Source organism: Myxocyprinus asiaticus, chromosome 11, assembly GCF_019703515.2.
Source record: "Myxocyprinus asiaticus isolate MX2 ecotype Aquarium Trade chromosome 11, UBuf_Myxa_2, whole genome shotgun sequence".
In the NCBI taxonomy this organism is placed as follows: Eukaryota; Metazoa; Chordata; class Actinopteri; order Cypriniformes; family Catostomidae; genus Myxocyprinus; species Myxocyprinus asiaticus.
Genome location: NC_059354.1, coordinates 32,314,539 through 32,458,717, shown reverse-complemented (window position 1 = coordinate 32,458,717; position 144,179 = coordinate 32,314,539). Strand labels below are relative to the sequence as shown.

Here is a 144,179-nt window from a genome sequence, read left to right as displayed (position 1 = left end):
GAGAGAGTCAAGACTGCGCATATACATCTGCGCATATTTCTGCAGGTGTGGATGAAATCGGCTGGAAAATTAATCCAGCCGTTGCTCTAATCATTGAAAGTAAGGTTATATCCGTCATATCAGAACGATTACATCTCTTGGTTAAGATGTCGGGGTTAATACACAAATAGATTAAGCATTTCTTTCTTTACAAAAATGACATTGCCAATATATATATATATATATCCCTTCCCACATTGCTTTGGAGCTCTAATACAGATAGTGACATTGATACGATTGCTCTCGACTTCTGTTAATTTCCCATGCTGAAAAATTGTCATAACACTTTCATGTTGCCAGTGATCTCATATCCTGCACCATAAATGGCCTGTTTGCTGTCTCTGCATCTTTGTCAAATCCTCTTTTGAATTATATTTTATTCTGCTCCATACTCGGCAATTAAAGGTGTTTAAGCATCTGCTCTTCTGGCTCCCAGCAACCGAAGATTTTTTTTTTTTTTTTTACAAAATAAATAGCGGAAAACACACGAAATTAAATAATCCTGCTTCGTTCTGCACTGCCCATATACGATCGAGCAAATAAATCGCAGAAACTGAGAGTCACCTCTCAATGCTTTAAGAAAACAAATGTTTTTTCAACGCCTGATAAGAGTGCCAGAGTCAAGTTCATGTTCAAGTCCTCGGGATTTCAAACTCTATTTATAGGTTTAAGTGGTTTACGAGGACTTTTTCTTTAGGTTACAAACTGGTAATTACAAGGGTATTATGCTATAAATGTGGTTTATGAGGACATTTCTAGTGTCCCCATAATTCAAATCACTTAAAAAACATACTAAACGTTGTTTATTTGAAAATGTAAAAATGCAGAAAGTTTTTTTCTGAGGGTTAGGTTTAGGGGTGGGGTTAGTGGATAGAATCTATAATTTGTATAGTATATAAATCATTATGTCTATGGAGAGTCCTCATAAGGATAGCCACACCAGGTTTATGTGGTTTACGAGGACTTTTTTTGAGGTTACAAACTTATAATTACAAGGGTATTTTGCTATAAATGTGGTTTATGAGGACATTTCTAGTGTCCTCATAATTTAAATTGCTTAAAAAACATGCTAAATGATGTTTTATTGAAAATGTAAAAATGCAGAAAGTTTTTTCTGAGGGTTAGGTTTAGGGGTAGGGTTAGGGTTAGGGGATAGAATCTATAGTTCGTACAGTATAAAAAATAAGTATGTCTATGGAGAGTACTCATAATGATAGCTGCACCAACGTGTGTGTGTGTGTGTGTGTGTGTGTGTGTGTGTGTGTGTGTGTGTGTGTGTGTGTGTGTGTGTGTGTGTGTGTGTGTGTGTGTGTGTTAAAAATAGTTCGTTTCAAGTGGAATGTACAGTCGTGAACAGTATTTTCTGTATGCAGGTCTTTCTATGGATCAATATCAGAGCACCATGCGCTGAGAAGGAAACGCCATCCAAGCGCTGCAGGATGCTGACCTTTCACTCTCCCACAGGTCAAAACATCTTCCCCTAAACAGGTCAACACCCAACGCACAACTATGTTAAAGTATGCCTTAACAGATAATATTTATATCTAACGGATATCAAACACAAGCCAAGCAGTGGGTGATTTGATTAACAGCCTACAATTTTTTTTTTTCTCTGGGCAGACTGTGGGCAACTGCACATTACTAACCAGTGTTCTGGAGATTTCTAAAGGGAGCAAATGGTTTCTCGGGGATGGCACTTACAATGTAGGCTACTCGCCAAGGTATATTTCCCGTGAATTAAATATGTTGCATTTAGGGTATACATACTGTCAATTTGTGCCTCACTAAACACGGCGTGGCACTGGGAGTTGATTTTACAGTGAACAACAATAGGAAAAGCGTCTAACAGCCAATCCCTTCCCTCGGGCTTTACGCACATTAATATTAAACTGATTCTGCACAGTACAGTTCTACTACACGACATTGCTTTGGAGCTCTGATACAGATAGTGACATTGATACGATTGCTCTCGACTTCTGTTGATTTTCCATGCTGAAAAATTGTCATAACACTTTCATGTTGCCAGTGATCTCATATCCTGCACCATAAATGGCCTGTTCGCTGTCTCTGCATCTTTGTCAAATCCTCTTTTGAATTATATTTTATTCTGCTCTTTACTCGGCAACTAAAGGTGTTTAAGCATCTGCTCTTCTGGCTCCCAGCAATCGAAGATTTCTTTTTTTTTTTTTTTTTTTTTACAAAATAAATAGCGGAAAACACACGAAATTAAATAGAAAATCCTGCTTCGTTCTGCACTGCCCATATACGATCGAGCAAATAAATCGCAGAAACTGAGAGTCACCTCTCAATGCTTTAAGAAAACAAATGGTTTTTCAACGCCTGATAAGAGTGCCAGAGTCAAGTTCATGTTCAAGTCCTCGGGATTTCAAACTCTATTTTCTCCTATGTGCAAAACATCAAAGGGAGGGGTGCGGCGGCCACATTCTCCAAAAATTCAACAAATGTGTTTTAAGAAACGATACAGTAGTTTATAATAATGAAGCAAATGTTTAAATAAACAGTGTAAATATTACGGCCGTACAATCCATTTTAATTACTATCCGTGTAGGCTACTGCATGTCTCAAATATGCTAGTGTGGTGCAAAAGAGCCATTGACATTTTCTGTCTCGCTTTCCTTTAAAAATGCCAAATGTCTCTTTCAGTTGTGCTGGAAACCTTCAGGTGTTTGAAACGCCGAATTATTTATTATGGTACAATTCAACACGGACTTCCCTGCAACACAGGTTTTTTCACTTTCTGACCTGTGTCAATTCAAACGTAAGAACTTTCGCTATATTCAGGTTCCAGTGAAAAGAAAATGGAACAATTGCATATTCAAATTGATTGAACACTGATTTGAGCAGCAAAACAAGTATATTTACGCAGGCCTGAGTAGTTCGCAATGTAGGCTATACTCATAAAGTGGAGAGAACGTGGAAAGAACACGACACGTTGTAAAGATTGTACACTTGCACCACATTTTATTATATCTGTATGCAGTAAAATTCTTATCACAATAATGGAGAAAACACTTCTTAAACTTTGAACAAAAACACATATAATAAAACCAACTGGCCCTGTTCAGCCCATTATTGTACATATTTATAGTAAAGAAACATTCTTTATAAATATTGTTTCATCTGTAGCAAGTAAATACCATAATTTAATTACAAATGGATAAATATTGCAGTCGATATTTACAAAAAGAGGGTGTAGTTACAGATATTTAACGGCACGACATTTGCCCCACAATCTCCCATATATATATCACAATTCAAACTTGCAAAGCACAAAACATCACAAGTTAAGCCCAGCAAACTAAGATTTACATTCACAAGCAAATATTGTGTCTGTCTTCGTTAAATTTTGACTTTGGCACTCTTTCCAGTTAATAGATGTTTAGTTACAATCAGTTTGCCTTAATGGGATCACAATATTCATTATGATAATACAACTTTATGGGAATATGTGCACTAAAAAGTCCAGTTAGAGAAATAGCTACCATTGAAGGAACATCTATACACCAAAACCCGACAAAATCTATAACAACCACTGGGAAAGAGCGCGTGTAGTACTAGTATGTACAAAAACAAACAAACAAACAAACAAACAACCAAAAAAAAAGAGGCTGTTTAGTGCTTTTGCGCACTTCTCTTCTGTTGATGTGGGAATATTAAATCCTGCTGGACAAAGCGCATAATATAGGAGCGTTCGTTTTGTATAAGCTGTATGGATCTCCTGTTTTTCTGAAATGGTTCCTCCTGAGACAGTCTTAAACATACCATTCACTGAAATTGGACGATAAACTGCTGTGGTTGTTGGAACTGTGCACCGTTGAGGAGGGCGACAGATTGTTGTTGCTTTGGGTCTCAGTGGAGGGGGACACCAGACCAGGGGGTGTTGAGGACTCATAACCAGAACTTGCCGCTGGCGACGAGTCAGATGCAGATGGAGACGACTCATGAACCTGAAAAAAATAAATAAATAAAATAAAGAATCAAATAATGAATGATCCGCGGAATGAGATATTAATGGTGTGCATTGGTAAAACTTTCAGATACCGTGTTCATGAAGAAGCAAATTTCGTAACAAATCGGTAGTTCTATATGACTATATGACAATACAGCCTGTGAATCAAAGTTTCATGACATTTGTAAACATTTAATTGTGTGCATTATCCTATTTACTTTAATGATATTTGTTCAAGTTTTCAATGAAAGCTATTATAGAGTGTTTTATTATATTTATTGTTATTAATAAACAAAGTAGCTTTTAAACAGTTTTAAGGATTGATATATGTATAATGTATTTCTTATTCACTGTTGATCGTCTGAGGAATTACCTTCATATGCTTTCGAAGAGAGCTGGGGTGAGTGTAGGACTTGTCACACATTTTGCACAGATACGGTTTGTCTGACGTGTGAACGTGCATGTGTTTCTTTCGGTCACTGCTGTTCGCAAAGCGCCGATCGCATCCTTCAAACTCGCACTGAAATGGTTTCTCCCCTGAGAAGACAAAACATGAACATTCACATGTTTAATGACGTTTTATTTAGTCTTTATCAGACTGCACAACAACAACAACAACCCATATTACAACAAATAATTAATCTGCCCTGTACATTTCAGCTATAACTTTAAAAGATCAAGTATTGCTGTTAATGACGATTCAAACATTCATTTTTTTCATCAATTAATACCGAGAAATATCACATTTTAAATAAGTAGGAAATCAGTCATAACAGCTATTTTGTTTTTCCAACAATCAGCTTTTGTCAGCCCCACACGAAACATCGGCATTTGTTTAGAAATAATCAAAATGTAATTAACACATTGAAAAACAGAAGGCTCAATGCCTATGTGTATTCAAAAGAGGAAATTGCTTAAATGTGCAATCCTGGTAATGGCCTGTCTAACACATAGACTGTCAATGCAGTGGAAAGAATAACAATAGGCCCACACATCGCCCATTCCAAAGGTAGGAAACATATTCATTTTTAAACCTCTCTCTTTATTTTGCTAATGTTTTGTATTTGTTTTTTAAATGCATGTGCACGTGTGTATGTGTTGCCTATCTATATTCTCTCTGTAAAGCACATTGTAGGCTAATGTTTGTTTTAAAAGGCTTTAAATAAATACAGTTTACCATTATTATGATGCATATATATGCTAAATCATTTCTTATTTTACACCAATTAATATAGGCTACTCAGTTATGAGGACAAAAAAAAAAAAAAAAAAAAAAAACATGCACAATGTGCACTCAATGAAATTCAAATCCTGACGTAGTCACCCGAGTGTGAGAGCATTGGTCCACACAAACATTAAGCCGGTTGGAGAGATTTACGGCTCTTCTGCGCACGTGATGAGCCCTCGAGTAGCCTTTGACCCGTTTAAAGTTTATGAACCTCAAACCCTCCACAGTCTGTTACATAATTCAGCACACTGATGCAAAACATCGCATTTATTCCATAGGAGAGCAGGCAAAATCGTTTCCAGCCAGGTTAGCAAGGTGCTCAATGAACGAATTGGACAGACTATAGGCTATCCACTGCATCCGGTTTTATTTTTATTTTATTATTTTTTTATTTTTTTAAATCTACTTTAAGCGTCAATTTAAGTATGTGCTTTCAATGTCTAAAAATACACCAACCTGGCATAATCATCTTATTTTTGTAAGCACCACTATTTTGGATACCAGTAGGGTATTATTTTGTGTTGGTAAAACAGAATACTATTTATAAGAATGTCACGCGCACCGCCATAAATAAATATCATAATTACCTGTGTGTGTTCGCTTGTGGATCTTCAGATTTTCCGATCTTGCGAAGACCTTGCCACATCCAGGGAAGGGGCACGGGAAAGGTTTTTCTCCCGTATGCACGCGAATGTGATTGACCAGTTTATATTTGGCTTTAAATGGTTTGCTTTCCCGGGGACACTCTTCCCAAAAGCAGATGTGGTTGCTCTGTTCGGGTCCTCCAACGTGCTCGACCGATACATGGGTGACCAGCTCGTGCATTGTGCTGAAAGTTTTATTGCAACTTTTCTTGGGATTGCTGAGCTGCTCCGGATCGATCCACTTACAGATGAGCTCTTGCTTGATGCACTGCTGCCGCATGTATCGAAAGAACGCACCGGGGTGATGGTGATGCGCTGCCATATTCATCCCCATGTTCATATTCATGGAGCCGTACTGGTTGTGCAGCTGGGCGGCTGAATAGGGGTCGGTCCTCGGGCTGGAGACCTGGTGGTACTGATCTGATCGCCCGAAAACCTCCCCAGGTAGTCCGAGTCGCATCTGCCCGTTGAGCACGTTTGGGGAGCCGTGAGATCCATGCTGGTCGTGGATGCCAGGGAACAGGATGTGGCCTTGGCTGTCTGTATGGGAGTGATGGAGGGAGCCGGTCGTGGGGCCGAAAAGCGCATGCTGCCCGCCCGCCGGTGATGATTCCCCGAAACCACGGCTGCGAAAGAGAAAGTCCCGCGTGGAGTTAAATGGCGAGCTCGCGTATGATGTGACATGAGCCGCGTGCGCGCCTAAAGCTGCAGCGGGGTAACCGGGCGCTTGGCTCGTGAATGCAGAACTCTGTCCGGGAGAGAGATCGTGGTTCAGTTTGAAGGCGCCCATGTGCGCCGAATCGACGAAGCTGTTCTGCGCTAAACTCAAGTCTCTGTCCTGCATCTCACTGGAGGAGTGGTGATGCCTGGCAAAGGTGCCCACTCCCAAACCAGGGAACTGGTGCCCAGCGTCCAGTAACATTCTTTCGTTAACAAAAACCAATTCTCTTTATAGCAGTCTACGCAAGGCTCGTCAATAAAGCACAAAATAAAATCGAAAGCACTACGGGAATATTAACTTCCAGATTTGATAACACGACATGAGGCGATGAAGTTCGATCCGCTCACTGGGAAAAAAAAAAAAAGCCTTTCGCATTGAGTTAGCCTATATTTTTCTTGTGGATAACTTGTTACTCAAAATCCCAAATGCAACGAAATGAGGAGATTCCTTTCCGCTTTTCCTTTCAAACTGAGTCGATGTCGTTGTTTTCAAATTACACGAATATAAGAGTATTTTTATTACTGAGTCTTCCTTGTTCTTGAAGCATCTCGAATTGGAATGTTTATTTCTTTCGCTTGTCTATGTTTATCACGGAGGGTCCCTCTTTCTCAGTGGACTGGCACTACCTCCTCTTACGCCCCCTTTAACTGGAGCCCGGGCATTCATTTGACGCGCTCTCATTGGCCGACACTCCTCATCAATCCCAGGTGCCCCTCCAATCGAACGCATTCATTTGGCAACTAATCGCTGATCGCCAGCTTCCACTGACATTTACCGCCTACTTTTTCGGAAAGGCTTTTCGTGGAATAGGTAGAGGGAAAGCAAAAATACTCGCGTTTAACCAGACCGTTAAAAAATGTAAATCAATTGCCAAACGGCTTCAGGAAAGTATGCGTAACCCATAATTCTTTGGTTGAACTGTACAAACTGGCGAAACAATGGAACGCCGTTTGATCATAATGAACGAATACAAAATGTGGGGGAGCACTGGGTTATAGGAAAATCGAATTAATTCTCTCGCAAAGTGTAATCCAACAAACAGTCAGCGCAAACGTGAATGAAATGCAAACTCGTAAACCTCATTCGAGGTGCTTATCCCTGTTCTGCACGGGACTATTTCCAAATGTAGAACTAAAACACCAATTTGCATTCTGTTTGTTTGTGGTCGTCAGTCAGTATCAGAATGAAGTAGAACAGTAAATAATGTGGAATCTCCCTGGGTGCGGACTGACATATAAAAAAATTATTAATAAAATGTGGATGCATGTATTAACAAAACATAAGCCTATTGAGATATATGGCACCAAGGGATACATTAAAATGACATTGGTTTTGGAGCAAAAAAAGGAAGGAGAAGTGCGGGTAGTAGCCTACATTATCGCCAAAACATCATTATCATCATTACAATAAGTGTTATTGTATTAGAAAACGCAATGTTTGTTAGCTAACACTAAACTCCTGTTATATATCCTCTTTAATTTGTTATTTCCTCTACAACAGCACACAACTATACACTATACACAACAATAGCACGCTACTGTGTTTTATTTTGCCATAAATTACTATTCTTAACATAATTAAGCCTAATGCTCACGCTCAGAATAATGCCAAGATCACACATACAAATTGCCAACAGCCAACACAATGCCATTTTAATATATAATGGCTTGATATGATGCATTTTCTTGTTAAACAAGCACAATCTGATACACCTTTAATAAAACCGTGACGTCATGGACCAAGTGTCAAGTCTTTCCAATGGAATAAATCCGTATATGTAAAAATCAAATGCACTGGTAGGCCTATTTTGTGATTACGGGAAAATCATATATGCGAGTTATTTTTTACACCACCTATCATGTACACATAACAATAACGAAACGGTCCGACTCTTATCCAGACCCATGATGGTATTATTAGTGGATTGCAGGCCAAGCCACTTCATGAATTGTATTTCAGAACTCTCTTTTTTGCAAATACGAGCGTTTATTAAAATGTTAACATTCAGTTAAAGAAAGTTTACTTACAATTACAATGAACTTACGTCCCAAGTCCAGTTTCAACACAAAACACACTTTCTCTTGTCTTTCCTCAGCTCCGAATGTTGTAAACAGGGCGTAGGATGTATAAAACTTTGGGAATTCTGTGTGCCTCTGCTCAAAGCCATGCCGTTTGAACGTTGTGTACCATTCTTCCAAGACTATTTCTACCCTCTCCACAGGAAACATAGGATCTGATCCAAGTTCAAAGTCACGTCTACCGACCTCTCTAAGAAGTTCTTTATTTCTCCGGAAAATCACAGAACCTTTCTCTTATTCAATGGGCAAGGGGAAGAAGAAAGAGAAATTAGACAGAGTGCAGTCGGCCTGGACCACATCGCTGCAGTTTTTGCGGTTCTTTTCTCATATAGCAAGGACAGGAAAAGGTTCGAAAATGCTAAAACCAAACACAGAACAACTATACGTGGGGGAAACAAGTTTAACTCCCTTTGTATTAATCTATGATTTTTTTTTTTTTCCTCTTGTGAAAATTGAAAATCCCAAATATCCTTTAAATCACCAGACCTGAACAGTAATAACAATAGCTAGTTAACATGACATATGGCTTTTCATTGTTGTGTATTACTATAAGACAAAGCGACAAGGCATTTCTTTCAAGTTTGTCATTATCAATATGGTGACGCATTGTTGGTTACTTTTAGTGACATTGGGTGTTTCAAAGGTGTTTGAACTCCGACCCGTGGAGACCACATATGTTACCCTTTGAACTTATTATGTTAAGAAATCCTCTCTGTTCAAAGGTTGCAAGAAGACAATTATGCTACCGCCTTCTCCCTCCGTTATTTCGTTTTCATACACAACAGCATCCGAAAACTCTAAAAGGTACGCACACAACATTTTTTTTAACCATATCCAGCCATTATACAGTACAATTCTCATCATGATTTTTTTATTTTAAATGAACTATTAATACAAATTTTTCAAGGACAACAGCAACACCCCTAAGGCATACTCTTCCATTATTTAGAGGCAAATGTTGATTTGGGATGTCGTAATTCTAAATAGATTGTAATGCTGCCGGCGCATTAATCGGGATACATAGTGGTTCTTTAACCAATTAAGACCCTAAACAAAGCTGTCAGGCATGTTAGCTTGTGCAGGAAATAGTAACACTTGCAATTACTACAGGTGCAATATACACAATTAATGTTAATCGTAAAAATTCCTTTGATACCTTTGTTTTTCAAGGTTTGTTGAATTTAGCCCTCAATTCTGCAATTTTACGTGATCTGAGAGAAATTATTTATTTTTTTTTATTTTTATTTTTTTATGGCATATATCTGTCTATCTAACTGATATTAAATGTACTCAGAATATTGAAATTATTTTAGTATTTTATAAAGGTGTGTGATACACAATCCACAAACAGCCATTTGTTAATTTGTATTATTAAGATTTATTCCAGTTTAACCTCCTACTGTACTTGATTAGTTTTTGCAGTAATTCTTTGGAATATGGTAACAACTGCCCTGGAGCATTTTCAAAGTTGTCTTTGAATTAAGACATATTAAATCAATGGCAAACACTTCCTGCTGAGTTCAACATGGACTCTAAAAGGGCGTGGACGTGCACCATGACACACACTTACAAATAAACATGAATTAAAATTACGAGAAGGGCGAGATGCTTCTTAAACGTTTTGAAAACAACACTTGGTGAAAACAACAAAGTAATGTCAGGTTTGAAAGACTTCAAGGAAAAAGCGTTTTTATCATTATACCAAGGCACAATATAGAGCGCTTGAAAAGTTTAACAACTGACTTTTTTCCTAACATAAAGCACAGGAATCTATCAATGTCTGTCAGCGACCAGTGGATTTTTCCTCCAAAAATCTGAGATGCATTAATATGAAAATGCATTTGCTAAACATTATTTTGAATGTACAATTACATGTTTATGTTGGTGAATTAAAATGGTGTTTAAAACAAATGTATCTATAGGCCTACAATCGAGGCTATAAAGAATTTCAACAATCTGTCTTCACGCAATTTGTTTATGGCGTCGAAATTATGCAACAAAAAATAAATAAAAAAAAATAAAAAAAATGTTTTATGGTTCCAGAGCACTTATTATTCAGTTTACCTTCTTCTAATTTAGTTTTGCCTATACATATACAAATCACTGCAAGAATAAAAAAATGTCTAAAAATAACCTTTTTTTTTTTTTTTTTTTTTTTTGGTATATTATTTTCATTATTTCCAGCTTATCCTTAGCTTTTTACAACTATTAAGATAATTATATATATATATATATATATATATATATATATATATATATATATATATATATATATATATAAGATTATTTTTATTTATTTATTTATTTGAGGGAATTCTGTTGGATTGATGCCCAAACAACATTTTTTTAATTGTAATTATTATTATTTGTATTTATTTCTATTTTTACGTGGGGGTGGGGGTTGCTCAATATGCTCGTATTTTGTACAAAGGAAAAACAACATCCTTCCACACGTGTGTGTGTCTTGGTAAACATATTTGCCTGTAACTTTGTGAGCACAACTTTCTGGAGTGAACAGTGATGAAGAGAGTGAGGGGGCGGAACCCCGCTGAGCCTCTACGCTGAAAGACAGCCAATCGCTTCGTTCTCTTAACTGCCAGTCACAGAAATCTGTCCAATACCCGCAGTGCCATTTCTAAACTCTATTCCCCACTGTGTCCTCCAACTGTTGTATGTTCTGCCAATCGCTTGAGGACAGAGTGGGAAAAGGAGCAAGCAGAGTTAGAGGCAGGACAAAAGAAGTTCTATAGACGGCCATATACATATATTTTAATGGTTTTGGAAGGCCTGTAGTTGGGGGAAACAATAGCAGCGAGGGCGGACATGACAGCGTAGTGATGGAGCCCCCTTTAAGCAAGAGGAATTCGGCGATAAGATTAGCGGATTTGGCATCGACTCAAGCCCTTCCTCATCAGAATATGACAGGCTTCCTGGGGATAGGGGGGCATCACCCACACTCCCACCATGCCCACCTCCACCCTGGGGAGATGGGCAACGACCCCGGAGTGGCTCTCACTCCATTTGGACCTGAGCACATGGCACAGACCAATGCTCTCAAACTTAGTCCCTCTCAGCCTGTTCAAAGCCATCCCGAAGCCCAGACCGCGGCGTCTTTCACGTCTTCTCAGACCACAGTTGGTTTCCCCGTGGCTCACCCCCACACAGGCTACACCTCCAGCAGGGACTTCATCCTCAGGAGAGAGCTCTCAGCCTCTGCTATGCATGCACTTGGCGACCAGCATAGTTCCGCCTCCTCCCCTCATCACCATGGCATGTTCATTTCCCCAACAGGTGCTTATGGGCACGCGGAAGGTGGTGCCCATCCACTTTTCTCTGGACTGCACGAGCAAGCGGCCCCAGGTGCCCATCACCATCATGCCCTCAACGGGCAGATGCGTCTGGGTCTGCCGGGGGACATCTACGGCAGGCCAGAGCACTTCGGCCACAGGCCCGAGCACTATGGATCTTCTTCTCTCCACAGCTACAACTCCATGAACTTAAATGTGAACCTCGCCACGGCTCCACACGGAGCCACGGGGGCGTTTTTGCGATACATGCGGCAGCCCATCAAGCAAGAGTTAATCTGCAAGTGGATTGATCAAGAGCAGACCTCCAAGAAGCCATGCTCCAAAACTTTTAGCACCATGCACGAGCTCGTGAACCACGTTACGGTGGAGCACGTCGGAGGACCGGAGCAGAGCAGTCACGTCTGCTTCTGGGAAGAGTGTCCGCGCGAGGGAAAGGCGTTCAAAGCCAAGTACAAACTGATCAATCACATCCGCGTGCACACGGGAGAGAAACCGTTCCCGTGTCCATTTCCCGGTTGTGGAAAAGTATTTGCGCGCTCGGAAAATCTCAAGATTCATAAGAGGACGCACACAGGTAAGCCAAAAGTGCACAAAAATTACTTTACTCACAGAAAAACGTGTTGATATATATCTATGGAAGAATGTGTGTTGTACTACGTAGTAATCGATTTGTGTTGACATGTAGGCTACCAGCTTTATGAGGGAAAATAATCACTTTCTTCTCCCCCCTCCCCATGCACAAATTTCCCCTCTTCATAACCAAGGGAAGAGGGTTATTTGTTTACATTGTGTATTCTTCTGCTTCGCGTCTTTGCCAAGCTAAAGTTTCGGCGTAGAAATAATTAATTTATGTTGCTTAGTCTCATGCATTATTTTTTGCGAATGCAATTAGAAGTGCATACGAATTCAGTTGTAGATTCTACAAATACAACGCATTAGAACAAATTTTCACCCTGATTGCAAATGTTTCACCCTGACTGCTTTGATGCTGAATAGTTTACTCTAGGAGAAGAGATCAGGCTGCAGTTATGACTGCATGTTTCACAATTTGATGCTATTGTGTTTAGAGCAAAACAAGCACGAATAGTTACATCAGACTACAGGCAAAATAATGGCCAGAGGTTATGCTTGAGCATTTTGCACGTGGTGGTCTCTATTATAGCCACAGATAACTGCAAACAGATTAAATAAGTCCATACCAATGTTAATATGGAAAGTGTGCCACTGCCAGCCATGGTGCCAAACTATGCTGCCATTGCTCTTGGCATTTTTGCAGGGCAAGGAAGGCCTCTGCTTCTGGTGTTCCTCTTATGTCTGTATTCTAACACAATTATTTAAAACATGTAAGCTTCATATTAGACAGTTATTTTAAATATGTATACAAGCTCTTTCTCCTGTCAGTACTAACATCTACTAATTAACCTGAACCCATTATAAAGTTTCTTGGTATGCGAGAGAAGTGTGAGAGAGTACAAGACATTTTGTTATTGCCAGCTGTAAAGCAGTTGCATTGATAGTTTGGGATACTATTTGATGGAATTATATTTACCATGCACAACGTGCTGACATGATCTGCCCTCTGAATATACAGGCTAGCCTGTCAAACTCACCTAGATTTAGAATTCTGTGCACATTGTGGTATCTCGAATAAATAGTGAAATATGAGTAAAAAGTCAGTTATTGCATTTTTTTTTTTTTTTTTTTTTATTTTAATTTTTTTTTTTTTAATAAGCCAATTTTCCCGGTAGGATACAGTGAACAAATTACTACGTTTAATGTATTTTTACATGAGATCATTTTGATATCTCGAAAAGCCAGGTCATTTCTTTCACTCCAGGCAATCTGATAAATCCTCATATGGACGGCCAACATGTTTTAGTGTAGTTGAACTGCATGAGTCAGTGGTACATCCAGTAAAAAATAATAATAATAATAAAATAAAATATATAATCTTGGATCCACTTTTGCACACTTCAGTAGGTGAGAACTGCCTACGTTTACAGAGTGTGGTGTACCTGAAGCATATGTAATATCTCCATATGCTATAGCAGGAAATAATAAGCTGCTGTGGAGTTATATCTCAAAGTGTTTTGATTCTCTAAACGAAACCACCAATCACTGAATGCATATTATTAATGCTGTTTTCAAGGCGATGCATTGGCAAAATACTTTGGTCGCCCATCCATTGCTACTGGTTACTAAGCATAAATGAGCTCTTATTTTCTAATGAGCAAAAATCTTCCCTGGACCTAATGATTTAAAAAGTACACGGATGATTTCTTCACCACATTTTCTCCCAATTTTTGTTATCTCCTAGGCGAGAAGCCGTTCAAATGCGAGTTTGAAGGCTGTGACAGGAAATTTGCCAACAGCAGTGACAGGAAGAAGCACTCTCACGTCCACACGAGTGATAAGCCTTACTTCTGTAAAGTGAGGGGATGTGACAAGTCGTACACACACCCGAGCTCTCTGCGCAAACACATGAAGGTTCACTGCAAGTCTCCTCCGCCCCCTTCCTCCAACACAGGCTCCTCTTACCAGCCATCGTCCACGACGATCGGTGATACCCTCTCACCAAACCTGGAGCCCCACAGGAACCGTTCATCGAACCTTTCGCCTCAGGTGACCAACCTAAACGAGTGGTACGTGTGCCATGGGAGTGCTGGAGCAAACAATCTACACACTCCCTCCAGCGACGTGCCAACGTCGGAATCTGACGACGAGGACACTTTCAGACACACAGATCCAAGGGCAATGCTCTGATGTGAACAGCAAGGAATATATTCATGATGAATGGTCCCTATTTAATAATAATAAATAAATAAATAAATAAATGTAAAAAATATCACAATTCAAGCGTTCCATTTGAAAGGACATGGAACCTCGTATGGATGTCAGAGGGTGAAAGAGATTTTGCCACCAGTTTGCCCTTAAAACTTGCTCAGAGCATTGATGCAATTTATGTTCCCTATGATGATGATAACATAAGTAGTTACGTGCAAAATGAATTGTGAAATTTCGAAATCAAACATGAAATTATTGACTTTTCCATTTTTTTAAGATTGTACCTGACTTTTCATAAAATAATTGAGCTCAAAATAATTATTATGTTTATTTTTATTTTTTATTTTTTTTTTACATTACAACCCCTTCGTTGCAGAGAAATCTTTTATAGAAAAGCATTTTACACGTTAAATGTCTAAGGGGCATTGTTTAGAGTTTGGGAAAAAGTGCAGTGATAATAAATTGAGTTTTACTTGTATATTGTCAGTGTCAAAGAAAAAAAAAACGAGTTTTAAATGGGTTGAGTCTTTGTTAAATTTTATACCAATAACCGTGGTCAGGACGGTTTTGTGATATTTATTTAAATCTATATTTTATGCAAAATCAATGTAACTCTGATTAAAGAGTACGAATATGTCCTTTGAGACCCTAAATACTGTATTATTGACAGGCCTATCCCTGACTGATTTGTAAATAGTATCTGGTATTGATGCTTGTGAATGTTGTTGTAGAGTCTCGACGAGTTTTGTACATTGTAATTTATTTGTTGGTATTAATGTTGCTCTGGAAGTACAGATACACCAAAGAATAATATAATTTTGGTGAAATTATTATTATTATTATTATTATTTTCGTGTTCTGTAAAAAAAAAAGGGGTCTTACTTGAATAGGCTCTATAATGTGAAGAATCTTTCGCATGACCCGTGTAGTAACTCTTTCTGTTGAGGTGCATGATGGTATTAATGGAATTACTTAAAGTTGTGAAGACATGTGATGTTTGTGTAGAAATATATGGAAAACTTGAATAAAAGGCAGGACTTACACACTCACTATTAAATGACCAACAACGTAACAGACAATGCTAGAAAACTGTGCTATTTCCCAACGAATGACCAATTATTTATTTTCTGAATTTCTGCTGAATAAAATATTCCCTCTGCTCTTTCAAATGGTAAAACGTATCACTTGTTTATAAAGCACGTTATGAAAGGAAGAATAGCACAAATCCATCAATAGATGAATCATTCATGGGAATATAAGACACCAAAGATGCCAGACAATAAGGAGAATCTTGTATGGTGAAAATGAAACAAAATCCCCCGTCTAATTTCCTTGTTTAAAACACACAATCACACTTTCAAAGTGCCCCCTGTCCAAGACTGTAGACTCAGAACTGACCAGCGCAAGTCCTGCACCACTTCAAAGAGATCCACTTCAGAACGAAAGACTGCACGGTGCGATTTCTACAGGGCCATTTGAATATTTTTAGTAGAAAAAAATACAAACTACTACTAAAGAGTCAAACATCAAAGCATGATGCCTCTCCCATGAATCACCTTCTCCTTTTAAATCAGCAAACGCAATAATATTGTGTAACAGAGCAACATTTCATTTAGCGGTTTTTGTGCGAGAAAACTGTATCAAGTCCTATTATGCTTCATAAGAGAACACCAAAAGAAAAAGAATAGAAATGTCATGCTAACGAACATTAATACACGCCTCATATTGCGTTACACCCTTCAATGGAATATAAAGCATGTACGCTGGTGCGCCTTTGGATGTTGTAAATCTACCTTTTTGTGTCAGTGAAACGCCCCATAAATAAAGCGAAGTTCAAGTGCACTTCATAAACTGTGTGTGTGTGTGTGTGTGTGTGTGTGTGTGTGTGTGTGTGTGTGTGTGTGTGTGTGTGTGTGTGTGTTTACCAGACACTGGAAACAGGCAACTTCAATTGGAAACACTCTATTAAGATACAGTCGCACTGACCTTTAGTTTCATGCTATGTTAGAGCAGCCAATTCGCACTTCGTCAGAATCGCTCATATTTTTTGTTCCCAAATCTTTGAAATCACTCCTGCGCATTAAGGTTTACTTTGGAAATACAATCTTTTGTCCGCAAACTATTATTTTCCCGAAGAAAGAATGATCTTCTATTTATTCAAAACAAGTGCCTTTTGAATAGTGCAAAATAAACATGGTGAAAAATAACCAAAGAGACAATCCTTTCGGAATGAAAAGGGGGGAGTTCATAAAAGCTGCAGCAGTCACAGCTGAATGGGAGACGCTTTGAAGTAGAACTTATTATCTGAGGCATACTTTTCGGTCGTCCTAACGACGCTATTGAATCGCAAAGCTACCCCCTTTGTCAGCGATTTGTTCTCCTTTAGTGCAATGCCCGTGGAAATCACTTACATGGTCTACCTTAACATGCAGCCTGCAAATCAGTAACTCTAAGAGTCAGACTTTCAGACGCCACTTTTCAAAAGACAAAGCAGAAGTCAGTGTGAAAACGGCAGCGACTTCTCCCTCGTTTTGCCTTTATTGGACAGAATGATCACATCAGAGGAGTCTGTTTATAAGTCAGATTTCACACCGTCAGCTTCTTGTTATTCGTTTGACTAGGGTTCAGAAATAGCCAAGTCATTGTGCATCCCTCTTTTCTTTGCGACGCAAAAGTAGAGCTTTTGAAGAATTCAGAGAAAAGAAAAAGAAAACATGCATCAGTTTAATCATCATATTCTCCATTAGGAAAATGCACTTTACGCTTTATCTGTTTGAACATACATATGTTTAACTCACACTGCCAGACTTCATCTGAGAACGTGCAAAGTCTCAGAGGTAAATGACGGCACTAATGGAATATTTGTCATGAGGTGTTTTGGTGTCTGGGGAGAGAGAGGCGTTATGAAACACGTGTATTAAATATTGAAAGACACAAACATAATTAAAAATCTTATTAAACGCATTATGCGTGGTGGTTTTCATTTATCTTTTGGTTTAGTCACCCTCTAAGCTAGTGATTATTAAACTTGTATAGTTATCATCCAAGTTAAGAATGAATCATTTTTTTGTTCATAAAAAAAAAAAAAAACGATTGGTAGCTAGTTTACATCGACAGATCTGCTGTTTAAATCACAAATATTGTGAACTACATGATGAATGTTACTTATGTAAACTCATAGGTGATTAGCATTTTATTTGTAGAATTATATGACAACTTAATTTATAAATGGTTTAATCATTTAATCAAAAAAATAAATAAATAGGCTACAAGCACGTAAATAAACGTATAAAAATGGAGACGTTATTGAAAACACAGGAAATCTATCTTATAAAAGTCTAAACCAAGTGATTTGTCAGCCGGACTTTTGCAAAGACAACCACGAAATAATTGTCCACAAGTAAACATGCGTTAAACACGTTTAAAAGAGCACAACTAAACTCTTCTCGTCCATTCCATTTCAAAATAAAAACAACATCCATGTATGGGTTGCGCTTTAAACATCCGTTGAGTGTTTGACCACGCTATGCTTTGAAGACCAAGAAAACTGGGCACATATTCATCCTCCAGTCCAGGCACTCTGCCAAACTCTTCCGAGCACCCTACCTGCCTACTATCTTAAGTTTCCCGAATAAGCGAGAAAACAACCCAGTTGCATCTGCAAGGCAGCTTGTTTCCTCTCTGCACTCTGAGATTTTACTTTAAAACACGGAGAGGAAAACTTTTGATGCATGGATGCGAAAACTCGTGGGGTGTTCATACAGTGCAACGTAAGTACGTGTTTATGAGCTCAAATCTAGAAAAAAAAAGGATATAGTATACTTTTCGCGTTTAGTGCAGTTATTGATGGGGCGTTGTGCTTCTGCTTCTTGCATGTGCGAAGATGATGTTGTTAAGAAAGTTTGCCGTCCCATTCGGTTAGAGGCCGGATGAGTAGGCTAGTTGTTTGCTATTTGCTCTGAAAGCTCAAGCCCGACTCAGACAGCTGTGAGTTCACCTATTAGCCCCGATGTCTTTCCCAAAAGATTGCTTGAGTTAAACATCTGACAATGAGCGCTCAGGGGTGCCGCTCGCCTGACCTCCACTCGCTTTTAATAGTTTCATAGAAACTTCATTAAATCAATTACTATACAAGCACATCATCATTTATTTGTACTTAGGCTATCTCTAGAAAGATTCCTTGGTAAGTCATTAATAAACACTATAGAATGCTTAACATATCAGTAGTTCATGTAGCCTACATTCAAAGATTAAAATATACGAATCAAAGGTCATTGCATTTCCATATATTTGATTGCAGAAAATGATCCGATGTTAAAGTTATCCAACAGTGAACTTTTTTTGTTTTGTTGTTGTTGTTGTTGTTTTTGCTTGCTTACGACTATATAACTCCATACAGACTATGCATGTTTTAAGAACTGAGAAACTTGTGGCTTGGAATGGAAAACATGATTTGGCTGCTTCAGTATAAGGTCAACCGCATACTGTATTCACGTTGGAGATTAAAGTTTCTTGCGGCATATTTAGATTTAATGCTGGTAATATTAAAAGTTTTTAAATGAGTGTGGTATGCAGCCATGCCCGGTATGACTGAACATGTACAGTAGGAGAGACTGTTTAAGAACAAAATTAGAAGCTATCAGTCTATCAAGCTATCAAAGATTTGGACATCCAGCAGAAGCATCTTCAGGGATGCAAACTCATGAGATGTGAAAAAGACGAGACAGTCATAGCAGGTGTTTCAGGATTTTCAGTTTGTTTTTGTTATTGTTGTATTTAAAGCTTTTGTTGTTGTTGTTGTTGTTGTTAAGCTTAAAGTACCCCTTTTAAGTGATAAGTAAAATGTAAAAAATGTTAACAATTTGGGCAAATTAGCTTAAAAAAAAGGTGACTTTATCCTAAAGGTTAGTAGTTTGCATCCCTGATCTTTTTTTGTCAACTGTCAAAACAGTTCAGAGCTTAGTTAAAAATTGTCAGAAATCTCTATGAATGTCTTTAATGCACAATAATCCTGTTGTGCTAAGCAATTACTGAGCAAGTCAAAGTTAAGAAAGTTCAAGGATTGTTCAAAATATTTAATTGTACTTAAACTTCTTGGACATTAAAATAATAATAATAATAATAATAATAATAATAATAATAATAAATAATAATAAAATCACAACCTGGATAATTAGTGATGGCATTACTTTAAGTAATTGCTAATCTGAAACCTGTTGTACAGCTAAATAAATTTTTGCGATTTTCAATAATTTCCAACCCAAACTTGATAGAGAACTCAAGCACAGATTATATGAAATAGTATTAATCTTGGCCCTGTTATTGACATATTTTGTGAGCAAATCTTATTAACAAGAAATCACAAAAATAAAATAAAATAAAATGTAAGTTAAAGTTCAAAGTATGGAATTATCTGTATATTCATCGCAACAGAGGAACCCTTTTTTTATTTTATTTTTTAAACACATATGAATCATCCTGCCTGTCTGCATGAGAAAACTGTCATAATATCTGGCCTCTCCACAACATCTGTGGGCCTCCAAACTTGGTGCTTGTCCAAATATGAATCCCCAGGACTGGGAGGCATTCCAAGGCACTTGGTGATGAGAGCAAGGTCGTCCACGGACATGTCCAGGAGCCAGAGCTCTACACCTGGTCTGTTCAGCCTGTGCAGCAAATGAACCAAACCCCAGAGCCATGTGACCAGTACTCTGCTTGCCTTGTATTTGACAGGTCCTGTTTAAATGGTCCTAAATGCAAGTCTGGACATCCAATAGAAAAACACTATCCATGTGGCATATGTTCAGAAGCATTTGTGGTGCTGGACCTTGTCCTAGGAGAGGATGCAAATGTTTGATTTAAAAGCTGTTTGGACTAGGAAACATATTACATGGACATTGTGGCCAGCTTGAATGTGGATCGTGGACATACCAGTTAATGCAGAGGTTAATGTAGAGTTATCAGTGTTGTTTTTTGCTGTAGATGTTACCATTTACAGTAAAGACCAAGGTTATTCCATATGCACTGCACAGACAAAAATAATAGAACTGTGTATAAACTATGTATATCGTTTGCTTGACACAGATGGAATGATGTGAGGACTTTATTTCTAAATATTCAAAAGACAAACTCTTCAGTAGAGAAAGCAAGCTAGCGGCTCCTATTCCCTGCACAGTAGGCCATTCAAAAAAAGAACATTTTGGCCTGTTCAACAATAATATAAAGCAACATGAAAGCAGGATGCAAGAAGAGATTTTTGAAACAAGCCTGTCTAAAAGCACAGTGACTCATCTCAGCAATGAGAAATCTAGATCTAGTAGTAGCCTACCAACATCTACTTGCCATTTTATCATTCTGTAACCGATCTAAAAAAAGGTAATTACACGGCACATACAGTACTAACAATTGAATCACATACTGACTAATTTGGATGTACAAATAATATGCATAATATGCAACACAGTCTTTGTACATTCTGTAGATGCTGATTCCTGCCACATCTGACGAACTACCATGAACAGCAAATCAGAGTCATGCCTCTGACTACGGCATCTTTCATAGAAGAAAAGGTCAACATTCAGTGAGAGGAAATCATCCTGCATAGCTGGACAACCACAGTGCTAGATCATCTCAGTGAGAGAAAAGAAGAGAGAGAGAGAGAGTACAAATGCACAACTCTCAAGTAGGAAGGAGATGAGCAAAAGATGAGAAACTCAACAGTCAAAAAGTCAAAACCCATTAAAAAAGCCAGTTCACTTCCATGCAGTTGTATCTTGATTGACTTGACATTGTTATACTCTATTGATGATTGAATTGAAGATCTCCTACGTAAAAGAACCCACCTTATGTCAGGGAGGGACTAATCCCTGCTTAATAAACCCGTAAACTCACCTATAGAATACCCTGGACTACCCCTAGTGCATCACTGGCCACCAGAACCCACGCTGGCTGCACAAGGGTGGTTAGATGTTCTTAAACATCACAAGCCACTTTCTCTGTTTCAAGCTGACCTTGGAATGGCCATTAGAAATGGCTTTGAACTACTGGAACTATCTCTCATAGACCAGTGTCAAGGGTCCCCCTGAGTTGATAATGACTTGCTTTCTGCTGTGACATTTTGTGGAGGTACGCTAGGCATGCTTGCAGACCATATCTCCAGAATGCAATGCTTCCTTCCCTCCTCAGCAGGTGCGAATCCATGCTGCATAGTAAGCAATTTGCAGTGCTGTGTTTGCGCATCTTGGAATAAATGTAGGAGTGGCACATGCTTATGTGCAACCTTGATGAAAATTCATGAGTGCATCAATGCCAATTCAGAATGACCACACACACACACACACATGTTGGTGCAGCTATCATTATGAGGACTCTCCATAGACATTATGATTTTTATACTGTACGAACTATAGATTCTATCCCCTAACCCTAACCCTAACCCTAATCCTCACAAAAAACATTCTGCATTTTTACATTTTCAATAAAACATCGTTTAGAATGTTTAAGCGATTTGAATTATGGGGACACTAGAAATGTCCTCATAAACCACATTTATAGCATAATACCCTTGTAATTACCAGTTTGTAACCTAAAAAAAGTCCTCGTAAACCACTTAAACCTACCCACACACACACACACACACACACACACACACGTTGGGTTTTCATGTTTTATGAGGACTCTCCATAATGGTTTTTATACTGTATCCTAACCCTACTCCTAAACATAACCCTCACAGAAAACTTTCTGCATTTTTACATTTTCAAAAAACAATTTAGTATGATTTATAAGCTGTTTTCCTCGTGGGGACCAACTGATTGTCCCCACAACATCAAAAATGTCAGGTTTTACTATCCTTGTGGGGACATTTGGTCCCCACAACATAGGGAATACCTGGACACACACACTCACACACACACACATATTTCACTCTTCAGAACTTTGCCAGTACTGACTGCAAAGTGGTGATATTTGGTTTAAACATCATCGTTCTGAGAAATGTTAGCCACAGTTCTATGAAAATTTAAGTTAGAACATTTTATTATGACTATATTTAGTAAAACACAGGCCATGTTCTATTCCATTATACATTTTCAAAATGTTGCCAAGTAATTTGACTGTGACCCATCAATTGTGCTGAAAGCACCCACCTAAGTTTTCTGTTAGGATTTATACCAAGTTTAATGTCGAAAATAAAATGGTCTGTTTTACGGTCTGTATGAGATCACTGCTCACTTTAAACATTTAATAGCAAATATGTAACTACTCAACACTTGGTGGTTCAAATATCCTCTCTCAGAAACCTGCAATACTTTTCATCAGTTGAAATCTTTAAAGGTCACTATTAAGATACAGTATGTAAATGATATGAATACCTGATATAATAATCTTAAATGTGCTAAATAATATTGTAGGCCACTGCATGTCTGCATGCCTTGTCTAGTTCCTGAGGATGAAAACAAGATAAATGAACTTGCTCACTGTGCCCTCACATAAATGAGGGTTGATGAAACTGATGATAGACTCTGCTGCTGAAGAAGTGATCCCAGTGGAGACTTTACAGTGGTCTGTCCAAATCACAAGACAAATTATATAATTAGGCACATCTCTAAGGGGATGACCACCTTTGCCCCTTTCTTGACATTTTCAATGGTAAATGACAGCATATCTTGCTAAAATAACAGCGCAAATTCATCTTGGTGACACTTGCAGAATTCTCTTTACAATTACATTAATTGTCTGGTTTTGGAAAGTCCCTTTGCTTGTAGCTACTTTCTACATAACAATATGCACTCAAGGGAAAATATTACATTTGATTATTAAGATAATCTTGATTCATAAAATGGCATGCCTCAGAGATTTGTGCATGAATCAAAAGAATGATGTTTAAACATTACAGTTATTGCATTAAAAATACTGGAAGAGTAGACAAATAAAATGCTATAACTTGAGATGACTAATAAATTGAATAAAATGTCTTTATTATAAATAAAACTGAGATGCAATTTGTCCAATTCAAAATACGTTTTACACTAAGTAAATTTGAGATATTTAAGGCACTGCCTTAAATTTGATTTAAATTTTATAGCTCTATAAACATACGTTAGGAAACATGGTTTTAATCCACTGAGAAATGGGCGCGTTTGGCTAGATTTCAAACTCACACACACACACACACACACACACACACACACACATATATATATATATATATATATATATATATATACACACACACACACACACACACACACACACACACACACACACACACGTAGTTCAGCTGCAATCTGAATTATCATGCAAAAAAACAAACGGACAAGCTTCCTTTCATCAGCTCGTGCATTGTCAAAATATTCGTAGAGGGCCGCATGCTCTGCAAGGGGCTCCGATTGATAAAGCAGAACCCGGGCTCCTGCCTCGTTCGGGCGGGGTTAAGCCACCTCTCCAACCAGGCGGCCCCCAGCGGAACCCTCATTACTTTGGCTCCTGGAGCAGTCAGCTGCGCTGTGATTCAGACAAAAGAGGCTCCTTACCTGAGCATCACTGCCTCAAAACGCCAACAACATTAGCGCCTTCACCAACCTGATATGACAGCTCATCCTCAACCACAGCCTCCTGCACATAGAAATGATAAAATATAGGCTTCAGTTCGTTTCAATTTTGAAATGACGGTTCATTCCCTGTTATAGGTCGGAGACTTAAGTTTGCTGGTATGCACATTGACTTTTTATTATTATTTACGAGTTTAATAATCCTTACGAGTATAAATTGGGAATATGTTTATGCCGTCTGTATATTTGGAGCATGCTTAAATTAAGCTGCAGTTCCAGCACAGGCTTTGCAGTGTGAAGTTTGTAAAGTTCATTCACCCAATGTGGTTTCTCTGTTGAAGAGGCAACATTTTTATTGATATGCTAAGGAAGCTCTGAGGACATTTGCGGTTGAGTTTGGCTTATTAAGACAAAAAATGAGTAGCTGAGCTAAACTTACTGTCGGGCTTAAGCTTTTCATTGGTCACAATATTTAAATAGTTACTTGTTTCAAGAAACTTATATAAAAGCCTTCTACAAATATAGCCTAAATCAAAACAATTTATTTGTTTATATTTTATAAAAAGGATGGCCAACGCCATTTGCATTTATAGGTCGGCCTAATGCTTAAAATCCGAAAATTCTTCTTGAAACTGGGAAACAAATAAGGCTGTCATTGCGCAAAGGAAAAGGTAAAATTGCAATTCATGAACCTTATCTCTTTACAGTGCCATGTGTGATTTACAGCAGGATTCAACGAAAGTCTAACGAATTAAGTCACTATAAAGTGATAGTTTAAATGGACATGTGATCATAAGATTCCGTATGATCAAATAAAGTTAATAAGCTACAGTTCACCATGAATCAGCGTTGTCAATTTATAAAATAAGAAAGTGACGTGAGCATTCAAAAGAAGTCTTATAAAAATTGACGTGGACCTAAAATGCTGTTGTACACACCCGTTATGCCGAATAAAGCCAGGGTGTCATAAAGACAAAGTTTGAAAAGAACAATTCACTATTTCAAATGACGCATATTGAGTCGAAGTGTTTTTCTTTTTCTAATCGAATTTAATTTCCATAACACATAAGCTCTGCTATGACATGCCACTTTCAAATAAATAATTTGTTTTAAATACAAACTTCGCTCAACATTGTTCAGAGAATAACCCTGTCTGTAAAAAAAAAAAAAGAAAAAAAAAAAACGAAATACTGATTAAGAATAATTTAAATTTCGACCTGATCGTGAACTTTTATAGCGTGTAAACCATCTGAACGAATTCAAGTTTGAGGTTCCACTTTGTTTTTGAAGAAAAAAATAAAAAATAAAATAATAATAATAATAATAATAATAATAATAATAATAGCCTCATAGGAAATGTATACTTTTCATTATAACAAAGACATTTCGCGCTTCCATAATCACAACTAGACTATCATTAAAACATTTTTGGAAGGTTCTTCTCTCTCACCCTGTTTTTCGAGTGGATATCTGAGGGCAGGTTACAAAAATAAGCGACTGTACCAGACTTTCCCTATAGGCTTTTCCGACAAATTTGATCACGGTGCATGGCACGGCTATGACTTTTCAAATACTTTTTATTTTATTTATTTATTTTTTTTTGGCAAATTTCATCAATTAAAAAGCTGTTCGCAGCGCAAGAGATATACATTTGAACTGTTTAATTCAAAGCCAAAAAGGTCAGCTGCCCTTTGTTTAAACAGTGGTATTCATTCTTCACAAGTTCTGGGTCTATAGGACAAACATGTTTAATTGGATTAGCGGAGATGATGTCATAAACTACAATTAAGTGCTTGACTGTGCAAACACAGGCACACGCTAAAATTGTCAACAGCACAGGTCTATGAAAAAAAAAATAGTTAGGCTACTGTTTAAAAATCTCTATAGGCCTATATAATTATTTATCATACGTGTAAATTATTATTACAGTTATTAATTTTTCCTAAAGACCATAAAATAAAATAAGGATTTTTACGAACTGGAAACTTAATAAACTTTGAGTTTCATTTTCAAGTAGTTTAACGAGAATTAACGAAAAGAACAAATATATCCTAAAATAGGGCAGACTAATAACTTGAATCAAATAGTCGGTAAAGCTAATATAAAATCACAACATATTGATTAGCCTAAACATTTACGAGGAAATGGGTTAATTTTTGAGGGAGTGACACGTGTCCCATCTGACCAATCGCACGCCAAAATGATTACTCAGCCCCTTTAACGCACTTAAGTGCAGCAAAGTCCATAATCTAATTTCTGGTGTGATGAAATCACAATCAATTGCGACTTCAGGCTATTTTCATGACTTCTCGGCAACACTTCTGCATAACTTTCATTATTAACATATTTATAAACACGATTAACAGATCAGTTCATGTAGGCCTACATTAAAATATGTGAACATATACGAGTTAAAGTTCCATGATTAGAATAAACATTAAGCATAACATCGAATACATTTGTTAACATTATTAATGTATGCATTTTTATTATCAATGTTGTTAAAGTTTTACCGTCTTGTAAAAATGTATTTGAAGTGAGACTTGTCAACGCAAAGGTGTATGCGTTTCCTGCATGGCTTGTGTGTGCCAAGCACAAGATGGACATGGTAATAGTCTGGTGAACTTGTGTCAAGACAAGGTGATCAACCAGAGGCTGGTGTCGTGTTCACATGTCCAAGGGAGATTCGGTACCTGACAGTAAAATCAGTGAGTTGGAAAAGAGTAGGCCTATGGCTAGCCGGTCACCCCAAGATAAAGTCAAAGCAATGAACGCACAAAATGCACAAAATGAAAGTAAAATTAGATCATGCATGTTAGAAATGCCATGACATTATGGACATGCAAGGGAAATGTTTGATATGACAATCACTACAACAATATAGCATTTATGTAACCAAACACACCTTTTTATTGTATGATTTCTTTTCGAGATAAGGCCTATATTTTACCTCTGCTAGACAAATGCCTTAAACATAGTTTCATCATAAATGTGGATTGACTTTAATTCACATAATGCACCTGTTACTCATTAGAACTATGGGCAAGTACAAATATGACCAGACAGCAACCTATAAGAGCAGACAGATCATATATTCCTCTCGTTTGCTGTATGGATGCATCGGCACCGTTCTAGGAGGTTTCAACTGCAGAAGTCTTAACAGCCTAGAAGCAATAAATATCGCCTTTATGAACAGCCATTCTCTTCGTGCCCTCAATTCTGACAGCATCCGGCGGCACACTTCTTAAAGTTCTGTTCTTCTTTCATCAGAAAACCAGTGGGTGAGATAGTACAAGCTGCGCCAAGCAGTCAAGACACACAGCAAGCTCACTAGCACTCAAAAGCGTATCTATTTTATCGCATCCATGAAAGATATCGCGGAATTGTTTTAATTTCTCTAATTCACGAGCAGTTGTGTGATAATGAGCCAGCCGCTGTAATATACATAAAACCATGATGCGATGATTATCCTGGAGGCTACGCGACAATTGCACCATTTTGTCACAACAGAAGGAAAAGTCAATTTGCAGGGGGGCCTGTAATTGGGGAATCCACCCATGGGCTGTTCCAAAGTCTGAACAGTGTATAGTGGAAATTGCATCTGCTAATAGTGCTCTACAGGCCTGACGTGACGATCAAGAATAAGATAATTCAAATAAAATGTGAATATTAAAAAGTTACAAACTATTTTCATAATGCACTCATGCAAGTCAATACGTGACATCAATTTAGCAGGTAATGACAGCCTACGTTTCAGATTAGATTAGATTAATAATAATAATAATCAGAACAATATTTAGCAATGACAGAGAGTGAACTTTTATGGAAAAAGACAATTATGCAGCAGCAGCAGCTGAATAAACATCATCCTTGGACATTAGCTATTCATGAAAGTTCATGGTAAGAAAATAAATTTAAAGGGTATGTTGGGTCAAGCCGACTAAAAATGAAAAAGTTATCGGAGACTTTTTGTCGCACTGTATCGTGTCTGATTTACTTGGCCCCTCAACTCGAAGCCATAGCAACCGCAGACAAAGACCGGAGAAGGTTTACTGGGGTTTGCCCTTTGATCTTTCTCCATTTCAAATAATGGGTTTATGTAAATATGTAGTAATTACTTTATATATAAATATAACTTTTTTAAATAGCCCAATTTAAATAATTAAAAATTAGGAAAAGCGAAAACTTAAAGTTGCTACAGAATTAAGGAACACTAGGCTATTTTGGTGTGCCTTTATACTGAAAATTACTCTTGCATTTAAAGCCGTAAAAACCTTGTTGACATTTTGCTGATGCATGTAACTATGCTACCATCAACAATCTAAGTTTGACTGAGTTGTGTCTGGCTCATACACCAACACAATATACGCTACATTTCAAAACATTAAAGTAGCTAGTCTGAACAGCCCTTGCTTGTAAAATCATGACGTTGAGCAAAAATAAAGAAAAATGAAGCAAAAGCAGAAATAAGGCATAATAATAATAACAATAAAAATAACAATATAGCAGTCTACCCTTTGAAAGCGTAAATAATTTGGTTTTAATAAAAAGAACAGCCATTTAAAAAGTTTGTAAGGAAAAAATGTTTAGTTTAAATCTATATTTAAACATGAGAACAAGTATGAATTAAACTCCTTTAGCATCTGCTGGGCAATACATAATCCTTCAGTCACATTATTATTATTATTATTATTATTATTATTATCACCACCTAGTTATTATTTAGGAAGTTCATTATTCAGTTACTATTCAGAATATGGTTAATATATACAGTATATTTTATAATGTTCTCTGCATATAATTCTAGCACATTACCTACATGAAAAAAAAAAAAAACCCTAGACATTTTTAAGCATTATTAGAGTTAATTTTTTTTCTCATTATCCTCATTGGCAATAAATTCAATTTAATTTCAGTTATACATTATTTCCAAAATGGTTGCTGCCTGCCCCTGTTGTAAACGATTTGTTTTATTGTGGAGAAATCATCTTTGTTGAAATGAGTTTGTCAAATATTGTCTAGTAAAAGAATAAAGTAATTATTGGGAGATCCCTTGGTGAGAAATTAGGCAAGTAAAATCCTCCCTGCCACACGGGTCCCATTGAGATTAATGAAAAATATGTAAAACGTTTCCTTTTAATTTTCCTCTGAAAGCACTTTGCATACATGCATTTTCTCTGCTGGGTTGATATCAGATAATTTATGAGAGCAATCTCAGCATATAACCATCAGGACTGTGTTTCAAGCCTAATTGAGTGCTGTCAAGATTAGGTAAGGTCCTATTCATGTTAATTGTATTGTACTCTCTTTGGGAATACTAGTAAATGTATTTAAATAATTCTGCCTTGTGAGCTGAAAAGATTATGTCAAGTTAGAGGCATAATAGAAATGTCATGAAAAATGACATAGAATTAGGAAGTAGCGTTTTGCTGAGCTCTACTGTCCTCAAATCCTTTAAACCCAAATTCTTTCACTGTGCAGATCAGTTTCAAGATAATTAATAAAATTACCACTGCCTTTGGTGTACAGATACAGGATTAATTCTACTGGCAAATAAAATTTCACTTTGCATAAAAAATAAGGTGCAAAATGGAAAATGATCACACATCTCAGTTACAAACAGTAAATACAATAAATACACACATTTGTACGCTTTTGTAAAGGCAGAATAACCACTAAAGTAGCTGTTTCAGGGGAGGGGGCAGACACACAGAAGTCCACTTTAGTGACATATCAATCAACAAACAACTAATCAAACTGATTTCCTAGAAAGTTTTATGTGACTAAGTCAGAGGTCAGCATCATCCAATCTCTTGTGTGGGGCTGGGTTGTGTTTAGTCCAATATTCCTATTCCTATATATATATATATATATATATATTATATATATATTTTTTTTAACAAGTCTGTTGGCCGAAGTATATGCCACAATGCATCCAAGTAGCTCTGTATTAATCTCTCTCATCTATGTGCATTGGCCTATTGATCCTACTGTCTCAAGTTCTGATTGAGAGTCTTCAAAACTTGTTTAAAAAGTGTTTAGGAGAGCAAAGGGGCCTGTCTGACATGAGTCAAAAAAGAAAATGAAAATTAAATGAATGCATACAGCAGAGAGCATGGGAGAGAGAAGACAGGGAGAGAAGAGTGGGCTGGGTGCCAGGCCGTCAGCTTACTGCCGGCCCTTTGGGCTGCTCACAGTGGAGGCTTCTTTCTTTCTGTCTGCATCCTTTGGCTGGCACAGAGCTTGGGACCGAGATGCTCACCAGAGACTCTATTGATCATTCCATATCAAGTCCTGCTTGTGAAGGGTTTTATTACCATAGTGACTAACGAAACCATCAACCATCCCCCACCCCAGACAAATCCACCCCAGTCATTTCTGCCAAAGGTCTCATCAGCCCGTGGGAGCCAAAGGCCAGCAAGGAGTGGGAACCGTGTGTACTGTAAGATGCATTCATAACAAATGTGACTTAAAAAACAACAATGCTCTCAAGAGACATCCTGGAGCTTTATTTGAAAAGAGGCATTCTTGACAAAGCGTGTTTAGAACATGGGTAAAATTGACAACGGCAGCACGTCTTTTTAGTGCTTGGGCAAGTTCACGGCAATTTATAAACTGGATGGAGTGATGGGACCCACTTCCCGGGATTAAAAAGCCAAGGAAAGCACGGAAAACTGCTGATATTTACATAAAGGAGAAAGGACAAACTGCAGAGCCCTTTGTGTACGTGTTTGCTTGCAAATGTGTGCCTCACCGCTGATCAGGTCAGCTTAGAGCTTACGGCAGGCAGCAGACACATTCAGGCCTTCTCTTAGAGAACAGACTGGCTAACAGAGTCCCCTGAAACAAAGGCCTGCAATTTAGAATGGGCTTGCAGACTCATTTGCTCTCTGTTGGTTTTAGTAAATTCATGCCGACTTCTTGGCAAACAGCACTTTGATGTACAGGGGCCTGGAGGAGTCTTCAGGCTGAATGGAAGCTCAACGGCATGGCAGCTCTGTTTGTTTGCCCTTTCAGTGGGCATGCACAACCTTTGCCATGCACAATCGTCTGTCCTGACACAGGAGAGGCAGGGGGGTGGGCACTGGCACACACACAATCACAAACTAATGCATAAAATAGTAATGCTACTACAATAAATTTCAGCAGCCCAAATCAAACAAACAAAAAATAGTCAACACAACCAAAATGACTTAAGTGGAACTTCAATTACTTTGCAATCAAGACAGAACATATTGTATGGTACATCTTTTCTGCTGTTGGTAAAAAAATTACACATTTTAGGCATTGATGTGAAGTGCATAACACAGTTTGTTGCCAGCATGGTGCAGATTTTGATGACTGAGGAACTCGTCTAGCTCACATCCCCTGAACAGCTGAAGTCAATGTGACAATGTTCTGAGCTTGCTTCAGAGATGGCATGTCAATCATACTGCCGTGAAAGGTGAAAGCCCCCTAAGGAGAAGAGAACAGAACACCAGTTGAATAAAAATAAAGCCAGTTGAGATATTGTCTGAAAGTATTTATATCCTTGCACTTTCTGCTGCACTGGGTATATAACACTACAATGATTTTGAGACTCCAGGGAGTGAACTGCAAAATTTAATAAAAATACAAATGTCACAAAAAAGGTAGAGGATGGATTTTCTAGCTTTTACAGCAACTGAAATCAGCTTTTAATGTGTAATTGGCCTGCCATTATGATACTGTGGATCGATAATAACCTCTTGTTAGCTTCCAATTTAAGACCAAGTTGTGTTTTATTCAAGTTGGTTAAGAATTGGGAAATGCTTTTTATTAAAATAAGATGCCTTTAATACAGCATGGGTGAAAAAAAAAAATTGAAATATTCCTGATAGCTGCAAAAATTATGGCTGGAAGTCTTATGTTAAATGCTCCTATTCATTATGCCACTACACTGAGCCAGATATTTCAATCAGCCTACCCAGTCATAACCTCTCATCAAGAAAGAGTTACAATAATTAAATGATGTATGCATATGCATATTGTTCAAAGAAAATAAATCTTCAGTTAAGCTGTATCATAAATGTAATTCAGTTTGTTAATGTTGGTAGCATCTAAAAATGTCATGTTGACAGGCAGAAAAGCCCCAGGTGGGCATTTTGCAAACATTTTCTGTAACAAATCTGCAAGGAGATTAAAGAGGGCACTGAAAAACTATGGGAAAACACAAATAAATCAAGTAACTGTGCCCTGGAATCTTGGATAGCAAGCAAAAAGCTGAACAGGGAGAGTGTCGCTGACGCACCCCCAGGCCATCCTTGGCCTAAGAATTACTGGCAGATTGTACATTACCAGCACATCTCAGACACGCGCAGCCCTACCGAGCAGAAAATGCAGGACTCAATGACGCACTAAATTAGGAACTACAATATTCGACTCCTCATTTGCTTTCCTCAGACGAAAGCTGAAAAGCTACAGAACAGAACGCATCGAGGAGGACATCTTGATGCTACGTCACATTGGAAAATATTAGAGATCTCTGTTTGGAAGCTCTGGAATGTGCACCTTTCCCAACTTCTGATGCTCCTCGAATGCAGTGATAAGCTCCATGGCCCACTTGATTCTTTCCGGACTGGGGGTGAATTCCTCTTGAACAGCCTTGATCTGGTTGGGGTGGATCACTTGTTTTCCTGGAAAGAAGCAAGTACAACAGACAAACAAAACTGATCTTACAACATATTTTGAAATAAACAAATTTAATGACCATATATCAATTTCAGCATTGTTTTCATATACAATGCATCCGGAAAGTATTCACAGCGCTTCACTTTTTCCACATTTTGTTATGTTACAGCCTTATTCCAAAATGGATTAAATTCTTTATTTTCCTCAAAATTCTACAAACAATACCCCATAATGACAATGTGAAAGAAGTTTGTTTGAAATCTTTGCAAATTTATTAAAAATAAAAAACAAAAAAAATCACATGTACATAAGTATTCACAGCCTTTGCCATGACACTCAAAATTTAGCTCAGGTGCATCCTGTTTCCACTGATCATCCTTGAGATGTTTCTACAACTTGATTGGAGTCCACCTGTGGTAAATTCAGTTTATTGGACATGATTTGGAAAGGCACACACCTGTCTATATAAGGTCCCACAGTTAACAGTGCATGTCAGAGCACAAACCAAGCCATGAAGTCCAAGGAATTGTCTGTAGACCTCCGAGACAGGATTGTATCGAGGCACAGATCTGGGGAAGGGTACAGAACAATTTCTGCAGCATTGAAGGTCCCAATGAGCACAGCGGCCTCCATCATCCATAAATGGAAGAAGTTTGGAACCACCAGGACCCTTCCTAGAGCTGGCCGCCCGGCCAAACTGAGTGATCGGGGGAGAAGGGCCTTAGTCGGGGAGGTGACCAAGAACACGATGGTCACTCTGACAGAGCTCCAGCATTTCTCCGTGGAGAGAGGAGAACCTTCCAGAAGAACAACCATCTCTGCAGCACTCCACCAATCAGGCCTATATGGTAGAGTGGTCAGACGGAAGCCACTCCTCAGTAAAAGGCACATGACAGCCTGCCTGGAGTTTGCCAAAAGGCACCTGAAGGACTCTCAGACCATGAGAAACAAAGATTGAACTCTTTGGCCTGAATGGCAAGCGTCATGCCTGGAGGAAACCAGGCACCACTCATCACCTGGCCAATACCATCCCTACAGTGAAGCATGGTGGTGGCAGCATCATGCTGTTTTTCAGTAGCAGGAACTGGGAGACTAGTCAGGATCGAGGGAAAGATGAATGCAGCAATGTACAGAGACATCCTTGATGAAAACCTGCTCCAGAGCGCTCTGGACCTCAGACTGGGGCGAAGGTTCATCTTCCAACAGGACAACGACCCTAAGCACACAGCCAAGATAACAAAGGAGTGGCTACGGGACAACTCTGTGAATGTCCTTGAGTGGCCCAGCCAGAGCCCAGACTTGAACCCGATTGAACATCTCTGGAGAGATCTGAAAATGGCTGTGCACCGACGCTCCCCATCCAACCTGATGGAGCTTGAGAGGTCCTGCAAAGAAGAATGGGAGAAACTGCCCAAAAATAGGTGTGCCAAGCTTGTAGCATCATACTCAAAAAGACTTGAGGCTGTAATTGGTGCCAAAGTTGCTTCAACAAAGTATTGAGCAAAAGCTGTGAATACTTATGTACATGTGATTTTTTTCGTTTTTTATTTTTAATAAATTTGCAAAGATTTCAAACAAACTTCTTTCACGTTGTCATTATGGGGTATTGTTTGTATAACTTTGAGGAAAATAATGAATTTAATCAATTTTGGAACAAGGCTGTAACATAACAAAATGTGGAAAAAGTGAAGCATTGTGAATACTTTCTGGATGCACTGTACTTGGAGACAGCTGGAGACTTTGGCTTGACTATGCAAAAACCAGCTGTAGCATGATCAGGCCTATTACTGCGTCTGTAAATGTACTGTCTGTTCTCGACAGTCAGTGAAGAGCAGGGGCCTCTAAGGTCCTTCATCCATTATAACATCTTAAAACATTTTTGTTAACAGTATATCATAAAATAAGTTCTATCAGAAAGACTTGGTGATTGGAATTAATACGAATGTAGAGACATTTAGTTCATTTGGCATAAGCCCCGTCCTTCAGTTCAGCACTCAGATACTTAACCATCAAAATCCTGCCAGAAAGCGATGACCGCAGGAGAGGAGCTTCCCACTATGGTAGGACGGGACCTAAACTGGTGGTGATGTGGTGGAGGGGGGTGAAAACAATGGAGGCATACGAGCGATGAAAGACAACTGTGCGGAGCTTATAAAGCAGAGGCTGGATTGTGACTGGATGAGATGCCCGAGTTAAATGAATGCGTAAAGATCCAGAGTCTTCCTGCTAGAACTACGCTTACATTTCTTACAATAGTTTATGTTCGCTGGCCAATATAGCAACTTTCGGTAACCAATATCATCGCAATTAGTTTAATTGCCAAACAAATTTGTTTTCAGGCAATTTCACCTATCAATGCGAAGTTGGGGGGTGGGGGTTTGTACAAGGTTGGTAATGTAAGCTTAACATGTAAAATAAAATGTAGAGTAAAATAGCTTCTTATATGACTGAAGATAAAGAGTCTACATCATTTTAAACATAGGACTTTTTGCAAAAGCACTTTTCATTTCTTTAGGCGTATAACTTACACTATGTAGACTGTTAACACAATACCACAGGAAATGATTGAATTCTGTAAAAATAGAAAAGTTATGTAGGAATATCCTGCCAGTTTAAAGGGCTTTGGTAAGTAGATGAAGGCATTGGTGGGTTCTGGCTCCTCTTTCTGTAGACCGCTCCCTGACCAGGAGTGAATTTAAGGGACACAGCAGGGACAGAGGATGGTATGAATTATGGGTGTCATCCCGTTTTTTGCCTTGTGCCCTGCTGATCTCTGAGACTTTACTGTACGCTTAGTTACACTCCAAACTGAGGCAGCCTCTGTGAGACATCACTTGCAGCTTATATTACAGGACCGTGTGAGAGCCACACTCACACACACAGCAACCTCAGTGCCTACACTCCATAAAAAGTGCACACATACTTTAGACATAGATATCATACAGCAGCAACTGATATCTCTCATAAGCTCAGCTATGTGTGTTAATGACCCAACGCTGGAGTAAAAAATTGGAGGCAACTACAACAGACGACCATGAAATCATCCATTATGTGAAGTGAGACATCCATGCATTTACTATGTATGCTTCTGTGGGAAAAACACATCCTTCATTCAAGCTGCATGCCTTTAGATCAACTAAAAATGGTTTCCATCTCAATGTTTGGTATAAAATGTTCTATAATCTAACTTACAATTGTTCCATTAAATATGGAGGCCATTTTCAAATATGCATCTTTCCTTTCCTCCCTACTTTGAAGCATCCGCTAAGAAGCTAAAACAGATTACGGTCAAGGCGGCAGGAACCTTATCTTCAAAAATAACATATTGCACCCAGATAATCTGGAACATGTTCCCAGATCAGACTTTTGGGTTATGAAGCTTCATTTGAGATATAACATAATCACTTTTCGCTTTAGCATGTCCCCGAAATAAAGGAAATACGGAAAGGTAGATGGCTGGTATGAACAGAATTTAATACATGAGTAAACTATTAGCTCCATCTACAAGTCTTACCTTGGTTAACCCCTCTGAAACAGCCTGTGCCATTTCAGTTCCCACATAATTCAGCACACAATGTTACATATTGCAGCATAATGCCAGTTATATGTTAAAACAGCCTACAATACCACAGGTGTTACTTTTTGCATCTTTAACACATTGTCAAAGCTACGTACTGCAAGATACAACAAATTCTGACTACAAAATTGAACAATTGAAAGTGACTGAGGCATCAGGTAAATGATCTGGTTTACTAATGACTGCTAGGCATGCACTGCAATGTAAATAAACCAAACAAGCTTGATGACTGTGTTTTCTTATTTAGCCAACAGTGCTGCAGATGGGAGAATGATGGTGGTAAGGACCACTGTGTGTGTATTGTCCCTCTGCGGCTCTGGAGGAGACGGCCTGTTGGATCAACACCCTAAAGCGGAGGCTCAAGGTCCGTGTTTGTGATGCCCATCCCAGAAAACACTGGCAGGGGGTCGTTCCCTCACATCAACAAAATATGCCCCCTTCCCTAGACTGCCACCTGTTCAGGAGATATCTGTTCTGAGCCAGCTAGTGACAGAGTGGGCAAAGGGGCGTGGAAAACCCTTACGGTACATTGCTATTCGCCTGCCACAGTGCATCATTAACGCTCCCCAAAGCAAATCAGCCAATCACAGGGTGCCATCTGGTTTGGATATATCTGGTTGGCTCATTACCATTTAGTAGAGTGCCCCCTGTTAGATGATTCTCAAAATGTCATTTAGAGTGACAAAATCTATGAAAAAGGCACAACAACAACAACAGAAAAAGACAAATGTGATTTTTTTTTTCTTTTTTTACAATGTAGCATGATAGAGGTTGTTATACTAAAATAGTCCTAAACTGTCTGAGCTGTAAATTCAATGAAAAATAAAATGTATAAAAGGAAATAGGAAAAGCTTATTTTGATATATTAATACTTAATATACAGGGATTTGTATTTACAATAATATTTTGTTGTATCTTTATTTTCTTGAGTTCTTTAATTTCTTGACACTAACTAAAACCATTCTTAAGACTCAACAATGCTCTTAAAGACAGCAATGCGCTAAACACGGCCCAACATGAGGAGACGCTCCAATTGCAGGAGAGGCAGAAGAGAGTCATCAAACCTGACCCCACCTGCCTGATGACAGGCTGCTGAACAGAGCACTCTGCTGATGGGCTACAACATGGCATGATCAACCTGCAGGCTGGCCACTGAGAAAATAATAATAATAATAAAAATAAAAAAAAATGCCATTTCAGTGGCACCCAACAGATTTCCTGGGACACCACAACCAAAATAATAATAATAATAATAATAATAATAATAATAATAATAATAAAAAGTAAATAAATGGGTTGGCTCATGTTAACCTACTCATGTTCCCTTTAAAAAAAATGAACCATGGTAACCATAATTTTGGCAAAATAGTAAAGCTACTATAGTTATAGATTCTACAGCAAAATTGTGGTATTAGCTAACATTGTCATAAAAAACAAATTATTATAATAAATTGTCAGAAAGCTTCTGAAAGTTTCTACACTGTTTAAAGAAGATTCCTCATTAATTTATCATGATTTTAAAAGTAGCAACAATAACTGAATGGTATGTTGGAAGAAAGCATAGTTACAGCAGTACAAGGGTTGTTAATTAATTATTATTATATATAATTATTATATTTTAACAATACTTAAAATATTTTCTGTATGAAAAGTTGTTTTTCCTGAGTTGCAATTTTATTAATTTCTTAAGCCTACAACCTTAAATGATACTAAATTTGTTTTTAAAATCACACACATATTAGATGTGAATAATAAAGAATTATTTGTTTTTTAGTTTTTTTAATTTGTAGTTGCCACCTTTTATGGCAATTTTCATGACAAAATCCAGGTTTAAATATATAATAGGTCAATCACCTAAAAACCTATATGAGATGTTTAAAATTAATTTTTATAAAAACTTTAAAATTGACTCTGGACTAATAATAAGGAATTATGATAAAATAAAATTAAAAAAGAGGGGAAAAAAAAAAAAAAAAGAGGAAAAAATCTTGGAGCAGTGGATTGCTGTGTTTTGGAGGAATGGCAGTGCTAGTGTATACATAGATGTGCAGGGAGAACAGTGTGTATTCTGCAAACAGCAATTACATATTCATTAGCGGAGGCTCAGAGCGGGCTGTGTCTGGCCTCCCATGGCCAGTTACCCCCTCACCAGGACTCTACACACATACACACGTTGCCTAGCTACAAACCCACACAGCACTGAGCTGTGAACATACGTCGATCTCCCACACACACACTCACAAATAACACATATACACTGACAGAGAGATGCATGCATGCATACAGACAAAATATATATATATATATTTTAATAATAATAATAATTTATATATATATATATATATATATATATATTATTATTATTATTATTTTTTTTTTGAAGATTCATGTCAGTATAACAACATTAATTGCAGCAGTAACTTAATTTATTTCTAGTGAAAAATGGGTAATGACAAATAAAAATTGTATACACACAAAGTTTCTGGTTTTCATAAACCCTTAAATATAACAATCATGCCAGCATTTTAGTTCAAAAGGAATTCATGACAGCACTAATTAGGTAGACAAGAGAAGAGGAACACAAACATGGCCAAAAGGCAGAGGGAGAGACAGGCATTAAGACCACAAGACAATATTAATTTGCAATTGTATTTAAAAAAAACTGTTCTATTAACAGGTGTTAAAATGTTCCACTTTCAGAATTTTAGTGAGATATTTAAAAGAATATTGAGGGTTAATTACAAATTAAGCTCTGGCAACAGAATCTGTGCTATGCTGTCAATTATAACATATATTCAAACAAGAATATTATTTTAAGCCTAGAGTTTTATGACATCAATCACAGGTTCTCTTAATGGTTTTGCACTGGTAAGGGGCATTTTGTTCTATATATGAATATGCATATATGCGAGTGCATATATATACACTATATTGCCAAAAGTATTCGTTCACCCATCCAAATAACTGAATTCAGGTGTTCCAATCACTTCCATGGCCACAGGTGTATAAAATGAAGCACCTAGGCATGCAGACTGCTTCTACAAACATTTGTGAAAGAATGAGCCGCTCTCAGGAGCTCAGTGAATTCCAGCGTGGTACTGTGATAGGATGCCACCTGTGCAACAAGTCCAGTCGTGAAATTTCCTCGCTGCTAAATATTCCACAGTCAACTGTCAGTGGTATTATAACAAAGTGGAAGCGATTGGGAATGACAGCAACTCAGCCACGAAGTGGTAGGCCACGTAAAATGACAGAGCGGGGTCAGCGGATGCTGAGGCACATAGTGCGCAGAGGTCGCCAACTTTCTGCAGAGTCAATCGCTACAGACCTCCAAAGTTCATGTGGCCTTCAGATTAGCTCAAGAACAGTGCATAGAGAGCTTCATGGAATAGGTTTCCATGGCCGAGCAGCTGCATCCAAGCCATACATCACCAAGCGCAATGCAAAGCGTCAGATGCAGTGGTGTAAAGCACGCCGCCACTGGACTCTAGAGCAGTGGAGAAGTGTTCTCTGGAGTGACGAATCACGCTTCTCCATCTGGCAATCTGATGGACGAGTCTGGGTTTGGCAGTTGCCAGGAGAACGGTACTTGTCTGACTGCATTGTGCCAACTGTGAAGTTTGGTGGAGGGGGGATTATGGTGTGGGGTTGTTTTTCAGGAGCTGGGCTTGGCCCCTTAGTTCCAGTGAAAGGAACTCTGAATGCTTCAGCATACCAACAGATTTTGGACAATTCCATGCTCCCAACTTTGTGGGAACAGTTTGGGGATGGCCCCTTCCTGTTCCAACATGACTGCGCACCAGTGCACAAATCAAGGTCCATAAAGACATGGATGAGCAAGTTTGGTGTGGAAGAACTTGACTGGCCTGCACAGAGTCCTGACCTCAACCCGACAGAGCACCTTTGGGATGAATTAGAGCAAAGACTGTGAGCCAGGCCTTCTCGTCCAACATCAGTGTCTGACCTCACAAATGCACCTCTGGAAGAATGGTCAAAAATTCCCATAAACACACTCTTACAACCTTGTGGAAAGCCTTCCCAGAAGAGTTGAAGCTGTTATAGCTGCAAAGGGTGGGCCGACGTCATATTAAACCCTATGGATTAAGAATGGGATGTCACTTAAGTTCATATGCGTCTAAAGGCAGATGAGCGAATACTTTTGGCAATATAGTGTGTATATATATATATATATATATATATATATATATATATATATATATATATATAGTTTTTATATACTGTATATACACACTTGCGGCCAAAAGTTTGGAATAATGTAGAGATTTTGCTCTTATGGAAAGAAATTGGTACTTTTATTCAGCAAAGTGGCATTCAACTGATCACAATGTATAGACAGGACATTAATAACGTGAAAAATTACTTTTACAATTTGAAAAAAATGTTCAGAACTTCTTAAACTACTTCAAGGACTTCAAAATCCTCCCATGTGTAGCAATGACAGCTTTGCAGATCCTTGGCATTCTAGCTGTCAGTTTGTCCAGACACTCAGGTGACATTTCACCACATGCTTCCTGTAGCACTTGCCATAAATGTGGCTGTCTTGTCGGGCACTTCTCACGCACCTTACAGTCTAGCTGATCCCACAAAGGCTCAATGGGTTTAAGATCCATAACACTCTTTTCCAATTATCTGTTGTCCAATGTCTGTGTTTCTTTGCCCACTCTAAACTTTTCTTTTTTTTTTTCTGTTTCAAAAGTGCCTTTTTCTTTGCAATTCTTCCCACAAGGCCTGTACACCTGAGTCTTCTCTTTACTGTTGCACATAAAACTGGTGTTGAGCAGGTAGAATTCAATGAAGCTGCCAGCTGAGGACATGCGAGGCATCTGTTTCTCAAACTAGAGACTCTGATATACTTATCCTCTTGTTTAGTTATACATCTGGCCTTCCACATCTCATTCTGTCCATGTTAGAGCCAGTTGTCCTTTGTCTTTGAAGACTGTAGTGTACACCTTTGTATGAAATCATCAGTTTTTTGAGAAAGTGGTTTCTTTTTTGCTATTTTTGACCTAATATTGACCTTAAGACATGCCAATCTATTGCATTCTGTAGCAACTCAAAAACAAACACAAAGACAATGTTAAGCTTCATTTAATGAACCAAATAGCTTTCAGCTGTGTTTGATATAATGGCAAGTGATTTTCTAGTACCAAATTAGCAATTTAGCATGTTTTCTCAAGGATAAGGTGTTGGAGTGATGGCTGCTGGAAATGGGGCCTGTCTAGATTTGATCAAAAATAACTTTTTTCAAATAGTGATGGTGCTGTTTTTTTACATCAGTAATGTCCTGACTATACTTTGTAATCAGTTGAATGCCACTTTGGTGGATTCAAGTACCAATTTCCTTCCGAAATAGCAAAACCTGTACGTTATTCCACACTTTTGGCCACCAATGTGTGTGTGTGTGTATGTGTGTATATATATATATATATATATATATATATATATATAGAGAGAGAGAGAGAGAGAGAGAGAGAGAGAGAGAGAGATCCTAATTATTCTGAAAGGCCACTTTGGGTAAGGAAGACCAGGCCAGAATACTGTACCATACAGTGAGTGAACAGAAAAGAAAAATTAATTTGACCATAGCAGTCAGCATACCAGTGAAGCCCATGAGCGCGCCTTCTCTGGCCTGCTGCCTCAGTCCTTCCACATCCTTATAGTCGATGTAAACAAGGTCAATTGCCTGGAGACCGAATGCTTTGGTGGTGACCACCACTTTCTGCCGTGCGTACAGGAGTTCTTTAGCATCTTTGGTGCGTGTGGCACCTACATTTGGAAGAGACAGAAAACAAACATATACATATATATATATATATATATATATATATATATATATATATACATATACATATATATATATATATATACATATATATATACATATATATATATATATATATATATATATATATATATATATATATATAAAAAACCCAAACATTAAATAAAAGCTTTTTCAAGGGATAATCTTAAACACAATATATTACTGAACAAAATTCCAAATTGCATGCTATATATGAGCTTATTAGCAGATTAAAGAAAAAAAGAATTTTACCATCTAAGAACATTTGGGGTACTGTCATACAAATAAAATAAAGGCTTATTAAATGGTGCAAAATAAAGATACACATAAATGTAAAAACAGCAGACCTATGCTGGCACAGAAGTCATCTGACCCAAAGACAACTCCATCATGATGAAAACCTGCCTTTGGCCCAAGATCTCGAAGTACTTCACACACTGCCTTCAAGAGAAAGAGAAAATAACGAGCTGTACGAGTGTGTGTATGTTTGTGTGCACATGTGTTTTTTCTGGCACTCAATCATGTCACTCAGTCAGATGGCTCTAATTTTTCCCTAAACTCCCTTTATCACTGTCCATGCCTCTGTTCCTCAAATAGTGTTAAGAAATGGAAATTGATCAGATATAAAAAAGAAAGAGACACACCTGCAAAGTCACACACACACACACATATAATGGCCTGACGCATCTCTGTCCCATGGACCGAGAAATCTAGAAATCTATGAAGACCCTCCAAGGCTTAAACTAACCCCAGAACTAAGATTGGTGAGAGAAAGTCTGGAATGTGATATGACTGTGTCAGGCGTGGAGCAGATGGAATTTGGTGAATGCTTTTGTTGGGTTCCAAATTAATTTCACTTCTTGCTGTGACTCTGCAATATTTCCCTGTCTCAGCTCTGTGATTCCGTCTAGCCAGCACAACAGAGGGTTTGGGGGAGGGGGATGGAGGAAAATAAAATAATCAAAAGAAAAAGAACTGCATATTTTATGAGCGGACAAAAAAAACATGTCCATTTTTTTTCTAGAAGGTTACATGAAAGGGGGCATTTACAGATTTTATAATTCAAAAGAGATTGAAAATTCTTTGAGATGTTATGATATATGAGATTTGCAGGGCTGTTATTTACCTTAAAATTTAGCAGACCCACAGCAGTTTCCACAAAGGTGACCAAGCGGATGGGTTCCTTTAGCTCTCTGCCTTTTAAGTACTGCTCAAACCTGTCAACAAACTGAAACAGACACACACAAAAGAGCATTACAAAAAAAAAAATAAATAAAAAAAAATCACTTCAATCACATGTAAACACACAGCATATAAAAACTATTTTGAATAAATTCAAAAACTTCTGACAGGGTTTTGGAGAAGAAAAAAAAAAAGATATTGCTTCAAAAACTTGATAGGATTCACACAGTCTTTGGACAACTCCTGTTTCACAGGGCCCTCGAGAAATACTACAGGTTCCTGTCTGCATTTATAAAGCAACAAACACTGAATATAAAAAGAGAAGGGAGGAGATTTGAGCTGTCTGGTAGTGCATTTCGTTTCAGTTTTATGCAGAGCCTCTGCTTCCTGTGGCGGACAGACTTGTGAGACTTGCGACGTGTTATACGACACTTCCCTGCGCTATTAATTTTTCCCGCTAATATTTGAGCTTACGTATGAAGGCTTTAAAATGAAGTATGTTTCTTTGAAGACCAAAGCATTCCGATTTATTCCAACAGACCAGTTCACAGCTAGCTGTGGACTGCCAGTGGGGTTGCCCAAATTCCAAAATCTTTTGGAAACACACAAAAGCTCCCTCTGTCAGATATTTTCTTTTAAAGCTCGTATATAAAAAAAAAAAAAAAAAAAAAAGAGAGAGAGAAGAGAAAAAGACTTAAAGCAGAAAAGTGTAATTCCCTGTCCCCCCTGTTTCATCTCTCTTTCACACATTGGGGACAGCAGATTAAAATAACCTCAGGTACGTCAAGGCTAGTTTTCCAAATAAAGGAAAAAAATATCCCACACACACTTGCTTTATTAGCTCAAAGAATATGCCTTCATTAAGGTTTTTTTTTTTTTTTTTTCCTAATAGGGGAATTTTAATCATCTCCCCATTCAATCTCAGTAGGATAAATCATATCTGAGAGATTTGCATAAATATAAACCATCAAAGATTTTTCATCTTCAAAGGGGTTTTCAAGACCCAGTAAGCTTTGTACTGTAATCATCTGAGGTCACAACCCTGCAGGAGTAATGCTGCTATGGCAACATAAAAACGCCAAAGGCTTAGCATAATATTCCCCTCGAAAGGACAAAGGGAGGGAGAGGCTTGCTTAGTGGCCCTTCCATTTCCTTACCTTCTCTTTTATCAGGTGCTAGGATGACCTCTCTAATGGCCCTGTATTTCTGCATGAAATAATAGTCACTCTGCAGCAAAATTAAGCATTTATGTAGCTCTCAATAAAACAAAGTTCTGCACCAAACAATCCCCGACACACATCTTAAACGGCCGCTGCAATAGACAGGCAACATTAGGATGTCGATAAGTGACAACAAATTACAGGTGTGCTTTTATAGAGCTGAAGAATCAGGCCTTATTGCCCCTTTCAATATTTACACAGTACAGGGGATCTTAGCATAGAACTGTAGTTGCTTAAATGTTAATACCGCTCTCAGGTGTCAAGAGAGGGAGGGCTTTTCCGGTCCTCAATAGCGCTATAGACTGCCGACTCCACTAGTGGTCGTTCAGCCCTGGCTAAAAACCCACACTTCAAAAACAAGTGCTGCGTCGGCCCCATCCGCCATGGTCCAGATGGGAAAAAGGCAGGGATTTTGGGTGAGGGAGCTACTAGAGCGAAAAAGGCGGAAAGTGGATAAGTTTCAATTAATTCTCTTCAAAAGGGGGCCAGATTAAATGTTTCCGGCCAGTTGAAGAGCTCATTTCACCGTGTGGGGGGGAAAGAGAATTAGGAGCGTACAGGGAGGGACGGGACTCGAGCTGGTTCCTTTCAGGACTCAGTAGTGTGGTGGCCAAAGAATGCGCACAGCCCCGAATCTCTGGGAGAATTGTCTATGGACAAAAGGAGGAGGGGGGAAGAGTTACGCCTGTTATAGTCCAATAAGCCATGTCAGTCAAACAAGCACAGAATGAGAGGATAGAAAGAGAGAGTAGAAGATTTTCACACAAAAGGAAACAAGTCCATCTTTTATCAACAAATCAGTCTGGAGGTTCCTCTGCTCATCAATGTGAAAAAGGGAAAGAAAATAAACAACAGAGGGATTTAGGGTTGCTACAGAGAACAAGCAGGCGAGAGAGATAATCAGGTTTGTAGTGGTACGACTTTGTGTTGTGTGCTGGATTAGACACTCACTGACTGCTCTTCACAGATACAAACACACACATACAAAAGAGAGGAAAGAGAGAGATATTTAATGCCACACAATAGCACCTGATCACAGGTTATTATTTTGTTCAATGGAATGAGGAAGCAGGAGATGGCGATTCCCCAGGTATGTCACTTTTATTAATAAACAAAAACAAAACGTGCCCGCGTCAAGCGTAACGGTGAAGCTTCAGATAGCTGGCATCGGCCAACACACAAACAGCTTTGGTGTCTGTCTCACTCTCTCCCCGGACTCTGAGGTCTGGCCCCTTTTATTTCCCCCATCTCTCACTGTGAACACAGAAACAAGCAATTACCAACAATTAATTTCAGGTGAGATCCCTTACCACTTTCTTTCCAGATGAATGCTCGACCATGCCCTTGCCTGCACATACCCCTCTGCCTGTCTCAGGCCAGGGAACCATCCAGACTGCCCACTCCCCCCCCCCACCTTTCTGGAGAGGAAGTCTGCGACAGCCATTTATGCCCCCGGCCTGTGGACTACCTCGAATTTAAATGGCTGGAGTGCCAGATACCAATGGGTGATCCAGGCTTTGGCATCCTTCATGCCGTGGAGCCACTGGAGTGGAGCATGGTCCAAACAGAGGGTGAATGCTCATCCCAACAAACAGTAGTGGAGAGTGAGGACCACCCACTTGATGGCCAAGCACTCCTTCTCTGTGGTGCTGTACTTAGTCTCTCTCATAGAAAGCTTCTGACTAATGTACAGCACTGGGTACTCCTCCCCCTCCACCACCTAGGACAGTACAGCACCCAGCCCCCTGTCCGATGCATCCGTCTACAAAACAAGTGTGAGAGAAGTCAGGGGAATGCAGAAACGGCCCACCATAAAGTGTGGCTTTTACCTGCATGAATGCTTGTTGGCAAGGCTCCGTCCACTGGACGAGGTCTGGAGCTCCCTTTCTAGTGAGATAAGTCAGCGGGCTGGTGACATCCAAATAATTAGGCACAAACCTTCGATAATAGCCAGCCAGCCCCTGGAACTGTCTCACCTCCTTTTTGGTCTTGGGCCTCGGGCAGGTCACAATCGCTGTGATTTTGTCAATTTGGGGCCGCACCTGACCGTGACCCAAGTGGAACCCCAGATACCATTCCTCCACCTTCCCAACTGTGTACTACTTTGGATTTGCCATGAGCCCCGCACGTCGCAGTGACCTCAGAACATCCCCCAGATGCTGCATGTGCCACTGCCAATAATTACTGTAAATACTGGTGCCTTCCAAATAGGCAGTGGCATACGCAGCATGCGGTCTGAGGACCCTGTCCATAAGACACTGAAACGTAGCCGGGGCCCCAAACAAACCGAACAGAAGGGTCACAAATTGGTCTAAACCAAACGGTGTGGAGAAGGCCATTTTTTCACAGGATATCAGCATTAAGGGGATCTGCCAATATCCCTTTGTCAAATCCAGTGTCGAATAAAAGTGAGCCACACCCAACTGATCGAGCAGTTTGTCAATATGAGGCATAAGATAAGCATCAAATTTCTACACTGCATTGACTTTCCTATAATCCACCGAGAACCGGACGAGCCATCGCTCTTAGATGCAAGAACCACCGGGCTGGCCCAATCACTGTAGGATTCTTCTATTACCCCCATATCAAGCATGGCCTTTAATTCTTCCCGTACTACCCATTTCTTGTGTTCAGGTAGGTGGTAGGGACAATTATGTACCACTACCCCAGGGGTTGTCTCAATGTGGTGTTCTGTGAGATTAGTGCGGCCGGGGAGAGGCGAGAACACATCAGAAAAATCCTTTGCAACCTGGCCACCTCCGTACATTGCGATGGCGAGAGGTGGTCTTCACAGGGGACTGGGGTGAACTGATTGGCTTTTAGATTCACCTCTGGTCCGAGCTCCTCCCTCTACGGAACTACCATCGCCAAGGATATGTGGACCGCCTCTCTCCGTGATTTTAGGAGGTTGAGGTGGTAAATCTGACGTGCTCCGCCCCATCCGTACACACTCTCATAGTCGACTTCCCCAACTCTCCATGTGACCTCTAAGGGCCCTTGCCACCTCGCGAGTAATTTCGAGCTCGATGTGGGCAGAAATACAAGTACTTTATATCCCTGTGCAAACTCCCGTAGCCGAACTCCCCATTATACAGCCAGGACTGACGTTCCTGCACCTGTAGAAAATTCTCCTGTGATAGTCGCCCCAGTGTGTGGAGTTTTGCTCACAGGTCAAGAACATACTGAATTTAATTTTTACTCTGTGAAGGTCCCTCCTCCCAATTTTCCTTCATAACATCTAGCACGCCACGGGGCTTACACCCATATAACAATTTGAATGGGGAAAACCCCATGGAGGCTTGCGGGACCTCTCGCCCTGCAAATAACAAGGGTTCAAGCCACTTATCCTAATTCAGAGCATCTTTGTTCACAAAATTATGAATCATATTTTTTAAGGTCTGATTAAATCGTTCAACCAAGCCATCCATTTGTGGATGGTACACGCTTGTCCGAATCGATTTAACCCCCAGTAATTTGTACAGCTCGCACAGTGTACGGGACATAAAAGCAGTGCCCTGATCAGTGAGGATTTCTTTTGGAATCTCCACTCTGGAGATAATTCTGAAGAGTGCCTCCACAACACTACGTGCCGAGATGTTGCGCAGAGGCACTGCTTCTGGATATCACGTTGCGTAATCCACCAGGACTAATGCAAAGCGATGCCCACGTGCTCTCCGTTCCAATGGCCCGATGAGGTCCATGGCAATTCATTCGAAGGGGACCTCAATCAAGGGGAGGGGGCGCAATGAAGTGACCTGCCATCGGATTATGATGAGCCACCTGGAATAACTTTTCTTGACGGCTCTTTGGTACCAATAACTGTGTCACTCTATACAACCGATCTTTTATAATTGCAAAATATGGTTATGAGAGTATGATGCCCGGCTGAAGATGTTGAACATCAATCCCTATCACTTGGTCAAACGCGTGCTTCAGGGTTTCGTCTCGCATCTGCTCTAGAGGGAAATCCTCTACCGGGAATTCCCTGAGGGCGAGGGAGGATGACACCTCCCCTTCTCCAGCGTCAGCCTGATGCGGAGCAGATGTAGATGGCCCAGGCGATGCCTCCCCAGCCAGTGCTTTGGAAGAGTACCGGGGATGAGACAACAGGGGGAGAAAGGATGTGGGGCACGCCGGCCCCCGGATACGCCAACAGATGGTGATGAACAGCTCCAGCACCTCCCAGATGATGACATCATCGACGTCGCTGTCCTTCTTAGCCAGCACTCACCACCAGCAGGCATCACGGAGCTGCTGAGCAAAGGTAAACAGGCGGCCGATCTTGCTCAGCGTCAAGAAGTGGAAGTGCTGGCGGTGTTCTTCTGGGCCGACCCGTTGCAGGATGGACTTGTTCAACATTGCTTAGCCCAGGAGGTCGGCATGCTGCACTTGTTGCGCCGTGATCTGGGCTTCCCTGGTCAGCAGTGGCAGAAAATGTACCACCCATTGCTCCTGTGGCCATCTCAGGGCTTTGGCTGTGTGCTCAAAGAGCTCTAGGTAGGCCTCCGGATCATCTTAAGGCCCCATCTTCATAAGCAGCACATGAGGGTTTGCTGCCACCGGGGAACGGGTGGCGGTGGCCCCCTCCTAGGGTACTAAGCTCTGCAGCACCCACCGGTCATCCTCCTGGGCCCGAAGGAGCGCCTCAAAATGCTGCTGCTGCTCCATGTGTAGGTCCATGAAGGCCTGGTGTTGGGCCTGGTGGATACTGTCATGGGACCTGAAGACTTCCTCCAGTGGCGATGACTCCATGGCAGCGTTTTCTCCTTCCACTTCTCCCAAGTTTCGGCACCAGTGTAACAAGTTCAATGGAATAAGGAAGTGGGAGATGGTGATTCCAACTCAGGTATGTCACTTTTATTAATAAACAAAAACTAAACGCGTCCACATCAAGTATGACAGTGAAGCTTCAAACAGCCGGCAGCGGCCAACACACAAACATCTTTAGTGTCTGTCTCACTCTGTCCCCACACTCTGAGGTCTGGCCCCTTTTATTTCCCCCATCTCTCACTGCAAACACAGAAAAAAGCAATTACCAACAATTCATTTCATGTGAGAACCCTTATCGCTTACTCTCTTTCCAGACGAACACTCGACCATGCCCTCGCCTCCACAGTTGTATAAAAACATTTATTGTTTAAAGACATACTCAGCTTTGACAGTGAAAAAGCACCATTATGACTTAATGCAGCTTCTTCGTTTCAGAGTAAAACATGTAACAGGAATATCACTGGATAAGCCAAATCAAGAACATTTGGAAATTTTTAACAACTGCTAACATTGTAGACTACATTTTAGAATGGAGCATGCAATGTAGCATATATTTGTATTTTTATAACTTGCGTGTACATATTCTTACCCTTAAATTTTCCAACGGTAATAACGATAGTTTCCAGCAATATACCATAGTTGCTTCTGTTATGGTTACTGATGTGAATTTATAATAAATTCACAATTGATCACATTGAAACAAAGTACAGTAAGAAGCTTTCAGAATCACTGTGGTAAGATGTGTCATTTCTGTGCCACTAGTGATACTAAAAGAAATAGCATAAAAGATGACTGTTTTCAAACAGGTTTCCCAAACACTCATCTTCAATTCACCGGCAAAACAGATAGTCCCGTCCCAAGCTCATACCACTGGTTGGGTGTACGCTATGTTGTCGGGCGGCTCAAATAGAGCGATATTGAAAGCAGAAAATTACATGCATCAAAAATTACACATCACCATTAATTTCCCTTTTTGATAAAAGTGACAGTTAACACCCAGATACCACATATTTATTGTAGTAGCAATAACTGAAATAACGACAGTATTTTCTGGAAACTATGGTTACCATGGTCATTTTTTGTAAGGATTCTCTATAGCTGTGCATGACAACGTGTCCAAAGATCAGGGCTGTGAGAGACAGTAAAGAGAGAAAGAGAAAAATAAAAACACCCTCTCCTTTCATGCAAGTCTCACGCCACTTTCAAAGCACTGGGCCCATGTCAGGTCAGTGCTACATGACTTCCTCTCCGCTCACAATCTCCCATATCCTGCTGCGGCTATGAGCCTGCCCGTGTGCAAAGCATGTGGAGAGCATGCTCTAACCCACACCAGATATGTGTGCAACTTTTTAAAAACAAACACATACGCACACAAAATATATGTGTGGAAGTTGTATTGATTTTTGGGTGGCTATGTGGGTTGTGTTTGGTGTGGGCAATTTTATTTTGAGAAACCTCTATACATTGGGTTATTTTTATTTGGATGAGAGGGGATTCATGAAACCAACTTCATTCAACTATAACAGATACTGAAACAAATATGCAAAAGGTATCTTCCTCAAATCAACTATTGTTTTTGGGATGTTCTCCAGAGTTTAAAAACAGCTGTACTCAAACATTTACATAACCCTTTTCTCACAATTTTCCATACCCCTTGCAGAATCTGTTAAATGATGTTCAGTATTTCTTAAATATAAGAGAGATCATAATATTTTTTTTAATTTATTTTTTTAATACTGTCCAGAAGAACCTGCAAAACAGATATTTAAGTATATTCCACAAGAGAAAATAATAACTGGAATTACACAAAGATTATCCAGCAACACAAAATTAAGAACCACGGTTATGTAAACTTCTGAAAAGAATAATTTGTGAACATTCAGCTATTAATTTGTCTTCTGGAATATATTCTAAATAGCTTCTTTAGGAGAGTACTAAATAAACTAAATGCATTATTCAGGATCCCTCTTATAATCCCTCTTATTTTAAATAAAATTATAAACTTCGTGAAGATTCTGCAAGGGTTATGTACGCTTAAGAGCAGAACTGTTTTTTGAGGAAACAAAATCAGAGGAAAGTAGAAGACAAAACAGCAAACAGACAATAATGAGAAATATGGGCACCTGTCAACAATTAAAAAGGGAAGAAACATCAAGCAACCCAGGAAATATAGGAGTACTAATTAAAACCACTAGTTAAAAACGTCCTGTTTCGAGCCTACACTAACTGTGAGCAACATACTAGGGGCCCCTCCATCTCTCAGCCTCGGTCCCTCCCTCCCTTCATCTACCTAGTTAAGACATTGTGGGCTCTATCAGGTTTTTTCAGTGTTCATGCAGAGCAGCTGAATACAGCATATTTGGGCTGGGTTGGCTGGATTGGGGAAATGGGCTGTAGGGATTTGGGGGCTGGTGTATTGGCCATACTGGGGGCCACCAGGGACCTCCTGGGGCCGTCTGGCAGAGGAAGCCCTGCTTTGATGGACAGACAGACATCCAAAATAATCCTTAACACCTCCTATATAACACCAATGGAGGTGATCAGGAGCAAAGAGTGTTTAATGATGCCACTTTAATGAAGATCTTCAGTGTGAGACTGACTGACCTATCTGTATATCAAGCCACTAGTCATTAAAGGTGTAATTCCCTGATGAAATGGTACAGCAGTTTTTTTTATTGAAACATGCACCTTTGATTTTATCCTCATAAATACAATTAAAGGTATATGTTTGATGTCCAACATCAACGTGCTATGGTGAATTGCTGTAGTTGTAAGTATGGCTTGCCTTTAATGATAGACAAAACTTTGATAATTCATTGACTTCAAAAAAAATCTCATTCCCCTCACATAGAGATATTGTGGCCATAAGCAAAACATCTCACAAAACGAAGTTTGTTGGGTTTTATAAAACAATAGTTGATGTGCACTGTGAAAGTAGCCAAACTAAGTGGAACAAGTCCCTAGTAAATGTGATGAGGTTACAATACTTGAGGTTATTCTGCTAACACTGTGTGAACTTGAGGTGAACTGACCACATACATGCACTTAAATTTACCTTGGGACCAGGTGGTTCACAGTAATTGCAAAAATGGCAAAGGAAAGTGAAGATAGTTCTGAAAAAAGGTCTAGTGTCATTTGTTTGCATAAGTCAGATTTTTTTTTTTTTTTTTTTACCAATACAGTGACATTCATACAGTTTTAAGAGGGGATTAAGAGTTTAAATACTTTGGGGTCACCGCACTAAATCTATACAGCAAAAAGTTGTGATAATAGAAAGTTTTTGCCCCAATCTCAAATATCAACTCTCATCCTTACCAGCTTCTTGGTAGGTTTATTCAAGAGGCCCTGTGTTTCCAGGGAAAAGAAGTTGAGAGAGATCATATTTAGGGACATCTGTCTTGTGAGGCCAGTTTCAAAATGTCATGGCTTTCTTGAGCTGATGCCAAGATATACAGCCCCTCTCTCTCTGGGCCCGACTACAGAGATCAAGTCCTCTTTACAGAGTAATGAAAAAGACTGTTATTATTGCTTTGAAAAGACCTGTGGTTTCCTCTTATATCCTGTGAGTTCAGAAGCTGCTGTGTTCTTTACAAATGATGGAAAATGCAAGAGCACATCAGAGGTATTTTTAGTTTCTTGTTTTTTAGATTAAGCTGAGCATAGCCTTTAATTTGGTATAAAAATATAATCAATGCCACATTAACTATAATCTAACAGTGATAATCATAAATTTAATAAGGAAATATTGCAAACAAGCCCTAGCCACTCTATGCATTCATTGTATGGAAAAGAGCAGCATGAACATTTTTCAAAATATGTGTATGTGAGAGTGAGTGTTCCATTGAAGAGACAAAGAAATATGGGTTTTGGACCCATTTAAATGAAAATTTGTCATAATTTACCTCATGCCTTTACAAACCTGTTTGATTTTCCCTCTTATGCGGAACACAAAAGGAGCACTTTAATGCATATACCAGTCTATCTTTTCAATACAATGGCAATTGACAGTGACTCACTTTAAAAAGGACTCAAAAGTATCATAGTAGTAGTACATGCGTTCTTTTGTGTTCCATGGAAGGAAGAAAGTCATACAGGTTTGGAATGACATGATAGGTTAGTAAATTATTACAGAATTTTAATTTTTTGGGTGAACTATTCCTTTAAGATACTTAAGAGTCATTATTCACTTACCCATTGCACCTCTCCTGTTTCCTCCACCTTTGGCAGCATGACAGCAGTGGGCAGCACCTCCTCCTGCAGAATAACCTCGAGGTCAGCTTCAGCCAGGCCACTGGATACTGAGTTCACCCGTACACACTTCTCTGTACGCCCCAGATCAAGCTCTGCCAACATCTTTGGGATGGTTTTCCGAGCTGCATCCTGCCAGAGACACAAACTGCACACTAACCTACCCAGAGTCGACATCAAAGAAAGAAAATTACTTAAAATGCAGACTAGTCACCGAAATAAAAGGGTTACCCAAGAGTGAACCAATATATGCAATATTCAATGATGTACTAAATGTGTGCTTGCACAGAACATTGAATTTTTACACAATTCAGACTTTCCAAATGATGAGCAATTTATTTGATTTGACTAAGAACACAGATTTGTGTATAGACCGTAGAAGTAATAAATGTCTGTCAAACGTGCACACCAGTGAAACTTCTGTAGACTGATTATTGTTTGCTTTTGTGCGACTGGACAAAGCTCTGGTACACTGGAAGAAGTATTACGTCAAATATGGAAAACTGCAAGCAACAAAAATGCAACCCAGGGCATATCTGTTTGAACTGGTCAGTGGTGCACTTGTAAAAATATAAAGATGCATCAGCTTGGAAGAGAGGACGTTATGTGAATCTAAAGAAGAAGAGGTGATTGGCGCCTGGGATTACGGTGAGGAGTAATATCTAGCGAGAGGGATCAATCTCACTAGAGCAAATGCACCAAAGGCCATAAATGTAAATTCTCTGCACACAAGTTGTCCACACAAACACCACAGACACATGACCAAAGTAAGTGGAGGGAGGGCAGGGGGGTAGAATGTAAGTTAAAGCCAAGTTCCAGGGCCTAACTGTGACACAGCAGCACACGCAAGGAGATTCAAACCAGATGCAGCTCGAGAAGACTAAATGTAGGTGGTAGGGAAAGGGCCGAAAGATGAGGTTTTCACTGGACTAAGCACGGCACTCAATCCAAAGGGAAATGTGGTCTCAGTTAAACAGCAAGAGGAAACAGTAGCTCAGGAGTTGTCAGGTTAGATCAGAGGAGGGATAAGAGAGGCCATGTAAGAAAGTAGAGGGGAAGAGAAACTCATGGGTTAATTCAACTTGAATGAGGCACTTCGTAGTCTTGGTCATTTTCACACAGTCCACACAAAGAGCCGCAGCCAGGCACACATTTATTTAAAAACTGTTTAACCCCATGGTCTGGCCATTATGGCCATGTAATAATCCAAATGAGGTCAGTGTAACCCTCTTTAAGGGTTCGTTTCAAAACCTAGTGAGCTCAATGCAAAGGCTTTTCCAAAAGGCAGTTTATGCCTCCAAAAACCTTGTTTATGCCGCCATCTAAGAAGGGTTGGGAGCCTAGAAGTGGTTCTTATTCAGAACTGGTTCCATAAAAAAAATAAAACAAATACCAGAACTGAATGATGTTCAAGATTTTCAGTGAATTTTCAGTTTTAGCAAATAACTTACTGAACGGTAAGTCAATCATTTCATTATATCTTGAAATTAGAGTAATTACTGGATGGTTTATGATCACATGCATAAATTAATAAATATCTTAATTAGTCTGTATAAACACCGTTTGCAAAAATCTGTTCTGTTAAAATATGATACAATCATTATCATTTTGTAGCAGGCTGCCAATGGCAGTTAATCCAATATTAATTGCATTTAATAATTCAAAATATTTCCTCCACAAACATACTAAACGATCCTGGTTCCTTAATGGTCCCATTATCGATTCTATTAGAAGAATCAGAATTGTTAAATTCCTTGAGATTCCCATCCCTACTCCACAAGATATTATAGGATTTCGGCCAAATTCTGCCAAATGAGTGAGGAGAGCTATTTGAATGCTGCACAGAATTGCTGCCTATGAAGAGCGTTCCTAATTGATCACCTATGAGGCTCCATTTCAGTTATGATGCTGTCATAGAATGCAGCTGCCAATGTAGGCAGGAGGCAGCAAGGCAGCTAACAAGGTTTTGAGACAGATCCTTAGTCTAGTCTGGACCATAAAACCCTGTCTTTTGACCTTGTAAACATAACTTCCCTGGATTAGAAATCCCTCACACTAGGGATACAATACAAGGAATGGACAGAAAGCTTTGTGCAGTCATACTTATATGTGGCATTTTGAAAGGTCACAGATATACTAACAAAACAGACTAAAATCAACATACAATCTAGACACTCAAATGTCTAAACTAACATTATGGTCCTCATCTTACAATTTACGCTAATACTGTAGTTGTTTCTCTGCTAACAGAGCACAAAGGGATCCTCAATACGGTCTTCTCAACAGACAGTCATGGGTATGCTTAATGTCTATAATGTATTTGGACATCACAGTGGTAATTTTAGGGGCTGACGGATTTATGAAGCCATAACTCAGCATTCATAAAGCTGTTCCATGGCGAATCCAGTCTGAGTGCTCCACTCTCATCCACAGTATAATCCAAGACTGATCCAGTGTCTTAAGATAACGCCGAACCACTGCTTTTTTGTGAGACTGGTATCATGTTCACTCTTGAGCAAAAACATGAGGGTTTAAGTAGCAAATCAACATCAAACAGTACCTATATCAAGTCAAAGAAAAGAGAGTTACTATGGAAGAGAAACTGACCATTCAGATTGAAGTAACCATCTGCCCAAGCTGAATTACAAAACGCTAGATCAAATCTTCATGCCACACAATCCTCTGCTTTTTATCAGCACATATTGCTTTGAACTGATGTTCCAGACAGCAAAATGTCTGAATCTCTATCAGAGGGAAGGGCGTTAACTCATCTACCCTCTTAGAAATTTGACAGAAAGAACATTCTAAAGATATGGGCTCCTGAGAGGCCCTAGTATTCTGAGCTAGAATAAAGTGCTTTGAAAGCTGAAATGTTTTACATTAATGGAAGCCCGTCCAACTAGCTGCTTCAAAAGACCCTTCCCCAATCACACAGCATCCCACAGAGTGACCAGGAGAATCACAGGTTTGAGGGATCTTTGATTTCTTCCAACAAGCCCATAATTAAAGCACAACACACTATTTAAAAAAAAAAAAATTAAGGCCATATCCTTCAAAATATCTGCATTTATTAGTGGGTCCATAAGATGGCAACACTCACAGTTGAGCCGTTGCTGCCACAAAGAAGCTCTAGAAGATGTAATTGCCAGAAAACAACAGCAGATGAAGATGGAAACAACAACAGTATATGTGTATGTCAGGAGACACCTGCATTTGTATAATGAAGCAGAAGAAATAAAAAGACATCATTATGGATCTAAAACTCCTGAAGAGAAGTAGTCCGGTGTCCCATTGCAGACATCACGTGCATGCACCAACCACCTATGTATATGCACACAGTCAACTGAAATAAACTTTAAAAGGTGAGCATCCGACTGTGTGCAGACGCTAAGTTTTCACATCACTTTGGGCTTCAGTCTCAGTCACTAGTCGCTTTCATTGCATGGAAAAAAGATGTAATGAAAGTGAATGGTGACTAAGGCCAGAAACAAACTTTACACAAGTGTGTGTACATAGATACGAGCACCTGGCCAACGCAGAGTCGAATTAACATGCATAATGTCCATTATTGCGTTACTGTGTCGGTAACAAACCTCAATACTCACGGGAGCGATACAGTTACCTTCAAAAGTTTGTGCCATTAAACTGTTTTTGTTATTTAGGTAAGTTCTTATATATATTGACTTTACTTGTTCCATGGAAGAAAGAAAGAATAGAATTATAGAATAAAGAATTTTCTATATTCACTATAGGCATTTGAGAGTGAGAGCAACTGTATCAGTCATGGCTGCTGTGTGCATGTAGCCATAATATTTTTTCCTCTCACTCTTTAGTTTTCGTCTTTCATTTTTGGCTTCTTGCAAACCACGGTGACACTTTTGATGTAGGTGAAAATGAGCTGTAACTATGTGAGGGGAGGGTGACCCTGATTCTCTGAATGTGAAATCTAAGCAAACAAATGTACCATGGACAGGGTCTGACAGATGACACACCAGGAATCTGGAGCTCTATTCCAGCTGAATGACTAACAGATCCAGCATCTGATCCGCTCTTCATTCTGCATTTGTCCAGTTCCACATGTGGGGGAACCCTGTCCCTCTAGGCTTGACACACAATTCTCTCAGCCTCTCGAAACCTACTAATTCTCCTCACACTGTGAGGTTGAAGAATGACCCTGGGTCTGTTACTTCTTCAGAGCGCAGCTTGGGCGGCTCACATATTACACGACTGTGTGGCCGCCTAGCTCTGCCAATCTAAACAGACGGCTGTAATTTGATAATGAGAGATGGAAAATATGCACCCTCAAAACTCAGCATTTCTCGAAACTCAGCGTTTTGTGATACATTGGCTTGCACTGGACTCCTAGCAGCAAGATGATAGAGAAGTTCCAGTAAAGGAGCATTCAGATGGAACCTCAGGCCCACCATCATTAATCCACATGCAAAATCTGCTCTTCAGAGTTAAACATGGAGTCTTAAAGCTTGGTTAGCCTCTGTTCCAGGAAGCTACTTACTTCTGTTCCCACAGTACTTGAAATGTCTGTCATCAAAACCTTCCTTTAAGCTGAATCAGTCTACAAAATTGAAAGCTATACCAGCAAAACTTCAACCTAAAACAATAATGTTTAACAATGTGTCAACACTGTGGTGGTTCCCAACTGGGGTTAAATACATGCATGTATGCCCAGTGATGCAGGCATCATGTGAGAATCTCTTCTGCTAATTGCAGTAAACATTTAGAAAAAAATTTAGATCCCTTTACTTGGACTTTCCAAAGCATTATATCTAGTCAGCGTTCTGCTGCATACTCTTTTATGATTGTAATTATCTTTAGGGCTACCAGGGCAGTGGTAGCTCAGCGGTTAAGGCTCTGGGTTACTGATCAGAAGGTCGGGGGTTCAAGCCCCAGCACCACCAAGATGCCACTGTTGGGCCCTTGAGCAAGGCCCTTAACCCTATCTGCTCCAGGGGCGCTGTATCATGGCTGACCCTGCACTCTGACCCCAGCCTAGCTGGGATATGTGAAAAAGAAGAATTTCACCATATATGTGCAAATGTATAATGTGTGATAAATAAAGAAAATTATTATTATTATATTATTTACATTAAAGTTGAAATGTGGATTTTTTGCTGAACCAGAATCACCAAATTTAATTGCAAAAACTAAAGTTATTTTCCAACAGGTTTCCTGAACACCCCTTCCATCTGTCCACTATCAGCCAAACAGATAGTCCCACCCCAAACTCAAGCCGCTGAACCAATGTTGCAGTGTTGGGCTATTCGGGATAATTAAACAGTGATATTTTCATCAAATCAAAATCACATTTATTGTCACACAGCCATATACATAACTGCAATGGTGTGTGAAATTCTTGGGTGCAGTTCCGATCAATATAGCAGTCGTGACAGTGATGAGACATATACCAATTTACAATAACATCAAATTAACACAACACAATTTAAAGTCTAATATACACATAATTACACACAACAATATACAAATAATAACATACACTGTACAGTATACAATACGCACAATATAGATACACATTATTCACAAAAAAAAAAAAAGGATATATGGTAGTATATATATAGAATGTACAGTCGGATGTATTGTACTGTATTGACATTCAGGTTGTCGGTTGATAGTAAGTTGTTAAGAAAGAATATATATAATAATAATATAATTTATGACAGTCCGGTGTGAGATATAAGAGTAATAATGTGCAGTGCTGATGTATTTGATCGTGAGAGATCAAGAGTTCAAAAGTCTGATTGCTTGGGGGAAGAAGCTATCATGGAGTCGGCTGGTGCGGGTCCTGATGCTGCGATACCGCCTGCCTGATGGTAGCAGTGAGAACAGCCCATGGCTCGGGTGGCTGGAGTCTCTGATGATCCTCCGAGCTTTTTTCACACACCGCCTTGTATATATTTCCTGGAGGGAGGGAAGCTCACCTCCGATGATGTGTCTGGCAGTTCGCACCACCCTTTGCAGTGCTTTGCGGTTGTGGGCTGTGCCGTACCAGGCGGAGATGCAGCCAGTCAGGATGCTCTCTACAATGCAGGTGTAGAACCATGTGAGGATGTGGCGGTTCATTCCAAACTTCCTAAGCCGTCTCAGGAAGAAGAAGCACTGATGAGCCTTCTTCACAATGACTTCAGTGTGGATGGACCATTCAGTGATGTGGACACCAAGGACCTTGAAGCTGCTGACTCTCTCCACTGGTGCTCCATTGATGGTGATGGGACTGTGTTCTCTGTCTTTTCTTCTGAAGTCCACCACAAGCTCCTTGTCTTACTGACGCCGAGGGAGAGGTTGTGCTCCTGACACCAGTGTGTCAGAGTGTGCACCTCCTCTCTGTAGGCTGTAGTCTACAAACAGCATTCTCACATAAGTGTTCTTTTTTTCCAGGTGGGAGAGAGCAGTGTGTAGTGTAGATGCAATGGCATCATCAGTGGAGCGGTTGTTGCGGTAAGCAAACTGCAATGGGTCAAGAGAGAGAGGCAGCACAGAGCAGATGTAATCTCGGATTAGTCTCTCAAAGCATTTGCTGATGATGGGGGTCAGAGCAACAGGACGCCAGTCATTTAAGCAAGTTATTTTTGATTGCTTTGGAACAGGCACAATGGTGGATGTTTTAAAGCATGTGGGGACTACAGACAAAGAAAGGGAAAGGTTGAAAATGTCTGTAAAAACACCAGCCAGCTGGTTCGCGCGAGCTCTGATGACGCAGCCCGGAATGCCGTCTGGGCCCGCGGCTTTGCGGATATTCACCTGTTGGAAAGATCGGGTTACATCCGCTACAGAGATGGAGAGTGAACTAACCTCTGTAGCTTCGGCCGTGAGAGCTCTCTCCGTGAGGGCGGTGTTGTTTCCCTCAAAACGAGCATAAAAAGTATTTAGCTCATCCGGGAGAGGGGCAGCGGTGTTCATGGCGGAGTTTTTATTCCCTTTAAGGTCCGTGATGATGTTAATTCCCTGCCACATGCTTCTAGAGTTGGTGGTGTTAAACTGTCCTTCAATCTTGTTCCTGTACTGGCGTTTTGCTGTTCTGAGGGCATAACTGGCTTGTTTGTGCTCCTCCGCGTTCCCGGAATTGAAAGCGGAGGTCCGCACATTAAGTGCCGCGCGAACATCGCTATTTATCCATGGCTTCTGGTTCGGATAGATCCGTGCTGTTCTGGTCGGAACGACGTCCTCCATGCACTTTTTGATGAAACATTACGCTATCAGCGTAAACCTTGATGTCGTCATCAGAGGCGGACCGGAACATATCCCAGTCCGTGTGATGAAAACAGTCTTGTAGCGTAGAGTTTGATTGGTCCGACCAGCACTGGATTGTTCTGAGGGTGGGTGCTTCCTGTTTCAGTTTCTGCCTGTAAGCGGGCAGAAGCAGAATGGAAGAGTGGTCCGATTTGCCAAATGGTGGGCGGGGGAGGGATTTGTAGCCATCCCGGAAGGGAGAGTAGCTATGGTCCAAAACCCGGTCCCCTCGTGTGTTGAAACTAATGTGCTGGTGGTATTTTGGTGCGACACATTTGAAACTGGCTTTATTAAAGTCCCCAGTCACAATGAACACGGCCTCAGGGTGCGTGGTTTCCTGCTCACTTATAATCCCATACAGTTCCTTGAGTGCCCGGTCTGTGTCGGCTTGTGGCGGGAGGTACACAGCAGTGATAATGACCGCTGTGAATTCCCTCGGTAGCCAGAATGGTCGACACAGAAGCATGGGAAATTCCAGATCAGGAGAGCAGAAAGACTTGACAGAATGTATGTTCCTCTGATCACACCAGGATTTGTTGATCATAAAACATACACCACCACCTCTGCTTTTACCTGAGAGGTCTTTCGCTCTGTCCGCTTGGTGCACGGAGAACCCCGCGGGTTCAATGGCTGAGTCTGGAATCTCCACAGACATCCAAGTTTCTGTAAGGCAGATAATGCAGCAGTCCCTCATCTCTCGTTGGAAAGAGATCCGCGCTTTCAGCTCGCAGAGCTTGTTATCCAGAGACTGAACATTTGCCAGTAGAATACTGGGTAGCGGGGGTCGATTTGCGCGGCGTCTTACTCTGATGAGAACGCCAGCTGTTTCCCCTTTTCCTCCCGCGTTTCCGCGGCCGTGCAGCCCAGACAAAGGGCTCCGCTTGTGTGTTTGTAAACAGCGGGTCGGCATTGAGGAATTTGAAGTCTGGTTTACGGTGTGAAATTGCTGAACCAATGTCCAAAAGTGTTTGTCTGTCGTAGACAATAAGGCAGACAACATCCAAGACAAAAAAACATAAGAATTGTGAACAAAACAAACAAAACACAGACATGTTGTGTCGGAGCTCGCAACGCAGCAGCCATACTCGCCGCCATCTTGAGTTCCAAGTGTTTACACTTTTTGGGTTGACTAATTAACAAGTGGCTTGCTTATAGTTGTCTCTGCATATTAAGCTGGGATAGGAAATGTATTTTAAAATCAAAAGATTAAAGGTGCAGTATGTAAGATTCAGAAACCCTTGCTATTAATCACACTTGTGGCCGTTAAGTGAACTGCAGCCAGCTACTTGTTGCTCGTGCTCGTGCACACACTCCATAGGGATGCGAGTGAGTGAGCATCGGCCAAAACAATGACGTAATGTACAAAGACACTGAACATGATTCGCTGGCATCATGCTGACAGATGAGGTAGCATAATTAAAATTACACAGTTATGATTGATTTACTACAAACTTTGAGACTAAACTAAAACTACTTATCAGCTAACATAGCATACTGATACACACATACAGCTACATACTACCGAACTATACCAGACAGTTTACTGTTGCACTGCACTATGTTGCACTATTGTATGTTTTATATGTCATATGTTGTACTACGATCAAGAAACCAGCGTATTTGCTTAAATTTATCCTGTATACCTGACTTTTAGTATAAAGAGAAGATCATTGAAATTATTTGAAAGTTACGAAGCAAGGTAGCTTGCAATTCGTCAGCATTAGCAGGCAAGATCAAGTTAGCTAAAATTATACAGATCAATCCTTATGGCACTATATTTCACATGCTTTGCAGTTATGTTAGCTTACCTGTCCAATAAAAAGAATGCCAATTCAGGGTTGGTTTTGATCCCCAAAACCGAACGAAGGTCCCTCCAGGAATCAAATGCCCTGCCGATGTTCACTCTAGTTTTCGCTCGACCACGATCACGTACCCGCTTAGCCAGATGGGATTCAGCAGATAAATGTTTTTTTTTTTTTTTGCTTACTCGGAGTGTGTGTAGGAGTCGGTGTTGTGCTGGGAGCCGGACATTTGCTGGATTTCATCTCTAAGATAACGTTACCTAGTGCTGCAGACTGTCTGTTGATGCTGTTGAATAGCGGAAGAGAAGCTATTACAGAGGCGAGGCTCTCGGAAGCGCGCATAAACGTCACATCCTTTGGATTTTCCTGGCAAAACTGACCTGCTCCCTTCGCATGAAAATCAGTCTACAGGCTTTAATAGGCAACCTAGGAAGTCCGGGAAGGGCTCATTTTTTAAGTTGTGTTACAAGCAGTTCACACATTGGCTAAAAAAAAAAAAAAAGGCAAATATTACATGAAAATTGTTACATATTGCACCTTTAACACACTTAAGGGTCATTCAGATCGAATGCGTCTTGCACTAAAAATTAGATGCATTTTTTAAAATTTGACACTTGCCTGATATGGCGTCTAAAACATGCCGCTCCTGTGTGAGACGCTAAAAAAAAATTTTTTTTTAAATTTAAAAAAATTCACGACGCAACAGTCAAAGAAGTCTGTCTAGCGCATGTTTACATACAAAAAAAAAAAAAACAAAACTAATCAAAAACAGTGAACACAAAAACACATTCGGGGTGAATAGCCCCTAAAGCTTTAACCCATGACTATTTGGCCATGTTCTGTATATTCCAGGCTTGAAGGCCCTCAATTTTCCCTGTTTCTTCTTGCAGTGTTTGCAAAGTCACTTATCCATGTGAAGTGTGCCATGTGAAGCTGAAGAAATAATGGAAAATATGCTATAGGACACAATGAATCTAAGTAAGTTCAGAAAATGACGCAATGCAAATATTTAGCTAAATCATGCTCAACGAGCTGCAATGATTTTTCCAATGTAGAATTACTAACACATCAATCATGCACTTTGCAAGTACAAGCCATAATAGTGAAACACAAAATTAAACTAAAGTTAAGCTAGTATTGACATCCCAGTTCAGTAAAAAGCTATTCATTTTGTAGAAAATATAGTCACAGTTTCAAAATGATTACCAGCTGGAGGTCAAACTAAATACTAGGGATGTGCCCGAAGTCAAATACCATACTCGGAAAGGCACAAATAATGACTTCAAAATGAATAACGAATTCATCCGAATAAAAAAAAACATATATTCGGAAGATTGATCATCCAACAAGCACAGGTATTAAGCGATATTTTAAATAAACATACCCAAAATTACAAAGCAATGGTGAGTCTGTGAAGCCAATATTAGCTACTACAGTGTAAACCTTATGAATGAAAATGCGCACGGTGTGATTTCAAGTTCATCTGATGGCTGCGGTCTCGACTTAATTGTGCGCATCTCAGAAATGTAATCTTGTCAAGAGTAACATTAACTAAGATACTATATCGTACACATTTTCCACTTCTTTAAATGTCTGTTAACACATTAACACCAACTGTTGCACACAATTCACACATAAGGATCCATTAACTAACCTGAGCGCGCTGTTGAATTCTTGACCAGAGAAGTGATGATTTTAAAGCGGAGCTCGTCTGTCCGTCTCTCAAAGATGACCACATTTATATCCACACTACCAATTAAAGTAATTGCATGGTTTAGCCTTTATTATCAAACAGTTTAAATGCTCCATAGTTGTTTAAATACTTGTAAATCTATTCAGAATATTCCTGCACATGCACAGAGGATTGCAGATAAAACAAAACATGCGCACTGTTCCCACTTTTCTCCTCTTGAAATTTATAGAGGCTTGCTCTTGCTATTTATTCCACTGCATTTCGCTAATTCTGCACATGCAATTTAACTAATTAATTATGTCCTCCTCCACATTATGTTAAAATATGTGCACACAAAATAAGCCTCAAGTGTAGCCTATCATAAAACTTTCTGATATACATTTTCGGTGCTTTCACCTGTTTATATGATATATTATAATTTTATTTTTCTCATTTCTTTTAATGTTTGTATTTAATATTCACTACAAAATGTGTGCTTGACATTTCACAATTGCTTGACACCTTGTGCCTCCATAATAACAACGTTATACTTGCACATGGCACATAAATTTAAACATATACTTACATATTGCTGGCACAAACCAAAATTCTGTTTCAGCAGATATTAATGTAAAAAATTCCAGGAGAAACCAAAGCTAAAAACACATTCCACAGTTAATGTAGCCTACATATCCAGCTTCATCTGGTGAGAAAAAAATAAAGAATATCAGTAATATAATTAACTAATAATAATTATTATTATTAGAAGTAATAATAATAATAATAATAATAATAATAATAATAATAATAATTAAATAGGCCTATCCGAGGCATATTTTATATGCAGAAACTAGAAATGTAAGAGTTACATTTTAAAAGTTAGTTTTTAGTTTTGAGTTCTATCCGGATACAGAGAAAGATACAGATAATTTTGTCATAGTAACAGATACAAATACAGATACAGGCCTCGCTGAACACACCTACTAAACACTGTAGATATTGATGATTTGGCATGAGCATAAATTCACAGGCCCTTGCACTGCAACGCACAATGGGTCAAACTTTGTAATATATCATATGCTAGATAAAAGGCTTTTGATGTTTAACATAACCTACTGTATGTATGATATGCAGTGAAACTGATCAAAGGCAGTTCTCAGTTTGATGTGTATAATACATGCTACATAAATACAGTTGATGTTAAGTCTTTGTTTTTCATCTTTTAGAATCAAACTCTTGATGCAGAACAGTAAAGACAGACAGCTCATCTCCATTCATGTGTTCTCATTCTGATTAGTGACCACATATCCATTTATCCTGAATGAAGCCTCTACAAATCATCTGGTCTTCACCATTTCACATAAGCATTCATCATACTGGATGCTAGAGAAATCACCCTAGATTAAGTAGATATCACTAAAGCACATCATACACTTCACACATATCTCATGACTTTACTCAGTTATTTGCATTTGACATAGCATATGTGTATCTACTTGCTTAGAATAAATCAGCTATGTATGGCATGCATATCACTCATCCTCTTCCCTGGTGACAGTGTAATGACAGATCTTCATGTTGTAGCTGCAAGATTGGAGTGATAAAATGCGATATTATGGCTTATGTTGAACTCCTCCTGTTTCTTCTGCAGGATCCACAGAAGACAGATGCATGTAATTTTTCTTGACACATCATGAACATGAAATTAAAGGCATAGTTTACCCTATGTAGCTCTGCATTTTCATTCGCTTGTGCATATTTAAACCTGGCACCTTAAATGTATTAATGATTCAAATGGCATTGGTTCTCATGTGACTCATGATTGACTAGAACATTACATGCTTAAATGCTTTGAATACACCGCAATTGTGCATGAGATTTGAGAGCTGTGGCGGAGGTGTAATCAGTGAATAACAACTTCAATTTTACTCTATTCCTCAAACAAAGCTATTGAATGGCCCATATGATCATTTGGACCACTTTTAGAACTTTTGTGATGCCTCTTCTTCCCCTTTTTGGAGCTTGGCAACCACTGGTCACTGTCATTTTTTGTTATATGGAAAAAGACAATCATTAAAGCTTGGACAATCATCAAAAAGTCTCCTTCTGTGGTCCACAGAAGACAAAAATTATACAGGTTTGAAACAACATGAGGGTGACTAACTGACAACAACACTTATTTTTGGACAAACAATTCCTGGCAAGAAAACATTTTAAAGTATATACAGTTGTGCTCAAAAGTTTGCATTCCCTGGCAAAAATTGTGAAGTTTTGGCATTGCTTTTGAAAATATGACTGATCATGCAAAAAAACTGTCTTTTATTTAATGATAGTGATCATATGAAGCCATTTATCATCACATAGTTGTTTGGCTCCTTTTTAAATCATAATGATAACAGAAATCACCCAAATGGCCCTGATCAAAAGTTTACATACCCTTGAATGTTTGGCCTTGTTACAGACACACAAGGTGACACACCTGTGGCTTTTTAAATTGCAATTAGTGCCTGTGTATAAATAGTCAATGAGTTTGTCAGCTCTCACGTGGATGCACTGAGCAGGCTAGATACTGAGCCAAAGCTGCAGAAAAGAACTGTCAAAAGACCTGCGTAACGAGGTAATGGAACTTTATAAAGATGGAAAAGGATATAAAAAGATATCCAAAGCCTTGAAAATGCCAGTCAGTACTGTTCAATCACTTATTAAGAAGTGGAAAATTTGGGGATCTCTTGATACCAAGCCAAGGTCAGGTAGACCAAGAAAGATTTCAGCCAAAACTGCCAGAAGAATTGTTCAGGATACAAAAAAAAAAACCCACAGGTAACCACAGGAGAAATACAGGCTGCTCTAGAAAAAGACAATGTGGTTGTTTCAAGGAGCACAACACGATGATACTTGAACAAAAATGAGCTGCATGGTCGAGTTGCCAGAAAGAAGCCTTTACTGCACCAATGCCACAAAAAAGCCTGGTTACAATATGCCCGACAATACCTTGACACGCCTCGCAGCTTCTGGCACACTGTAATTTGGAGTGACGAGACCAAAATAGAGCTTTATGGTCACAACCATAAGCGCTATGTTTGGAGAGGGGTCAACAAGGCCTATAGTGAAAAGAATACCATCCCCACTGTGAAGCATAGTGGTGGCTCACTGATGTTTTGGGGGGGGGTGTGAGCTCTAAAGGCACGGGGAATCTTGTGAAAACTGATGGCAAGGTTGATGCAGCATGTTATCAGAAAATACTGGCAGACAATTTGCATTATTCTGCATGAAAGCTGCGCATGGGACGCTCTTGGACTTTCCAGCATGACAATGACCCTAAGCACAAGGCCAAGTTGACCCTCCAGTGGTTACAGCAGAAAAAGGTGAAGGTTCTGGAGTGGCCATCACAGTCTCCTGACCTTAATATCATCGAGCCACTCTGGGGAGATCTCAAACGTGCGGTTCATGCAAGACCACCAAAGACTTTGTATGACCTGGAGGCATTTTGCTAAGAAGAATGGGCAGCTATACCACCTGCAAGAATTTGGGGCCCCATAGACAACTACTACAAAAGACTCCACGCTGTCATTGATGCTAAAGGGGGCAATACACAGTATTAAGAACTAAGGGTATGCAGACTTTTGAACAGGGGTAATTTCATTTTTTTCTTTGTTGCCATGTTTTGTTTTATGATTGTGCCATTCTGTTATAACCTACAGTTGAATATGAATCCAATAAGAAATAAAAAAAATGTGTTTTGCCTGCTCACTCATGTTTTCTTTAAAAATGGTATATTACCAATTCTCCAAAGGTATGCAAACTTCTGAGCACAACTGTATATAAAATGAAATGCTCACTAGACCCACAATTTTAAGAACAAAGCATGTAGATGTCCAATCCATGGAGTAACAATATTTTATGTACAAAGGCACAGGTGATGCCTGCACTGAAAGAGTTGATTGCAAGGATCATGTCACAGCTCTCTTGTTCTTTTTTTTTTTTCATTCACTTATCTCATACCCATTAGGTACACATGTGATCTTTCAAAGATCCTTGGATCAACGTTTGTCTTTCTTGGCAGCAGAGCACCCTGTGTCCTGTTTGTGCTCTTCTAGGAGAACAGTGAGAACCCTCTCCTCTTCAAGAAAGTTAACCCAAAAATGACAAATTCAGGAAGTTTCTGTAATATGGCTCCAACAGCATTGCTTGTTTTCAACAGCAATCTCCCAGATAACTGGAGAGAGGGACAAATTTTATTTTGCAGACTTTGTGATGTGAACTATACTAACACACATCTACACATCACTACAATGCTGCGATCCAGTGCAGCACACTCTCTTTGAACCGACCCAGTAAGAGTGTGGCAGAAGAAATCTGAGATGACTTCAAAATACCGATATTGCATTTAGGGCTTTAATATCAGATAACAGTTGGTTGCATAAATTATGGTAAATTGGAAATGTTGACAGGAAGCCAAAAGTATTACACTTTCAAATAAGCTCAAACTGAAATTCAAGACTACAATAGTGTATTATTGAGCCAGTCCTGACAAAAAGACGACATAAATTGTACTTGTGAATATAAATGAGAGCAAAAGATAATTTAAACTTTCTCACACCCACCACTACACAACTATCCACTGTCATTACCTTAATAGGTGATGTAAAAAAAAATAAATAAATAAATAAAAGACATGCCACTTTTCTTTTCCCCAAAGCATTTCATCTAGTGCCACCACCAGGACTGACAAAGAAAAGACCAAATGGCACAACATCAACAAATAGCCACATGATAGTCTGCTGTCAAACATAGTGATACAATAATTAAGTTTGAGCACTTAGAATCACAGCAAAGCAGTCAATTTATAACTTTGTGTTCTTTGCATTCATCTGTGCTTGAGGAAGTACACAAAGATAGCTTAGGTACGTTAACACTCTGTAAAGAGTGTTAATTCTGAAATCAGAACACTATTTATCTGGCACAAAAACAATGAACGACTCAATTATTGTGGCAACATTAAATTGAACAAATACAACATTTATACTTAAAACAGCTTATACTAAATTGAACATTAAATAAATGTTTAAAATATTTGGTAACACTTTACAATAATGTTCCATTCATCAACAATAAGTAACGCATTAGGTATAATGAACAATCAATGATCAATATATTTTTGCAGCATGTATTAATCTTTGTTAATGTAAGTTATCATACAAGTTTTTCATTTCGGTTCGTTTGGAGCAAAAACAGTATTTTTCTGTTCCAGTTCAGAAGTTCTACAGCCTCTTTTCCAAATGGTTACTGGTTAGAACAAAATAAAAGAATGGTTAATAACATTCTTTTTAAACTAACAGTACTCTGCACTAAGGGGTGGGTAAAATACCAATTGCAGTGCTGCCAGATCTCGCAAGAGAAACAAGCAACCTGGTCTGGAAAAAAAAGCCCAAAATAAGCCATTTGCCTCAATAAAATAATCGAAAATAAGCAAATACATTTTTTTCTGTGTGGTGGATTTATCAGCATTGAAATCATAACAAGCAGTTCATTAACAGTTAAGCATAATTTTAATTACAGATCTGCTTTCCAGTCAAAAACCTGACAGCATAAAATATGGTTTCATGAAAAAATTATTGAAGCAAAATTAACCGGTTATAACCAGTTAACGGCATTCAACAAAATAATCACTTTGTTCCTGTTTTCGGTTGCATTATGCATAAAATTACGTTCGTTTTCGGTTTTCGTTCCTTGAACCGTTTTAAGTCCCTGGATCATAGTGCATTAACTAAAGTTAACTAATACAACTTTTGATTTTAAAAAATGTATTATTATATGTTGAAATTAACATTATCCAAGATTAATAAATGCTGTAAAAGTATTGTTCATTGTTAGTTCATGTTTACTAATGTTGTTAACTAAGGTTAACCAATGGAACCTTTTTGTAAAGTATTTCAACTTTACAATTCGACTTCCCAACGCTTTTTATAACTGAATTGAACCATTTTATTTATTTATTTATTTATTTATTTTTTACATGAACCATCGGAGTGAAATGATTCACTTAAATGGCTTTAAACTGCGTTGATAAACTATTGCATTTTGCCACACTCGCAACATGATGGAAAAAGAAACTTGTTACTAAGAATCCTGCACTGTTGAGAAAATAGCTGAAATACATTCACGCTACTAAAAAAAAAATCCAGTTAAGTTAGTAGTGTTGCTACTTTTATTTAGTTACTCCCCAGAATTAGCGCACATGCTAAGGACATATATAAGCTGTTGGTACACAGGGTGACCAGATGTCCTGATAAAACCGGGACAGTCTCGATTTTACGAGCCGTGCACCAACGAAGTTATAGTCAGGACGCTTTTTTGTCACAATAATCAGTCTTAGCGTAATATTTTATGAAAAATTTCATTGCTGTGCTTCTTGCTTTTTCTGTGATGAGAAACTTGTGACAATTAATGAGAGAATTGTTTATTCTTGCAGTCTCAGAATCAGCAGGGCTTTTTCCACTGTGCTAAACTTTCCTCTTATCACCCCATCCCCATTTCTGCTGCTGTCTGTCTACTCACCTGCTAGAAACCAAAAACCTGTGAGGGATGATAACAGTCAAACAGCACAGGTCAAGGTAATCAAATAACAAAAAATGCATTCCCTTTCAATAATATACATCCTCTGACATACCATTAGTAAACAACCCTGTATCAATGAGCTATGTGATATCATAAACCCTATTTGGATGAGATTCATTTTATATGGGAATGTGGGGCAATGTAATAATTACCAGAGATTGTCGTTGATTTTAATCCCATCCGAAACGAGCATCAATATTTTTCCCAGACTTTTCCCATGCCAATAACGATAACAGCGTCTTTTATTTTCTATAAAATACCTTGAAAAAACAACCCAGGTAAAGGTAGTCCACTGCGAACTGACATGCTTGTAAAAAGCCAGTGAATCTGTGCTGTCTGTGAGCACTTTAACTATTGTTGTTTCTGAAGTTCTCCATTTCTGAAGTCTTTGGTCAAAGAAACCAGGAATTAGAAGACGCACTTCATGAATATTTTGCTGTGTCCCGATTTTTTGTCATGGTCATCTGGCAACCCTATTGGTACATGGGGATCCATGTTTCGAGTGCAACCTGGGACATGTCCCGATCTAAAAGATATCTGGATAACAAACAGATGTTTAGATGTTTCTAAGATCAACCCACTTAGTTTTAGTGCAAGCAGTGCTTACAATGCGAGTATGGGCAGCTCATTGTAAAGTGTATCTAGGACTTTAGAAATGATCAATCCTGAGAAGAACCAAGCACATCTCCATCAGGCTGGGCCAAACCAGCTAACCTGTTGTTTAGCAAGATGTTTTGCAACTGGGAGTGTAAGGTTAAAAAAAAAAAGCAAGGATAACTGTCATGATTCCAAGCATCAGCCGCCATAACCTGCAGATGAGCAACACAGGGGCCGATGCCAGAGACACTGCACCTAGGCAAAAGCAACAACAACGGCGCAGACACACATACAAACCATAACAGCTCGAGTGTGCCCGTTAGCAGGGGGATTTATTCTTTACATACGGTGCCAGGTGGTTTCAGGGAGCTCGAAGCTGATCACAGAGGATCCGAAAACAACATCCGTCCACTTTCACACTTCAGTGGAAAAGGTGGCCCCTCCTGGCAGGGCTGCGTAGTCTTGCCATCTGGAGAATAAATCGAGTGTGAAGTACAGTGTAGTTTGGGACCAAGCTCCGAGATGGCAGCTCAGCAGTCAGTTCATTAGTTCCAAACTTCCAGGGATTGGAGGTGAGGGGGGGGGGGGGTTGCACTATGGAGCTACACTGCCACAGAGAGAAAGGGGAGGCGGGCAGGGAAGGAGCGGGGTAGGGGGGTGGTTTGGGGGATAAGGAGCCGCTGGGTGGAATACCCCAAAGTGAGCCTCAGTCTATAGGGCATCTCTGACACAAAACACACAAATAAACAAACTCGCCCCCAGAGAGAGAAAAAGACAGGTGTAGCCATCAGTCCCTGTCGGGGGGAGAGAAAGAGGACTCCCTACCCCTCCTTTTCAGTAAGGAGAGACATTTCTAAATAATAAGTGTGTGTTTGAGTGGGTGTGTGTCATAAGCCTGTGTCCAGAGTGGCAGTTAGCGGTCATTGAGCAAACTGAACTGTCTATCACATAGCACCAAGCCGGCAGGGCTGAGTAAGGATTGGCACAGGCTTGCCAGGGGGAAGCACAACAATAATGCTTGTGGCACACAGACAATTATTCAAGAGTCTATAATCAAAAGAAAACTTATTTTCCAACACTTTCAGTCAGTTGCATTGAATATCCTCATCTTTCAATGCACAAAATGCAAAACACTTTTAAATATACAAAATATAAATAAAGTGATGAGCCATGAAAGGCCATGTGTTGCTGTGATTTAAATTTCAGCAATTTCATTTTTTAAATGATAGCAACATTAGTATAATAAAAATTCAAGAATGTTCAATAAGTGTTCAATAAATGTTAAAGATAAATAAATAAAATTAATTTGTTAAGTTAAATTTTCACAATAAACAAACAAATTCAACCAAATAATACCATTTATTATCCCACCTGTAGGCTCTTTATGGTTGCCAAGCATTGTAGCAACTTGCCGCATAATATAGAATTAAATTGTCACGGATGTGTTTGTGTGTGTACAGTACATCAGCTTTGAATGTGGCACATCCAGTCAGAATTTAGGAGTCTGGCCTAACAATTTGTAAAAAAAAAAAAATGCTTTATGTTGGAGATGTGGCCTAGTGGTAAGTGCACATGCTCTGACATGTTGAACTGTTTTGCTCATACAGACGGTGTAAGTTTGAATCTGGCTCACTCCCAACTCTCTCTCCACATCATTTCCTATTCTCTCATCACTCTCAATTAAATGTTACAAAAAAGCCAAAAAAATGCTTTTATGATTCAATTTGTCCAACAATCATATGTTACCAATGATACTAGCTATACAGGTATATAAGAATCTGAATGTGTTTGAGCACTGAAGTTTTCAGGAAGCTGTCGCTTATATCAATGCCAGTGTAAATCACTCATCTTTTCAGATATCTAAGGACGAATTCTAAGAATCTGTGTGTGTATATGTGTGTACAGTATGTGTGTGTGATCCTTTCCTTTTCTGTCCTCGGCACAGGCCTATACAAAAGTAACCAAGCTGTGGGAGGAGTGTCATTTAGTGGCACAGAAAATAAAACATATGTCTATAGGTATACAAAAACCCCCATGGATTTCCATTTGCCAGGACGGGGAAAACAGCTGAGAGTGTGGGAAGTGAAAGAGCGGGCGCCGAGGAGCAAAGTGTGTTTTATTATTGAGTTAATAACTCATTTTTACATTACGCTGTTGCACGCTAGTGAATTAATAATGGATCACAGCTTTCAGCATACTGAGCCAGGCTCTTTAAAGCTAACATATGGTCTTTAAAATTTACTGCGACTTGTACGAAGGATTGTAAGTACTTGTAACCCTGACAGATTTATAACATCAAAAAGATGAGGAGAAATGGGATTACTTGATGGGCTCTTTTGCACAGAACAGTGTTATTTTCCCAGAGTGAGTTCTTAGCATTTTTATCTGGGGAAGCACAGAGAGCCTAATTCTATCAGCCTTGACAGGAATGTGAGCTAGAAAAGAGAAACCACTCAGCTTAGAGGAGGACCCAAGACCCTTCTTTAATGCCATTTTCCCCTTCTCAGATCATCTAGTATTAATAATCCCTCAACAAAATAATCCCATTCAAACATAACTAATCGGAAGAACTGAATTTGTGTTCAGTGCTTTTGTCTTTTTGTTCTCTTTCTAATATAACAGTTTTGATGTACAGCGTGGTGAGGTCTCGCACATTAACAATGCCATAATTTGTTGGAAAGCTGTGTATTAATAGAATGTCCAATACTTTTTATCCTCTGAACATGAAGTGCAACTGTAACACCTTTTTTTGACACTTACAGGCTGTCAATGGTGGATTAAGTCAAAACTAAGGTACTGTAACAAACACAAAATACTTTAATTGGCATTATTTCTCCAGCCTTAGTGGATGGATACTTGATGTTTCCCTTTGAAAGCTTTTCCACCACTTAGCACTGATAAAGAAATTAGTGGGTGTTACAAAACATTGGGATCCATCACCTTTTTTAGGGGTCACAGTTTAGGCTGTCTGTCAAACTCTCTTTACCACTCAAGCAGGAATAGCCTCTGGCCATATCAATCATCTTTATTAACATGACTTAAAAACCTTTGTTAGCTGACTCCTTTCCACCAGTTCTCCTTTTAGCTCCTGCTCCAATCACGATTTCATGGAGAGGTAAGCAGGGCCAATTGGCTGGCTGTGTGGGTGGGTTGAGAAAGCTTTTAACCTGCAGCATCTGCTGACTTCCTGCTGTTTGCTCAGTGTGACGTGGGCACCTTGTTTCAAGTGAATGTGATGGGGGGCATTTTTGCCTTTATTGGCACATAATGGGTTGGAAATGTGCTTGTTTTAAGCATTGTGCTTAGGTAGCTTTCTTTGGAGTGATTAAGGATCAGCACCTGTCTAAAAGAGAGCTTTAAATGATGAGGATTGTGTGATTATGTCTCACTGAGTCAGGTGTTGGGTCAAGAATGGGGGGGGGGTACAATGGCGGTCAGTACCTTCTTGTTGAGGGCGACCCCATCTTCACAGTCGAGAACGGCGCAGTCCACATCCAGCGAAGTCAGTTTCCTCAGTTTTCTCTCATCGTTGCCAGGTACGTAGAGCATGGCACGGCGTGGTATGTACTTCAGCGAGGTGCCAAGGGTATGGTGGGTACGTTGACTAGACTGACACCAGGGCACCGCAGCCAAGAGCAGACGACTGATCCCCCTGAGAAAATTCATGCATACTATGATGGATCTTTCAGTACACTGGTACACATATGTGCAAGAGCATTTTCCTGTCTAAAATGTTTAACTTTAAAGAGAAATCATGTCTTGTCAATGAAATAACTGACGAAAATGTCCACTGATGAAGGGTTTCCTGATCCCAAATTTTCTAGATGATGAAGAAGAGATGAAAAAGACACATGATGATTATCAAGCGGTCTTAATTAAAAAATACTGTTGATGAAAATATGAAGAAAAACTAGTACTGCCAGATATTAATGCACTGCACTGTTGTTTTTAAGAAATAATCTAGAAGTTGATTCAAATTATGCAGTCATCATGCATCATGAACTTCAAACACATTCTATATACATGTCATTATTCAGCTATTTCCACAACATATTAGAACATATCATTACAACTTCTGCACAAACAATGAAGAGAATGAAAAGGTAATCTTGAACTAAGTTTTGTGGTAGTCAGAAGGCGTAACTTGCGTTATGAAAGCTGTTTGCTTAAAACCCACTACACACAACGCAATATCCTAAACTGTCTAAATGTGAGGAATTCAAAGAGTAACTTTTAAAAAGTAGCTAATACTTCAGAATATTTATTATATGTTGTTTTTTCAGGAGCTCAGGAATTCAGGACAGTTTTCTCATGTTGTTTAATCTCACATAGTAAACCTAGCTGTATAAATCTTTAATGTTTAGTACATGTTTTAATAACTGTAAGTAGTTTATATGTTTTTTTCTAAATATTTGAATATTTGGTTCAAGTTTGATCTGTTACATTTAAAAATATTTATTGATTTTGCTCATTGTGTTCAAATAAAAAAATAAAAAAGGTATTTTTGTAGACTAAAATTATAACTTATATTTACATGAAAGAAAACTTTTAATCTTAAGTAATTAGACTGAACTTCAATTATCTTTCCAAGTCTTCATAAACTCAAGAAACAAGGTGTTTTCCTTTCAGCCTTCTAATGGTTAATCACTACTGACCTGAGGCTCTTGTCTCCGACAACATCAGAGCAAATGGTTCTTTTCTAATGCTAATTCACAATGGCTTAGCAAGCACAGATGAAAAAATCTATTTAGGTCCAGGATTTGAAACAGGTTTAGAGAGATTACAGACCCTACCACAACAATCAAATTTTAGACAAGACCACAAATGTGTATGTTACTATTGGTAAATTACTTCAAGTAGCATTCATTCGAACAGCTATCAGATCCAAGATTTGTGTTTCTTTACATCAGCTGGCTAATGGAGCTGTGCGTTTATGGCTTAATTTCGTTCAAACGCATTTTATCACACACTAATAGCCGCTGTTATGGCACACACACATTTAATTGTTTTTCTGTAAGTCAGGGTGTTCAAACAATTAGCGTTAATAAATGCGGCAAATAATTGGTATCACATACTAACTAATTATAGCCGGGAACAGTCTTCGCCTGCCGGTTCCTTGCCATTGCCCATGAAGGAACCGTATTAGTTGACTCTATTCCTTGACAAAAAGAAGGGGGTAACAGAGAGGTTTTTCTCTTGAGGTCTTTGTTGTGAAAAGAAGCTAAAGTCACTTCAATAGACACTTAATCCCATCCTTCATGGTTACAATTGCCCTCAAGAACCAAGCAAGCATATTCTTGACTTAGATGATGCAGCTATACCAGGCAATTAAAGCAATTCAGGTAGTTATGGCGGCAAGCACCTTGCAGGCATAAGTACACAGGGCCTCGGCAGGAATTCTCAATGCTCTAGTGTTCCGATTTGGTAAGTGGCAATAGCTCAACAAGAAGAGGAGGAAATATGCAAAATCCCTCTCAGTGTGGCCAGAGAAAGGGGAGGAACTTGCTATTCCTCAAGACCCCAAACCTTACCCAGATTGGCAATAAAGAACATAAACAGCATGACTGTAAAGCATGTACGTGTGCATGTGCATATGTTGGGGGTGGGCAAGAAATGGGTAAGCAAAAGGGGGAGGGAGGATCCAAATTAAATCTTCTACATTCAATGCATACTGCTGCAGGGTGAAATGTTAAAAAGCCATTTAAGTGGGCACTTGAAAAAGAAATAAATTATCTTTTAAGTAGGAGGCTTACAAAATGATCGCACTCATAATTAAAGAATAGATTTCTTAAAGGAAGAGAAAAAACCCTTCAAGGAAGAAAATGGGGTTCCTTGATGGATCTTTATCAGAGCAGGAGAGCGGATCGCTTGACGGAGGTATATGGAGTCTAATAGAGAGACGCCATTCAGTGCTACTCGCCCTCTATGCCTTTTTAAACGCAGTAGGGGTTTCACTTTGCTGCAACCTTGCTGCCACTGTGGTGTTCTCCAAGGGTGGTGTTGTGGAAAGCACACGACCTCTCACACAAGAGTGTGTGCTGTTGTTGAACCTGATGAGGTGTGTGCAGCAGGGGAGGCTACTGCATGTGTGTTCATGTGCTGTAGTAACACACATGTCCATGTCATTGTCAAATTTAAACATGCATAATCATCAGGCTTTTAATAATAAGCAATTTCATTCATGACATTGCAAGGATGGATTTATTGTCTGTTACAATATGACTCTGATCGTACGGCAGAAGAACAAAAATATTATTCCATCTCTGATTGTCTCTCTGATGTATGCATACTCATAGCATCTAAGTTAAAATTTTAATCTTCAATAAGTGAACTGAATGAAATTCTACAAGCATTTTTGGACATGAACATGTTAAAAAAATTAAAACATTGAAGGTTGCAAAAAACTGAAATGAGATCAAAATTAACCATCTTGAAAGCCAGGAGGTCATACATTTCTCTACATCTTAATTCTTTCAACTGGATAATTAGGATAGAAAAGGAAATAATGGGATAATACTAATGGAAAAAATAGAAATAGAGTACCCTAATAAAAAAGTTTCTACTTATCACCTTTCAAACCAATTTCATTTTAAGGGGTCTTTATTCAGCACAGAGTATTATAATTCATCCTGACTTGGGAATTAAATTCACAGGTGGAGGAACTGATTGACAGAACCCACTAAAGGGGGGGGGGGGTGGGTTCAGAGATATTCAAATGCGGTTCAGAGGATAACAAAGACACTAAAACATTTTCTCAGCATCAGAACCAAGTCACGCAGAGAAAGGACATCTTATCTTTTTTCTAATAAAATGTCTGTAAATCAAACACTTTAAAATAACATGGCTTACAGTTTAGAGTTTTTAGTTAATATTGGCAACGTTGAAACACTGTTAAGCTGATTAGTATTTGCTTCTGCAGTAGCTCACAATGTTGGATTACTAAGCCATGAAAGTCATAAAACTTTGCGGCATACCACTCTCACAAAATAAACCAACCATAACTCCATTTAACAATGGCTAATGACATTTATACACCAACTTTCAACCTGGCAATTCATTCACGAAAGTAACTGTAGGAAAAAGAGCTTATCTCCCAGTGATTTATTTGGTTACATGCTTCGCCCATTTCTCATTTGGATCTGCACTAAGCTCAGAAAACTCTTTAAAAAAATTAATAGGCATAATGGTAACTCAAGTGGCCAACATTAAGTGTACAATAATTTGCATAAAAAGCAACATGGACCATGAGCAATAAAAACAAGAAGCAATAAATGTTATTACAGCACAACTGCACCTCTGGAACCATTTGGAGAGGACCAGTCTTCCCATTCAGAACCGTACTGTGCTTCCGAGATACGCAATCTGGACAGTTTTATTGATACATCTGTCCAAGATTTTTCCCTGTCATTAAACTACGATATACATTTTATAAGTTCAGCAGTCCCTGATGTATATAACATTTCTGCAGTACACGCTTTTTTGGACTTGAAAGATTCTGATATTACAGGGTGGTTAGCTTAGCAGTTAGTGGATTTATCGGTGAGAGGTCTGAGATTTTCTACCCTTTGCTGCTTTTATATGCTTCTAGACAGGCCTGGTCCTCATTATTTATAAGCCTGCTTTCCCAATACAGTAGAAGAAGGCCAAAGAGAATACAAAATCCTCTGGTGTTTTGGTGAGACATTGATTCTGTTCAGCTCTAGCTGACTGATGCCCTACTACTGCCCTACCATACTGAAGGGAAGTCCGGGGCAATTGCAACATTCTAAATTTCTTCATTCACAAACCAGCTAAGGTGATTTATATTTTACACATTTGGCAGATGCTTTTATTCAAAGCAGCTTGCAGTGCATTGGAGATATAATTTTATTTATTTCTTTTATTTGTTTGTGTGTTTCCTGGGAATCAAACCAAATGACCTTGGCGTTTATAGCAATGTGCACTACAGTTGAGCTACAGGACACTACTTCATGACACTTATTCAAACATGTTCACTAAAGTTCTCTCTCTACTTGAGAAAAAGGTGTGTGATCATTGCAGTTTGTGAGAAATTCTAACTATTTAAAAAAAATAATATATATATATATATATTTTTTTTTTGACTTTCCCTCATGTCCAACTTGAGAATTATAATGTAGACTTTTATTATACACCCATAATACTTATGACAGCTAAAAGAATTAGTACCATATAAAAGGTAAAAAGTAAAAACTATCAATAATACTAAAAAGTAATAAAGCTATGATATTATTATTTTGAGTACTGTTATTTGAGATACAGAGGATTCCTATAATTTGTTTTTCAAGTGTTACAATTGCCCCCAATCAATTATAACAATTTCACACTCTGATTTCTAATATTAATTTTAAGATTATGATTCTTTTCATTTTTCATTACATGTCTATTATCAGTACCAGTTACTTTTGGCATATGATAGATATTAAACTGTCAGTTATGAAGGAAAATGTTCCAAGGGTCTCCCCTACTACTGCTTTTGCAAAGCAAATCTAAATGTATAAGAACTGGATATGACATGACTATTAACATTGCACAGATCTTCTTATTAAATCTCAGATATTCTTTATCGTTTAACTTAAGGTTAGACTAAGTAGGAGGTGAGAGTATATGTATGGGGTCACATGTCTTCAGTTTCTAAATGCCAACTTACCGGGAGACATGATGTGAAGATTTCCTGCATGACTATAACGTTTGCAAAAGTAGCTATTAAAATTCTCCTAATGATACTGTAGTCTAGCCTCACAAACTAGGAATGCACTCATTTAACCACCCACTGAGTTCGTTCAAGCTAAAAACATGTTGGTGACATTTTGAATAATAGGTGTACAGACCTATAATACAACTTTAGATTAAAGTCGTGTATGCATTTTATGATAAAACAAAAATACTAGCATTTCATCTTAACTTACCCAGACAAAATAAAAATTTGTCAAATACTCTTCAAAAACCTCTATGAAATCAAATGACAGCACCGAACAAATAGCCTTTTAGACAAAACTGTAAAAAACATAAGTCATTTCCAGACAAAATAAACAAAGCATTCTCTACTATTTTGGCTGTCTGCTACAGCATTGGGATTCAGCCTTTGAACTCCTCCGTTTCATGTACTCATAAACAGCCCTGGACACAGCACCATGGATAAATATGTTGTCCAATTTAACCCCCCTCCCCCTCATTCCCTGTCTCATATAAGCACTGTCAACTGCAGTCCTCTCAATATGCAGATTTCACAATTATTTCCAGCATCTGGTAGCAACAGCAGTATCTGTGTCTAAAATGCACAAAATTAAAGATTTGTGTTTCTACTCTGTGATAATCAGCATCTTTTTTAATATGAAAACTATTTTCAGGATCGGTCACGTTTAGGCTTTTAAATTAAATTAAAAACAAATTGTGGGAGGGGGTGGACGGATGAAACAGAACTGGGGAAAAAAAATAAAAAAAATAAACAGCAAATCAATGTTGTGATGCATAAACATGAAATAGTTCTGAAGACGGCAGATAAATAAATGGTCAAGGAGTCTTTAATATTTATCCCATTTCCAGAACTTGTCTTGCCCTCCTGCCTCCTAACCAGGCTAAAACAATCCCAATAAAACCTGCTTCTCGGCATGGGATCAGCCTTGTTTACCAGTCTGAAGAAACATGTGCCTGTGCTAAAACATTTGGCCAAAATTACCGTGGGGCATTGATGATGGTCAGGGAGGCAAAGTGAAACTTTCTTCTCTCATTTGCCTCTTCCATCCTCCCTTCTGCTGCCTGTCCCTCTCTAGAAAGGGCTGACAGACATATCTGATCCTCTTGTAACAGGATCAGCTGGTGGCTGGTGACCCTGGCAACAGTATCTCAGAAGTAGCGTGTTCTCCGCTATTCCATCGTCCCCTTGCCGCTGCCTGATTAGAGTGGATTTTACGCCCTAATCTGCACAACGAAGGTGAAGTCATAGCAGTTATGTGCACTGGCCAACGCGTCTACCTGAAATCCCTCTGGAATAGAGCTACTCACTCTCTCTTTCTGTTCTTTCGCAAAGCTGCACACACACAATGGTTGATACACAGCAAATTCTAAGCTCTAATTCTTCTCCACACAAAGGCTCAGACTACAGACGGCTCAGCTGTCAAGCATCAGAGTGTTTTTGTTTCCTGGACCAAAGACTCATGACTGCCTGCCTGCAGCACGAGGAATGTCTATATCCAATTCACCACACCAGTGTGGATACATAAAAATAATAACGGCAACCCACTGATGAAACTCTGCCAGTCACAAACAAACTTCAGCCAGGAGCTGCAGATGTGCATGCTAATAACCAAATAAAAACTAAAGTTTCAATCTGCGCCAATGCTAGAAACCAATTGCTCCGTTCAATTCTCTATCACAGCAGGGACGACACTGAAAATGTCCCCATTAATTTTTCTTTAGAAATAATTGAGAAGGGTCCATCAAAAGGAGGGAGCAAGTGTTGGGTGTGGAGAGGGCAACGGGGTTAGCTTTTAACTTAGCATTTTTATTGACTCCGGGAAAACAAAATAAGGGATCCTACTAAGAGTGTGCACTCGGCAATAGCCATTCAGGCCTTTGGAGCTCTATTGTAGCACTTTGAAGGGCCTGAAAGGAAACCCCACTGGTGAAAATCCAGTGGAACATCTCCACAACAGAGCACAACTGTTCCCTTCGGCTTGAATGGGAGGGAGATAAAAGGAGAGATGGACTTCTGAGGTACAGCCAGAAACAAAGGCAACAAAAGTGCTGATCATGAGGGAAAGACAACTCATTGCAGCCGAGGGGCACAGAGAAAAGGAGCTGTAGACAATGGCACTCACGGCCAAGTGACACACTGAAGAACCGAAAAATTTATACAAGAAGTGCTTCCCTCCCCACTTCACAAAAACACACGAGGAACTGCTGGACGGTTGAGGGGCTGGGGTGTCTCAGAGGGGAAGAGAACTAGCAAGAGAAACAACGCAAGACTGACAGCAAAATCTATAGCCAGAGGAGTGAAGAAAATTGCAACAATCAAAGAAACCTGCAAAGGAGGGTGACACAAGAAACCAAGCTTGTTTTAGAGAGAAAGACAGGGAAATACAAGAAGAAAGAGACAAACAGACAGGGAGAAAAATAACCAGATAAGAAGAAACAGCAACAGTCAGACAAACTGACAAGAAGACACAAAAAGCAGGAGGGAGACACAAGCAAGAGCCTGTTTTTGAAAGAAAGATAGGGATACAGGAAGAATGAGACAGGCACAATAAGAGAGAGGAAGTCACTCCTGTCTGGTTAGGTATTTAAAAGTGATGCTGGGTCTCTGATGCATTCCCACAGTGTATGCTCTGCCACAGCGGCACAATTCCTGATGCCTGCTCTGTTCTTTCCAGGACTTTTGAAGTACCTCTTTGTGCACAAACACAATTAGCTTTTAACCCCACTCACTCACCCATTCAACATGTGGATGACTCTCGTCCTGACAAAAGGCCCTTATGACTCCAGACATAAATATATAAGTCCCATCTATAAATATCATGCCCTCAACTTTCTTTCCCTGCTTATTCCAGACACTTTGTTGGAACAGAAAATATTATTTTCCTCAAACCAGTTTGTGCTGTCCATTTTAATGGGTGGCAGGGCTTCATTTACAGTTAAATCGTGTCAGCTCCAAGACTGAGAGCATCTGAATACAAGCAGGCGAGGAGAAGAGGGGGCGGTGATTTGTTTGACATGTTTTTATAAAATCTCCGAATGATAGCTGCCTCCCCCTCACACAGGGTCATTTGCATTCTCTGACACACAATCCCAGCCTAAAAGATTATTACTGATATGCATACAGAAAGAGACATTTTGAGATACAGTTTGCATAACATTGTTCTATCCTTAGAAGTTATGATATGCTTTAAATCAGATCATTTTAATCAAGTTAATTTTTTTTATCATGATAAATTATTTTAATAACAATCAATTTCTAATTAAAATTATATTGTAATGCAAAAACACTAAGAATATTATAAATGTAAACATAGTTTAAATAGTTTAGAATTTCCCTGTGTTGCAGCATATGGTTAAAGTTGGGGAAAGAATCAAGTCAAAGACACCAACCAGGCTCGTATACTTTGTTTCATGACAAAAATCATTTTATGAACAAGATTTTTACATTTTCTGATGGAAATATGAGTGGTGCTTGTAAAACTTGCCCTTAGAGTGTTCTGGCTGGTTGTAACATGATTGCTTACTGGCCCCCAAGTCTCTATGATATTCTGGTCCATATAAATGACAGAGGTCACTTTTTCAATGCAAGTCAAAGGGATTTTTTCCCTGTTCCGTCCGCCAGGTGAAAATTCTATAACTTAGAAAAATAATAGACACCTTTGCTCAACAAGTGGCACAATTTAAGATATCATTCATGTCTATAACACAAACAGTGCAGAAAAGTTTATGGGCCTAATTATAATGATAAAAAATACTAAGAGTTTGGGATTTGTTTAACTAACTATGAACAACAGCAGTCATACCTTAAGCACTAAAGTAAAAAAGAATCATACAGTCATTAATGCTAACAGCAAAAATCATAGACTGGAAAAATCAAAAGCAAACCCATTATATCATTTCCCAACCTTCTGCTGAAGGATTTCAAGGCCTGTTCCTTCTCAGGCAAAAGGCTCTGGCAACCAAGACATTTAGTCCAGTGAAGCACTGCCCCATGCGAAGCAAGCTTATGCTTAACCCAACAACTCTTTCTCTCTCACTTTAGTTGATTAATGGATCAACACTGTAATTGATTAGCGGAAAGGTGCGAATTTAAACAGAGTTCAGCGGCAATAATGGTCTCTTGACAATAGAAGCCGACGTAAAATGATAGCCTGCAGCCTGATGGCCATCAAAGGAGTGCAACCCACATAAAGAGGCTGGCTATTCTCTGAAGCACTGAATGTCTTTGGGCTCTTTTCTCTTGGTAATGCTGTCAGTTTAACTGACAGGAACCATTATGGATGCCGCTTGTCAGCTCACCTACATAAAACAAGCTGTAAAACAGCAAATAACAGGCTTATATGGTTTCATTATCTGAGGCACTCTAAATCACAGTAGAGGCGCTGGGTTCTCGTGTATGTGTGTGTGTGTGTGTGTGTGTGTATCATCTCTTCAGTTCAACTCACAACAAAGAGGGCAGATAAGGCATTTTCAGAGAGTAAAAAGAAAGAGACAAGTTGAGTGGGTCAGTCTCTTCTTGAAGCACTAATAAACCTCTTTCTTTTCATCAGCCACAACACAGAGAGAAGCCCCTCATCATGCTCACCAATCATTATCCAACACATTATTAATTAGCCCACATCCACTCGCCTATAGTTCTGAACCAATGTGATCAGGGGCACCCAATCTTAAGATAAAATGTCCTCACAGTTGGATACAACTGAAGTGGAAAGGAAAAACACGGAGGAGAGATTGATGGACAAAGAGAGAGAAAAAAGAACAGTGTTAATAAAAGTACTGCTTCAGTCTTTTTATTTTTAAAACCCTGGACCTTAACGCTTACTTAATTGACAAATTTAAAACAATGACTTGCACTACACATAAAGAACTAATATTGGCATTATATTCATGTTGTTTAGCAAGAGGGGAACTGGCCCCCACAGTGAGCCTGGTTTCTCCCAAGGTTATTTTTCTCCATTAACCATCATTTTATGGAGTTTTGTGTTCCTTGCTACAGTCGCCTACAGCTTGCTCACAGGGGTTCTAAATACAATTCTTATTTAATTTCTATACACATTTTACAATCATATCTAATCAAACTACACAATGATCACTGTAAGACATTATAGATATAACAGTTTAATTTTTTTTACTTTTGTTAATGCATGCTTCCCTGTAAAGCTGCTTTGAAACGATGTTGACTTTTTACTTGACAAATTTGTTGAAACATTACTTGACTTGAGTGAAATTATTTAAGAGGTAATGTGACAGAACGGGGAGGCTGAGGGACAGATGGAGACTGCATCTGGGAGAGGAAACCTTTTGCCACTGCACCATGCTTGATGAGCAATCGGTTTCATTTATTTCATGCAAATAGATCCAGGCCTTTCACTAACCTGACAGCAGGGGCTGCAAGGTGTTGGCCGTTTGAGGCACCGAGTGTTTTTTCACTGTTCGCTGAGGTGCTGCATGGACAAGGGTTGGGTTGTGGGATAGGTGGAGGTACACTGGAGTTTGTCTCACTCACTATTTTAACATTTCTGCTCAGGGTGTTTGTCACAGATGCCTTTCCTTGGGAGCTTGAGATTCCTGATTTATTACACTTTTTAATTTTGCAAGAATAATTAAATTCAGGCTAGAATTGAAAAATTGGGTTTTTCATAAAACTTGTCTCTGAAAACACATGGCTTTTGATAAACGCATCTGCTTAAAGTGGTCATGACATGAGTGTAACCCTGGTTAAATAATGGGTAATTAAAAGGAATTAAGTTTCATTAATTCATAATTTAGTAACATCATATTTCCCTAATAAAGGTGAAAAGAAATGTAAAGTTATTAATGAAAATTATAAAGAAGTCAATTTAAGTTATTTAGTTGATTAGTGATTTGACCAATGACAGCTCTCCATCATCACGCGCCCTGCGTGTCCGCGTGCGTGCGAGACAACAAGAGAGAGAGCTGAGCATGACAGAGGAAAGATGTGAGCTGATCTTCGCAAACTAAGTTAAAGAAATATAGTTCAAAATCTCTGAAAAGTGTACAGAAATAGTTAAAAGTGTTCAAGTTCATTTATTTTGTACCATCCAGTATCTGAAGAAGCCGATTGAATATTGCCGAGTCACATTTTCACTCGGTGAGTCAGCGTAATATAATTAATGGTAAAAAGTGTATAAAAACTGCATAATACGACGATTGAGTCAATAATAGTTATTTAGTTGCAGTAAACAATGTTTATTCCTTTTTCATGGTGTATTTCGAATAATCCAAGTGGTTATAAATGTGGTCATAGTGAACCGCGGGGTTATTCCTTGTTCATTGCAGTTCACCAATGCCATTGTTGGACATGTGCGCTTGTGTAAGAGAAAAAACGATTAATATAGAGGTAAATGATAATACATCATTTCTTGTAAAAAATTGATTTGTATGTATAATTGTTTAATTTGGTTATTTCGATCTTTGATGTGAAATTATTCTTGAATCCACTAAATGAATGCTCTGGTCTGTGATCAGGCCAGGATTTTTTTTCCCTTCCTTGTGTTTTTCCTATTTTCTTGGTTCTACGGTTTGTGTTACTCCTGTGAGATGAAACTTCACATTTGATGGCGAGTCACCCAAATTCTACATTGTACACAGAAAAGAGGACAACAAATCAGAGTAAAGAGGACAACAAATCATAAAGAAGAGAATAATTTCCTTTCATTCATCAAACCTGCTTTTGGAAGTAAGACAATTCCAATTTAGAGAACTATTTAGCTCCATTCTTGGAGAGAATTGACAAATAAGGAAAAGAGAAGAAACTGATCAGTATTTTACAGAACATTGAACTATTGATGGTGTATGGTTACCCATAACCAGTTTGATTGACACTGAGATCCTTATACATTGAAACAGCTGTGATATTTTGAGAGAAACTTTATTTTTTTTTTTTTTTCTTTGATTTCATTTTGATATTGAAAATACCAGTCTGTGTATATTTTCGGGGTAAAAGAAAAGTGCACTTAAGGGAAAGTTTACATAGTTAATCTGTATTGTACATTGTTTGTGTAATATTGTAATTTACTTTTATTTTTTTAATTATTTTCACTCTATATCAAAAGGAATAAAATAACATTCCAAGTTCAAATCCAGCTCAGTGCCTGTCTGTTATTTCTCACCACAACCCGCTACCTCCTTCACGGTCCCTAACTTTTCTGATAAATCTATCTAGTCCAACAGCAATTAATTTATTGCCAATACCTTAGACACCTGCTACACGAGGAATTAAATTTCTGATATTTTAACATGAAAGAGGTCATTGTACTATTAAAACATACTATAAGTTTCAGAACCCAAAACTTCCTTCTCACAGCAAAAAGAGCCTTTGTTGAAACTAAACTGCCAAAATGACTCATTCTATACTTCCTCCACATTGTGATGTCACACTAGCCTAGTTTCCATCCACTTTTCACACTATTTTGTTATCGACAAAGTGAAAATGCATAAAATATTTGCCGTCTTCTGCCTGTTTCCATTCAAATGGCCTTTTATCAATAAAAATGGGGTGCGTGATGACGTCATGCCTAAAAAAATACTTTGTCGCATAAGTTTTGGTTTAGCGCAAAATAAATCTGCCCTTAAGCCATTTCCATTCAGTAATGTGTTTATCGCTAATTCGATGTCCCTAATTTTTTTCCTCCGAAGTTTTGGTAAAATGGGGAGAGTATTGAGAAAATTCATTGAAATTAACCAGCTAACTGTCATTTTAATTTCACAAATAAATGCGATCAGTAGACGAGGAATTGCAATCAAAAGGGAGCAGTTGCCCTTCTGATAGGACTGTAATATTGGTCCTGATGTTGCGCCTATTGCAAGTTGCCGTTCCAACCCAAAAACGAATCGTCACGGCCCTGTTCAAGCTGGAAACCTGCACCAAGTAGTGGGGGAAACTTTCAGTCTTAGTATAAGGACCATCCATCCATGTGTATATGCTGTGTGCACAGCTATTAAAGAAAAACAGATGCGGTGTAATATCAGGGTTTACATACATTCCTGATATTTAATAGGCTATTTTGAACAACCATCTAATCTAAAGCATCACAACTGCATTATGTCCCGCATATTTGTCCAGCAACTTTTAACAACCAACTGAAATTGATTATCATCTAAAATTAATTTTAGCATCATAATGCAATTTACATTTTCTGAAGAAGCTCAGCAAATGCGATCCGAGGTAAAGAGTGTTAGATTTAAAATATTTAAAAGTTTTAAAAGGTTCAAAAGCTTGTTTTCTGAAAGTGAACTCTGCATTGGACAAATAGTTCTGATAGTTTATAGTCTTGAAGTGTAGAAAATGTCATTCAGTTGACTTTATTCGTCTACAGAACAGGGTGCGGCTAATTTAAGTTTGTGTAAAGAAAAGGCATATATAGGTCTAAAAATATATTTTTTTCGTTTGGTAATTTTTTTAATTTTTTTATTTAATGCGTTTTTCGTTTGGTAATTTATTTAATTTAATATAGGGAATTTTGCCAGCATTTTTTCAAAAGTAAACTAAACAATAATTTTATAGAATTGGGCTATATGTTAGTGTTCCAAAAAAGCACACTGATATTTTTCTCCTAGTATTGTGTATTTATTTTGAATTTAAAACATCTTTGTGCACAGAAATGATATGTTTTTTGTATTGTGGGCTAATTCCATCACTGCTGTCTATTATTTTGAATGGTGTGAAAAAGCAACTTCAATAAATAAACGGATGGCTACCGCGATTATATTAATCACAAACAGTGGCCATTAATTTGTTCTCCGTGCACTTGTTGATGTGAATGATATGAGATATTTGTGTTGGCACTCCTGGAAGTGTCATGTTCGCAGTGATCGGATCTTTATGCCGTTCAGATCAATCCATAATCACGTACAATAAATTGGCTTTCAAGGATGTATACTGTCGTCATGATTAACACAGGCTAACGATTGGGGCAAATTCTGTCACGTGACACTACATTTTTGCGTTAATGCCAATTTTCTCGACAAAGTGTTTCTAAACCAGTTTTTCGTGACATTTGATGTATCAACAGAGTTTATGCGCTAGAGTTAAACGGAAAAATATTATGTCAACACTTGTGAAATTTTAGCGATAAATTGCGTTTCCATCAGCTTAATTTTGATGCGCTAAAACTTTTTCCGCAAAAAATCCTTGGATGGAAATGTAGTTACTGTGGTAGACATCTGCATCTGACCGCCTCCATAACACATCAATGATAACTTTACCTCACCACTTCCCTTTCCCCGCCCAGTAGTGGTGAGCAGTGAGATGGCAATGAGAGAGCAGGTCAGTCAAGTTCCAAAAGCTAATCATAACAGTGAGCATTTACTGTCAAGTCTTAAAGGAGAAGCAGCACCAAAACAGAACATTTCTGAAAAAGGGTCAGTATAAGGGTTAAAATGATCATGTTTTACAAAAGTGTGACTATTTTTTGTGCAAAAAACTTTACTAGTATTATAAGTGAACCTTAAGAAACATATTAAAATAATAAAAATGTCTCATATTTATTAGTCTTTTAGTGGTAAATCAAAAAAAAAAAAAAAGGGAAAATAGACTAAATAAACTTGCAATTTACTGCCTGTTCCTAATTTAATACGATTTTTGCATCAAGAAAATTGAAAATCATATTTATTCTAACAAGTTTTCTTCCTATTTCATTAAATAACCCCAATATAGTACATGCATTATTGGATTAATGTGAAAACAAAAACAGTAAAAAAAATTAAATAGAAAAAATTAAATAAAAGAAATAAAACTTGGATGAATGCAAATGAAATGAGAAAATAATTGGAAGGGCTGAACCCAATGTAAATCAATCTACATTTCAGTCAGTCTGCCTTCACCTGAGACAAATAAATGTGGTAATTGTTTAGCAAACAGTGTGATTTGAGTGGTTTGGTTGGCATTGTTCTAGTAGCAACAGTGAGTGGAGGACAGAGAGAGAGGAGTAACAAGAGATCAGTGTGACTGTCTCTTGAAATAGAGAGCAAGAGAGATGTTGATAGGGCTGACTGATTAGCAAAACAGCAGTGCCAAAATTGACGAGGCACTGGCGGAAGGTCGGTTGCCCCCCCGAGTCATCCCTGACAATCACACACACTGTGTTGCTTGCACAAAACTCGCTGTAATGATGCTAGGGTGTTGTGGTTAGTTTCTACATGGTTGCGAGGGTGTTCCAGGTGTTTACTAGGGCGTTGATAGGTGGTTGCTTCCTGGCCTATATTGAAAGAGCACAAGTTATATTTTGGTCCCTAGATGTAAATGTAAGTCAATGTAAATCTACAGATTTTTTTCATCCATGTTATTGTTCACCAGGTGTAAAATTGTTTAAAGATAAAGTGTGTAATTTCTGGGCAAATAGCTTCACCAAACAGTATTGCAAATTGTTTTTGCAATTAATAGATAAGAAAGTTACACACCTCACCTTTAAATCAGATCATTTAGTAGAGCGAAAACCTTTTTTTTTTTAATCAATAGTTTTTGTTCAAATTCCAAATTTGTTTAAACCCCTAACCCTACTTATGAGCTATAGTGAAATACTTTAGTGAAACACATGCATGTGTGTGCTTAAGCATGCAACAATGCACCCACACGCTTATGCATGCACCCACACACAGATGGCAAAATATTTCATTTGAAATCTAACCTACATGCCATGTCATAGGAAGCACACTCACATATTCTCACACTTTCACTCATCTCCATACAGCCATTGCTTTGTCATACCTATGCTCTCGACAGGCCCTGCCTTCTCCGCGCTACACTCAACTCTTCTGGCTGCGCTCCAGAGCACCTCAAACGCATGCCTTGCTCTTTCCCTCTGCCATATGGACAGATCTGAGTGCTTTGTAGTAGTCTTTCTATGGAGGGCCTACCTGACTAAAGCCCAGTGGACTGCGACCTGCATGGATGAGCACGCTGGTGCCAGAGACTGGCTCTTAAACATGCTGTAACACTTGCTATCTGACTGGCAAAGTCCATCATACATGCATGAGAAGGTCATACAATTTTTTCAACTGATAGATATTTCAACAGATCTTTATTTCAGGTGCAGATGTAATAAACGTAATAAATGTAATAAATATTGACATGGGAAAACTAACAGACAAGCATGTAATATGAAGGTGCAGAGTGCTGACAAAGGAAATATTGTGGAATAATTCTCAAAATCAACTAAACCTGAACATGAAGGAATAGTTTACCCAAAATGTAAAATAAAGCCATCACTAACCCTTGTCATTCCAACCCAACACACTCTCACGCTGAAATAGTCAGGATTCGTACGACTTTTCTAAAGTTGGCTAATTTGTATGATATCTTGAGACAGCACTCGTTTGAATTCCTATGACTTTCACTACAGCCAATGACATCACTAAACATCGTTTCCATCTAATACACGACAATTACTTGCTTCTGTCACACACAAGAGCTTCCTATCATGTTTACACACTCTATTGATTGTTAAGTTTAGATAAGGGGTTTGGGTAAGGGCATAATATTAATAAGTATGTCCTTAAAGCCTCATGTGCGGAACTCACGCTTACTTCTGCATTAGACATCTGGGAAATTGCACGTGATGAAGTCATACGAGTTTATGCAAACAACATCGTGTGAGACCATACGAAAAAGCCAACTCGTAAATTATGTATGAATTTTCATGAGATCGGGTTGTCCAAACCCCTATGCATTTTCTCGTTCTTTTTCTCTTTTTCCTTCTCGCTTGCTCTCTTCCCTTTTCTTTTCTTCTCGCTTGCTCTCTTTCTATCTTTCTTCTGTGGGACACAAAAGGAGAAAGTCTGAAATATGTTCAAGCTCTACATCGTCGAGACCAGGGAGTAATCACGATCGCATAATCATTGACGAACGAGATTCGGACGTTGCATTTTCACCTCTAACATTAAATTTTTACTCCACTAATGGTTAGGGTTAGGCGTTGGTTTGGGTTCGGTGGTAGACTTTATGAAACAGGCATTTCTCTTCACTGTATTAATGCCTGTACAGCTGAAAATAACTCGCTTCACATCTTGCTCTTGGCACCCCTACATGGACATTACACCCGGAAAATGGAGCTCACACGTCCCCATATGGCCAACAACACTTACTGCTTTGGCCACGGGGTGCAGGGTTTCGAATTTCGGTAAGAGTCAACCTACTCTTTCTGATCTCACAGTGAAATTTAAGTAATTATTCACTGAATATGCACATACATTTCATGTGTCGTAGCTCTCAAATTTGATTCACACTTCAGCTTATTTAAACTCTGTGTCACAATCGGTTACAACATCAGAGCCAATGGCATTTGATGTAATTGACGTCAAACTTGATGCAGTGTGTCTTCTTGACGTGGCAAGTTTGAATAAATGCATGCGAGAATGAGATTTGATCACAAAGATGGAGGTGAAGATTTTAAGTGTATCTACAGTAAAATACTTGGAATATAGCATACAGGTCATATGAACTAGGGCTGCAAAATTAATCGTAAAAGTAATCGAGATTACATTTATAGTTGCCATGAGTAACTAGTTTTGAAAACTGACGATTACAGCATTCCATTTAAGCCTACTCCTGTTGCATCAAAGGTTTCAATTAACTAAGTGTGTCCCAATCCCAGACACGTCCATTGAGCAATGAAACAGCAATGGCGAATCAGAGGCGCTTAAATTAGTCTACAGTCCTGTTGACCTTATTCAGCCCTTTTCAGAGCTCCACACTTCCGTGTTTTGTCTCTTAATTTCCGGTTTTGATTGAAGCTACTGAGAAGAGTCGATCAAAATGGATTAAGTGTGGGAACACAGAATGAATTTTTCACAAGAGTTGCTGGCATGACTCTGCATCACCCCTTTACCACACGAAAATGCTAGTGAGGTGTTTTTGCTGTCACTGTAAATGTTCATTTTTACAACATTCAGGGAGGTAAATTGGACCTGGCAGATCACATTCGGAACACTTTACTTTTTCATGATTCATCCGTTTACTTGTTATACATTGAAATTTCAAAAAGTGACAGCTCATATTATTTCACATGCAAGTTCATAAAATTAAAGGAAATAAAATTTGTACTCTTTAAAAGTTATTTGTCACCCAACATTTTTAAAAGGCTTAAATGTGATTAAAATTGACATAAAAGGAATATAAAATAAAATGTACACTTTCACATGTATATTTGTGTGTATGTGTATAAATATAGTGGCACTCCTAACCCCATCTCGGATTTACACTCATAAAATCTACTCACTTTAACTATCATGCGATGGGTGAATGACATGAGAAGATGGCCAGAGGTGTGTTACGGATATATTTTTAATGTCTTTGTGTTGTCTCTTGGAGTTTCATGAACACAGATGCGTATCAGCAGGGGTACATATAAACACTATAGCGGAAGACTAATTTTAACATTTGCAGTACATAACCAACTACATTTACAAGCTTCTTTAACTGTGATCAAATTGCATGGCAACTCAACTGATAGAGTATTGCATATGCAATACAAAGGACCAGGATACGAATCCTGAAGAGTACGCGAGATTACACGTGAGCCAAAAGTGTCATAGAAGCACCACAAAATGATGTGGTTGCTTCAGAAATTGTGTTTTTCATGTCACGTGCTTTTAATGACACTATCAGTTAGGTTTAGGTTTAAGGTTTAGGGTAGGGAGGTCAGTTCTGTTGATTTAAATATTTTTTAAAACATTAACCTTTAAAACTTAATCTGTTCGGGAGAACATTTCACTCACTTTTATCGCCACACAGTGGACATTTCACTTCGGAACTGCCCTGAGATGTGTAATGAACCACATAATTTTATTTTGCAACAACATTCCCACAGTCAGGCAATGTTTGTTGCATTGCGATGTCAGAGCACCCAGCCCCTTGAGACATAGAGAAATTTTCAAAATAAGCTTTGAAGAAAGTTAGTAATGTTGTTGGTTTTGTGAATTGTTTTCTGAGGTTTGCTGCCAAACCTTGCTGTTGAGCAGATGGATAAATTCAATACAATTCATAATTAATATTCGCTCAGATTCCATTATTTTTATTATCATTATTATTTTCATCATTATCATTGCGGGTTTTATAGATAGTATTATAATTAATAGTTGCCCAACAACAATAAAAAGAATAATTCAGCAAATAGGGAGTAGAAATTCATATATATGATTTAAATATGAAGGCAAGTGTAGAAATTAATGACATGTACACATTTAATTACAAAAGCATTTTGTTTATATATATATATATATATATATATATATATATATATATATATATATATATATATATATATATATATATATATATATATACACACACACAAAAAAATCCCAATTCCGAAAAAGTTGGGATAGTATGAAAAATGCTAATAAAAACAAAAATGAGTGATTTGTAAATTATATTCACCCTTTGCCAAATTGAAAGCACTACAACTACACATTATATGATGTTTTTATGATGAATTTCATTGTTTTTTGAAAATGTACAGTAATTTAAAATCAGATGATTGCAACACGCTTCAAAAAAGTTGGGTCAGTCAAGTGTTTACCACTGTGAAACCACCATTTGTTCTAATAATACTTAAGCTTTTGGGCACTGAAGACACAAGTCTGTTAAGTTTAGAAAGTGGAATTTTCCCCCAGTCATCCATTATGTAGGTCTTTAGCTGCACAACTGTACAGAGTCTTTGTTGCCGTATGGTGTGCTTCATAATGTGCCACACATTCTCAATTGGAGACAGGTAAGGACTGTGGGCAGGCCAATCTAGCACCACACTCTTTGCTTACACAGCCATGCACTAGAAATCCGGGCAGTATGTGGTTTGAAGTTGCCCTGCTGGAAAATGCAGGGACTTCCCTGGAAAAGACAGTGCTGGATGGCAGTATATGTTGCTCCAAAATTTGTACATAGCTGTCTGCATTCATGGTGTTCTCACAGATGTGCAAGTTACCCATGCCATGGGCACTGACACACCCCTGACCCATACAGACACTGGCTTTTGGACCTGACGCTGATAACAGTTTGGATGGTCCTTTTCCTCTTTGGCCCAGATAAAACAACAACTTCGTTTTTCAAAAACTTTTTGAAATGTGGACTCTTCAGACCAAAAAACACAGTTCCACTGTTCTACTTTCCATCTAAGATGAGACCGAGTCCAGAGAAGTCAGCAGCGCTTCTGGACAGTGTTGATGTAGGGCTTCTGCTTTGCATAGTGAAGTCTTATCTTGCATCTGTGGATGCAGCGGTGAATGGTGTTGACTAACAAAAATTTACTAAAGTAATCCCAAACCCATGTTCATGATATCTATTACAGATGAATGATGTTTTTTTAAGACAGTGATGTCTGAGGGATCAGAGATCACACGCATTCAGAAGTGGTTTTTGTCTTGCCCTTTACGCGTCGAGATTTGACCAGGTTCCTTGAATCCTTTGAAACAATATTGTGCACTGTAGAGGGTGAAATGCCCCAAATCCTTCCAATTTATCTTTGGGGAACATTGTTCTCAAAGTGCTGGATAATTTGCTGAAGCATCTGTTGGCAAATTAACAAGTCTCGAATGATCTTTGCTCTTGAAGGACTAGGCTGTTTTTGGAGGCTCCCTATATACCATGTCACGACTGCCTCACCTGTTGAACATATCCTGTTTCACATCGCCTTGTTATTTCAACTCATAAAATTGTTATTAGTCTTAAATTGCCCCTGTCTCAACTTTTTGCATGTTGCAATCATCTGATTTGAAATTACTGTACATTTTCAAACAACAATAAAATTCACAAGGAAAAACATCATATAATGAGTAGTTGTAGTGCTTTCAATAAAGCAAAGGGTGAATATAATTGACAAATCAATCCTTTTTGTTTTTATTAGCATTTTTCATACTGTGCCAACTTTTTTGGAATTAGGGTTGTGAGTATATATATATATATATTTGCAACGTGAATGATAATTTTTGACTTTATAACAGGAGTAGCAGGCGTTTAGAATAAAGTTTTGGACAAAAACCATCAGAGTTCCTCACTTTGTGCACAGTTTTAAATGAATACATCACATTCAGTCAGGCTGTCACATATTGTCTAGTCACACAAATATTTCAACGTATCCAAAGCTCAAATCAGACCCAAAATTTGTCCTCTGCAGATGGTCAGAACTCCACACAGCAGACCCGGCGACACTCCATTTGAAAATGGGAGTGTGTTTAGAGGAAAGATTGATGGTCTAGCTGCACCACAGGCTGAGGCACAGTGTAGGGTGGATACGGGTCAAAGAGTCTCTGTCTCCTACGTTTGCAACAGAGTCTTATGAAGATAGCCCATGTGTCTCTATGCACAGCACAGATAAAGATTAATAGCAGGAATTAAATCACAAACAGACACAAAACAGGTAGGACCTCCCCGACTATTGGACAGAAGGGTGATAGACATTGGGGGTTAGTACAGACCCAGATCAGACCAAACAATCAGCTTTAGAATGACTTTGCATTTGGTTCATTTCCGCTCCAAGAAGCATGTTTACGTGACTGTTTGCTGTTTTTTGGATGCAGATCCATGTAATCCCAAATACATCCTCTAAAGCTGCCAAACACCAGCCTGATTAGTTTACCACGCCCTCAAGTGGTTGGATCTGGGAACTCCAGGCGTTTCTGTTGCATCACCTCAATGTGCTTCTGAAAACTTAGGAAATCATGACTAGTTTTGGTCAGGTGAACATGACCAGTCAGACCAGGCTGGGAGACCAGCTAAGACCAGAAAACCAGCTTGGACTGGTTTAAGCATTTGTTTTTATTTATTTTTTTATCAGTTTTGAAATTATACATGCATGTATGGAAGACAGGACACAAATGCTTAAATCATATGTCCTGGTGCTCAAATTGCCCTGATAAAGCTCAGGCATGCTTGGGTTGGCAGTCAGACATTGATCAAAATGAGAGGTGCCTCTTTCACGGGTGTCCCCTCTCCCCTACAACACCCCAAATCCGAAAAAGAGACAGAATTGGCTACTGCCATTACTCAACAAAGAGTGGGCAGCGGGTGGAGTGAAACCTGTCATGAACCATGTGCATATACAGCACTATTAGACATTTAAGCAGGATTCAGACTCTCTCAGGCATGAATGTTTCCACCAGACCTGCACTAATAGCATCTAAACAGCTAATATCAACTGGAATGGCCATTCAAATGCTGCAAGCTTGGCTGCCGTTTAGCGAAAGCTCTGTATCAAGCTCGATACGAGCGCAATTGTGTGACTGGTCTCTTGCTCCATATATATTAGAACTTATAATCACAGACTATAATGGTAGAATAACATTTGAAATTTATTTCTAGTTCATAATATAACATGTAATAAAGCAGAAAGACAAAATTATTAATCTTTTGAGCGTTAAAAGGGTAATTTAAGGGTATTAAAATTCTGTCATCATATATACTAACCCTCATGTCATTCCAAAACCATTTGAACAAAATTGTTTCTCTTCTAAACTCATTTCTTTCGATTAATTTAATTCTTTAAAATGTGCACTCTACTTGATTACATTATGTAGAGTGAATGTGAACCAATCAAGTATGTTCAACAACAGCGCAAAAAAAAAAAAAAAAAAAAAGAAAAAAGGGGGCAGGGAATTTGTAGTTCCCAGCATGCTTTGCATGGGACATAATGCATAGTAAACATTTTGAAATCAAGTGTTGTTTTTTTTTTGGTTTAAGCAAGATGAGAAAAGAGGGTGACTTAGAGATAGTTCACACAAAAATGAAAATTCTATGTTCATTTACTCACCCTCATGCCATCCCAGATGCGTGACTTTTTTTTCTTCTGCAGAACACAAATGAAGATTTTTAGAAGACTGTCTCAGCTCTGTAGGTCCATACAATGCAAGTGAATGGTGGCCAGAACTCTGATTTATCCAAAATCGATTGGTTTGCTTCAGAAAACATTGATTAAACCACTGGAATCGCATGGATTGCTTTTATGCTGCCTTTATGTGATATTTGGTCCTTATGAGTTCTGGCCACCACTTGCATTGTATAGACCTTCAGAGGTGAAATTTTCTTCTAAAAATCTTAATTTGTGTTCTGCAGAAGAAATAAAGTAATACATATCTGGGATGGCATGAGGGTAAGTAAATAAGAATTTACATTTTTGGGTGAAGTATCCCTTTAATAGTGTTTAATGTTGTTATTTTGTGATGGGTACTATTGTGGTGAAGAACTGACTTTTTTTTTTTTTTGCTTAGGTTTAGTACGGGTACACAAACAACATGCTGTATGTTGCTTCACTCAAAGAGCAATTACTACATAGCATTTAGCATGCAAATATATGCTATCGTTAGCTAAAAGTTAGCTAACTAGCATAACCTTGTAACAAAAATCAGTAATGTGACAAAATATTATGTAAAACTGAAGAAATAAATCATGTTAGGGTAACATTAAAAATCATTTTGTGGCCTCTTAATTAGGTAAATTAAAAATAACTTTATTCCATTATGTTGAAATTAAGTGAACAAATTATGTTTTCTGTCAAAGAATTAATGAACTAAACCATGAGGGAAAAAATATGTTGATGTATTTTAACTGATTTATGTGGAATTGATGTACATCATTAAATTGTGTAAATTCAACATTTTCTTTGTTTGCATACAATAAAAGTAGATGGAGACGAAGGGGCTATGAAACTCCAAAAAGGACAAAAAAAAGCATTATAATAGTAGTCCATATGACTCATGAACTCATGAAGCTTGGCATCGGGAAAAGGCTCAAATTAAAGTCGTTATACACCATTCCATGCCTTAAAAATCTTGCTTGACTGCTGTGGTCACCATTCACTTTCATTGTTTGGAAAAGCTTTAAATAGCTCCTTTTGTGTTTCACAAAATAAATGAAGCCATACAGGTTTTGAAAGACATGAAGGTGAGTAAATTATGACTGAAATTTCATTTATGGGTGAACCATTCCTTTAACAGAAAAATTATCTTTGTAAATTAGAAATAATCAGTTTTGAGACTGTTTTAGTTTTAATAAGGGTTGGGGTGTGTGTGTGTCCGCAGTAGTGCAGGCAGGACTCCCCCACCCACCTGCCTCCCTTCGGCCCAGTCCAGATCCTTTAATTAATACTGGCTTAGACCCGATTGCTTCTGACACTACAGGGAGCTTCCTGAGGCCCTGCCTACTTCTGCCCCACAACACAGTGACCAAATCCACTGAGGACGGCCACCTCCACTCACACATAAGACCTTGTGAGGACAGTAATTAAAATCCAGACATATTCTAGTTAAGAATTCACTAAAAATGGCAAAATAATGAGGGTTTGCCGTTACAAACTTAATGATGCTTGGCTCTTTCTGAATGACTTTGACTGTGTTAGACATATTTACAAACCAACAAACAAACAGCAAACTGCAAAACTTAAGATGATTCTGACAGAATTGCGGTCTACAAGTCAGAGATCACCTGTAAACTACAATGGTGTACCAAATGCACAGCTGAAAACTTCCATTTCCTCTATAATTTATGGCTCTGGGTTGCTGTAAAACCACTGAGGGACGAGCTGAACATTTCTCTAAGGTTAACCACAGTGACATAGTAGCACTAGGCGCAGCAAATCTGGCTACCTAACGTTTATCGCTGCCACATTTTTACCAAGTGCAGCGCAGGAGGAGGAGTGGAAAGCGTACGTTCCAGCACCGTGGCGTACAGCACTCCACGTGGGGCCAGCACGTGTGTCAAGCATTCAGTGTTGCTCTGTGAGGAATTGCTCCCAAATGCTGCATTCCACTGATTTGCAGTCTGTATATGTACACTGGTTTACGCAAGACATTTAATTACATCAGACAACTAACAGTACCGGGAACACACAAAGCTAAATGTATGGGCTGGCTGGCATATACACTATTTTCATCATGATTTGATGCTGATATAAAATTAAACAAGACTGTAAATATCATAGTGATTTTAATTTGATTTCCATGCTTTCATTAGACTAGTTTTGTGATCACTGCTTGTGTCGTGACTCGAAAGTATGAGAGAATAAAGATATTTTAAAAGTGTCTCTGATTTAAAATTCTGCCATATGAAAGGGATAGTATACCCAATAATGAAAAGTCTCTCATTTACTCACCCTCATGCTATCCCAGATGTTTATGACTTTCTGTCTTCTGCTAAACACAAACAAAGATTTTGAGAAGAATATTTCAGCTCTGTAGGGCCACACAATGCACATGAATGGGTTCCAAAATGTTTAAACTCCAAAAAGGACATAATGGCAGTATAAAAGTAATCCATAAGACTCCAGTGGTTAAATCCATATCTTCAGAAGAGATATGATAGGTGTGGGAGAAAAACTGAATATTTTTTACTATAAATTCTCCTCCCTGCCCAGTAGGTAGGCAACAAAAGAAGAACAATGTGAAAGTGAAAGTGGAGATTGACAGTAAAAAAAGGACTTAAATATGAATCTGTTTCTCACCCACACCTAACATATCGCTTCTGAAGACATGGATTTAACCACTGGAGTCATATGGATTACTTTTATGTGGCCTTTATGTGCTTTTGGAGCTTACAAATGTTGTTACCCATTCACTTGCATTGTGAGGACCAACAGAGCTGAGATATTATTATATATTATTCTAAAAATCTTTGTATGTGTTTAGCATAAGAAAGAAAAATTTACACATTTTGGATGGCATGAGGGTGACTAAATGTCAGAATTTTCGTTTTTGGGTGAACTATTCCTTTAATGATGTTAAGTAAGCTTTAAATGGTGTTAAGAAGCGATTTAAAACTTTGATTCAACAATTTATTTGCAACACTCAAAAGTTCACTGAAGTCTCTGTATTGCAATTGTCATGTATTAAAATGTTTAAGCAAAATATACTGTATATAGGTAAATATTTCAAATATTTTTAAACATTTATTGTTATATTAGTACATAAAATTACAAAATTATTCCTTGTATTAATTTTAGTAATTTTGAAAAAATTCAGATTTTTACTGTTTTACTTAATTATTTTGAATCTGCATTGCATCTCTGATAGTAAAAAAAAAAAAAAAAAAAAGCTATGCTCTTCAAGAGCAAATGCATAAATATTGAGATATAGCAATAGGCTGAAAAATATTGATCTACACATTTTATTTTTTATAGCTAAATTACCAAGCCCTACAGAGGGCTCATTTAAATGCATTTACAGGGTTACAATTAGAAATTTCCATGCAGAATGCTAAGCAGACATGCTGCCGTGTATTCCTCAAAGATAAATACTGGGTTTGGTTTAATTAGTGCTACAGTGGAAACATGACTGAAGGCTACGGCCGTAATCCAACATTCCAAACCACTAAATAATCTTTTAACATACAAAATCTATTGGAAACTAGAATACAACTCCTGAGCAGAGGGCAGCAGGGAATAAAAGAGCAAACATGGAGAAGCAGAGTAGATGTGGGAGGGTGGAAAGGGCAGCATGTTTGTTTTCTTGCCTCTGGCTAAAAATTTACTAAACTGCCAGGTGGATGCAAATGGCAGAGTATGGCGCCTTGACTCTTCAGACAGAAAACTTCACAGCATCTGTAGAAACGCCGCAGTGGTCCTACAACAGTGTGTAATCAGAGTGGGAAGGGGGCTAAACAGCCCTTCACCCTAAGGAGAATGCATACAGTCAAATGACTCTTTAAAACAGACTATCAACAGATTAAAGCTAACACCAAACAGCTAAGTAGAGTGCCGCGGGATGAGTTTGTCTCACTAAATGACTGTCCATCTCGTTCAATGTTTCATTCATACAAAAACCCTTGAATAGCCTGAACATTACATTAGGCATCTAGTGATGAGTCAGACGTTTAGCCTACAGCACGTCAAGTTTGTTTTGTTCAATGGCAGATAACAATGTCAATTAATTCCTGACTAAGCTCAGCAAAAATAATTCTCACATATCCAGTGAGCTGAATAATAAGTCTGGATAATCTGTACAGTGTGGGGAGGATGGGATGGAAGCTGTTGTGCTTGGCCGTGGGCCGCATCCATCCAACCAACACCCATCCTTCCCCACTCCACCTGGACAACATTTTTACCACCTGATACACGTCAACATGGAAAATACATATCACACATTTAACGCAGGTACACAAAATGAGAAAACCTGGTGTCTTTGGCTGAGAAAGGACATTTAAAATAGCATTGGCTGGGGTGACTGAGAAAGGCTGAGGAGTGCAAGGCCAGAAGGGCCTTTTACTTTAGCTGAAATCGAGAGCTGGCACCTTTAGCTGACTGAACTACTGGCAGCAAGGCTCATGACCCAAGGAAATTATTTGAAAAGGTTCCAAGTGATATTTCAGGAGCTTTCCTGTACACTAATGATGGAAACTTCAGTGGACTGACACCCAGGTCAGGCAGGATGGCACCAAACATGCTATTTTGCTTGGATAACGTTGGCATTTCCAAACAAGTCGCTAAAGTGTGGCGTCAATTGATAACATTTATCTTCTTGTTTGTGCTTTGACAGGACTCTAAAATTAGCAACCTGGTCTCATAGAATCACATTATTGTACCCACATTGTTGCATATTGGTTTTTACATGGCTCTTTGTAAGCTACCTATTGTGGCACTTTCCTGGTGCAATGAATACTAGAGGCACAACAATTAATTTTATTTTCTTTCACACTAATCACGAGTAAAACAACAAAGGCAGTAAACACTTATTTTTCATCCTGTTTCTCATAATGCGACATCAAAACACTTTTATTATGAATTTATGACTTGTAAGGCGATCCATTTACATTACACAACCTATACATTTACAAGCTTCTTCAAGCCCTATCAAATTATACACCAGCTGAACTGAGATTATGTTGAACTTGCGATGCAAAGGACCAGGATATAAATCCCGCAGAGCACGTGTATCGACACGCAATCCAAAAATGTCAAAGAAGTAATTCAAAATGACATGGTTTCAGCAATTGCATTTTTCATCTCCCATATACTTTTTATGACACTACTTGTTAGGTTTAAGGTAGGGAGGTACGTTTTATTGATTTAAAACTTGATAGAGCATTAAAGGATTAGTTCACCCCAAAATGAAAATTCTCTTATCATTTACTCACCCTCATGCCATCCAAGATATCGCAGCTCTTTTGGTCCATACAATGCAAATGAATGGGTGCCAACATTTTGAAGCACCAAATCCACATAAGGGCTACATAAAAGTACTCCAGACGACTGATGGTTAAATCCATATATTTCAGATCAATATTTAAGTCCTTTTTTACTATAAATTCTCCTCCCTGCTCCCTTCTGTTTTTGGCGATTCACATACTTTGTGCATTTCGCCACCTACTGGGTAGAGAGGAGAATTTATAAAAAATAAAATGACTTAAATATTGATCTGTTTCTCACCCACACCTATCATATCATGTCTGAACACATGGATTTAACCACTGGAGTCATATGGATTACTATCATGCTCCCTTTGTGTGGATTTTGGAGCTTCAAAATGTTGGCACCCATTCATTTGCATTGTGAGGACCTACAGAGCTGAAATATTCTTCTAAAAATCTGAATTTGTGTTCTGCAGAACAAAAAAAGTCATACACCTCTGGGATGACATGAGGGTGAGTAAATAATGAGATAATTTTCATTTTTGGGTGAACTATCCCTTTAACCTTAAAAACCTCATCTGTTTGGGAGAACATTTAACTCAGAACTGCCGCAATATGTGTAAGGGACCACATAATATTTAGCATAAATGTCACAGTTTTAATGAGATCAGGCTGAAAAATAGACATGACCACTTCTCTCTACAAGTTACCTCCACAAACTAAATCACAAACAAAACTGAAGAACATTCACAGTGTTGCTTCAGTCAGAGTCTGATCTAAAACGAGTGGTGATAGGCAGATCTATCTTTAAGTATCCATACTTTCAAGTAGTATCAAATTTGAATCGATAAACTTGTAACAATTCTGAATTTCTTTTTTCAAACTAACAATTTTATTATTTATTATGAAAATTAATGTGTATCATATGCTTAGAAGTGAAATATTAGCAAACAGTTCTATAGGATAGGGACTATTTAAAAAAATAGCTATCAAATTTAAATGTAAAATGACTATAACTACCCATTTTATCCTCAGGAATCACAAAAACTTTCAATTTAATAGAGGTATCTGTATTAATATCTGCAAAATTGGACTTGATGGTACTATTTGGAAACAGATCGAAAAGAAAACCAATGGTATCGGCCTCTAAAACTGAGCCCCTTACCACCAAGTGACTAATGAAGTCTGCCTGCATCTCCTTAACCTGAGTTAAAGGTGGAGTAGCAAACTGGTTTCAATTTAGACTTGTAAAGAACAGAAGCTTTCCAAAATCCCAGGCCTCATGACTTCCTTCCGTGGATGTAGTGGAATGCTGTGTCTAGCTGTATGCACTGCTGTAGAACTACAATAAAGCCAGGGGAAAGGATGGAAGGCAAGACAGGGGCATGCTTTTACCTACTCTGACCCAGTTTACCATCATCTGTGGGAGCTTCATAAGCCTGGGGAAAAACATGAACCAGATGCTGAGCAATAATTGAAAGTTTGAGTTGAGCTGAGTCTTCCAAAAAGAGAACTCTAGTAATTTAATAATGTTTTTAAGTGTTCCATAAAATCATCATCATGATCAACAATTCATAAAAAAGAAAATCTGATAGAGCTTTTATGAGTCTGAATACTCATTTACAGTTTCAATTTAAAACTTAAACCCACCTTAAATTTACCATGAAAATAATGCCTGTAGATAAAATAAAAAATAAAAACACTCCCCTGTCTCTCATTCGTTGAAAATAAATAAATAAATCCCCAGACAGTTCCAACCCAAACTCACGCCATTGGTTGAGCCTATGTTCTATGTTGGGCTGGTTAGGATGCTCAGACAAACACACCAATAATAGTGCCACAGAGCCACAGTTTTTATACTTTTCAGGGAAATTGAGTTTCAAATTGTTTCCTTATAGTTTACTATGCATATTTAGCTGGAATAGGATCAAGTATTTTAACAATGAAAAAATACAATAAAATACACATTTCACCTTTAAAAAAGTATCAGTAAAATTAACAATCTAAAAAATGACTGTCTCCCTGAAAAAGAAAACTACACACTAAGAGCTAAAATCTTAACATTTTGTTCAAAGCAAGATCACTGTAGCCTGTATCAAGCATGCAGTGGTTAATTCAGTATAACAAGAAGTCCTTTTCTGACCACGGCTGTATCCTGTATTTTCCAATTATCACCTTTTAAAGGCCAGCTGGGTGCATTCCAAACCATCAGGGGGCAATTCCATTTGCATTGCTCTGAGACAAAGTCATGCTCAAGTACGCTCATAGTAAAGTTCATTATGAGTGGAGAGACACCATCATTGCTTTCATTATTTCAGAACAGGTTTCCTCATTTTCTGATCCTGGGCCTGCGTTATTGATCCAATCTTTCGTGCTCTCTCAGCTATGACACCAATCAGAATCTACATAAAATCTGAGCACTAAATGCAAGCCACAGGGAAATTTACTTCATTAAAGGGGAGAAAATTGTCACTTATAGTAAACTGGGCATTTGTTTTATCTCTGTGTTAGCTTTTCTCTGCCCTTTCCTTTATTGCTGCACTGTAGTAAAATGTCTTATTTTCTCCATAATAGCCTGTCTTGTCCATATTAGATATTATATTTGTATTTTGTACATTTTTGGTTTTAGAGGGGTTTTGGGGCATTTGTCAGCTGGTCAAGCTGGGAGACCAGCTTAAACAAGCAAACACAAGAAAATCAGCTTAGGCCAGTGTACGACTTTATTTTATTTTTCCAGCAGGGAAATTGCTGCTTTTTACTGTTGGTTTTGTAGTGTAACATTATGATGAAACTCCAGTTGTGATGCTGACTATAAAAATAAGGAGTAGACAGCTTGAGCTCACGTATGGATATGCATAGATAGACCCTGCTGCGGTGCAATTTGTGCAGCAGTACAATAAAAATCTGCAATGCTACATATGGCCTGACTGGCCTTGTGGATATTTTCACAGCATTTTGGGCTGTGTCTGCGCATACACAGCACCAAAGGCAGCGGGGTGGGGAGAATAACAGGGAACGATGTCATCAACAGGTACACAAACCATCAATATGGACACAAATATGGCATTGTAATGACTCTAGGCCAACATAATGGCAGATCAAATCCTGTGTAAAAAAAGAAAAAGAAACAAACAACGGGCACCCATTCTCACTGGCGAAGATATATCTAAATCAGGAAGCTACTGTGTGAATGGGGCAGAATGGGGCGGGGGGGTTCATGAGGGAATGCACAAAAGTCCTGCGTTGAGCTTTCGCAGAGTCGTGGCCCCTGATCTGTCCAGATAGAGTGAAGGGGGTGAGGTGTGAAGGAGGGGAGAGGGCTTCTGGGACATGCACCCACCACCAGACCAGCAACCTCTTAATGTGCTGTGTCTAATGCGCCATTTTAGGTTTTGGGGTGCAACAGTGCAGAGACTCAGGTTTTTGGGGGGCCTCAGGGCAAAGAGCACGGCTATCACCTATCCAAACAGCTGGGGCCCAGAAGGGTAAACAAAGGCCTGTAGGAAGTAGCATGTGGCTGCAGACGGGTCTAAAAGGCATGGTGATATCTCTGAGACATGGTTACCCTGGTCTAACAACCAACAGAGAAGGGGTGGGGGGGGGGGGTTTGCGCGGACAAGCCGCCACCAGAATTAAAGGGAAAATGGGTGTTCATCTAAAAGGCTTTGGTGCCATTCCCAGGTCGTCACGTTCAAATGACCTGGTCTGTACTTCACACATCTTCATAACCACGGCTCTTCGCGGTGAGTGAATACAAATCCACACTGATCAGACAAATAAAAGGGCTTTGCTATTTAAAAAGGCTGGCCGTGTCACCACCAATTTTAGCTTATCTGTTTGTTGGGTCGCTCGGGAAGGTTAAACTGTTTAGAGGACCTTTTCAGCTAAACAAACTGTCCTCCTCACCCTTTCAGACAACACAAGCATAGAGAACTGCCACTAGCAAATTCACAAAGCTTCTTTTCTTTGTTCTGAAATAACCAAAAACAAAGACATTGGGTCATAAGTTCTTAGCCAGCGATAAACAAAACAACACCATGCAGTCACAAATGTTTTGTCTAATAAAATGAACATTTAAAGTGGGGCAAAAATGTATGGGACATCCACACCTGTTAGAGCATATAGCAGCAGGGGTGGATTCTGATAAAGAACTCTCTTCTGGGGACATTTACAAAGGTGTTAAAATAATTCACTTTGTGCTCTCACGGAAACAAAATCAGAGAATAATTAGGCTAGTTGTTTGCTGGCACATCAGCTATTAGGTGATAATTATTTCATTAGCAAACTGTTTGAAATGGCTGTTTGATCTTCGCACAACTTCCCAAATTAATATTGACATTTCATTTAACAATTAAACCTTACCTTAGACGCACATCTGAAGTCAAAGTTATATATTAAATCAAGTCAAGTTGCTGATAAAGTTAAATATATTTGACCCCAAAGCATCCTTTAAAGCAGTCAGAGGTGATGGGATGAAAAGTTTGCATAACTATATTGAAAGTGCACTGCAAATTTTTTTTTTTTTTTTTTTTTTAAACATTTGTATAGTCCTGTCTGACCTCCTGATTTATTATATGATGGAAACAAATATATTTAGCATTCAATCCTAGCAAAACTGAAAAAAATAAAAAAAATAAAAAACTATTCCCATCATCAGTGACTTCCTGTGTCACACCCTAGTTTTCCAGAGACAGACTGGCACAGTGATGTGTGGCACAGTTATTACTACGGCCTAAAAACTGTTCAAAATGATCAAACAGATTTTAACCATTTTGGTGAAAACATTATGGTCAAAATTAATTTTAGAGGAATCACTCATTTTAGAGTCATTTCATCACTAAAGTCTATTACAATGGACTTCAGAGGATGAACTGATGCCAACTCCAACAATAAGACATGGGATACATCATATGCCAATGCCTGAACCTTGGATTTAGGATAGACCTCACCGAAATGACCTGCCTGTTGAACTGCGATGCACCTCACTGATCTCTGCCTGAATCACCTTGGTCTAATGATGGACTACACTCTTAAAATGGAATACATAGTCTATCAATCAATTGCTAACAAAAGCCTTCATCAGCCAACTAACAAAGAACAATGCATCTATGTGAACTTCTGCAGTTAATCCAGGATGGACTTCAAAAGACATTAGTCATTAATCTTAGTTCATACAAAATCTTTGTTTAAACACTGGCAATTAACACTAACATTACTTAGTTTAATAATTTTAAACCATGACTTGCACTATACATAAGTAATATTGGCATTATATTCATGATGTTAGCCAGAGGGGAACTGGCCCCCACAGTGAGCCTGGTTTCTCCCAAGGTTATTTTTCTCCATTAACCAACATCTTATGGTGCTTTATGTTCCTTGCCACAGTCGCCTTCGGCTTGCTCACTGGGGTTCTAAATACAATTATTATTTAATTATTTATTTTTATACACAATTTACAATCATATTTAATAAAAAAACACAAAGATGACTCTAAGACTTTATAGATATTAGAGTTTCCTTTTCAGTTAATGCATGGTTTTCTGTGAAGCTGCTTTGAAACAATGTGTGTTGTGAAAAGCACTATACAAATTAAAACGACTTGACTTAATAGAGCATCCTCTAAATAAAACAAATAAGCAGTAGGAGAGCATTTCGTCCAAATGCCTTTTAAAAATCTGAAAGAAAAAAATAATCCAAGGCTTGGCATGTATTAACTGCAGCTGTCGGTCCTGTCACCTTGTCAGGTTGGGTTTCTGTCTGACGGAACCGTGGCATTATTGTCCCTTTTCTGTCTACGTGTTTTGTGTACGTTCTTTGTGTGAGCGCATTGGTCCAGTTGTTAGCGACCGCCGTGCGCGAGTTACCGCTATGCGCTCTCCGGTGATGTCACGGTCCTGTCACCTTGTAAGGTTGGGTTTTGTCTGATGATGACCATGGCATCATCGTCCCATCTGTCTCATGTTTGTTCTTTGTGTGAGCGCATGGGTCCGGTTGTTGGTTGCCGCCGTGCACGAGTTGCCGCCGTGCGCTCGCTGGTGATGTCATGGTCCTGTCACCTTGTCAGGTTGGGTTTTGTCTGACAAGGACCGTGGCATCTTCGTTCACTGTTTGTTTTGTTCCAAGCGTGTTGATGTTTTTGCCCTCATGTGTTTCAGGTGCTGCTGGCATGCGGAATCAGCGTTTCCATAGGAACGCTGATCATGCCAACTTTCAGCTGAAAGCACCACCTGCCCCTTGTTTGTTCATGCCTATAGTAATCCCCTCATGTGTCATGTCCTTTGCTGGATTGTTAAATGGTTAAGTTAAATGGTTAGTTAGATGTTGCTCTGACCCCCATCATCAGCAAATGCTTTGAGAGATTACATCTGCTCTGTGCTTCCTCCCTCACTGGACCCATTGCAGTTTGCTTACCGCAAAAACCACTCCACTGATGATGCCATTGCATCTACACTACACACTGCTCTCTCCCACCTGGAAAAAAGGACACTTATGTGAGAATGCTGTTTGTAGACTACAGCTCAGCATTCAACACCATAGTGCCCTCCAAGCTTGATGTGAAACTCCGGGCTCTGGGCTTAAACAGCTCACTGTGCAGCTGGATCCTGGACTTCCTGTCAAGCAGACGCCAGGTGGTTAGAATGGGCAGTAACATCTCCTCATCACTGACCCTCAATACTGGAGCCCCGCAGGGCTGTGTTCTCAGCCCACTCCTGTATTCCCTGTACACACATGACTGTGTAGCAACACATAGCTCCAGTGCCATCATTAAATTTGCTGATGATACAACGGTGGTAGGTCTGATCACTTACAATGATGAAACAGCCTACATGCTGGTGTCAGGAGTACAAACTCTCCCTCAACATCAGCAAGACAAAGGAGCTTGTGGTGGACTTCAGGAGAACAGAAAGAGAACACAGCCTCATAACCATCAATGGAGCACCAGTGGAGAGAGTCAGCAGCTTCAAGTTCCTCGGTGTCCACAGTCATTGTGAAGAAGGCTCATCAACACCTCTTCTTCCTGAGACGGCTGAGGAAGTTTGGAATGAACCACCACATCCTCACCCGGTTCTACACCAGCACTGTAGAGAGCATCCTGACTGGCTGCATCTCCGCCTGGTACGGCAATAGCACCACCCACAACCGCAAAGCCCTGCAAAGGGTGGTGCGAACAGCCAGACACATCATCGGAGGTGAGCTTCTCTCCCTCCAGGACATATATACCAGGCGGTGTGTGAAAAAAGCTCGGAGGATCATCAGAGACTCCAGCCACCCAAGCCATGGGCTGCTCTCACTGCTACCATCAGGCAGGCGGTATCGCAGCATCAGGACCCACACCAGCCGACTTCATGACAGCTTCTTCCCCTAAGCCATCGGACTTTTGAACTCTTGATCTCTCACTATCAATATACATCTGCACTAAACTTTAGTAATCTTATTATCTCACACTGGACTGTCATAAATTATATTCTCTCTTAACAACACACTGGCAACTGATTACCAACCGACAGCCTGAATGTCAATACAGTACAATACAACCTACTGTACATTTTATAAATACTATTTTTTTTATTGTATAATGTGTATTCTATATTGCGTGTATTGTATATTGTACATTGCATGTTATTATTTGTATATTGTGTTGTGTGTAATTATATGTATATTCGATTTTAAATTGTGTTGTGTAAATCTGATGTTTATTGTAAATTGGTATATGTCTCATCACTGTCATGACTGCTATGTTGCTTGGAACTGCACCCAAGAATTTCACACACTATTGCACTTGTGTATATGGTTGTGTGACAATAAAAGTGATTTGATTGATTTTGATGTTGAATGTTTAATGTTGCTTAGTGTTGACTGAGTTTTTAAGCATTGTTGTTTGATGTCGAGAACTAACCTCATTCTCTCTGCCTAGTTGGTGCTGTCACATGTATGTGTTGGTTACCCGCGTGTCGGGTGTGTGGTTGCCTTCCAGCTTTGCTGTGTGTCAGCTGGCCTTACACGGAGGATACCTCGTCTCTGCCGGTGTGTCAGGTGTTAAGATCGCCCATCTCTGCTGCACATTGTTTTGCACCTCACTAAGCTTCAGTGGAGGATTCTACAAATCTGTACCTCACCCAGTGACTGCTCATTATTGCTGTTAATAAATCCTTTTTAAATGTTCATCTGCTCTTGGTTCTGTTTGATCTCACTATCGTTCGTTACAGCTTTACTATGTGGAAGTCAACAATGGCAAATACAATTTAAAAATGCTATTGGTACACAACATTCTTATATTGCGATTACACAACCAGAGCTGCATCATACACCTAAAGTTTTTTGTTTACCACATCCACACTAATCTGTTTTTTGTTTGAGAAATCCATTTTTAGTTTCCTAACATCATCCTTTTCCAAAATGCTATGTTTTCCATGAAAAACACAGTTTCAGTATGGATGGGAGTTGTAAACATAGCTAAATCAATGCATTTTTTAAACGAAAATGTATTGCACTACGTGTCCACTGGTGCGGAGTTAGCGGAGCTAAGCGGGTGTTTTCAAGTGATTCCTATGTGAGACGAGCGACACACTGGCGACGGGGGTTGTGGGATTAACGGCAGAGTGTAGCATGCTTTGACAGCCGAAAGTGTGAAAGTTGAGAAAATCAACACGTTTAAATCAAATACTGTTTATCTACTTTGGGAATTCATGCATATATATGCTTTTATTGACTGTGTACTGAAAACAATAAAAGGAAATACACATTAACATTGAACATTACAAACGCGCCCAAAAGTGGCAGATGTCTAACATTGTGAGTGGCCTATTATATTATATCATATTTCAATAATTAAAAATAAATTATCGTCTCCATGACTCCACTGAACCTTGAAGCTTGCACCTTACCTATCAGATGAATTGGTGAATTGCAAACACATGCCAGATGAACAAAGATAACTGTGTGCAAAAAATTATTGTCTGCAAGTAATAGATCATAAAATAATATGTAATTATGTACAAAGATTAAGGTAAATTCGAAGTATTTTTAAAGTTACGTAAAAAGCTATAATGACGTTACAATTACAGGCAATTAGGAGACAGTTCAGCATTTCACAAACAGACACTTATGTACAGTTTCATGCAAAGCACATTCTCGCGTGTTCATGTTAAGTGCATTTTTGGGAAATGCATATAAAAAAGGAACAAACTTTTGTAACCTAGCACATAGAGAACGCTCTTAAGAGCCAAGATCCATCATTATCGGGAAACGCAGCCCTGGTTGTCATTTAACGCAGTGATTTCTTAATTCTGGAACTGGAGTACCACAGCGCTGTACATTTTGGATGCCTCCCTTATATGACACACCCAGTTCAGGTCTTTGAGCCTCTGCTAATGAGCTGATTTAGATGTGTTAAATAAGGGACATCCAAAATGTGCAATGCTAGGGTATTCCAGGTTCAATGTTTTGACTTCTTAAATGCCTAAGGATTCCCAGTTATTTATAGGAAGGTATGACATGATAACACAGTTCAGCAGAAGTGCAGCCAAGAGTCGCTGTCCATTTAGCGACCCAAGCCGCCGAGCAGTCAGGGACAAGATTAAACAGACAACGTGGTCAGGAAGAAAACAAAGCCTATACAGTCACACCTCATCCCAGGGTCAGCCTCCGGGCAGACGACGTTACAGTGCTACACCTTAACAACACAATGATCCCGTGATTAAGACTGACACGATATAAGCCCTGCCTGACACAGTCATCACACTGCTATTATTTTGACACCTCTACGCTGATACCAGCTCCATGCTAAGGGAAAGCTGTAAGGGAGAACGGGTTTTCTGTCGCTTTAGCAATGCAAACATATTGCTACAACACAATGACCCTGTTTGGGCTGCACTCTGTGGAGATTGTCATTCAAGCTCTGGGTTAAATAAAAGGCAGACATAAGATTAAGGGAACTGGCATGCAATGGCAATAAAGAAAAAACACCATTAGAGGAATATTACGAGTACAATACAAGTTAAGCTCGATCAATAGCAGTTGTGGCATAATGTTGATTACCATAAAAAATTATTTTAACTCATCCCTCGTTTTTACAAAAAAAGCAAAAATTGTGGTTAATTTAAAGCATTTACAATGGAAGTGAATGGGGCCAGTCCATATTCGTTAAAATAATGAACACATTGTTTCAAAACCTAACGTAATACGTAAACATTTTAGGTGTTGACATGATTTTACTGTGATAAAATTGCTTACCTTAGTGTAAAATTATATCCAAAATTACAACTTCATTGTCATGACGACATAGTGTCAATAAACCCTGTAACCTGTTAAATGGCAGTAAATTTTCACACTTAAGTTAATACGTATAATGTTTACGTCTTGTGACTACACATTTAGAGCAATGTTTATTTTATGTTTATGGACTTCCATTGCAAGCTCCTTACTGTAATCAGATTTTCTTTTTTTTTTTTTTTTTTAAAACAAGAAACAAGAAACGAGTTGAAACATTTTTTATGGTAATATTCCACAAATGCTGTCAATTGAGCTTAAAGGATTAGTTCACCCAAAACTGATTCTCATTTACTCACCCTTATCCCACCCCAATGTTGTGGCTGATCAATATATATATATAACTGGCAATGTTTAAGTCCTTTTTTACTATAAATTCTCCTCCCTGCTCAGTCAGTCTCCACTTTAACTTTCACATTCTTCTTGTGTTTTTGGTGATTCATATTTTTCATGCATATCGCCACTTACTGGGAAGCGAGAAGAATTTCTAGCAAAAAAGGACTTAAATATCGATCTGTTTCTCACCCACACCTATCATATCACTTCTGAAGATATGGATTAAAACACTGAAGACATATGGATTACTTTTATGCTGCCTTTATTTCTTTTTTGGAGTGTCAACGTTTTGGCACCCATTCACTTGCATTGTATGGATATACAGAGCTGAAATATTCTTCTAAAAATCTTAATTTGTGTTTTGGAGAAGAAAGAAAGTCATACACATCTGGGATGGTTTGAGGGTGAGTAAATGATGAGAATTTTCCTTTTTGGGTGAACTATCCCTTAAACTTGTATTGAACATGGAGCATTCCTTTAAAGAGACAGTTCACACAAAAAGAAATAAACTAACAATCCTGTCATTCTGAACTCATTTGACTTTCTGTCTTCATTGGGAAAAAAAGGGTAGTGTCAACATTCCTAGAGTCATAAAGGTTTAGAAAAACATCAGGGTAAGTAAATGATGACAGAACTTTTATTTTGAGGGTGAACTAAACCTTTAATGGAACTGGCATGCAAGAGAAACAGTCATTCCAAGGCAATGAAGAAAAGACCCCCCTTAAGGTAGAGGAGAGCTTGATTAGGCCCCTGGTTTTAACCGCATCCGATGGGCAAGCCATCTCCCCCCTCGTTTACAGCTAAGACTGACCTCCTGTATTCCTGTAAATAAGTGACGTGGTTTTAACGGTGCCTATATCCAGCCATGGGAAAAGTTTTCTAGCTTCATCTGTCCTCCTCATAATAAAAGGACCACATTTCACTGCACCTCCAGAAACAAAGGGTTCTGGCTGGTTCCCAATACAAGCATAAATTGCAGAGAATGAGACACTATCTTCACAAGTGACCCTTAAACCTGGGGTACACCTCGAGGCATCACAACAAAGCTACACTGCACCTTTTCACACTGGAAAAGTGCAGACAGCTTTTGACAGTTGTTCCCAGTTTCAAGGTAAAAAAAAAAAATAAGTGCCCATCATAAAGCAGAGTCTAGGAAACAGGATAAGCGCTCAAGCCAAGACTATAAAACGCTCGCTGGGAACTTGAAAGCCACGCAGGCAAAGTTGAGGGCTTCCATCTGGAAACAATTAACAAATGAAAACTAACCAAACAAATATTGTGTGTAGGAGGGAAACTAACTGTAACCAAACCAAAGGCAGCTGAGCCTGGAAACATGCATCTTGAAGGGTCAGTGATGTGGACAGACATGTTCAATGAGGACAGATTTCTCTCAAGTGTGATGAGGTGGGGTGTCTTCGGTTCAGTCCAGTTCCTGTGTGAGGCAGGATCTTGGCCTAGTTCTAATGAGCTGCAGCACTAGCCCTTACTCCCAGCAACGTGAACAGACACCCTTCACACTCCCCATTAAGAGGAGTAAGTAAACAGTATCGCTTGCCTCCGCGGCTACCACCTCCAAAGGCCGCACCCATTCAACCCTCTGGGAAAAGGATAGGATACATGGACTGATATTATCAAGAGCAGGCACTCTAAATAGAGAGCATCCAGCAGGTAAAGGGCAGGAGGGGAATGTACAGTAGTTACGATTAGCGGCTGACCGATATGGTCGCTGCTGATACCAATAACTAGAAAGAATGCAGCATAGTGTCATGATAACTTGTAATTAGATGTAATAGAACTAGATGGAGAAAACATGAGATATTGCATGACATGGCTTGTAAGAAGAGGTAGGTCTTTCATTCAAATAGAGACAGATTTTAAAATCAATATAATACAGTTATCACATTTTAGCTAGCTTCCTATTCAACACTTTATTTTACTAAAGGAAAAGTCAGTGAAGAAACGTTTTGGTTATTCATTCCATATTTATTTATGCAATACAAATGACTGATGTTTACCTGTAATAACCTGATGGGTTTTTTTTTTTTATCTCCTGTGGTACATAACATTTATTTCCCTATTAAAATCATTGTTAGGTTTAGGGTTTGGTTAAGGGGTTAAACCTTAAGTTTAGGTTACATTTAAGTTTTGGGGTTAAACTTAATTGTTTGTTGGGTCATTTAAATTTCTCTTTGGAAGTAAAAGTCATACAATTTTAAAATTTCTCGCACTAATTATTACCACTTGTTAATTATGAGACCAGGTTGAATAATGCTATATATAAAATATATACTAGCATAATAAAGGATTAAACAATTTAATAATGGCATTTGAGATGTACACATTTTATTACAAATATTTCTTAACAATATTTAGGCTATTCAAAATGCACAATTTTTTATTTTATTTTTTCAGATGATTTTTGTGAATTACCTATTGAGAAGGCTGTTAGTAGATTTTGGAACAGACATAAGGGGGAACAATTCTGTTAAAAGGCCACGCAGGTACAGTTTTCTGAATATGCCAATAATCTTAAAATTGACGATTATGAGGCAATTTATTGGCCTGGCTGATTTAACTAATTGGTCAATCACTAGCTAAAAATTCAATAGCTGACCTGAATAAGCTTCCAGAGTAATGGATTTTCTGCAGGGACAAGTCTTAATAGTGACTAAACTCTATGCCACTAGCTGCTGACATTCTGACGTTATTTGCATGCGCGTTTAAATAGCACCAAAAACAACAACACCGATGAAGGACACCAGGATCGGAGCTACACTTTTTTTTGTTTAAGGCTGTTTTATACAAACTTTGGCTGCATCGGAAAACGTAGACAGCTGCCTTATCAGTTAATGGATTAAACAACAGAGTTTAAACAGAGCATGTGTGCCACGCGTGCGGTACTCCGTACTGCAGCCGGAGTGAAGAGATGAGACAGCGAAAGCGCTGTTTAATCGTGTAACACATGCTGAACTCAGCGGACAACATGTTGAAAATGCACTATAAACCTACTTATCAACACAATCTTTTACGATAAAGGCTTTAATGACTGTACTGAAATACTCACTCACTGACTTGCTTGACTGGTTTAATTCCTATCTCTCAGGTAGGTCCTTCAAGGTAGCCTGGAGAGGTGAGGTGTCCAAGCCACATCAGCTATTTACTGGGGTACCTCAGGGTACAATGCTTGGGCCACTTCTCTTCTCTATATACACAACATCATTGGGACCCATCAATTCAGGCACATGGTTTCTCTTACCACAGTGACACACAGATCTACTTGTCTTTCCAGCCCAACGACACCACAGTGATTGCTCGAATCTCTGCCCGTTTGGCAGACATCTCAGCCTGGATGAAGGAACAGCACCTGCAACTTAACCCAGACAAGACTGAACTCCTTGTCTTTACAGCCAACCAGCTGCATGGTGTTGAATAACATCACCATGCAGCTGGGTTCAACTACAGTAACACCTTCCAAAACAGTCAGAAATCTAGGGATAACCATCGATAACCAACTAAATTTCACAGACCACATCTCAAAACAGCACGATCATGTAGATTTACACTCTACAATATCAGGAAGACAAGACGCTTCCTCTCTGAACATGCCACACAACTTCTTGTTCAGTCACTTGTCATAACTAGACTGGACTACTGTAACACTCTCATTGCAGGCCTCCCTGCATGCACAATTAGACCCCTGCAAATGATCCAGAATGCAGCAGCACGTCTGGTCTTTAATGAGCCAAAGAAAGTGCATGTTACACTACTCCTTGTCTCTCTTCACTGGCTGCCGGTTGATGCACGTATCAAATTCAAGGCTCTGATGCTGGCATACAGAACAGTCACTGGATCTGCTCCAGCATACCGAAGATCATTTCTGCAGAGCTACGTTCCCACCAGAAGCCTGCGGTCAGCTAAGGAACGGTGCCTTGTTGTACCAACACAAAGAGGCACCAAAACACTTTCTCGAACTTTCGGTTTCATCGTATCACGTTGATGGAATGACCTTCATCCGTGAAGCTGACTCACTTTCTGTCTTCAAAAAATGGCTAAAGACACATCTTTTCCATGAGCACTTAACCAGTCACTAAATAAAAAATAAAAAAAATTCTTGCTGCACTTTAATCTGTCTTGAATACTACTATTCTGATGCTAGTGAAACTTTATAATACAGCACTTTTTGTACCATTGTCTCCTTAAGATGATTCGCTTACAATGTATTCCTCTTTTGTAAGTCGCTTTGGATAAAAGTGTCTGCCAAATGAATAAATGTAATGTAAATGTAGTAATCCAGAAATCACTTTATTTGCTTTATAGTCACACACATAGGTGAATTACGGACCGGGCCAGCGGGGCCAGTGCGCAGGGGCCCTTGACTACCAGGGGCCTGGGGGGGGCCCTGGGCTGCAAGGTCTTGCGGCCCATCAACTTTGAAAACAAATGTTTATATAGGTTTAAATATGTGGCACCCAGAGCTTATGCAAGGCCCCCTCAACAGAGCCCTGTGACTATGAGTGCCCCCAGTTCTCTTATAGGACCTTCCTGTTTCTAATGATATTTTTGTAGAAACTCTTTAACCCTATAACGCCGTGCATTTCATATTTTATACATTACTTTCTAAAGCCTCTACATCATCACCACGATGTGTATGAGAGGTCTACTGTCTCCTGGTGAAAGTTTTCATGCTGTACTGGAAGTAGAATACCTTGTTATATAATTTTCCAAAATAGCTACCATGATGTTTTGATGCACTCAGCTTTTTTTACTGTGAAATCTTTGCTGATTTTCAAGTAAAACTAACAAAAACGTTTATTTTGCTACTGATATTTCAAAATTAGTACTTATTGAATTCAAGCAACGTGCTTAAAATGTCATTATTTTGTAGAAAAATAGGTTTAAACAGGTTTAAAAATATATACATTTCTGACTTATTTCATATGTTAGGCTTTATATGGTTAAGCTTTATTCTTTGTATAAAAGAATATATTATACTATTAATAGTTATAACTGCATGTTTGCACTACATTACAAAAAATGACTTTGCTTACGTGGTTGGGAAAAATAAAATATTGATATTTTACTTTGTGTGGTTAAAAAGTACTGATTTAACTAGATATGTAAAGTTTGTTGAGACAAACTATAATGTTGGTCTGACAAAACCTTGTCTTAAAGTTTAAAATAGTTTTAAATGCTTGAAGTTAGAAATTTTGTCAGGTTTGAAAGAAAGAAAGAAAAGAGAACATCTTAAAGCAGATTAAAGTTCTTGTAAGTTTAGACAACTGAAGTTTGAAATTACAAGCATTCCAAAACAGACTCGTAGCTCATTTTAACTTTCTGTCAATGTAATGTAGTCTAGGGAATTTTTGGACACTTTGAAAAGGCTTAAATGATGCCTTTGCAGGGCTGTTCGATGGAAGAATAATAATGGTAGTCAAGAAAATTGGCCCTGGGGACCTTGCTAGTCATAATCCGCCCCTGGACACACAGTACAGATGCGATGAAAACTCAAATTGTGTCTCCCCATGAAGTCACACACACACAAACGCACATGTGGAATGGTGATTCTCTTTGGATACTTTGTTTTTTATATGTTATTTCTGTTAAGGGAATTGTAAAGTTAGCACTAGTCCTGGGGAAAAGTACCTAAAACGGGCTTTACCGCCAGTGGGAAAGGCCCTATTGGAACAAACTACTTTATTTAGCCTTAAGGAATTAGTTGCTTCAAGATTACGGGGTGATAGACGTTAGGACCTCAGGAAGGTGGTTATTAAAGGTCATAGGGGTGGCTGTTTCAATGTGATGGGGTGATCGACCTTCAGATCCCTGGGGTACCTGTTCAGCGTTTCCACTGAAGGGGTGCCCCGAACTCAGTTTTAAATTATTATGTCTTTTTATGTTTATTCTTATTTTCTTCTCTTTTATTTTCTTTATCATTTCCATGTAAACCACTTTAAATTACAACTGTGTATGAAATATGCTATATAAATAAACTTGCCTTGCCTTAAGGTAAAGCTAAAAGACACAAAGAAAAGTGTACGAGTAGCAAAAGAGAAAGAGGAAGTAAGGTGTAATCATTGCGGGGGTGATACCCATAATTAGTACTTGTTTTCAGGTACGTCATGCTAACACATGTCTGCTGAAAGTAGAATAAACTGATAAGCTCCTTCTAAATCCCACAGATGTGTGAATACCTGAAAAGATATCAGGTTCAGTCAAACCTTGAAAATCAAATTGGAGAGAGGTGTATTGCATTATTGGCAAAATAACTAATTATCTGTAAATTGAAACTGGCAGGAAACCTTTCAAAAATAAAGTGTTTTAATAAGATTTTTTGGTCACTTTCAGTTCTGGTCCTGTCAGTTTTTATCCAAAATCAGAAATAAAATAATTTCACATTAAAAATCAGTATATATGCTATTCCAAATGAATAATACATCTGTACTTGATCTTTCACATCTAAGGCTTTCATAAATAAATAAACGGACAAACAGACAAATAAGAAAAATTGGAAGAATGAATTACTAGCTTGGCTATTTTGGCAAAATTGTGCATGCAGTTAACAGTGGATATTTGTGAATCTGACAGCAACTGTGTTGATTTCATATGATAAAATGGTGTTAAAAAGAGATGGCTCCCTAAGGGAGAAGAAAACTCACAGGCAGGAGCCGTTTTCTACACGAACAACACAAACCCAGGGCATTAATAGTCTATTATGAAAAGAGAGACCCAATAACCTAAATTTGACATTTAACAGTTACTATAAAATTAACATTGAATCACTTATTCAAATCCATAAAAATACTCCCATAGCAACATGAGGCAAATGTTCTATTTCAGACTGCAAAACTTTATCCAATGCAGTGGGGAAAGAGCCTTAAACCAATGCGAAAATTACAACTGGTTTTTTAAAAGTCCAAAGCACTTTAAAACACTGTGAGAGTATACGGTGTGCCCGGTTGTAAATAGACAGACACTTCTCTGATATAGAAACCATTCAAGTCAAGAAGGTGGTATTCAGGATGTCCAGCGCCACCTATCACTATCACACCAAACATTGTCAACTGCAGTGCTCAAACCTCCTGCTGCGTAGCCTGAACCATGAAGTGCTCATTTCCAAAGCTAATGAGAATGCTGGAACATTGGTGGGATTGTGGAACCTCACAGGCACAGAGAGAGGGAGTTGGGCCCAACCTCAGGGCTCCGATCTCCCCATTTACATGATGTGCCACACCATGGGAAATCTGCTCCTATTATAATCTCTCCTCTTATTGCTTATGTTCTTTTAATATTTCATTCAGTCATTAAAAAAGGATGGATATCATTTCATTGCACGCTTCATCGCCGGAGACTAATTTCACCGTAAGTGCTGTTTGCTCTTGCCTTTAAATCAGAACTTAAGATCCGTGTTTCTACATAAAATTTGCAGCCTTTAGTGATTTAGGAGATGAAGCAGTCGTAGATTAAGTATTTTGGCATATGCCAGCCACATACACATAATACTGAATTTGAATAAAAAAATTAAAAAATAAATAAATGGACACAATGGTGGTTGTAAACTGATTAAAAGTCTAAACAGAGCTTGTAACCATCCAAATAAATTTTAAATCAGAGCCATTAATTAACAATCCAGCTCACAAATTCTATTTCATTTTTTTCCCTTAAGTATATAAAATATATACTTTATATTTTATACTACCAAAGCACTGTTTTAAAGGGGGAAAAAAAAGAGAGAAAGAAATCAAGCGAAGAATACAAGGGTATGCCTGTCAATAAAATGGAACTTAAAACTTTTAATTGACTTGCAAGGCTACCTACCTGGTATATGATCAAAGGGCAATTATCAAACTGAGAACACTGCAAACACTGACACCATGGGGACAGAGAGAGTACTGCTGCCCTGAACCTGAGCATCCAAGTTGAACCACAACAAACAATTCTTTCAGCTGTCTGCTGTAAACTTGGCACTAAAGTTAATAACCATGATCTATTAGACAGGGAATGCATGGTGATTACGGCTGATCTTGGCACAGCGTGGCATACCCAGCAGAGGTTGGCCAGTCCAAGTGTCTTTTTAGAGCTCTGCCTGGAGTATGACGAACTAAGCATGGCAGATGCTGTGGCAGGAGATCATGCAAGCCAACCCACACACTGCAGCCAGTTTACCTGATGCAAGCAACGAGTCAGTGGTTTCTTGAGAAATGTTTTCTCAGAATCAGTCTGTTGAGTCAAGCAGGCAATGAAACGTGTATTAAGAAAAAAAAAATAGGCAGCTAATAAATAGGCTGTTTCTCTGTAAACATCATGACTATTCAGAGAGCTGTGTAACATCAGTCATAGCTGTTATTTATAAGACAAAATTACTATTTATGTTTTTTCTGTCTTTTGAATTAGTAGGGGAGAATGGGGTGTCACACTTTACTTAGGTTGTCATGTAGTCAATGAGAAATAAAACCAATATGCCCAATTATATTTCGTGAAGTATGCAATCAGCTGAAATTAGAAGAATGCATCTATAAAGTCTTTGAAATTTGACTTCTCAAAAAAAGGGTCCAGTGACAAAGCTTGCCCCACATTAGGGGTAAGCTGTGTCATGCCAACAGGTAAGTTGAATCACTGTGAATAATTTATATATAATATGCACATAAACAAAATAACTATTAAATAATGCACAATCCCATTCCAAAGTCTTATTTTGCTGAACATCATTTGCATTTTCATAAATCAGTCAATAGAGAACAAGGTTTACAGGAATATTCCAGGTTCAATGCAAGTTAAGCTCAATCGATAGCATTTGTGGCATAATGTTGATTACTGCAAAAACAAATTTTAACTCGTCCCTCCTTTTCTTTTTCTTTTAAAAAAAAAGTAAAAAACGATGTCACAGTGAGGCACTTACAATGGAAGTGAATTGGGCAAATTTTTTGAAGGGTTTAAAAGGCAGAAAAGTAAAGCTTATAAAAGCACATTAATTATTGTAAAACAAAATTGTAAAGTTGTGAAACAGCGAGTATTTTAACGTTAACGCGTTGCCCCATACACTTCTATTGTAAGTGCTTCAATGTAAGCAATTTATTTTTAATTTTTTTATGAAAAAGGAGGGATGAGTCAAAATAGATTTTTGTAGTAATCAACATTATGCCACAAATGCTATTGATTGAGCTTAACTTGTATTGAACCCGCAATATTCCTATAAAATTTAGATTATTTATACACAATATAAATTAATTATACATAAAATATTTGTAAAACTTTGTAATAGTATTTGCAATGGTAATAATTATTGCAATAGTATTCCCTGCATTCGGAGGCAAAGAATCACTCACACAGCTTACCTTGAAGCATCTGATGCACATTACCACACTGCTACCATTTTGGAATAATTCATGGCTAAACTTAAGCCAAAAAATTTACATGGTTCTATGCATTGGCAATTTACCAACATTGTCTTACACAGTATACATTTTTAGACCTGAATAAGTTGGCTTTTACATAGAATTCATCAAATGTGTTAAACATTAAAAACTGCAATGAAAATCACTTTTCTCACGAGTTACTCTCAATCACAGGCTGCCATCTATGATGGGTTCCTTATAAATATATGATCACATGACACATCTTGCACTACTCTCCCATATATATTGGAAGAAATGACTGATTGTTTTTGATAATGTGCAGCTAAATCTAACTGTAACAATGCTTCTCATCAAAGACAACTCTTTAAATTCTAATAATAATTGTCTTGCAAAACAAAGTCAAAGTTTTAACATCCCATTGCTGTTATGTCTAAAAACAATGTAAATTCCCAAAACTGTTCATTCAGTCCGAGCAGCAAGCTCGATCCGTGAACCACACGAGTTCAGAGGTCTGGCTCTGGAACAAGCTTCTATTGTTGCTTTGTTCACACATTCCTGAATGGTTTACACAGATGCGATTCCATGGGCTATCTGAGGAGCCGCTCTCTGGCCGAGACCCTCCGTTGATCAAAGCTTTTAATGCAAGAGCAGAGCCACTTGTTTGGGTCGGTAGGGACTCAGAGCACAAATCTCCATCTGTTGGCCGTATGGAACTTCTCAGTTACCTCCAGGACAAGAACTCTCCGAACTGCCATCCCTCTACATTCAGTTTACTCAGCTGGCTGCCAATCCTGTTACCTCCCCTTTGTTTTCCCTCAGAACATGTGTTAAGTTAATGCTCTGTAACAAATTTCAAATGCCAATTTAGGGGGGGTCAACAACAGGTAATAGACCGATTTATTGATGTACTGATCTGAAATACACGAGTGAGGAAGATGCTTATTTATTTATTTTTTTTGGAAAACCCGACTGTTCTTTCACTCAGTCATGTTTTTTGGTTCCGTGAACGGCTGAGACAAATAAACATGTCTCACCATGGACGAAAAACCTCACACACTTTATGAGGGGAATGCCAGCAGCCTTACTTACTCCACACTAAAATAACCTCAGGCTTGCTTTGAACACAGAGGGTCAGATGAGATTTCTATACAAAAGCTGTTACTCCATTCAGTCCATATTCTGTAATCCCGATTTGCTGGTAGAATTTGGTTACAGTTAGGCTCAGGATTTCCTTCCTAATTGGATTAAGGCCACACACCTCTGCTCTTGTTACCGGCACCAATCAATGTGGAAATGAGTTGTCAACACATCACTATTTACTCAGCACTCATTTATTTTTCTATGGGATGCCAAAGGCAGCACCTTCACTAAAAGGCACCAGATGAGGGGGACCGGTGGCTTTGAACATTTAAAATGATCTGTCCTCTCCTGTTGACTTTGTTCGGAAATGTCACAGTCCTTCCACACACACACAGAATATTAAAACAGGAAACAACAACAACCCTAATTTATCCCTTTCATGCACTGCAGACGCCGTTGATATTAAATTCAAACACAGGCTGAAGATGTATTTTTGATCCAGTAGCAATTTAAAAGCAAATAATATGAACAATTAACTTGATGGTGCAAAGCACAGTGGGATATTTTGGGCTACAGCATTAAGCAAAAGGAGTAGAATTTAAAAATCATTACAAATAGGGCATAAACATATAGGCAACACCATCAGGACTGGATCCCTACAGAAGTTCATTAACAAAAAAAATTCCACATATTATCCAGTATGCTCAACAAGTAAAGCCTGCTAGAAATAAACAAGTTTGCCAAAAAAAAAAAAAAATAAATAAAAAATAAAAAATAAAAAAAACTCAAAAATGGCTTTCCATTGCTTCCAGGTATGCAAAGGCATTTGCACAGTTGCTCATAATTGAAAAAGTTATAGTAGCGCATTACACTTCATGGGTTTATAACCAGTACTATAAGGCCTTGGCAGGCCCCAAAAGGGGAAGCTGCCATTAACTTATAGGGTCCAGGCTTGGGAAGTATAATTGACAAGCTCTAGGCTACTTTCATCACTTGTCGAGTTCATAGCTGCAATCCATGTTTCCTCTGGGGTGCCGTTGCATCTTTGACATAAGGGTGTTTGTGACATATCCCAGTCTGCTTCCAAGCCAGTGGCACTTGGCTCACCATAAAACATGCATACACATTCCACTCGCAGGCCTCAGAATTAGACCATGCAGTTAGCCACGTGTTCAAACTTCCTTCCAAGCCAACTCACTTTGCATTGTGGCTTTTGTGGAAGGATGAAACGAAAACACAAGAGTTCACACAGTTATTAAACAAATAGAAAACTGATGATCATCTAGTTCTGTAATACCTCAACATCTACCCAGGCAAACAGATATAAACAAGAAAAATAAAATAAAAGCTAAACAAATTAATTTGTCTTTAAAGGCTAACAAATGTGAACTGCAGGTTTAATGATCAGAGATAAACACGGGCATCAAAACCTCATATTCACATACTAACTGCAAATATGACAAACCCTGGCATGACAGTCACTTCAAACAATAGATTAGCAGGCCGATCAGTACAGCGCCTCTGGGAATTCATCTGCTATGAATTATAGCCACCTGGCACCATGTTCCGATGACCAATGCCCAATACGGACAGATTACTGGGACCTTAAAACCATGCCTTCTTTGTAAGTGACATTTAAACTGTTTGAAGTCCCTCGTTAAAGTCACTAAAAAGGAAGTAGACACAGATGTACCATGCAGAAATACAGTACTAATTTGCTTGACAGATTTTGACTGCTTATTTGAAACACCACAGGAAAAAAAAAACAAGCATTTTCATTAACTTTTTGTAATTCTTTAGCCTACATAACTACCTTATGCAAGACAAAATTCTAATTTATTTAAATATGCATTTATGTTTGAAGAATATTCATTTGTGGCTAAATGTTAAACACTATCAAAATAAAGCTGAGAAAAGCATTCTAGCACCTTCAGGACATCCAATTCACATATGTTCCCATATTTTTTAGCAATCATCTTTTGTCAAAACCAGCACTTTAAACAATGTCTTGAAAACATGCTCAGCTATAAAATAGCGTTATATATTGATGGATATATAAAACTATTTTATATAAAAACATACAATAAGATAAATATAACCTATATAATTACTCTAAAATAGAAAATTTATACAACTGTTCAGCCAATACTTCGTAAACTATAGATGCATCCCAAATGGTACACTTCGGCACTGTTCTTCACCATTTTGTAGTGTTAGTAGTGCGAGTAGTATGTTAACACTGAAAATGCAACGAAAAAATGTACTATGAGTACTCGGATGATGTCGCCTACTTCAACCATCAAAATGGAGTGTGGAACTCAGCTCTCGAGGCTTGCTGTACATAACTGAAGGGGTGGACTTACCTGGCTTCGATGCTGGTCTGACAAAACAATTGAAAAATAATGGAGACTGTGACTAGTTAACTAGCGAAACTTTAGTGAAGACAGCACCTTGCAAATGTGAGTTGAAAGCTTTACCATCATACCACACTGTGTGAATATGTACATTATTTTTTTAGATGTGTGTTTAACTGAGTTTGGCTAACGTGCTAAAGCTAGCGGCAACACATCACATGCATTTGAAAGTCACTTTCGTCAGGTGTTAAATGACGAATGCTTCCATGAAAAAAAAAATATTAACGCTGTGTCCAAATATCCATACTTCCCCATATAGTATGCCAAAAACTGTATACCAATAGAGCAGTGGCGAATTTTCAGGGCCAGCAAAGCCTTCGCTGCTAGCCTAACATTCCGAATAATACATATTTTTCATCCTTTCACTCTCAATCACCTTTTTACCCATGTATTTTTAATCGCTTTCCACTCTTAATTAATCTACAAACAAATAGAGAAAAACAAAGAGTTTATCCAGTCAGAATTTATTCCTTGATGCTTACAAGCGAAGCGTGACAACTGTTGCAGCGCGCGAGTCTGAGCTCCACCCCCTCAGGCCTTCAGAATCCCTCAACAGTGCAAATGAATCAGCAACTAAAGTCAGATTGTCAGATTCATCAGCCAGTCAGATTGATTTATTTGTTCTTGGTGGGTGTGATCTTTAGGATATGTCCTGGTCGAGGCCTTCTAGCTGGCCTTGAGTGACGCAATCATGCTTTAAGTGACGTAATTTGAAAACGAAGAGCGTGATATCTTGCTGAGGAGTCTACTGTCATCACTGCCGCTATCGCCATTGAGAAAGAGATCCTTGTGGATTTAAAAACACGAGATGTTCTGCATGACCGTGTGATTGCTTAATTTATTAATCAGGAAAGGAGGACTGATTTTCACTTCAAGCAAATTGGTAAGTGCTTTTTGTATTGTTATAGCAATATCAGGAGTTTTCTAAGTGTAAATTAGGCTGCTGGAGCATTCAGTGTCAGTTTTGAAAAGCAGTGCTGCATTCCATTCAAGTTGGATTTTACAACTTCCTACTAGGAAAAGTGCAATGGAATGCATTTTGAAGTCAGAATTACAACTTGTAGGCTTGTGCAGAAATTCTCAACACGCCGAGATGCAGGAGCACTATGCCACAAACATGTCAACACTCAGGGAGATATACAAAGTGACAAACATTCACTTTATTAAGTAATATTGATAAATGAGTTCATTTCCACATAAAACATGGTAAATTATAATCTCTTTTGATAATCGTACATCAGTTGGTTTGCTAGGAGACATCTCTAATGAGAGTCAAACCCTTGTTAAGCGAACGGGAGCATTGCAGTTTTGTTTCCTTAAACATCATCTTCTGAATATCGGGGAATGGAATGCATTTATGGTCTGAGAAGTAGGAATATCCCACATCCAACTTGAATGTAACGCAGCATAACTGTGTACCCTGACGAAACGAAATTTATTGCAAGCAACGTTTAAATCGCAAATGTTATTAGATATATTTTTCCAGGTATTATAGACCTCCTTAGTAGATTCATATGAAAAATTATGATTTTTGAATGTCTGTTAGGGAGACATTCATTTCACAAAACAGTCATGCTGCAGTTAAAATTAGGCTTACTTGAGCATTAAGTGTTGTTTCAAGTTCTGGCTTTCGTGCGTGGACGTGTTTTTAAAATGTCAATTGGTATTATTAGTTAGCTGCAACATAATGTATGATGCCCAAAGGCATAGGGTGTCTTATTCATTGTGAAACTGTGTTTTCTTAATGGCATGAATCACATTGAAGGCCCAGACTTTTAATGCACGGCCCGCCACTGCAATAGAGTAGTATGTCCAAATACTCAGTACTCATTAAGCAGTAAGCAAGAAAAACCCAGATGACCAACTATTTCCGGTGGGATTCTGAAGTGTGCATCGACTGGACACTTTACGATCCATAATCCCTCGAGAGCTGAGGCGACATCACGTTCAAAACACTGGATTTAAAAGAACGATGGAGAACCGCGAGTCGGACAGCTCTTTTCAACTGTAAGAAAGTTGTTCCTTGTGCTTAAATGGTGCTTGTTTAACAAAACCAGAGATGATTATTTCTGCGGTTTTTGTTATTACATCATATATTCGGGTCAAGGGTCAATACCCACGTCCCCCGATGAAGTATGTCCGAAATCCATTCATACTACTCGCATGCATAGCTAAAGATTGTACTGTTTTACCAGTCATAAATTGCATCCTTCACCAAATACAGTACACACAGTACGCGGTTTCGGACGCAGGGTAAGTGTTCCATTTGGGACGATACTACATCCATAGTGCATATTGTTTTGTATAAGTGCACAGTGTCTAGTGCTTCATTTGGGTCAAAGCTTCATTTTCTAAATTCCAAGAAAGCCCAAGCATTCTGTAAATAGAGTAGAGCAGAGTATAATAGAATAATTAATTTAGTGCTTATTTATTCATTAGCTTATTTATTTTTACTATTTTTTCTACTAATGTAATTCATACCATAAATATGATGGTATTTAGATATTAGTTTGGACTACAATTATACAATTAATACATTGTTTATTTGCTTAAATATGTGCCACTCTTGATCTGATTAATATGCAGGACATCTGTTTGACCATGTCTGAGAAATTGTTTTTGACATCAAACTTTTGCTTTCTCATCAAAACACCTTTGATATTTCTGACATAACTACACAAGACACATAGCGGAGAATAATGTTAGCTACCATGTTAAAGCTTTGCAAGCGTTTTGGAAGACAGGAGAGCGATAAAGACAAGCTTGAATGTCAATGTCAAGCTCAAAGTGTTTTTGTCTTATTCTCCCTTAATTCTCCCTGCTTACTCATAAATGATGTTCTTTCATAACTCATGCACGCAATGCACATTAAAATCGATCAGTGTCACGTATGTACAATATATAATATAAATAGAGGACAACAGAAATCTCGAGTCAGTTCAAACTTACAGCACTGTTTCTCTTCTGCCAGCAAAACCGATGCGCAGCGCCATGTTTTCAGCTCTCAACAGAAGACATTCCTATTGGCTGCCGGCGTCGCAGTATGTAAAGTTAAAGATCTTGATTGGCCAAAGAGAAAAACAGGTGCCTCTAAAGAACCGCAGCTTTCTGATTTAAAGTCCCAGACCACATATATGTTCTTGACTAAAAAATAGTAAAACGCACTTTTCTAAATAATTCTCTTCATTAATACGTTTCTATTTATTTATTTCTATTTTTTTAACCTATTTCTTATGTAGTTTTACATTTATATGGCAGCCAAATAGTCACCCAACTGATTTATTTTCCCCATACAACATGCCTTGATTATCATGAATGTGTTTTCATTTTATTCAAACTAAATGAACATGTTTATAACTACTATATTAGTCTTACTATTTCTGCAGTATAAACTGTCTGTTCTGTGCACCGTATTCGAATTTAACTATGTATGCAGATGACTACTTGCAGTATATGACCAGAGTACCCTCCTATGCCACAACCGGAAGTAAAACAAACCTCGATATTTAATTAATTTTATTTAAACCTCGATTATATTGTAATTTATTATTTGATCTGACTCTCGAGTTAATACATTTTTACACACAATTGGATTAAAATGCTATTTTTTTTTTTTTTATTTCACAAACTAAATTAAAACATGCATATAATAAGGATATGTGACAACAACTTTGTTGTAGGAGTGGGCGATATGCCGGTTAAATCGGTATACCGGTAGAAATGTGACAATGTGTTGTTTTAAAGGTGCTATATGTAAGATTGACAACAAGCGTTTGAAATGGGTACTGCAATCCAAATTCAAAATATTGGACAGTTGTCTGCCCCGCCCCAGACTCGAATTTCATGCAGGTTGCCAGAATTTTGACATGAAAATTAGCCTACTCAGCATCCGTTTTAAAGGATTTCTGGGCTTGAAGCTGTCTCCATCTTCCAGAGGCATCTCCAGTATTTATCCTTGTTTTACTACGCCTCTGGCCATGGTGGTTTTTAGACGGATGGCGAGGCTTTTTAGGTTGGGTGGAATCTGTTATCTCTGATCCAGTTCTTTTGCTGGCTTCCATGGCTGCAGCACGCAGTGTTGTTTGCTTGCAAACTTGTACAAATCTGGCAACCCATCGGTGTCGAAATACTATTGGTGAGTGGGTAATGGGCGGAATCACACTGGCCAAAACATAAACAGAAATTCCGGCCTGGAATGGAAACTTCAAAGTAGAATATAATGGCTGTAGCATTGTTATCGGAGAAGCCAGTATTTCAACTTAGCATGATTCCTAATTCTCTAATGACATATTATGGTCATTTTATGATTTAGTACAGTAAAAATATTACATATAGCACCTTTAATAATGTTATTTTATCCGTCATTAGTTACTTTTACATTATTTTTTGCATTAAAAGGTGCCTTTGTCTCACGGTCATGGATGAGAGCGCTCTATATCACGATGGACATTTTGGAATTATCTGTCCATGTTTTAAAATCTCAGTAAAGAACACGGTTGCACTGAGTAAATTACCTCACAAATTCTAAAATAACCTTGTCAACCGTGCATTAATATCTAGTGTATATATTCACCAAAGGTGTCAATGCTAAATCTTAAACAAATATGTCACGGAGGGGTTCGCTTCAGGGGGTTGAAAAACAATGCCTGGTAGATAAAATAGAGATATTTTATTTATTGAAAAAGTTGTTTTACTGCAATAGACATGACAGGTCTACGATTACTTTGGACGTTGTTTTGAATAAAAAAGGAACTTTCAATATTTTTGAGAAGTTTTGTGATACACTTTAAATAAAAATGCTTAATTTGTGAGAGATATATATATATATATATATATATATATATATATATATAAACCAAAAATGTCAAGAATATTGCAATCTAAATTTTTGCTTATATCGTCCACCCCTTCCATAGCATACATGGCATATTTTTTTAAACATTAATATTTGCGAAATGCGTACTATTTCACATACTTAAAAAAATTAAGAAAAAAAATAGTAGGCAGTGTACAGTGTTTACTGTGCATTATAGGCTACAGTAGTATTCCATTTTAAACATAGCCTCAGTTTGGTGATGATCCTGGTTGTCATGTCTATGTGCTGACGTGCACGACACCATCACAGGATTGCGCTCCAGGAGCTGACGCACAGCGGTGGTGAATTACTACTACTACCATCAGCCAGGTCCATGCGTGGCAAACAAATGACACGCAATATTTGCCATGATTAAGTCAGCAGGGGACTCTGAGGAAATGTCAAGTTTCAAAAACCCTTTCTCTGGCTATGAAGAGGTTGTACACAGCATTGCTTAAAGCAGAGGAACTCTGTAAGAGCCAAAAGAAAATTGCATTTAAAAAAAATATTTAAAAAAATTAAATTAAAATAAATAAAATTAAATTAAAATAACTCAGTACAGTTAATTACAACCATTAGAATATAAGTGAGCAAACTATGTCAGACTATGTAAAGGCTATGTAAAAATGTTGCATGTTGGCAATCAAAACCAATACATCATTCATCATTAAGGTCTATATACTGTTCATGTCTAATCAGTGTTTGTATTTCTACTAGCTGGCAAAAATTAATGCATATATATTTCCACTGCGTTCAAACATACCTGCTGTTCACCATCAATGATATTGCTATCACAGTGATTAGTTCCTATTATAGCCTTATTATGGACATTGTTTGCTTTAATGGTTGTCAGAAAAACCTCTCATAGCTTCAACAATTCTGGAACAAATCGCATATCCAAGACAGAACATTAATTCAATGCATCCATTAATTGTACACATGAACAATAGCACATCAGATAACTTAAACTATGGCTGTAACAACAATACCATAACACAACAGTGTAGAATGAAAACTCATTTCAACATATTGCATATACACTACCGGTCAAATGTTTTGAAACACCTGACTGAAATGTTTCTCATGATCTTAAAAATCTTTTGATCTGAAGGTGTATGCTTAAATGTTTGCAATTAGTTTTGTAGACAAAAATATAATTGTGCCACCATATTAATTTATTTCATTATAAAACTAAAATGTAATAAAAAAATTAAATAAATAAAATATAATGAAATTGATGACTTGGACCAAATAATAAAGAAAAGCAGCCAATAAGTGCCCAACATAGATGGGAACTCCTTCAGTACTGTTTAAAAAGCATCCCAGGGTGATAACTCAAGAAGCTGGTTGAGAAAATGTCAAGAGTACATGTCTGCAAATTCTAGGCAAAGGGTTACTACTTTGAAGATGCTAAAATATAACACAGTTTTGATTTATTTTGGATTTTGTTTAGTCACAACATAATTCCAATAGTTCCATTTATGTTATTCCATAGTTTTGATGACTTTACTATTATTTTAAAATGTGGAAAAAAAATAAATAAATTATAATATAGAATGAGTAAGTGTTTCAAAACTTGTGACCGGTAGTGTAGTATGAAATTCCATTCATGGGTTCCTTGGAAATCCTTTTTCTTGTTCAATGCCTTTTATCAACCTCAATTGTTGTCTGCTAATTTAGTTTTGATAGCATTTGGCACACTTTGGATCACAGCAAGATCCATGAATTCTATTCTGGTCTTCCCTAGAAACCACTGAGCCCCCAAAAGAAGCCAGAGTTCGGTTGCCCCAAAAAGGGGGCCTGTGCCATCTGACGAAAGTCATTCAAATTTAAATTGTTTTACCGAATCTGATAGCTTACATCATCAGCATCATGTGATGGCAATCTAAAACATGGAAATCGTATAATTGCCTTTTAAAGAAAGTGAATATTATGTTTTGATGTAAAAATATACAGTATAGAGTACATAGACAATTGTAAAAATGGACAGTGGCAGGGTTTGGTGTCTTGGATGTCTGGATTCTTTGAATATCTTGAAATAGTGCCAACTCTGAAGCTGGAGATTAAAGAATAATACATGGAGGACAAAATATTTGGATGGAAAGTCACAACCTAACCCTGACATTTCAAGAAAGTAAATGTTCTTTATTACTAATTAAAATGTCTAATAGACAAGATCAACATACCAAAATCTTTTAAAGGAAAAACACATATCAAACACATTATATTATACAAAAGTCCACATGATAAATATTGTTCATGAGTGATTCTTTTAGGAACCTATAATAAAAATGCACATTTTCCTTAAAAGTGCCATGAAGTGCTGTGCCAGTGTTGGAAATGTTCACCAGGAGTATGTCCCATCACAGAAATGTCACTGGATTTGGTAGGAAACCATGACATTTAGACCCAAGATATCCATTGTGATTATCAGGAAGCTTGTTAGTTTTTTTTTTTTTTTTTTTTTTTTTTTTAATGATAACTTTCTCAGACACACATGCAATTACATGTAAATATTATTCATATATGTGAAATAATACTGCATATCAATAAATATCTTATCAATCTGATGTTTATGTGTTTTATTAAGTTCACTAAATGAGATGGATATGGGTTTAAAACAGATAAAGAAAGAATAAACATTTGCACATATATTTGATATTAAGAGATTATAATGTATTTGCTTTATATAACAGTATTAGAAATGTCAAACTATCAAATCAAAGCCCAACAAATGTATATACATATAAATTTAATAATTAAAGTAATAATTAAATGTATAATGAAATAAAATGAATTTAATTAATTAACTTTTGTAATTTGATAATGATGATGATTTAAATTTATGAATTCAGGGTTTCCCTTTCCAGAAAACTGCCAAAGCTGTACTGTTATCCCATGGTGAAGACCTAACACAGTTTGTGACATTATCACTGTTCATTTATAATGAAGAGCCTAACCCTTATTTAAAAGAGGCCAATATGTCACAAACAACCCATGTCATGGTCACAACACCTACAACCTGTAAACATGCAAATCCAAGACTGTTTATTCGTTGCCTTCTTGCATTAGCAGAAATCTCACTTTTGTGATGTCAGCAGAGGATGAGTAAACGGGAAGAGAGAGGGAGAGATTCCATCATTACTGGATCACCTTCACACACAACTCACATTAAGTATTACAAATGATATCATGGCAATTTGTCACGCTCCTCAGTTCAGTGATGTTTTACCGACTCATTTACTATGATACCTTGTTACAGATCCAGCTGCGAATCAGAGGCTTGTCATGGGGCTTGGGGCAGACCCCCCTCTGCGGCTACTCAATGACCTGGAAGGCAATAGGGGATGCCAGTGCCTAGAGCATGTGCTGCACTGACAGAGCAGCAGGGCTCTGTCAAAAGGCCTCGCATACAAACTTTCCAGATCACTCTGTTTTTAACAGATGAGTAAGCAGCCATGGAGCGAGCCTTCGGATTTGTGAATAACAGGTTTGCGTTTTGGTTGTAGTGGCCCTTTTTGACACACCCTGTATCATCTGCCTCCAAGGGGAAATGTGCACTGGTAAATCTGGGCAGAAGGAGAGAGACTGCATGTGGCAGGGTCACTGGTTGGGTTAAGCAACAATTCAGATACAGTATGTGCTTTTAACAGACAAATGCCTGGGAAGGTATCTTGCACGGATTTCCAATACAAAGATGATGATATTGATATCTAAGCCAGAGATACAACTAAAATCTGCTATTTTAGGGAGTCATAGTAGTTTAAAATAGATCAGTTTGTCATTAGGTTTATGCATAAGATCAGCCATTGCACCAAGTCTACCCACACATACTGTTAGAACTTCAGTGATTTGAGCATAACTGGCATTGTCACAAAACATTAAGCCCTTGAGGCCCAAAGCAAATGGAGTAGAGCATAGACTTAGAGCAAGATTGTGGTCGTTGACCCAGTAGTTGCTTGCAGTCAGGGTTGGTGGACCTGGTCTGCACATTAACAAAATCACAGGAAATGCTTTCAAGAGCCCCCCTCCCCCATCCAAACCCGAAAACAACTTTCTCACCTCATTTAACTAAATTAATGAGCAGGTTCAGGCACATTTATAAAAGACAGAAAATAAAAGAGTGAATTTGAAAAATGGCCCGTTCTGTACCTGCCATCTTTTGAGCGAGCATGCATATACTACATTTCTTTAATTTAAATGTAATATTGCAGTTGATGCATTTAGTACATTGGCATTTCTTATAGCTATTGCATTTCTTACATAGCATTAATTGTTATACTACCATTTCCACTTCTGCAGTGTGACCCTTCCCTTAGATACATTTTCTTTTCTTTCATTTTCTCTATGTCTTTTCCTCTTGTGACCTTCCCCCTCATCAAACAGACAAGGACAATATGTTTGTTTATTTCAATATGTACCATGCTCATGTGATCTATGAACTGATATGAGTTCATCCATTATTCATATTCAGTTTTTGCATTTCCCTATATTGCTGTCACTTACACGGTCAGCATTATGAAAGCGTCTCGTCACCAGCATGGTCTCACAGTGGTCACAACTAGCTAGTTAGTACAGACATGACTTGCACAGGGGACATGCACCAAATGCCACTCCACTGACCCGTGAATTATGAAAACAAGCAAACAACGACAGCAAGACAAGTGATGGCAGTATCTGATTATTAATATATTATTGGGGCAAAGAAACATGCCCCACTGCCAAACCCATGGGTGAGCATGAATACATGGGTCCCCAAGCACACGCTGGTGATGAGGGGAAAGGTGAAAACAGGTTTTACTCTACTAACTGGACACATAAAAGCAGGTCATGTGACAAATTGGGTCTAATTATTGCAGGCGCCAGTGAGGGCTTATTCTGCACCCTAAGATTTCTTTGAATATGACATAACATATGATGGGTCCAAAGCTCAAGAATGGTCATTATTTACTGGAGCCTCTAAAAAGCATGCAGCTTCAAACAGTGGCAGAAAGTTTTATGAAGCAATAAGGGAAAATTCTAAATTTTTGGTTTTTGATAATGATGATGTCATTTTGTCAGAAAGGAGCAAGAATTATTCTGATGCCTAACTGTAGCCCTCTGTGAATGACGAGGTTATTCTTTTTTAGTTTGTCAAAAGATCAATTAAAAGTTAACATGACTGCTGAACATCAGCGAATTGGGAAGCAGTTTCTCTTCAGAATGATAGTGATCCAAAATACAAAGCAAAAAGAGCAGTCCTCCTGTTCAAGTAAAGGCTGGTATCAAGGATACAATAGTATCCACTATTCTTTAAAAGCATAATAATTTTTAAAATACATTAATACAATACATTTGTATATTGTTTTACACATATTTTAAAAGTACATTTAAAATACAAAAAACACATTTTTCAGAAGCAGGTCAGTTCCCTTTTTTTTTTTTTTTTTTTTTTCAAGCACATAACAATGAATATAAATCATTCAGTCACTCAATATGGGCACTAGGTTTTGAAAGTAAATACATTTTTTTATACATTGTTTATTTTATTTTTTGTATTTCTTGTGTATCAGTGTTTTTTCATGTATTGTGTGTCAGAGTTTACCTTTAATTTTTACCACTTTGTCACATATATACATTTACATAGAGATTAATTATCACAATAAGCTAGCCAGGGTTAGTTTGTCTGGTTTTCTGCTCCAATCTAGGGACACCTGAACAAATATAGAAGGAGGCTTCATTGCATTGTTCTTGCATTCTTTTACTAATTTAGCCAGACAACTATGTCAAAAAATGGCTTTCAATACGTACAATTTTAAATAATTAAAAATCTGAAAAATATTAAATAAGATTAAAATGTGAGTGTATGTATAATACAAACACTATGGTCTTGATTATATTTCTGAGGGGGGGAAGAGGAGTCAATTAGGCTATGTGCTCAAGTAAAGGCCCAAAGTAGCAACCATTTGAAGTTGATCATCAACGTCGATCACAACAGAATGCTATCTAATATGAAACAAAAGACCACAGACTTCAGAAACACCTCAAAATAGTTTAGAGGAGGACATTAACACAAGTCTCCATTTAAACCTGATGTTCAGGAAGCGAAGCAGTGTAGCGAGACGGCTGGGTACACGCAGCAGTACTAACAACTGTAGCATACAGTGCATCCGGAAAGTATTCACAGCGCTTCACTTTTTCCACATTTTGTTAAGTTACAGCCTTATTCCAAAATGGATTAAATTCATTATTTTCCTCAATTCTACAAACAGTACCCCATAATGACAACATGAAAGAAGTTTGTTTGAAATCTTTGCAAATTAATAAAAAAAATAAATAATAAAAATAACACATGTACATAAGTATTCACAGCCTTTGCTCAGTACTTTGTTGAAGCACCTTTGGCACCAGTTACAGCCTCATGTCTTTTTGAGTATGATGCTACAAGCTTGGCACACCTATTTTTGGGCAGTTTCTCCCATTCTTCTTTGCAGGACCTCTCAAGCTCCATCAGGATGGATGGGGAGCGTCGGTGCACAGCCATTTTCAGATCTCTCCAGAGATGTTCAATCGGGTTCAAGTCTGGGCTCTGGCTGGGCCACTCAAGGACATTCACAGAGTTGTCCCGTAGCCACTCCTTTGTTATCTTGGCTGTGTGCTTAGGGTCATTGTTCTGTTGGAAGATGAACCTTCGCCCCAGTCTGAGGTCCAGAGTGCTCTGGAGCAGGTTTTCGAGGATGTCTCTGTACATTTCTGCAGTCATCTTTCCCTCAATCCTGACTAGTCTCCCAGTTCCTGCCACTGAAAAACATCCCCACAGCAAGATGCTGCCACCACCATGCTTCACTGTAGGGATGGTATTGGCCAGGTGATGAGCGGTGCCTGGTTTCCTCCAGACATGACGCTTGCCATTCAGGCCAAAGTGTTCAATCTTTGTTTCTCATGGTCTGAGAGTCCTTCAGGTGCCTTTTGGCAAACTCCAGGCGGGCTGTCATGTGCCTTTTACTGAGGAGTGGCTTCCGTCTGGCCACTCTACCATATAGGCCTGATTGGTGGAGTGCTGCAAAGTGGTTGTTCTTCTGGAAGGTTCTCCTCTCTCCACAGAGAAACGCTGGAGCTCTGTTAGAGTGACCATCGGGTTCTTGGTCACCTCCCTGACTAAGGTCCTTCTCCCCCGATCGCTCAGTTTGGCCGGGCGGCCAGCTCTAGGAAGAGTCCTGGTGGTTCCAAACTTCTTCCATTTACGGATGATGGAGGCCACTGTGCTCATTGGGACCTTCAATGCTGCAGAAATTTTTCTGTACCCTTCCCCAGATCTGTGCCTCGATACAATCCTGTCTCGGAGGTCTACAGACAATTCCTTGGACTTCATGGCTTGGTTTGTGCTCTGACATGCACTGTTAACTGTGGGACCTTATATAGACAGGTGTGTGCCTTTCCAAATCATGTCCAATCAACTGAATTTACCACAGGTGAACTCCAATCAAGTTGTAGAAACATCTCAAGGATGATCAGTGGAAACAGGATGCACCTGAGCTCAATTTTGAGTGTCATGGCAAAGGCTGTGAATACTTATGAACGTGATTTTTTTCGTTTTTTATTTTTAATAAATTTGCAAAGATTTCAAACAAACTTCTTTCACGTTGTCATTATGGGGTATTGTTTGTAGAATTTTGAGGAAAATAATGAATTTAATCCATTTTGGAATATGGCTGTAACATAACAAATTGTGGAAAAAGTGAAATGCTGTGAATGCTTTCCGGATGCACTGTATGTAGCACACATTTTATCTATGGTGGGTGAACCTATTTTTGTTAACTACTTGAAAGTTTGCTTAGAAGAGTCTAGCTGGCTAGTTAAGTAAGAGTATTGCTTTAGGTGCTCAAAAAGTGACCTTATAGATCGCTCCCATTATAAAGAATGAAGCTGCACAAGTCACGCGCTTGCAGGGTTATCAACTTCATTAATTATAATGGGAGTGATCAAATATTACAGCCCTTTCTCCTAAGGAAATAATTATAAGCATCTAAACTACGATACCCTTTTATCTCCGTGACCAGACAGTCCCAATTTTATGAGCAGAGATGATAAATGGATGATAATAGTGCTGTACAGTACAGGTCAAGGTAATCAAATGGTCAAATATTTCATCTTTCAGGTGTATATGTGTGTGTGTGTGTGTGTGTTTATAAAGTATTATTTTGGAATTGTCATAGTTTGTTAGTAGATAAGCTATATTACTTTCATCAGTAAACAATTTGTGTCCTGAGCTGGGCAACGTGGAATACCATTGAGAAAATTAATGCACAGCACGTCTGCATCTAAACAATGATAGATGGCTGAAACTGCATGTTGTTTAGATACAAGTTTGTAGCTGCAGTTTATGAATTCATTACGCAATTTTATTATATTATTAGCACCCCCACTAAACCATTAAACCATCCATTTATTTTTTATATGCTTTATATTTATACTGGTGGCCAAAAGTTTGGAATAATTTACAAATTTTGCTCTTATGGAAAGAAATTGATACTTTTTTCAACAAAGTGGCATTCAACTGATCACAATGTATAGTCAGGACATTAATAACGTTAAAAATTACTATTACAATTTGAAAAAAAATTTCAGAACTTCTTAAACTACTTCAAAGAGTTCTCATCAAAAAATCCTCCACATGCAGCAATGACAGCTTTGCAGATCCTTGGCATTCTAGCTGTCAGTTTGTCCAGATACTCAGGTGACATTTCACCCCACACTTCCTGTAGCACTTGCCATAGATGTAGCTGTCTTGTCAGGCACTTCTCATGCACCTTACAGTCTAACTGATCAGTGGCGATTTTAGGGGGTGGCCAGTGGTGGCCTGGGCCACCCCTGAAATCTCATTGGCCACCCTGTGGCCACCCCAGAACTGATTGGTAGTTCATCATGTTCATCAACATAAGAACGAAGAACCAACAGAAACACCTGTCAATCAAAGATCTCAGGTCATTTGTTGATTTAGAGCCAAACTGACCCAGAGTCAGTTTTATATTTCTGACCATTATAGTAGTGGTGGAACTGAAGCTGTGTGAGCTGATCTTTGATCAGTGGGGGGAGGGGCAGGCCGCGGGCGGCCAGGCAGGTGCCGCAGGTCGCGGGCAGTGGGCGCCAGGTCTGGAGTATAATGGTCGGTCAGAAGCACGAAGCTGACACGAGCTAGCATCTACCTCCAACTTCCAATGAGTTGACGACGTCGATTTGTGGTCAAAAAGAAAGCTGTTATTTGAGAGGTATGTTCATTTAATCTAACGTTTAATTTATCCTGAATTTCCATGTGAATGTGAAAACATTTTTTCATTGTCACAGTAGCTAGGTTAAAGAGTAAGTTAGACCCTACACCACATTCAGCTTGTTATCTTTATATTGACATGAAATATGAAATGCCATGTTTTCTGATTTAATGACGGGGGTGTGTAAAGAGTTTTATAGATGTATATGTTCAATAGCTAAAGTTATATATACAGGTGCATCTCAATAAATTAGAATGTCGTGGAAAAGTTCATTTATTTCAGTAATTCAACTCAAATTGTGAAACTCGTGTATTAAATAAATTCAATGCACACAGACTGAAGTAGTTTAAGTCTTTGGTTCTTTTAATTGTGATGATTTTGGCTCACATTTAACAAAAACCCACCAATTCACTATCTCAAAAAATTAGAATATGGTGACATGCCAATCAGCTAATCAACTCAAAACACCTGCAAAGGTTTCCTGAGCCTTCAAAATGGTCTCTCAGTTTGGTTCACTAGGCTACACAATCATGGGGAAGACTGCTGATCTGACAGTTGTCCAGAAGACAATCATTGACACCCTTCACAAGGAGGGTAAGCCACAAACATTCATTGCCAAAGAAGCTGGCTGTTCACAGAGTGCTGTATCCAAGCATGTTAACAGAAAGTTGAGTGGAAGGAAAAAGTGTGGAAGAAAAAGATGCACAACCAACCGAGAGAACCGCAGCATTATGAGGATTGTCAAGCAAAATTGACTCAAAAATTTGGGTGAACTTTACAAGGAATGGACTGAGGCTGGGGTCAAGGCATCAAGAGCCACCACACACAGACGTGTCAAGGAATTTGGCTACAGTTGTCGTATTCCTCTTGTTAAGCCACTCCTGAACCACAGACAATGTCAGAGGTGTCTTACCTGGGCTAAGGAGAAGAACTGGACTATTGCCCAGTAGTCCAAAGTCCTCTTTTCAGATGAGAGCAAGTTTTGTATTTCATTTGGAAACCAAGGTCCTAGAGTCTGGAGGAAGGGTGGAGAAGCTCATAGCCCAAGTTGCTTGAAGTCCAGTGGTAAGTTTCCACAGTCTGTGATGATTTGGGGTGCAATGTCATCTGCTGGTTTTGGTCCATTGTGTTTTTTGAAAACCAAAGTCACTGCACCCGTTTACCAATAAAATTTGGAGCACTTCATGCTTCCTTCTGCTGACCAGCTTTTTAAAGATGCTGATTTCATTTTCCAGCAGGATTTGGCACCTGCCCACACTGCCAAAAGCACCAAAAGTTGGTTAAATGACCATGGTGTTGGTGTGCTTGACCGGCCAGCAAACTCACCAGACCTGAACCAGACCTGTTTTTTACTGTATTCAGAGCTCAATCTGCAATTTTGGGGTTTCCAGACAGACACCTATAAGTCCTCGTAGCCAATTTCACACACTGATTTGTACCCAATTTAACAATATTTCTGCTGGACAGTGCAGTTATAGCTAATAAATGAATGAATGAATGATTGACTGAATTGCGCCTCAATCAGTTACCACCTGTACTTGTATCTTTTTATGATTATACACTATACCTGATGTTATACGCAGATTAATTATCTACAATGAGAATAGCTCTTAAAAATGTGTAACTGACTTTTCCTAAACAATTACTGATTTTAAAAATGGATGTTATGTTAAAATAACCAGAGATTCCCAGCAACTGTAATAGGTTGAAATAGAACAGGAATAGAAAACTGTCAAATGTCAAAACAACAGTCTGATATTGAATACAAACAATTCAGTGAATGCTAACATGAGTTTAAGAATTCATTTATTCTACATGTGTAAATGTTGAAGCAAAGCAATGCAATATTTACACATTTTGATCATGTACCATTCATAAAGGTTCTCCCGGTATCGCAAACCCCACACTAGGTCTGTGCCCCATCTTGGCCACCCAGTAAAAATGTCCTGGATACGCCACTGTAACTGATACCACAAAAGCTCAATGGGGTTAAGATCCATAACGCTCTTTTCCAATTATCTGTTGTCCAATGTCTGTGTTTCTTTGCCCACTCAAACCTTTTCTTTTTGTTTTTCTGTTTCAAAAGTGGCTTTTTCTTTGAAATTCTTCCCATAAGGCCTGCACCCCTGAGTCTTCTCTTTACTGTTGTACATGAAACTGGTGTTGAACAAGTAGAATTCAATGAAACTGTCAGCTGAGGATATGTGAGGCATCTATTTCTCAAACTAGATACTCTCTTGTTCTAATCCTCTTGTTTAGTTGTACATCTGGCCTTCCACATCTCTTTCTGTCATTGTTAGAGCCAGTTGTCCTTTGTCTTTGAAGACTGTAGTGTACACCTTTATATGAAATCTTCATTTGTTTGGCAATTTCAAGCATTGTATAGCCTTCATTCCTCAAAACAATGATTGACTGATGAGTTTCTAGAGAAAGCTATTTCTTTTTTGCCATTTTTGACCTAATATTGACCTTAAGAAATGCCTGTCTATTGCATACTGTGGCAACTCAAAAACAAACACAATGTTAAGCTTCATTTAATGAATCAAATAGCTTTCAGCAGTGTTTGATTTAATGGCATGTGATTTTCTAGTTCCAAATGAGCAATTTAGCATTTACTAAAGTGATTTAGTAAATTACTAAATTACGGTGTTGGAGTGATTGGCTACTGGAAATGGGGTCTGTCTAGATTGATCAAAAATGACTTTTTTCAAACAGTGATGGTCCTGTTTTTTACATCAGTAATGTCCTGACTATACTTTGTGATCAGTTAAATGCCACTTTGGCGAATTAAAGTACCAATTTTCTTCCGAAAAATCTTTACAATATTCCAAACTTTTGGCTGCCAGTGTATATTTTAAACATAATGTGTCTTCACTACTGGCCATTCAAAGTAGCCATGTATTCTGACTAAATAAAATAGATTGCGAGCAAAATATAAATCACACACACACACACACAAAGATTAGTAGGTCTTTGTTAAAATAGATTTTTCACCAATGAACACCGCTAATTTTATTTTTCCCTGTCTACCACTTTTGATGTCACAGCTCATACAATATTTGGTAGGATAGCTAATAGTTAAGGCATGTTTGCATG

At 38.5% G+C, this 144,179-nt stretch overlaps 3 protein-coding genes across 4 annotated transcripts; 1 reads left to right on the top strand and 2 right to left on the bottom strand.

Annotated features, from left to right (window-relative positions):
* Window positions 1-3,001: 3,001 nt before the first annotated feature.
* LOC127447717 (zinc finger protein ZIC 2-like) lies at window positions 3,002-8,586 on the bottom strand. Its single transcript, XM_051709757.1, has 3 exons — window positions 5,825-8,586; window positions 4,383-4,546; window positions 3,002-4,007 (listed from the first exon to the last, which is right to left on the bottom strand). Exons 1-3 carry the CDS (start codon window positions 6,801-6,803, stop codon window positions 3,813-3,815), a joined length of 1,338 nt encoding a protein of 445 aa, XP_051565717.1. The 5' UTR covers window positions 6,804-8,586; the 3' UTR covers window positions 3,002-3,812.
* Window positions 8,587-11,386: 2,800 nt separating this feature from the next.
* LOC127447715 (zinc finger protein ZIC 5-like) lies at window positions 11,387-16,628 on the top strand. The gene is made up of 2 exons (XM_051709755.1): window positions 11,387-12,562; window positions 14,306-16,628. Exons 1-2 carry the CDS (start codon window positions 11,518-11,520, stop codon window positions 14,749-14,751), a joined length of 1,491 nt encoding a protein of 496 aa, XP_051565715.1. The 5' UTR covers window positions 11,387-11,517; the 3' UTR covers window positions 14,752-16,628.
* A 10,598-nt stretch (window positions 16,629-27,226) lies between these two features.
* On the bottom strand, window positions 27,227-129,988 carry clybl (citrate lyase beta like). 2 transcript variants are annotated; one of them, XM_051709763.1, is made up of 8 exons: window positions 129,930-129,988; window positions 75,187-75,397; window positions 53,737-53,925; window positions 43,500-43,601; window positions 42,721-42,814; window positions 42,169-42,336; window positions 32,853-32,977; window positions 27,227-31,778 (listed from the first exon to the last, which is right to left on the bottom strand). In XM_051709763.1, the coding sequence occupies exons 1-8, from the start codon at window positions 129,971-129,973 to the stop codon at window positions 31,683-31,685; spliced, it is 1,029 nt and encodes a 342-aa protein (XP_051565723.1). In that variant the 5' UTR covers window positions 129,974-129,988; the 3' UTR covers window positions 27,227-31,682. The 2 variants fall into 2 exon arrangements, with proteins under 2 accessions (XP_051565723.1, XP_051565725.1); XM_051709765.1 differs by lacking the exon at window positions 53,737-53,925.
* Between the last annotated feature and the right edge of the window lie 14,191 nt (window positions 129,989-144,179).

Excerpts from the sequence above, each read along its gene's own strand:
- LOC127447717 (XM_051709757.1), bottom strand. The coding sequence starts at position 6,803 with ATGTTACTGGACGCTGGGCACCAGTTCCCTGGTTTGGGAGTGGGCACC. Across the intron at positions 4,547-5,824 it reads CCACAAGCGAACACACACAG|GGGAGAAACCATTTCAGTGC; the intron begins GTAATTATGATA and ends TTGTCTTCTCAG. Across the intron at positions 4,008-4,382 it reads CTCTTCGAAAGCATATGAAG|GTTCATGAGTCGTCTCCATC; the intron begins GTAATTCCTCAG and ends TATTTTTTTCAG.
- LOC127447715 (XM_051709755.1), top strand. The coding sequence starts at position 11,518 with ATGGAGCCCCCTTTAAGCAAGAGGAATTCGGCGATAAGATTAGCGGAT. Across the intron at positions 12,563-14,305 it reads TCATAAGAGGACGCACACAG|GCGAGAAGCCGTTCAAATGC; the intron begins GTAAGCCAAAAG and ends GTTATCTCCTAG.
- clybl (XM_051709763.1), bottom strand. The coding sequence starts at position 129,973 with ATGGCGCTGCGCATCGGTTTTGCTGGCAGAAGAGAAACAGTGCT. Across the intron at positions 42,815-43,499 it reads TGGGTCTGCTAAATTTTAAG|GCAGTGTGTGAAGTACTTCG; the intron begins GTAAATAACAGC and ends TTTCTCTTGAAG. Across the intron at positions 32,978-42,168 it reads CGCGCTCATGGGCTTCACTG|GAAAACAAGTGATCCACCCC; the intron begins GTATGCTGACTG and ends GCTTCTTTCCAG.